The 110,435-nt window shown below is 40.4% G+C and overlaps 3 protein-coding genes, 1 non-coding gene and 2 pseudogenes across 11 annotated transcripts; 3 read left to right on the top strand and 3 right to left on the bottom strand.

Moving 5' to 3' along the window:
- Positions 1 to 8,092: 8,092 nt before the first annotated feature.
- On the bottom strand, positions 8,093 to 57,694 carry Caprin2 (caprin family member 2). 7 transcript variants are annotated; one of them, XM_028757528.1, is made up of 18 exons: positions 56,895 to 57,694; positions 52,693 to 52,755; positions 48,660 to 48,746; positions 43,122 to 43,360; positions 42,000 to 42,082; positions 38,127 to 38,282; positions 35,980 to 36,023; positions 34,523 to 35,179; positions 31,847 to 31,969; positions 28,603 to 28,672; positions 27,265 to 27,329; positions 24,865 to 24,966; positions 22,898 to 23,032; positions 16,520 to 16,688; positions 13,724 to 13,909; positions 12,279 to 12,379; positions 11,178 to 11,241; positions 8,093 to 9,007 (listed from the first exon to the last, which is right to left on the bottom strand). In XM_028757528.1, exons 1-18 carry the CDS (start codon positions 57,069 to 57,071, stop codon positions 8,439 to 8,441), a joined length of 3,090 nt encoding a protein of 1,029 aa, XP_028613361.1. In that variant the 5' UTR covers positions 57,072 to 57,694; the 3' UTR covers positions 8,093 to 8,438. The 7 variants fall into 7 exon arrangements, with proteins under 7 accessions (XP_028613361.1, XP_028613363.1, XP_028613364.1 ...); XM_028757530.1 differs by having other exon boundaries at positions 13,838 to 13,909; XM_028757531.1 differs by having other exon boundaries at positions 34,988 to 35,179; positions 56,895 to 57,639.
- Positions 57,695 to 67,086: 9,392 nt separating this feature from the next.
- On the top strand, positions 67,087 to 67,518 carry LOC114612550 (annotated as a pseudogene).
- A 9,487-nt stretch (positions 67,519 to 77,005) lies between these two features.
- On the bottom strand, positions 77,006 to 77,196 carry LOC114612544 (annotated as a pseudogene).
- Positions 77,197 to 80,051: 2,855 nt separating this feature from the next.
- Positions 80,052 to 103,827, bottom strand: Sinhcaf (SIN3-HDAC complex associated factor). 2 transcript variants are annotated; one of them, XM_028757526.1, is made up of 6 exons: positions 103,649 to 103,827; positions 90,679 to 90,825; positions 87,809 to 87,908; positions 86,862 to 86,988; positions 84,533 to 84,683; positions 80,052 to 82,008 (listed from the first exon to the last, which is right to left on the bottom strand). In XM_028757526.1, exons 2-6 carry the CDS (start codon positions 90,804 to 90,806, stop codon positions 81,849 to 81,851), a joined length of 666 nt encoding a protein of 221 aa, XP_028613359.1. In that variant the 5' UTR covers positions 90,807 to 90,825; positions 103,649 to 103,827; the 3' UTR covers positions 80,052 to 81,848. The 2 variants fall into 2 exon arrangements, with proteins under 2 accessions (XP_028613359.1, XP_028613360.1); XM_028757527.1 differs by lacking the exon at positions 103,649 to 103,827 and adding an exon at positions 103,409 to 103,465.
- LOC114612649 lies at positions 89,478 to 89,613 on the top strand. The gene has a single exon (XR_003710065.1). It is a non-coding gene; the product is annotated as a small nucleolar RNA SNORA42/SNORA80 family (small nucleolar RNA).
- On the top strand, positions 102,241 to 104,463 carry LOC114612565. The gene is made up of 2 exons (XM_028757525.1): positions 102,241 to 103,777; positions 104,279 to 104,463. The coding sequence occupies exon 1, from the start codon at positions 102,253 to 102,255 to the stop codon at positions 103,144 to 103,146; it is 894 nt and encodes a 297-aa protein (XP_028613358.1). The 5' UTR covers positions 102,241 to 102,252; the 3' UTR covers positions 103,147 to 103,777; positions 104,279 to 104,463.
- The last annotated feature ends 5,972 nt before the right edge of the window (positions 104,464 to 110,435 follow it).

Here is a 110,435-nt window from a genome sequence, read left to right as displayed (position 1 = left end):
TGAGTATTTTTTCATTAAACTAAATTTGGTGAGCTGGAGAGGTGACTCAGCACTTAAGAGCACTCATCAAGAGGACCTGGGATTGATTCTCAGTACCCACAATTTGGCTCAAAACCATCCATAACACTGGTTCCTAGAGAATCTAATACCCTCTTCTGATCGCATCAGATACCAGGCATGCATAGTTATACAATCAAGCAAAACACTCATACCTGTAAAGTAAATCGTTTTTTAAGTTAACATAAAAATAAAATAAATCCTGGGCTATTTATTACATATTCCTTTGCTGACAATTTAAGATTCTTTTTTCCCTACTAATTCAACTTCAGTTTATAACAGTCCTTGAAGCTGCAATGGAGGCTAGGGTGAAAGATTCACCAACCTGAACAAGACAGCTAAACACCAACTTAAAAACAAAGGGAAAAAAAAAACTTTAAAACCTTAACTAATGATGTCATAGTTAGGATTTTACTGATGTGAACAGACACCATGACCTAGGCAACTCTTATAAGGACAGCATTTAATTGGGTCTAGCTTACTGGTTCTGAGGTTTAGTCCATCAAAGCAGGAGGAGCAAGATAGCGTCTAGGCAGGCATGGTGCAGGCAGAGCTGAGAATTCTACATCTTTATCTAAAGGCCACTAGGAGAAGACTGGCTCCCACATGGTTAGGAGGAGGATCTCATTGCCCACACCAACAGTGACACACTTCCTCCAACAAGGCCACACCTCCTAATAGTGCCACTCCCTGGGCCAAGGATATTCAAACCACTACAAATGCTAGTTCTTAATTATTTTTTAGCTTTTGTTGCAAAGAATGCTCTTCACTAATTCTCTTTCCATCCATGATTCAAGCTGGTGTCCCCATGCTTCTGGCCTTATTTCTAATGAAACTGACAGGTAAAGATCAGCACTGGTCCCTTTAGAGACCAAATGGAGGAGGTTTTTTCATTCAATTCTTCATATTAAATTGTCTCACTCTGGTTAGTTCTGTACTTTATTCTGTTTATTAATCTTTTTTCTTATTTCACAAATGAGTATTTTGCCTGCATGCATGTCTCCACACAGCACCCTAAAGAGGCTAGAAGAAAATGTCAGTTCCCCTGGAACTGGAGTTATAGATGGATAGATCACTGTGAGCCACCACGTGGGTGCTGGAAATTAAACCCAGATCCTCTGGATGTGCAGCCACTACCCTTAACCACTGAGGCATCTCCCCAGTACCTTTTTTTTTTCTTAAGTCTGTTGCTGGGTATGATAGATCACACCTGTAATCTCAGCACTAAGGTAGCTGAAAACGTTTGCCACAAGTTGAAGACAAGCATGACTTATAAAGTGAGACTGTCTGAAAGAAGGAAGGAAAGAAAGAAAGAAAGAAAGAAAGAAAGAAAGAAAGAAAGAAAGAGAAGGAAGGAAAGGAAGGAAGGAAGAAAGAAAGAAAGAAGGAGGAGGAGGAGGAGGAGGAGGAGGAGGAGGAGAGAGAGAGAGAGAGAGAGAGAGAGAGAGAGAGAGAGAGAGAGAGAGAGGAGATGACTTTACAAAGTATACTCCTAGCCCTTTGAACATATGATCTCCTAACTCACACACAGATTCTGCCTAGGATTCTATCTTCAGCTCTTTTCTCATTCTCTTCTATTCATTCTGCTTGAGTTATTTCAGAACTTCTATAACTCTAACTGGTGGTTTGAATAAGAACAGCCCCCATAGGCTTGAATGCTTAGTCACCAGAGAGTGGAACTGCTTGATAGGATTAGAAGGATTAGGAGGTAAGGCCTAATTGAAGAAAGTGTGTGAGCTTTGAGATTTGAAAAGCCCATTCCAGACCCAGTCTTATTCTTTCCGCCTGCAGATAAGAATGTAATTCTCAACTATTCTCCAGCACCATGTTTGCCATGCCTGCCATTCTCACTACCAGGATAACAATGGACTAAACCTCTCAAACTATAAGCAAGCCCCGAATTAAATGCCTTCCTTTAAGAGTTGCTGTTGTTAGTCTTTTACCAGCATCAGAATCAACCTAACAGACAAAGTGACAAAGTTTTAACCACATCCTCTTTAGTTAAACTAAATGTGTTCCCATGCCTATTATGTCTACCAGAATGTTCTCATTAAAGAAGATTGTTGAGTAGGGGGAATATTAAATGCAAGCTTTTTCTCCCAGCCCCAAGCACCCAGAGTAACAATTCTGAAACTTAATTATATTTACAAACACCTTGACCACAAACTTTGTTCCCTGACTAGCTCATAAATTAATCATCCATTACTCTAAACTCTGCCACTCGGCTGATTACCTTTGTTCAGCTCCCATGCTTCTAATCTCTTCCATGTTCCAGGCATGTATCCTGGCTTTATCCCAGAATCCTTTCTACCCACTAGATATCCCACCTTCTATTCTATCCTTTCCTATAGGCCATAAGTTTTTTATTTACAAGTGATATAACCATACAGTACATAAGAGATTCTCTTTACAGGGAAAGACTTGATAGCAGTTGTTTCAATATAAAGAGAGGAGATTTAAACAAACAAAACAGTGGCTCCATTGAAAGCTGGTAAAGATAAAGATATAGCAGATGGGCCAGCAGTTACACTTCTAGAGCAGAGTTCTATTAAAAAAAACTTGTACAAGAAGTTGGACATGGTGGTGCACACCTTTAATTTCTGCACTCAGGAGGAAGGGGCAGGTGGATCTCTGTGAATTTCAGGTCAGCCTGGTCTACCGAGCAACTTCTAGGACAGCCATGGCTGACAGAAAAAACATAGAAAAGAGGGGATGGGAGGGGAGACAAGATGAGGATACAAAAGGAGAGGGTTAAAGTTACATGGGTGAAGTGGAAATTTTTGGTTTCTTTGGAAATTCAGTTGTGTAATGTGATGTTTTCCTGGATGCTGTCTTGTGAGAGGAAGTTTTGCTGAAACAGACACAAGAGAGCAAGTGATGTTTTGCTGCAGCAGACATTTGAGTGGTGCATGATGTTTGGAAAGAGTATAAGTGGAACCCCACAGTGAAAGAACGCTTTTGCATTGTGACACACTTGGAACACTGGGCTTGCTTCTTTGATCTTCACTTGATAGAAAGGCACCAAAGAACTTCTCGTGGTATTGCAGCCGATTCTCGTTGCTTCCCCTCCTGCCAATTCAGCAGAGCCCTGCAGTTTCTGCTGGATTGATCTGCTGCTACTGATTCATGTCTGATATTTGCTATTGGGCTGGACGGCTGCTACTGATTCATGTTTGGTGTTTGGTATTGTACTGGACTGCTGGTATTCTGACAAAGAATGGAATTGTCCCCAAAGAACTACTTCTAAACAGGTCCCAACCCCCTTTTCATATGAACCTTCTTTTTCCCCTGCCTCTGGTTGGTGAGTTAGAAGGAAGATTGAAGTATTTAAGAATCCTAAACAAAGTAGTAGGTTTAGAGAAAAATTGAAGCCTACATGTAGCACCCCACTTTGGGCACCAAATAATTTTTAAATCCATTTTTCTCTTTTCTCAGCCCCAGCTCCCAGAATGACGACTCTGAGACTAATTATTATTAAATGCCTTGGCCATAATCTTTGGTTCATTCCCTGACCAGCTTGTAACTTATTTAATCATTTAAACTATTCTATGTCTATCATGTGATTCGTTACCTCTCCTTCAGTCCGGCCCACCTCTTTCTTCACCTCTCCTCAGCATAACCCTAAGTTCATCTACCTGTTGTTTTACATCCATCTCCTTGGTTCATTTCCCATGGCTCTTGTGAATCTCTTTATACTCTCACTATTCCCCAGAATCCTTTCTCTTCCCGCCACTGTCACACCTCCCATTTCCTGCCTTAGCTCATTGGCCGTTGGCTTTATTTCTTACAGCCTTAACCTGAAAACAATCCAATTGTTCTTTAGTGGGTGTTGGGGTACATTGTGTGAAGGTGTGTCTCTGTATTTTCATTAATTCTATACCAGCAGAGCTAAATCCTGGCAGGATCTTGGTATTATTTCTTTTCTATTCTATTCAGGCCCATCACCTGTCTCATATTTTATAAACACTCATCCTCACCTGCCTAAGGCAATCTAGAATTGTATCTGAATGGCTATAATAAAGATCTGACAGCCAATAGCTAGTCAGGAAGTGGAGGGCAGAAGTTCCAGTGCTGGAAAAAGACTCAGAGGAGATTGGCCAGCAGACATGTGTGAGTAGAGAAAGCAAGCTAAGCACAATGCATGAATCCTTCTTCTCTGCTTCTCTATAATGGATGTGATGTGACTAAACATTTTAAGTTCCCATTGCTGACTTCCCTACAGTATAGACTGTAACTTGGAATTGTCAGTTCAAATAAACCCCTTCCCCTCCAAGTTGCTTTTGTCAGAGGAGTTTATCAATAGAAACAGAAAGGAACTAAGACATAAGGAAACACACATTAACCTGAACAGATGTGCAGAGGACTACAAGGAGAGTGCCAACCTTAAACTGACGTGGATTGTCTATATACAATCTCTTAAAAACTATTCAAAGGTCAAAGGATCAACACTGGAGAGAACATAAGGGAAATGGGTAGAGATACTGTAATATAACCTGAGGGTTCTGTGGTAATGAAAATGTCTTATCAGTGCTGGCATCTTGGCTGTGATATTGGTCTATAGTTTTGTAACATGTTATTGTCAAAGGAAACTGGATAAGATTTTGTGAAATCCATCTTATCCCCTATAACTACATGTGATCCTATAATTGTCTCTAAATAAATAATTTAAAATACATAATTTAAAAGCCAATTTTCCCATGAAATTTTTCCTACCTTTGGGGTACACTCAATGAGCTGATTAGCCCTTTATCAACTTGACTCAAGCTAAGGCCATCTGGAAAGAGAAAACCTCAAATGCATCTATCAGACTGGCCTACAAGAAAGTCTGTGAAGATTTTCTTGATTAAAGATTGACATGATGGGCCCAAAGAGTCAAGCCCACAACATGTAGTGCCATTCTTTGACAGGTGAATGAGTCATGAGGTCAAACTCATAAACAGCATTACTATCTAGCCTCTGGTTCAGATTCCACCTCCAGGTCCCTGTCTTAAGTTCCTGCCCTTACTTCATGATGGACTGTGACCTAGAGTTGTAAGATAAAATAAACCATTTCCTCCCCAAGTTGCTATTGGTCAGAATTTTTGTTACAGCAATAGAAATCAAATTAGAATATTCATTAAAGACAATGTTATTAAACTAAAGACAACAGGAAAAGTCAGCATAAAACTGTAAGCTTAAACTTTGCTCTCAAATGTCATCACACTTTAAATGGCTTTCCTTAAGCTATAATTTAACTTACCTATGGCTTACTATGCATCCCTATTTTTTATTACTTTGCATACAAGGATATCTACATTTTAAAATGCCCTCACTTTGTTGACTTGACTATCCTGTCTAAGAGCTTTTATGAGGACTTAATGAGATAAACATTGGCATGCACAGTGTTAACTGTTACAAATGCAGTCTGTTTAACTGAAAGCTACCTTAGTCTGTCTTTGCTTATGCAACATACAGTGTGAAGCTGTCAATCTGTAAGTACTGAGAGAAGAAAATTAATGAACACAAGAGTGATGAAGGTCTGAACAACAGGAGCATGGATGAGAAAGGTATGCAACATCTCATGAGTATAATCAACAGAATTGTGTGGTTAGATAGGGATAAAAATTAACTATAAGAAGACAAGAATGATTGTAAAATTCTCGATTTGGTGGCTTTTGGGGTGTCATTATCCAAGGCAAACTAGACTGGGTTATGGAGGCTGCTTTTATACATGCCAGCTGAGTGTTATGATAGTTTCTTCAACTAGAGACTTCAATGAGTAACTGGAAACCTACATCCCGGCTCACAAAAGCTGGCATGGGACAAGAAAGGAATAAAGACGTAAAGTCATAAAATGTCAGCTCTATAACTGAGGATGTCTCATGGATGGTCCTGCTAGGGGCTATGGCTCAGGGTAAGAATAATTACATGCTTACAGTTTGAAATACCAAAGTGATGGTTATCTAGGCACTGCCACTATGGCCTTTTTAAGTATTTAACATCTTGGCCACCCAAACAGAATATCACATAACTGTCCACCCTGTCTGTGGACAGTAGCTCACCTACTAATCTGCTAGTGGTTCATATGGTATAGAGAAAATGAAAGCTAACACTCCAGACGTGAGAACTACCTAGAGCCAGGCATGGCAGTGCAAGTCTATAATACCTGCACTGGAAGTGGTAGAAATAGAAGGATCATGAGTCCAGGGCTAGCCTCAGATACAGAACAAGTTTAAGGCCAGCCTAGAATACATGAGACCCTGTCTCAAAAACACAACAGTCTATGGCCACAGCACCCAGAATTAATCCCATTTAAATTAAAATCCATTTAATTAAATCCCATTTAATCCCATCTAATTAAAACAACAAATCTTACAAGTTTACTAGAGCACATTTAAAACCACATTAAGTAATCTATCAGTGAGTGTTGTTTAGCTCACGCTTGGGCATCTCTATTCTAAAAGGGCCTCTCTCACAGGACTCTGCATCTTAGCGCCTGGTGAGAAGGAGCATCTCATAGGACTCTGCATCATGGCGTCTGGTAAGAACCATGGCTTGTAAATTTAAGAACTTTAGTACTCTATTAATAAGTGTCAGTGGCAATATCCCTTAAAATAGCACAAGTAACCAGAATCTCTGAGCAGACTTTCCCAAAAGAATGTGACAAACTTCCTGATTAAAGAAGGAAGGCATTTTAAAATACCTAATCTGGGCTGGAGAAATGGCTCATTGGGTAAAATGCTTGCTGTTCAATCTTAAGAATTTCAGTTCAAATCCCAAGTGCCAAGGGAAAACTGACAAACTGGCTTGTTAGGACCTGTAATTCAAGAGCTCGGGAGGCAGAGACAGGCGGATCTCTGTAAGTTCAAGGACAGCTTGGTACACATAGGAAGTTCCAGACATCTGTTGTTAACTGGACTTAACCTGAGAGAATAGGGTGTCCAACAATATTGTAAGTGTGTTGATTGTGTGGTGATGAGGAAGACTAAATAAACTAAAGGCTTGAGAAAGACCTCGTGGTCCCGATAAGCTGCTTCTGAGCACTGATCTGCTGTCAGTCATTTATTTAATAGTATCAGTGCCTTCTCTATGTACTTTTTGTTCTGGACTTGAAAATCAATCAAAACAACTTTCTGCCTTGGCAGATGAGCTGCATCAATTGATATGCTAAAATGTTTCTCCAGTCCTTCACATATTTCTAAATAACTCCTTATAGGAACTGAGAAATAAAATATTTAATAACTAAGAGATTTAAATCTAAACTATAAAATATGAAAAAAAGAAAAATATAGCACATAATATTTATGTTTAGATATATCCTTAGTAAAATTTCACAACTGCCACATTACACTGATCCTGTATACACATGGGAAGATAGTCTTTAAAAACAGAGGGAGGGAAGGAAGGAGGAAAAGAGAGCTCAATCCTAGAGATAAAATAGCTAGCCCAAGGTTAATTAGGAGTAGCAGAGGCAAGATGTAAACAAAAAAACTTAAAACTTTTTGGTTACTCAGCACTTTGTCTATACAATTAAACCCAGCATTTTACTAAGAACAGAGTACACATGTACATCTCTTACTATGCCTTGTTTTAATACACACAGATGACAACAAAATGTAGCTAAATGGAGAGTATGTCCTATGGCAAGGAAGTCATAATATGTTCCTGGAGAATATACAGTTTGGCCAGTGGAAAAGATCCGTCTTGTTTGGTTGGTTGGTTCTTTGTTTTTTGTTTGTTTGTTTGTTTTGTTGAAACAGGGTTTCTCTGTATAGCCTTAGCTCTCCAAGAACTTGATCTGTAGAGCAGACTGGCCTCTAACTCAGAGATCCATCTGCCTCTACCTCTCAAGGGCTAGGATTAAAGGTCTGAACCACCATTGCCCAGTTACATTCATCTTTTAATGAGATAGATATGCATCAGAGAAAAGTGACCTTAGAAGGACCTAGACAATATAAAGGTCTTCTTTAACACCATGAACCCATTAATTCCAGAGTTGTCAGTGATAAATTCTTAACTCTCAATCAAATGTTTATGCAAACAGAAACAACTGAGATGCAGTTTAAATTTTTTATTGAGGCACAACGAGGCATGGTAACTTGTCTTAAGTTGAGGCATTCAGTTCAGTAAGCTGACCATTAACACAGTTCAGAGTTAAGTGCAAACAATACACATTCACCATGTGACTAGCAAGGCTACATCACAATTTATAAAGTGCCAGATTAGTGCTAATTATCATTCTGCTTCAGAGTATTCACATAAAAAGGAAAACAAAAAAGTAAGGACCTCCTTCTTTCTCTAGGAACAAAAATATTTTCCCCAACCAGTCAATCACTAGGGCAAGGACTACTTTTCCTTAGATCCACTAGTGAGAACTTCATTCTTTTACTCTGAACTGAATTTCAATCTTGATAAAGAAGATAGCCTGAAAATGTAGAATATTTCCAGCTACTTCCATAAATCGCTCCCCTGTGTAAGCGCAACCATATCTGGTCCCCCTGGAGGAGCTGGAGAATGGCATGGTTGCTTGCTGTCTCATGGTCTGGAGCACCATCATTGGCATAGGCTGACACTAAGACTTCCTCATTTTTCATGAGGTTGACATACAGCGGTACATTCACAGCCAGTTTTAACATGTGAAAAATGAACACGTAAGTGCCATTCACTGGGCAATTGAATCTACCAAGCTGAAGATCAAAGGTCTCTCCCAAGTTGTTCAGGAGAAGATCAAACACAATAGGTTGGTCTAAAGTTCCAGGAGCCAGATTAGATGTTCTGGCAGCTGAGAAGGCAACTCGCATTTGCTGAGGCAGGGGATAGATGTGTACTGGCAGGATGGCGGCTGCTGGGCTTGTCACTGGCACATCCACTGGGGTCATGCTCCTGGAGTCTCCTAGCCCAGAGTCTCCACTGTTAAAAGTCTCGCTGTCTCTCTCTGGGCTGCTCACCTGGGAGGAGTCGCTCCACCCTGCTGTTTATTAATAACAGTGAGTTTTTCAGTGAGGCCTTAGCTTGTACAAGACATTTAACATTAGCTACTGAAACACAAGATTCCAAAACAAAAGCAGTAAAAATGTAGTCAGAAGGTCCTAGGTAATCTTGTGTTGATTGCTTTCTATTTGTTTTTTTCGAGACAGGGTTTCTCTTTATAGCCCAGGCTGTCCTGGAACTCACTCTGTACACCAGGCTGGCCTCAAACTCAGAAATCTGCCTGCCTCTGCCTCCCAAGTGCTGGGATTAAAGGTGTGCACCACCACTGCCTGGCAAAACTATCTTTTTTTGTTTTTGTTTTTTCGAGACTGGGTTTCTCTGTGTGCTTACTATTTTTTTTTTTTTTTTTTTTTTTTGGTTTGGTTTTTCGAGACAGGGTTTCTCTGTGTAGTCCTGGCTGTCCTGGAACTCACTCTGTAGACCAGGCTAGCCTCGAACTCTCGAACTCAGAAATCCGCCTGCCTCTGCCTCCCAAGTGCTGGGATTAAAGGCGTGCGCCACCACCGCCCGGCTACTATTTTTTAAAAGGTCAAGAAAATGTACTGTCCTCCCAAAATTGAGTAACTTACCAGAACTCATCAATATCAGAAAACTAAAACCAGATTTGGGCATTTTTTATTTATCTTACTTCCATAATTCTCATTCAGCTAATGTTTCAGTGACTAATGGTCTACTCAAATAATATAAAAGGGCTCAAGAATATTTAAGATTAGCTAAAGAGACATAGAAGTACCAACTACCAGCCATTCAGAGATGTTCTGACACGAGGACTAAGCCCCAAGATAAGTGCTTGGTTCTCATTTCAACTTCCCAATGTTATAAAATTATATATGTGTGTATGTATGTATGTATGTGTGAACATGTAGGTGTGGATGTACATATGCATCCATATAAAGTCCAGAAGTTTGCAATAGTTTCCTCAGTCCCTATCCACCTTATTTTTTGAAACAGAGTCTCTCACTGCCCCAAGAGCTCATCCATAGCTAAATAGAATGTCCTGACAGGCCTCTAAGATTTATAACCCTACCACTAGGGTTATAGGCAACTGTAAGAGAACCCAGCTTTTTATGTGGCTGCCAGGAATCTCAATTCAGGTCTTCATACTTTACCCAATACAACCTTCTCCACAGAAATAATATTTTAGGTGCTGTGTAAAAAAAAAAAAAAAAAACACTGCTCAGGGCTGGAGAGATGGCTCAGCAGTTAAGAGCACTGACTGCTCTTCCAGAGGTCCTGAGTTCAATTCCCAGCAACCACATGGTGGCTCACAACCATCTGTAATGGGATCTGGCACCCTCTTCTGGTGTGCCTGAAGAGGCTATAGCGTACTCACACATAAAAATAATAAATCTTAAAAAAAAAAAAAAAAAAACACTGCTCAATACAATGAAGACCATTTTCTCAAAGTAGAAAAGCTGTTTTCCTTTGAAATTTTTCTCTTTAGTAATTCTTTTTCAATTACACTGGATCATTTAATGGTCTCTTCCCATTTTAACAAGTTTAAGTCCACTGCCCTTTGTTTTAACTGCTGCTTATTCAAATCTATCATTGCACAAACACTAGCACCATTTATTTAAAAAAAAAAACAAAAAAACATTATTCTGCGGACTAGAGAGGTGGTTCAATGGTTAAGAGCACTTGTTGTTCTTGCAGAGAACCTGGGTTCAGTTCCCAGCACCCACATGGTGGGCCACAACCATCTGTAACTCCACTTCCAGGGGATCCAATTCCTTCTTCTGTCCTCCAAAGGTACCACCAAGCATGCATGTGGTACACAGACATACATGCAAATAAAACACACATAAAAGAATAAATCTAAAAAAAAAAGTTTTTAAAGCCATCATTTTGAATCATCAGACTCAACCTAAAGTTAGCATAGGAAATTGTGTCAAAGGTTAAATTATGTTCACGTAAAGAAAAAAACACTTTTTAGAAAACATACACAACTAGACTGACAGTGTTCATACCCTTCCTAATAGTCGATTGCCTCATTCCATGCAGGTTAGCATTGCATTTCAATTTTGGTTAGCAAATCGAAAGCTTCAGCAGATGAATAGTGAAAGCACTGTACTTTAGAGAGAAGTTGGTAGAGGATATATAGTGAAGTAAAGGCATGCTTTAGGTAAATCTATACAGATAAGAACTCTTACCTCTTGAATTTGCCTGAAGACCACTAGATGTCCCTGATCTTTTATAACACTGCTGCAAATTATCCTGAAATGAACACATTAATTTTTTTTTTTTTTTTTTTTGGTTTTCTAAGACAGGGTTTCTCTGTAGCCCTGGCTGTCCTAGAACTCACTCTGTAGACCAGGTAGCCCTCAAACTCAGAAATCCGCCTGCCTCTCCTTCCCAAGTGCTGGGATTAAAGGCGTGCGCCACCACTGCCCAGCAACACATTAATATTTTAACCTGGCACAAAAACTAAAAATACAGATAAATTAATTAGCATCTAGGGAATACCATGTAACAAGTACAGTGCTGAATAATCACGGAAGCGGACAATGGCCTTTGTCATTCATCTTAATATAAAAGGCACAGTAAAGCAAGAAGAGCACATAAATTCTTCAATACGACCCAGACTGTAAATCAATGTAAAGACTAGAGACAGAGAGAAGTCTTAGTAGATGAAGAAAGCGGTCACCAAGCCTGAATGAACCCCTAGAATCCACAAGACAGAGATAATCCATGCCTACAAATTTTCCTCTAACCTCTATACATATATCATGGTCTACGCACACACATACACACATACATAAATAATACAAAGTTTTAAAAGAAAAATACTGGTGTAGTATGTTAATCTAAATATGACCATGATAGAAAGTTTACAAAGTTTGCTAAAATGCAATGTGTAAACCCCTATCAGTCTTGTCAGATATAAAAAAGAAAATATGCTGAGTGACCAAATCCAAATAAACTAAACAATTAAACTTATAAAGATGAACTCTGCTATATATAAAAGGTAAGTTAAGTTAAAGGCAATTTAGTAACACTATAAGAAATGCAAGTTTGGGAGTTTACAAAACAACTTTTGCAATCCAATTTTTATCCCATTTACTTGCTGTGTGATCACAAACAAGAAATTTAACCTCTGAATCCTCTTCCTATAAAGTGGAAGAATAAATGAGCTTATGTGAACATGATTAAGGTCCTTTCAAATTCCATCCTCATTTGATGATAGGAAAAATGTTCATGTCCAACACCCACAACTGTTCCACAATTTAGTAGCAACAGCTATTCCTACTTACCCTTTGAGAGTAAGGTGTTCCAGGATATTCCCTAGCTTGCAGCTGCAGTGGGCTGTAATTCCCGCTTGAAGCTGAAGGAAGTCTTCTGTAACTATCAAAACCTAATGAATAAACAAACAGCATACATAAAATGATAGGAAATGAAGTTCAATAAACTCTGTGACTTTAAAAGTTAAACTAGAGGGGAAAAATTTGGACAGATTTTACAATGTCACCATTAGATATGTCTTCTTTTTTTGTTTTTATCAGAATATGAAATTTTATTACTGTGTTTTTCATTGTCAAAATTTAGTTTTAGTCTTTCCTTCTTGACTTTGGAGAAACACTGGCTACTTTAACAACTTAAAGTAGACTCCAAGACCATCACCTACAGCATGACCTTTTGACTATATCCAGCAACCAGAACCTCATCGTTTTCCTCAAAGAAGTTCAAGCAGCCATCAATGGGCACAAATGCTTTGACCATCTTGCCATGCCATTCTTTTTTTTTTCTTTTTCTTTCTTTTTTTTTTTTTTTTTTTGGTTTGGTTTTTCGAGACAGGGTTTCTCTGTGTAGCCCTGGCTGTCCTAGAATTCACTCTGTAGACCAGGCTAGCCTCAAACTCTCAAACTCAGAAATCCGCCTGCCTCTGCCTCCCAAGTGCTGGGATTAAAGGCATGTACCACTACTGCCCGACTGGTTTTTTTTTTTTTTTTTTTGGTTTGGGATTTTGATTTTCATGTTTGAATTGTATTTTTTCTTTTACTGATTGGTTTAACTCTTAGAATGTGTCGTAATTAGACGTAGCTCATTTGCAGGTAACTCTGAAACTATACTGCAGATAACAATAAGAGAATTTGAGTCCATTTAGTAGACTGCAAAGACTTAGTTATGGTTCTGAGTATTGTGGTGGCAGCTTGATAGTAGCAAAAGTACTTGATGCTGAGGTTTTAAGTACCTAATTACATTAGCCCCATCTTTGCCCAACTACAACTTGTGTTTCAACAGTATTAGAAGCCAGGAGAAAATACTGGGTGTGGTGGTTCATGCTTTTAATCCAGCATGTGGCAGGCAGAGGCAGGCGGATTTCTGAGTTCGAGGCCAGCCTGGTCTACAGAGTGAGTTCCAGGACAGCCAGGGCTATACAGAGAAACCCTGTCTTGAAAAACAAAACAAAAAAACAAAAACAGAAAACCAGGCTAATCAACATTCCTTCTTTAGTAAATCACAGCATTAATCCTCTTTGCAGACAACAAGTTAGGTCTGTGCAGAGAATAAGTATATTAAAGTACTGGAGTGCTGGAGAGATAACTCAATGCTTAAGAGCATAAGTAAAACAAAAAAATATTCATCTACTAATAAACAATTATAAATGGGAATGACAAAAAGAACAAGAGAAAAGTCAAATTTCAGTCAGGTGAATATATAGATTAAAATAATTTAGTACACTAGATTCAAAGCATACCTTTGTAGCCACCAGGAGACCAATAGGGGTTCATTAGTAACCTCCCTCCATGTGAACATCCTCTTAAAGCCCCCCGACTACTGATAAATGGCTGAGCAGGTCTGGGAAACATACTCGTGGGTGCTGGGTAAAAAGCAAGGCTGCCATTGCTTACTTGAACAGTTCCATCAGGCTGGTAACCTACAACTTAAGAGAAAACAATTTTAGAGTCCAAGAATTAAATGATAACAAAGGCTCCAATAAAAATATATTGATATATATTATATATATATAATATATATCAAAACCTCTAACACATATTTTCTCCCTTTAAAAACATGCTTATGATATATGAACATATATGAGAAACAGACTATTACTCGGTTATAGAGGGGGAAAAAAATATGGCACACATGACAGTATAAATGAGGTTTACAGGGGTTATACTGAATAAGTTAAAACAGAACAAGTATATGACGCCAACTTACATGAGCTAGGCAGGGTAGTCAATTTCAAACTCATAAAGTAGAATGGTTGATTCCAGGGGCCAGTAGGAAATGAAAAGGAGTTAGCAGTAAGCAGATAGAGAGTTATAGCCAGTGTGGGACGGGTGATGAGCGCACAACAATTCAGATTATCTTATCTTATCTGTGGGATTATCTTATCTGTGGGAGGATGTTTTTGTGTACTGTGTATTCAAATGCTAATTTCTGTACCCAGAGATCTGGTGGCAGTCCCTAATTTGGTATTGTCATTATTTTGAAGCATCTCCTGACTCAATATTTTATAAAACATTGTTCTTCACCATCTTCTGATTGGCCAAATAAAGGGCTAAGCAGCCTACTGCTGGGCAGGAGAGGGAAAGGCTGGACTCCTGAGTCCAGAGAGAAGGTTTGAGGTGGGGACCAGGAGAGTCAACACTGGGATGTGAACAAAGAAGAAGGTGAAAGGCAAGACTAAGATGGCAGGTAATGGTGACCTCTTCTGGCCTCCATACACATGTGGTATACATACATACATACATACATACATACATACATACATACATACATACATATGTTGGGAGCCGCGGCAGGTACTGGCAAAGTCCGCCATCGCTAGGTGGCGCTGTCAGCCATAATTCTTCCTAGTAAACAAATAAAGTGCGCATGTGCCATGTAAAGCCCGCCAAAGCTAAGCCCATCCCACGGCGTTTGGCGCGCTACGAGTTTGCGGCCAATCAGAGATGATTACGCCGCTCTAGGGTATATAAGGGCTTTTCCCAGGGCTGGGAGTCGTCTTCTGCCACCATTTTGGTTTATGAAAATAAACGTGTTTCTACGGAAGGATTCTGGTGTGTGTGTGTGTGTGTGTGTGTGTGCGTGTGTGTATGTTTTTGCCGGCGAGACCACTACACGCGCGCCCCGCACATACATACATAAAAATAAATATTTGAAACAATAGTTCAAGACACTGGAGAGACAGCTCAACAGTTAAGAGCACTTGTTTCTCTTACAGAGGACTTAGGTTCCATTTCCAGTGCCCATGTGATAGCTCACAATCATCCATAACTACAGGTGCAGGAGATGTGATGTCTTTTTCTGACTTCTAAGGGTATCAGACACACATGTGGTACATATAGACATACATGCAAGCAAAACATTCATAAACTTAAAAAAAAATCTTAAAAAAAAGTTTTCTTTTAAAAAAAAAAAGGCCAAAGGCCAGGCACAGTGGTACACAGCTTAAATCCCAGCACTACGGAGACAAAAGCAAAGAGATCTCTGAGTTCAAGCCTAGCCTGGTCAACAAAGCAAGTTCCAGGATACCCAGGGCTACACAAAGAAATCCTGTCTTGAAAAAACGAAAAATAAGACAAACAAAAAAAACCTCAAAAGCTAAATTAGTAGTAAATGTTGGGAATTGGTTCTAATGCTTTGTCTTATTTCAGCTCCCAAAAGCCACACTTGGAGACCTGAGGATCCCTGTCCCCAGTTGGCTTCGATTGATAATTGCTGTAGAGCCAATGGCTGGGCAGGGAGACTGGGCAGGACTTTGAGATTGCACAGGCAAGGGACCAGGAAAGAGAGGAGGAAGAGGGGAATCACCATTACTCGGGATGCAGAGGGATCAAATTTAAGAGCTGCAGGAGAGAAACCATCCAGCAATGTAGGTGGAAAGGGAATGCGGCCCTATGGCGGGGGAGGGTGGTCCTCCCCAGAAGGCAACGGGGGTAGCAGAGATGAAATATAGATTTTAAAAGATGTTAAGCCGGGGGCTGGAGAGATGGCTCAGCGGTTAAGAGCACTGACTGCTCTTCCAGAGGTCCTGAGTTCAAATCCCAGCAACCACATGGTGGCTCACAACCATCCGTAATGAGATTGAATGCCCTCTTCTGGTGTGTCTGAAGACAGCTACAGTGTACTCATAAATAAAATAAAAAAAAAAAAAAAAAAAAGATGTTAAGCCAGGAATTCAGGAAGGAAATGTGTGTTAGCCATGGGGAAGTTCAGAAGTGCCCAGCAGTTGAGCTATGTCTGGTATGTGTGTGTGTATCTTTCATCCACAGAGCTCTTAGTACAGTACAGCACATATGCGCATGAGACCCTCCAGGAGCCAAAGTGGTTTAACTAATTCACCACTAGAGGTAAATTTAACTAAACAGAGGAAAAGACTTCAAATACTTCTTACTACTAGAGAAACATTAAAGAGATAACACTACAGACTGTCCACTTAAAAAGCTGCTGTCTTAAGTCTTCAGAAGGGCTATAGAGGGTATTCCAGTAAAGCACCAAGTTGGCACGTGGTACTTATAAAGAATATATGCAGAGGTCTTACCAGTCTCTGGAGGTTGGGCTGCCTGGTCTATGTGTACAGCTGAGAGCTGGCATTGGGATACGGTCTGTGTACTTGAAGAAGTAAAATTTTGATTGTAGCCAGATGAATAAGGAGATTCTTTCATTTCTTGTTCTTTCAGTGGAGGCAAAGGTGCATTAACATTAAACACCTTAAAAGAAAGAGCACACAAAGCCACTGAGTATGGTTCAGAGGAAGTGTCTCAATAACATCTGTACAACTCTACCAGATACTAAGGCATTAGGTGGACAAAGATTTGAACAGATATTTCTCCAAAGACAACAAACAACTAATAAGAACAGGAAAGCCTGATCATCTTTAGTCATCAGAAAAATGTAAACCAGGACCACTACGGGATATCACTTCATACCCACTAGGTCCACCATTGTCAAAAGATGGAAAGCAAGACTAAACAGGGAACAGGGGAAACTGAAATCTTATTACTGCTGGAAAGGTAAAATGGTACAAGCACTATGGAAACAGATGATGGTTCCTTGTGAAGATAAATATAAACCCACCAGTTTCATGTCTAGATATTCTCCCAAAGGTAAAAGTCAAGACTTGAACAGATATGAGCTTAGCAACATTATTCCTAATAGTGAAACATAAAAAAATCTAAATGAAATGAGACAAGTACATTAAGTATTATTCACCCATAAAAAGAATGAAAATATGATGTATATTACATATCAAAAACATTATTCTAAGTGAAACAAGCAAGTTACAAAACAATTGGGGAAAGATGGGATGGATCCCTGGGTAAAGACACTTACTGAACAACCTTAGTGACCTGAGTTAATCCATGTAAAGGTGGTAGGAGAGAACTAACTCCATTATAATTGTTCTCTGACCGCTACATGCAAGGTGTAGTACTTTGCACATGATAATAATAAATAATATTGCTTTTGAAAGGGAATAGATGGTTTCACTTCTACCTAGAATAAGTAACTTCATAGAGGTAGACGTAGAATAGAGGTTCAGGGAGGGGTAAATATTGGGAATTATAATCTAATTGAGTGTTCTAGTTTCCCTTCTGTTATTGTGATAAAAAAAAACAAAAAAACACTCTGACCAGTATTTTATTTAGAAAGGGCTTACACTTCCAAGTCACAGTTCTTCACTGAAGCAAATCAGGACAAGAAGTGAAGCAGAAACTTGAAAGCAGGCCTGCTTGCTAGCCCATGCAGCAATACATCTCTCCAGGAAACTCGATCACAGTCAAGGAAGTGTAGTAGAAACCATAGAACAATGTTGCATGATGGCTCACTCCTCAGCTCTTGCTAACCTAGCTTTCTTATACAGCTTAAGACCACCTGCCTAAAGATAAACACACACACAAACACACACACACACCCCACAGGGAGCAGAGAGGTAGGAGGGCTATCTGGGTCCTCTTACATCAACTTGCAGTCAAGACAATGCCCTACAGACAAGAGCCCACAGACCATTCTGATCGTAATAATGTCTCACCTGAGGTTACCTCCTTCCAGGTAACTGTGAGGTGCTTCAAAGTAATAATAGTTTGTGATTATTTAACCTACTTAAACTATTCTTTGTCTGCCACATGGCTAGATACCTCTCCTCAGTTTCACACATCTGACTTCATCCAAGTCTGGGGTGAATCTTTTGCCTCTGACTATCTCCCAGAGTTCCAATCTCTCTACCAAAACTCCCACCTTCTACTTCCTGCCTTTTGCTAATGGGCCATCAGCTTTTTATTGACAGATGATGCTTCTACACAGTACAAAAGGAGTATCCCTATGTCTGGGTATGATATTGCATGCCTTTGACCTCAGAACTTGGAAGCAAAGACATGAGCATCTCTGAATTTAAAGCCAGCCTGATCTACACTGGGAGTTCCAGGCCAGGCAGGGCTACAGTGAAACGATGTCTCATATAAATAATCAGTACCAAACGAAGGAATTCCTCCTTCTAAGTTACTGATCAAGAATGCGCCAAAACAACACAGGATACTGCCATTGCTCTGGGCTGCCTACCATAACTAGATAGTAGGACCCTATCCCTACTATCTACTCACTTAGATGCAGGACATAAGAGAAATCAAACTGACTAAGAAATTCTCTCCCTTCTGGATGGCTTACATAGTGCTAGAAGTTGCTACTGGAACTACTTAGGGGAGAAAAGGCATCAAGTCTCAACTGGTGATGGGCCCTGCATGTTATAATACCAACCTAGCAAAATGAACCATCTGGTGCTATCACAGCATAATGTTTAATAACCTGCTATTTTCTGTCTGGATATGAAGCCTGTACTACTGGATATGAAGCCTGCACCACAGAAGGGACTTCATGCCTGATACTATAAACCTGGTCAAAAGGTACTATTAGTGTTTTATGACACATTTATTGATTTCTAAGTATTTCTGTTTATAACCATAGACTTATGTTGCTTTGAATTTTGATCAGAGAAGTATTGCAGAATTTTGGTTTGGTTTGTTTTTTTTTTGTTTTTTGTTTTTCGAGACAGGGTTTCTCTGTGTAGCCCTGGGTGTCCTGGAACTCACTCTGTAGACCAGGCTGGCCTCGAACTCAGAAATCCGCCTGCCTCTGCCTCCCAAGTGCTGGGATTAAAGGCGTGCGCCACCACCGCCCGGCTAGAATATTTGATTACACTGTGAACCCCAAGATTGTGTTATTTACTGAAAAAAACCTGTTTTGAGTTGTGGTGTAGCTCAGACCTCAGCACACATCTTTAATCCCTCTGGCTGTAATACAGGCATGTCGTTAGTACACATCTTTAATCCCAAACAATGATGGTAAAGTTAGTTAGTAGAGGGAAGCACCCATGTTTGAAAGTGGTGTCTTATTGAGTGGCACAGTGATGAATTAGAGAAAGACTTGACAATATAAAATATACCCAACTCTCATGAGAAGAGAGAGGAAAGGGAAGCCACTTGAGGTGCAAAGAAAGGAGGCAGTTTTACCAGGACAGTTTTACAGAGACACAGGTAAAGACAGACTAGCCAGAGAATGAAAAGGAGCCAGAAGATTAGAACAGATTGCTAGAAATTAAGGTTATTTTTTGATTGAAACATACTATGTATCGACTCCTTTTAAGGTATTATATCTATAAAATTCTTTAAAATGCAATGTTACATTCTAGTCCTTTAAAAGCTGCTATTATAAACTGCTTAGGATAATTAAGAAACACAAGTTAATAGTTAATCAATTAAACTTATGGTCATGTTAGATACTAGTCTAGTTTATTACAGAAATATAGTCCCTCAGTTGAACATATAGTAAATGTCTAAAAATGAGCAATGTTTGCCTATTCAGATATTAGACAGACAGACAGACAGATAATCTTCAAAAACCTCAGAGATCCACAAAATATGGCATCTCTTATTATTAAAGATCTCTTATTATTTTAAGGCATTTTTTTGACAATGAGACATATCAGCTCCTGGCAGGACCTCAATTCTACTTCAAAGAAGATGAGCATTAAACAACCTCTGTATGGAGTTTGCTTCAAAAGTAGAAAGCTGGCCATAGGACAAGAAATTATCCTTATTTCAACTGCTGAACAAAACAACAACAACAACAAAGAACGAGATGCAAGAAAGTCAAATGCCAACCTTTGCAAGGACAAGGCAAGCAAGCCCTTTCTAATTCCTGCTTCATAGAAAAAAAAAAAAGCCTATCAGATACTCTGGGCCAAAAGATTGAAGATAGATGCTCTAATGTTGTAAAGAAATTTTGGGGGACTGTCTAGGCAGCCAATTATTTCTGACATTTCTCTAGTTTTATAAGATGTTTGCTCTGCACTTCCTGTATACTCAGGTACTATTTATTCCTTCTCAAGTCTCTGATGGGGTTGAAGACTACATAGTTATAGTCTTATAATAAAAGCTTAACTTGTTTAATATTTAAGAAAATATGTTTAGGTATAAGATATTTTTAGGTTGATAATACAAGTTACGATAGGAAATGATTTAGGTACAGAACTCTGAACTCAACAAGATAGAATAGATAACAGAGTACTTTCTCCTAGATTAATATATACAAATGGACTAGACACTGTCAATGCAAATCTTACATAATAGTTTTTCATAATTGTTCTTATTTTATATAGTTTATACGAAAAAGAGACTTTTATTGAACTTTTTTTTTTTTTTTTTAAAAAAAAGAGATGTTGGGGTTTGTCTTGTATGCTGTGTATTCAGACACTGAGTTCTGTACCCCAGTCTGGACATAGGCATCATATTAACCAATGTGCTGTAAAGAATGTTCCCCAATAGTGCCTGATTGGTAAATAAAAAGCTAGAGCCTGTAACTGGGAAGGAGAGAGAAGAGGATAGAAATTCAGATCCAGTGAGGGAATCTCAGGTTGGGACCACAAGAAGAGAGGACGAAGGAGAGGAAAAGGAGATCTCCAGGAGACTGGATGGGCCCTGAGGACACACATGGAACAGAGCAAGACTCAGCTGGTAAATAACAGGACATTTATCTGGTTATTAATAGACTAGTCAGGTTAGAATAGCTCAGAACCTGCCCAGCTCAAAGCTAGCAACTTGTCTCTGTGTTGTTTACACAGGAGCTAAACAGGATAGAGTAGGACAGAAACAGCCTATAAAATCAATACAACAGAACCTGTTTGAACTGGGAGAGCTTCAAAGAGGGAGAGTAGACAGGGAACCATCAACAAAGAGACACTATGACAAAACTACACAAGACAAGCCCAGCGGACTAGTCTGATAGGTTAAACTATACTTCAATAGGTAATACCAGGAGAAGGATTCTATTTCATCATGTGATGAACCACTGTCTGCTTTTGATTAGGCAAAAGAAAAAAATAGACTGTAATATTATAAGACTGCAAGGGAAAGTAGAAAAGCAAGGAGAAAAAGACCCTCAAACAGTCCATCCATAGTAGGAGGGTCTGTGAATTCCTGCTACTGAGTTCAGCAGCCCTGCACTGGGCCTGCTCTACACTGTTCACCCACTACCATTATTCCAAAGGTTCTGGTATGAAAAAGGAAGCACCAACAATAAAGGCACTTAATCCCTTACTGAATGGTTGTCTCCCCCAAAAATACACAATCAGATTATCTTTTTCTTTTTTTTTCTTTTTTAAAGATTTTTCTTTGTGTGTGTTCATGCTGGCTTCATATATAATATGTGCACCATGTCTGTAGCTGCTGCCTAGAAAGGACGAGGATATGGGATCCAACAGATGTTATAGAATGTTACAGACAGCTGTTAGCCACTATGTAGGTACCAGAAACCAAATCTGGGTCCTCTATAAGAGCATCAAATGCTCTTAACCACTGAGCCACCTCTCCAGCCCTTGCTATATTACCGTCTTAAAAAAGTTTCACATTACTATTTGTAGAGGAATACATTTCAGAACACATACAAATCTGAACAAACCTAAAACTTTGTGAACCAGAATGAGACTAAAATAAAATTAAATGAATTTTAATTAACTTATCTCTTACTTCGGGTTATTAAAGCTAGAACCTTTAGTAATGCAGTATCAGTAGTGATTAATAATATCCATAACTATTGCCAAGACAATGTTTACTACCCACATATTCCTTTGTGGGGAGGGAGTATTGGGGATCAACCACATTCATTTTCACATAGGTTCAAAGTTTTGCTTGTTAATCTTTAGAGAGGAAACAAGGCTCTGATAAAAATACACCTTGAACAAAGCACTCTTAAGGGTAGACCTCACACCCAGCAGTGAGTAACCAATACAAAATAAACTCAATAGCATTTTTGGAGGTTCTCTACATCATGTTAAGTCAGGAATTTTTTTTCCTGCCTTACAGGTCATTTGCATATATATGTGTGTGTGTGTGTGTGTGTGTGTGTGTGTGTTTATGTACACACACACACACACACACACACACTATGGTTTCCAATTTGGGGATTTTTAACAGACTCCTATATGTATAACTACTTCTAAATGCATTTCCTGTGCTTTTTCTTTGGCTCTTTTTCTTGTTTGGTGCTTTGTTATATTCCGATTTGTTTGGTTTTTTTATTGCATTTTATTTAACTTTATCATCATTACTTAGATACCTGTTTATTTTTGAAAGAGAGATAGAAAGGGTGTGAGCTGGAGAAGAGGGTAAGTGGGGAGGACCTAAGAAGAGTAAGGGAAAGGGAAACCATAATCAGAATATATTGTACGAAAAAAATCAATTTTCAACTAAAAAAATACTTCTTGAAAATTCTGGAGGTTGTAGATTTAATACTCTGTCACAAACAGTGACAAATTTAAACTCTAGCCCAAATAAGAGCAACATGCAAGCAAACTTTTCAGCCAGTACCGAAGCTAGGTGTGGGAGAAACCTCAGCTCTTCCGTGGCCATCATTTCCCTTTCATACTCACTGTCTGCATAGCCTGAAAGGGTGCTGTGCTAATGGCTGCTGAGCTCCCACTTGCAGGAGGTAACTGGAAGCCCTCTGACAGGGGAGGATTTGGAGAAGCAAGTGCAGATGCTGGCTTGCAGGGGGGGACCACCATCTGTGGAGGAGAAATGCAAAATCAGCCATGCTTGCCATATGCCAGGAGGTTAACCTACACTAAGCCCCAAGCTGACACAAGTCAGCAAGTTCTTTAGGGTGACATGGGAACACAGGAATGCAGAGAGCAGCGTTTGCTTACAATTTCAAATCTAGACTGCTGAGGATGCACAGTACATTTGCTTTGATAGGGTGCTGACAAAGAGAGTGTCGCACAAGGGGTTTCAACTCCTACCAGCACCAAGAGTTCTGCAAAAATTGCTGTTTTCCAACTAATAATCTAATATTACTCCAAATATATGCAAAGACTGAGTTTAAGAAAAACTTGGGGTTAGTTAGTTCCTTAGGTGTTAATTCTTTATTTAAGAAATATTAGATTTCTAAGTCCTCTCTCTTAAAAAAAATTCATCTAATTTAAGTAATCCTTACCTATAAAGCCAAATTAATATGACATAGAACCCAATCTCAACCAGATTATATAAATCAGACCATTATAGGTCATTTAGTTAAAAAAAAATCACTTTTTCTTTGTCAAAAAGCCAACTATCTTAATTTAGAGCAAGTGAATACTATAAAGACTAAACATCCAAAATCACCTCAAAATTATAACCTAACAGTTATTAAATTCCCCCCAAATTCATCCCATCCATGTCTAGCACAAAGATTTGTTCAAAGAGCAAAGGCTGACATTTAGAACTTCACACACAAACCTCCTACTGTCAAAATGCTTTTGATAAGATGAGCCAGAAAGTCTGTAACTCATTCCAACTCAGTCAGTGCTAATAACTCTATAAAAACCAAACCTTCAGTTATATGAATAATTTCTCCTAATTCTACCTGGAGCTTTTCTTCATTATATATTTAAAATGTCATAAGGAAATGTAATACTTTGCTAATTATAGAGATTTACTTTATTTTTAAGTCTATGTATGTACAAATATATCAGTGTTTGTGCACATGAGTGCAAGTGCCCGTGGAAGCCAAATGCCTCAGATTCAGAGGCTGGAGTTACAGGTAGTTGTGAGCTACCGGATATGAGTGCTGGGACTTAAGACTTGAGTATACATTCTTTTTTTTTTTTTTTTTCTCAAGACAGGGTTTCTCTGTGTAGCCCTGGCTGTCCTGGAACTCACTCTGTAGACCAGGCTGGCCTCGAACTCAGAAATCCGCCTGTCTCTGCCTCCCAAGTGCTGGGATTAAAGGCATGCGCCACCACTGCTTGACTTGAGTATACATTCTTAATCACTGAATCTCTCCAGTCCTGTATGCTACTTATTAAAATAAATTAATAAACTGACTAAGCTTGGCCATACTCTCATGAAATCCCAACACCTGAGAAGTGGAAGCAAAAGGATCAGGAACTCAAGACCAGCTACAGATCATCTCAAAAGACAGTAATAGAAAGGCTGGAGAGACAGATGGTTCAGTGATTAAGAATATTGTTGCTCTTGCAGAGGACCTAGGTTCAATTCCTAGCAACTACATAACTTCAGTTACAGGAACTAATGTCCTCTTCTAACCTCCTTGGGCACCAAACACTATGTGGTACACATACATACATGCATGAAACAAAATGAATAAACCTTAAAAAATTAAAAATGATAATAATTCTAAGTATATTTTATTACATCAGGTAAGATATGTACTATTAATTCTATATACATGGCAAAGCCATAATAGTGACCTGTGTATGTTCTAGGACTACGACATCTACAGAAGGTAATATATTAATAAATACAAACAGTTTAATTCCATCAATCATGCCAATAACTCATAAGTGCATTCTGCAATTTTTTGAGACAGCAAAGAAATTAAGACCATGGGTCTCATTACCTCAGGGGTCTTTGAAGTCATAAACTCTGTTTCAGATCCCGAAGAAACCTGATCAGTAGTACCCAAGCAAGCATTTGAGCTACAAGTAACTGGAGAAGAAGTCTAGACACAAGGAAGATAGAAAGCATTGTCAACACTTACTGTGTTCACTTTGTATTTCCTGGGCCCTGGACTTCTTGATATGTTACTTTTACTGGCACTCAGTGGTACTAGGCAGTATGCTAAATGCATTCTATATGCATATGAATACACTTAATCCTAACAAACATGGGAAGTAAGCATGACTACCTTCATTTTAGTGACATCGAGAAGCAATGAATGGTTAGGCACACAAAGAACACTTGGGAAGCTGAGGTAGGCAGATCTCAGAGTTTAAGGCCAGCCTGACCTGGTATACAGAGAAAGTTCCAGAATAGCCAGGGCTACACACACAAACACACACACACACACACACACACACACACACACACACACAGAGAGAGAGAGAGAGAGAGAGAGAGAGAGAGAGAGAGAGAGAGAGAAGCCTTGTTGACCAAGATTCTTGGCCCAGAAAAATCTGGTGCCAGATCTGCAATGTAGCCGACACATTGTGGCTTGTTAGCAGTGCATGCTGTCAAGCTATGCACAGATCTAATCAGGCTTCTGGCTTGAAGACTTTGCATGCCTTACAGAGATCAGCAGAAGGATAAAAAAAATGGACAGGCTCTACACAGATCAAATCAGTATCAAAATTCGAAGAAAAAATTTAGAGTTAGAAGCAGGTATAAAATAAAAAAACTAGGAACAAGCGTAAGACTGTGACAATTTAACAATATAACAACAAAAGGAGTTCAGAAGGAAATCTATAGCATAAACAGGTATTGAAATGTAATAGATACCTAAAATAATCTAACAGAGATGATAACTAAGTGCTTATGCATCCAATCCTGCATTCCAATACTTCTTCATAGTTCTCAGAAGCTCCAGTAATATGGCAGGAGAACCATAAATCAATTGAGTGGCAGCCAAATATCAGAGTAGTTGATATGTTTCTATAAACTGCTAAAGGGGCTTTCATACTATGCTCCTACTTCAGGAGAGGCAGAGGGTCAAATTTAAGAAAAGCTTATAGAACCAAGTGTGACAGCATATGCCTATAATCCCAGCACTAGAAAGGCAGAGTCAGAATAACCAAGAGTTCAAGGTCATCTTCCTCAACTACATAGTTCCAGGCCAGCTTGAGCTACTGTTACTTAAGACCATGCCTCAAAAAAGTAAATAAATAAAATAAAAAACAGGCCCAGAAAGACACACACACCAGAAAGAGTTTCAAAGGGCAGCCTGGTCTACAAGGTCAACCAGAGCTATATTGCCAGATCCTGCTCCATCTAACCACCACCATTCAAAAAGAGTTCAGGGGAATTTCTTTTAATAGTGTAGAACAGTTTATATATTAATTTACATGATTAATAGCTAACTAAAATAAGAGAATTATGAAAGTGTTCTAAAATTATGCTTTTTTTTCAGTACTTTGAATTAAGGTAATAAACCAACTACCCATCATACATGGGGCTGGTTGCTGTTGAGCTATACTTGTGTACAAGGAGAATCCCAGAAACTCTAACCTAACCCTCCTTTGTCCTCTTAATAGTTAAGCTAAAAAGACTGGAAGCTAGTCCAGTGGAATGCATATATTACCCCAGGGCCAGAAGAATAAAACAAGAAGACCACAGTTCAGGACCACCCTGGACTACAGAGCAAAACCATGGCTTAAAATACAAACAAAATGATAAATTTTACTTAAAAGTATAATATTCATTTAATAGGGTTCCAGCTGTAGCTCAGTGGCAGAGCACTGGCGTAGCATGGAGCAATAAAAGTTGGACTCATTCAATGTCTAGCACCACAGTGGGGTCAACTGTGTTTAAAATCTTTATATCAGTATTCATTTATAAGTTGCAATTACTCTTGCCTGCAAATTATCACTTCAAGTAGAGTGACCAGAAGTAGTTTTAAGTACTGTTGAGTAAACATGGTATTTGAGACCAGTGGTTCTAAATGTAGGTATGCAGACTTACTTAGAAGGTACAAAAAGACAAATGCTACTGGTCATTCTAGCACAGACAAATATTCCAACTCCTGAGGCAGGAGAATCACAAGTTCTAAACCAGCCTAGGCTACAAAGTGAATTCAGGGTTAGCCTGGGCTACATTAAGAGACTTTGTCTCTAATAACAGCATGCACTTGCACGTGTGCGCACACACACACACACAAAAAAAATGTTTTTCTAGTTGGTCTAAGATAAAAAAATTTTTTTTTCTCAATCAGATATATCAGAATAAGTCTGATTACTCTTCTCAAAGTAAGAAGTCCTACCCATACAGCAAAGAAGAGTGTAAAGCAGATTAATCCAGAAGTTACCTGTGATGGCTCTTGAAGAAAATCACTTTGGTTGGACAAGTTTTGTTCTGCAGAGACTGTAGAGACTGAAGGAAACCAAACAATTAAGGGGAGAGAGAGAAAAGTTAATACATATCAATTTAACAAAACAAAGTTTACTCTGTACAAAGTAAGTGCCAATTAGAAGAACAGGTTCCTATTAAAATTTGAAGGGAGTAGACAGAAACACTAATTCCATGTGTGGTACATGGTGATGTTCTAAGGTTATATGGGTAAAACCAGTATTCCAAAGCTTCCAAAGCTTCCAAAGAAGAGAAGGGGGGATGAAGAGGAGGAGGAGAAGGAAGAGGAGGAGGAGAAGGAGGAGGAGGAGGAAGAGGAGGAGGAGGAGGAAGAGGAAGAAGAGGAGGAGGAGGAAGAGGAAGAGAAGGAGGAAGAGGAAGAGGAGGAAGAAGAAGAGGAGGAAGAGGAGGAGGAGGAGGAGGAGGAAGAAGAGGAGAAGGAAGAGGAGGAGAAGGAGGAGGAAGAAGAGGAGGAAGAGGAGGAGGAGGAGGAGGAGGAAGAGAACAACAACAACAATGGCTTAAAAAATTATTGGGAATAACAATCTGGAAAACAAAAACTAAGCCACTGTGAGTTGTCACTAACTGATACACATACTCTTCATAATAAGTTTTAGCTGGTCATCTGTTTGTTTGGATTTCTTCACTGTAGTTATACATATTAATATACTTTTTACAATTATATAGTTTTCAGTTTGGTTTCACTCATTAATATTAATGACTTCTCCTGGTTTCACCAGTATTACAGCATCAGTCTTTAACAGCTGTTGAATGCTTACCACAGTTGAACTGTAGTTTTAATCATGCTATTCCTTACCTAAGAGAAATTATCATGGAGCCAGAGCCCTAAGCTTTGAAGCATCACACCAGCTTTAGATTTAGGCTCCATCATTCATTACCATGATATTCATTGTTCTAAGTATTACTGAGGTAATCTTGTCAGCTAGGATGGCCCAAAAGTTTCCACACTAGATTTACAGCTCAAAGGTCATGTAGGTTGTACTCAGAAATCATGATCCCAGAAAGAACATGGAAAATTGCTAAAGCAGCTATTAGGCATTCTTACTTGCCCATCTGAGGATGTTATATTTTCTAACAAATGTAAATATGATACTGAATGATGTTTATGTCCTAATGATAATTTTTCCCTATGTAACTCTACTGATTGATGGATACAACTAGAATAAATTAGCAAACACTTAAGCTATCTGGAGTAAGTGAATGATTCATAAAAGAAATGACTGTTAGCTCCAAAGCTGTTTAGGTCTTTAGAATTACTATGTTCCTAGTGGGTTACCTGGAGAAGCTGAAGGCGGCTGTGACGATGGAATTGCACTTGAGGGTTTGTCAAAATCTAGAACAGACTCCTAAAGAGAAGATTTTAGAAAGCAAAAAGAAACACAGATGATTCATTTAATAAGTAATTCACTGTATTGACCATAGCTATTACTAGTTAAACTATAGGCAATGAGCTAGTTCCCACCTTGTGATGTTAACAAGTTCAAGAGTCAAAACTAAACCCTAAAGTTACTGTCAAACAAACCTCAAGATTGATAAAACTAGAACAGGATTCTTAGGCCCAATTTAGATATGCACACTCGATCTGAGTCTTAAGCATAAAATATTAGTCTAGTCTAGTTTGAACTTTGAATTTTTATTATACCTAACAAATGAGAAGGTCTACTTATTTTTTATCTCAACCACTTACTGGTAAACATTTTATGATGAGAAATTATTCCCTTCTCACATCTGTGTATTGGGGTTCTCTCACTTTTTTTGTCTTTTTTCTTTTATTGGATATTTTATTTATTTACATTTCAAATGTTATCCGCTTTCCCCATTCCCCGCCCCCATAAGTTCCCTATCCCATCCCTCCTCCTCCTTTTTGCTTTTATACCATTTTAATTACATGCAAGTATTAAGGTCAGTTCTAGGTTGAGGAACTAGCAATACAAAAGATGCAAATAGTCAAGGACCAAGCAAGACAATAAACACAAATAGTCAAAGAACAAGCAAGGCAATAAACAAAATCCTGTGATCACTATTTCTAAGGGCTTATCAAGATGACCAAAATATCTCAGGACCAAAATATACTAGCCCAAAGTTATTTTTATGCCTGAGTATTGGGGTTCTCTTAAGAAAACCTCTCAGACTCTACTTACTGAAGCTAGAAATTTGCAGAAAGTATCTTACTTCTTTTTTTTATCTTTTATCTTGAAATAAAATGAAAGATAATCAAATTATCTCTCACTTTGCAAACTAGAGGGCTGGAAATTAAAGAAAGAACTTGAGTTATGCAGTTGTCAAGAAATAGTACTGGTGTTTACTCTCAGGCCTATATCCAAAGCTCAAGACCTATCTCCTCTATTTAAATTTATTTTGTTTACTTGAATAGTAAGGCCTCAGTAACATAATGCTGTTCTGAAATTTTCTAAGAGTCTATGTCATACAATTTAATTAAACACAGCTTTTCATAATGGATGAAAACATGCCTTTAATTCCAACACCTGGGAGACAGAAGCAAACTGATCTCTATGAATTCAAGACCGGTCTGGTCTACATTTTGAGCACCAGGCTAGCAGAGCTACACAGTGAGGAGACCTTGTCTTCAAGGGGAAAATAGTCTTTTACACAATTTAACTATTGATTTAGCACAAGTTTCCAATCTTCTATAGCTTTGAAGACAGATGATGAGTGTCTCATAATTTTTTAGGCAGTGAGACCTGGAAACACCAAGCAGCAAACAGGTTCTCAGTTTTAATACATCTACCAAAGATCCATAGCAGCCCTGACACTTATACACATGATGTTTTTGGTATGTTTAATTAATTCCTTTACACACAACAAACTTAGGAAGTGAAGACTACAATTTTTTTCACATTAAAAAATAATAATAACCGGGCCGGGCGGTGGTGGCGCACGCCTTTAATCCCAGCACTTGGGAGGCAGAGGCAGGCGAATTTCTGAGTTCGAGGCCAGCCTGGTCTACAGAGTGAGTTCCAGGACAGCTCGGGCTATACAGAGAAACCCTGTCTCGAAAAACCAAAAAAAAAAAAAAAAAAAAAGAAAAAAAAGAAAAAAAAAAGAAAAAATAATAATAACAAAGCAGAAAGTGAAAAAACGTGCCCTGAGAGCAAGAAAACTGCAGAACCAGGACACCATTCTACATAATGGGATGTAGAGTCTTAAGAATTTCAACACAGGGCTGGAGAAATGGCTCAGTGGTTAAGAGCACTGACTGCTCTTTCAGAGGTCCTGAGTTCAATTCCCAGCAACCACATGGTGGCTCACAACCATCTGAAATGGGGTCTGATGCCCTCTTCTGCTGTGTCTGAAGATAGCAATGATGAATACATAAAATAATAAAAAGTAAAAAGCTTTAAAAACATAAACAACAACAACAAAAAAAAAGAATTTCAACACAATGTTTCATATACAAGTTACTAGTTCCACAAATACCACTTAAGATTGACTTTTAAAATGTCTCATAGGCAAAATGTCTGACAGGAAAGTTATGGGAGTAGCCAACCATTTCCTGGCTGAACTTTATGCCTGTTCCACAGGAAGTAATTTGTTCCTGATACTGTATCCCAAGATTCAGGGCTGCAGGGATCAGGGGGCCTAGGAAGAGAAACTACTACCATTGTTTTGATAAATGGATTTTTAATCAAACTGCCTTTTAAACACTTATATTTATACCCACAGATTAGTACTACTTTCATCATTGGTCAGAGAAGATTTCTGGCAGGAGCAGCAGTTAATGCATAAAGTCATAAGTGGTCAAAGTATAGAGTAACTTGAATGCTCACCTCTGTATAGGATGTTTATATCAATTCCTTCAACTTCATGGCTCAGGGAATATCCCAGAGGAGAGCACAGAAAGAGTGCAAGACTCTAATAGAGAGGACTGTCGTGAAATATTCTCTTCTGGATATGACATAGCTTTTGTACTCATAAACTAATAGAAGCTATGGTGATGTGCAGAAGTCCAAGCCAGCAAATATTCCAGCATGGATGAGACAGGGACTCATGAAGCGCTATCACCCCTTGATAGCTTCTAGGTGCAATCATGCATGAGGGGAGGGAGGCGCAACATAGGAAATGGGACATATATCACTTTTCTTTAGTTCTATGGCTGTGAGTAGATTGCTTTTGCTCTAGTAAATGGGCCGACACTCACACACATGCAGACAGCACTAACTATATGCTATGCTGGGCTTTTTTTGGGGGGGGGGGGAGTTCGAGACAGAGTTTGTGTAGCCCTGGCTGTCCTCGAACTCAGAAATCCGCCTGCCTCTGCTTCCCAAGTGCTGGGGTTAAAGGCGTGCGCCACCACTGCCTGGCTGGGCTTTTTTTTTAAGCGGGGAGAAAGAGTATGAAGGTGACACTGGGAAGTATATAGGTAGATACAAGGGACAATGGGACACAGAAATTTGAACTAGATGTAATCAAGATACACTGTACACATAAGAAATTGTCAAAGAACAAAAAAATACACTAAAGTCAAAACAAAACAAAAAATAAAATAACACAGCTCATACTTGCATAAAGTTACAAGTTCCTTGAATCTGGGTCATGAGGTCCTGCAGTTTTTCCTTCCTCAATACTGGATCCTCTGGAAGGGCAGAGGAAGAATCTATAGGCTGAGGCATGGGCTTAGGCACCTATAAGACAAACCTACCAAGTGTGAGATTCACCAGGAAGCTTACATTACTAGTACATCTTCAGGAAATCAAATGGAAATATTTATTAGATTTATCACAGTAGGAATTCTCACATAAATCCATTTTCTAAATAATTTCAGTTTTCCCCTTTCAAAACAACTTTCTAAAACATGAAGCAGCCTTTCTTTCTTTCTTTCTTTCTTTCTTTCTTTCTTTCTTTCTTTCTTCCTTCCTTCCTTCCTTCCTTCCTTCCTTCCTTCTTTCTCTCTTCCTCTCTCTTTCTTTCTTTCTTTTTTTTTTGGTTTTTCAGGACAGGTTTCTCTGTGTAATAGCCCTGGCTCTCCTAGACTCACATTGTAAACCAGGATGGCCTTGAACTCACAGAGATCCACCTGCCTCTGCCTCCAGAGTGCTGTAAAGGCATATACCACCATACCCGGCTAAAGCAGTCTTTTTCTAAAAGGACACAGAATAAAGGGCCTTCCTTAAAGTGTTTCATTATACATAGTTATTACCATTTGTTCTCTGTGATAAGAACCCACTGACTATGACACATACCAATGATAATGTTTCTTACCAAGACAAGAATTAATATTATCACATTAAATATGCATCTCATTTTTAAGATGCATATGATTTCAGAGACATTAAAATATAAATAAATACTATATAACTATATATATATCCATATGCAATACATATACAATAAAAATGAAGAAGTACTTTATTATATTTCATTAAAAAGTATACTCTTGGAGGCTTCTGCTGTTGGACGCTCCCATGATAAACTGCTAAACATCTTGAATTTACCTTAACAATTTAAAGTTCTTCTTCTATTTATTTATTTATTTATTTATTTATTGAATATGAGTACACTGTAGCTGTCTTCAGACACACCAGAAGAAGGCATCAGATCCCATTACAGATGGTTGTGAGCCACCATGTGGTTGCTGGGAATTGAACTCAAGACCTCTGGAAGAACAGTCAGTGCTCTTAACCACTAAGTCATCTCTCCAGCCCCTCGCTCTTTTTTTTTAACATATATGTGTCTTTTGTCTGTGTATGTGTATATACCATTTTGGTACATGCAAAGGCTAAAAGGCATCAGATATCCAGAACTGAAATTACATATATGAGCTGCCATAATGATGCCGGGAATTAAACCCCAGTCTCCTCTGGAAGAAGAGTCAGTGAGTGCTCTTAACCATCAAGCCATCTCTCTAGCCATTAGTCATATTCTTAATAGCTGAGATCAGCTGTTCACAGAGAAGTGAGTGCCCTCTTAGTTACTGAAAGAGCCTAAAACTTCAATACAATGCTGCCTGTGCCATAAAAGCAAATTCAGTATGTTTGGATTTTTACAATTAAACATCCCTGGTTTTCAATATCATTCAAAATATCATGAGATCAATATTCTAGTATGGTAAAAGTTCAAATGCCTAGTGGATCTACAAAAACAAAACAAAACAAAAAACAAGAAAAACAAAATAAAAAATATCCCTGTGGGGTTGGTTGACTGATTTGGTTTTCTATGTGTTTGCCTGCTTTTTGTTTTAAGACAGGCTCTCACTATGCAGCACTAACTGGTGTTGAACTTGCTATATATAGACAAGGCTGGCCTCAAACTCTCAAATTAGAGTTTTGTTGTTGTTTTGTTTTAAACAGCTTTATTGGGGTATTAAGATGGGTTTTTAATATGCTTCTCAAAAACAGCATTCATGCAATTACTATCAGATGTTATAAGTTAATAAGGTGTGGCTGTCAAATTTCTACAAGGGCAGGAATAATATAAAAAATTAGCACTTGTAAACTAGAAAAGGAGAAAAAAATCAGGACTTGAAGAGAGGAAAGACAAAGCAAAGAAAAAGGAAAAAGTCAGGCTCATGCCTCCAATCCTAGCACTTAGGAGGCAGAGGCAAGTGGATCTCTATGAATTTTAAGGCAAAACTGGTCTATATACTGAGTTCCAAGCCCGCCAGAGCTGCATAATGAGATCTTGTCCCAAAAGCAAAAACAAAATCCAAATGTGGTGGCATAAGCCTTTAATCCCAGTACTCTGGACAGAGAAGCTAGCAGATCTCTGTGAGTTCAAGGCCAGCCTGATCTACAAAGCAAGTTCCAGGACAGCTAGGGCTAATACATAGAGAAACCTTATTTGGGGAAGAAAAAAAAAAAGACAACTCTAAAATTCTCTTTCTATAAAGCAGCATTGACAAGTAGTTTGTTTATTTATAAAATGCTGATGCTTTGATCTCTCCAAAGAAAAGGATTCTTCATACCATTAGATGACCAAAGACTTGATCAGAAAGTTCCTGACTAAAAAAACAGTGATATGTTTGTTTCATAAGCAATATTAAGTAATTTATAATTTAAATAATTTATAAATCAAGTAATTTATAATATAATTATAACTTATAATTAATTATATATAATTAATAACATAATTTAACAACCAATACTAGCAAAGATTATATCCAAGGACCATTTCATATAAACCTCACATCCTGAGATCTTATTATCAACAGAACGAGGCAGACATAGAAATCTACTCACATCTTTGGGTTCTACATTTAACTTCCTGGGCAGGACCTGATCATTTGGTAAAAGGCCTACTGAAGCTGCTCCCCAGGACTTTAGAGAAATCTGTGATTGTGGTATTAAGGATTGTTTCTGGTTCTCAGCCTTGTTTTTCCAGGATACTGGAGTTCCAGGCTGCACTGAAGCCTGTTCTCTGCACACAGGAGTGGACCAGGGTCTGCTGCCACTCTGTTCACTCTGGACAGATACTGCCCAGGATCCAGGAGGTAGCTTCTTTGGATCTTGTTCTTTCTGTGACTGAACCACCCATGACTTTGGCGTCGCCCGTACATTCTGCTCTTCTTGAGGGCTGCCCACTTTGGACTTAGGGCTTTCTGGCTTCCACTGACTGACAGGTGCCATAGAAACCTGCTGCTTCTGCTCTTCCTGCAATGTTGGCCCAAGCTTTCCCTGTTCTAAGGAAACCACAGGCTTTGATACCTCCTGAGACTTAAGAGAAGACTCCCAGGACTCCAAAGACTCTTTCTTCTTCTCCTGACCATCTGGTTCTGGAAGTGTATTCCAACATTTGAGGAGACTTGGTTTCCTAGTATAATCTGCTTCCCAAGATTGTTCTTCATTTTCTTGTTTTCTTGAAAATTTTACTTCTGTCATATAGCGTCTGTTAAGAAACTAAGAGAAATAAACAATGTGATTCAAGTTTAAAATGCATGAATGTAATGTTCAACTCTATTATATGTCCATTAGTCTCACATGAAACCATGTGACATGAAACTCTTGTCCTTACCCTACTTGAAAAAACTGGCCTATTATTGAATCTACTCTTTCTCCTCAATTAACAGAAATGTAAACTTTGACACTTCATAAGTAGAAATCTGTGACCCATTTAAGACTAAAAGAAACTACATGAGATGGTACCACAATTGCTTTAGGAAGTCCCTTTACTAAGGAAATTTGTCTTTGCTTGAGTCTACCTGTCACCCTCCTTTAAAAGTCACAGCCAGGATAGTTCAATTATGAAATTATACTGTTTATCTGTATGTCTCCTCAGTTCCCAGATTTTCTCTATTTTTCTCACATTACCTATTATATTATGTATCTGGTTCTCTGATTCTTTTCAACTTCCACAAATTTCAATGTCACTTTCAAAGAGTAAACATTCTTTTCTGCTACTATGTAAATTCTGATAAAATTCTGTACATCCTTAAAGTCTGACATAAAGGTTTAAAACAGTAATACCTAATGCTGAACAAGTCACTGTTTATCAGACTAGCCCCATTATCCCTCACCATGGAACAGATGTGGTCCTCCTCCTCACTACATAGAAGAGAACAACAATCCAGCCAGACACTAAGCTAATAAACCACAAGGCAGGATTCAAGTTCAGTCTGTCTGCCCAAGCCTCAGACTAAACCACAAGTAACAGATGAAAATTGAAAACAACCTCAGGAAAGGACCTGATTACTTCTTACCTCCTGTGGTTGTATCTCTGGCTGTACAAGTTCCATAAGAGATTCTGGGAAGATAAAATTATTAATAAATACAAGTTCTAAGTTTTCTTAATATACCTGTAATTCATTCCAGTCGTGAATTTCAAAGGACTCGGAAGAATAAAGAAAGAATTAATACAACTAATATATACTCATAGCTGGACTATTTCATCTATTGCTTATTGGTCAGAAGTATGTGGAGGGCCTAGGTTTTATAGCTCAATGGTAGAGCACTTGAAGACCATGTACAAGGAGTGGAGCACAAATTAAAAATAAAAGAGGAATGAGTTCTAGGATAATTATAATTGAAGCTAGTATTACTCCTATATAAGATATTGACTGAAGTAAAGTTTCCGCTAAAATTTCATTTCTTTAAGGACAGGGTCTCATTATATAGTCCTGGGTGTTGGAATTCAAGTGTGGACCATCATATCCAGTTAAAAATATTTTGTTTGCTTTTTGTTTGTTTGTTTGGTTGGTTGGTTGGTTGTTTGGTTGGTTGGTTGGTTGGTTGGTTTGGTTTGCTTTGGGTTTGTAAGACAAGGTTTCTCTATAGCCCTGGCTGTCCTAGAACTTGCTTTGTAGACCAGGCTGCCCTCACCTATCTCCTTCTACCCACAAGTAGCCTTATTAAAACTGTAATGATAGCTAAAGTTTACAAAGACAAATTAGTAATCTCAGCTTGAAATAGAGCCTCTGCCAAACCATACTATGGTCAGGAGAGGTAAGGGGGGGGGGGCAAGGAAGCACTGGACCTTAAGAGAAGACTCCCAGGACTCCTAGGACTCTTGCTTCTTCTCTGGTCATCTGGTTCTGGAAGCACATTCCAGGATTTGAGGAAGCTTCATTTCCTAGCATAATCCTATTACAATCATTGAAGTAGGACTGGGGAGGTAGCTTAGTTGGTTATTTTTGTCGATTATGCACAAAGCATTGGGTTCCTCAGTATGGTTCCTAATACAATATAAAGTAGGCAACTGAGTACAAACTTTTAACTCTCTCTCTCTCTCTCTCTCTCTCTCTCTCTCTCTCTTTTTTTTTTTTTTTTTTTTTGGTTTTACGAGACAGGGTTTTTCTGTATAGCCCTGGCTGGCCTCGAACTCAGAAATCCGCCTGCCTCTGCCTCCCAATTGCTGGGATTAAAAGTATGCGCCACCAATGCCCGGCCAAACTTTTAATTCTAGTACTGGGGAGACAGAGACAGGAGGATCAAAAGTTCAAGGTCATCCTAGTTATATAGTAAATTTAAAGCCAGCCTGGGCTACATGAGACCTTACCAAATAAAAACAATTTTTTAAAAATTTTAAATAGAGAAAGAAGGAAATAAGTGGCTAATCAAGTAATATATTTCGTTTGCTTTCTTTCTGTTTGTTTCAAGACAGGGTTTCTCTATTTGACAGCCCTGGCTGTCCTGGAACACATTTCATAGAGCAGACTGACCTCAAACTCACAGAAGCCTATCTGCCTCTGGAGTGCTGAGACTGAAGGCATGTGACTCCACATCCACTGAGCTAAATCCCCAAACTCTCATTTTGTTTCTTTTCCCTAAATCAATAACTGAACCCAAATTTACATTTTTCTACAAAATACTGTTTTCTGCTATGATTTACATTTAAACTATACTATAGATGGAAATATCCTATTATAGTTTAATAAAGAGGTTTGTTCAAGTTTCACAAATATCTTGTTTTAACCTAATGTTTTCTCTCAAAGCAAGATAGAAACTAAATCATTTCAAAATGATGGTTTTAAAGTGCAGTAAGAGATGCAAACTCTATAACGGAGTATATGTCATGAAAGCAGAAGGACACCACCAAGAGGGAGTGTAAGAGTTAAGAATACAGGATGACATACATCCTGTATGATGAAAATGAAATATCATAATGTAACCAATTCTTTGTATTCTAAGCAAAAATTTTAAAACAAAACAAAACAGGAGTCCTGGTGCAAACTTATTAATTTCAGTACTCAGAAGAGAGAAGCAGGACAATCTTCCAAGTTCAAGGCCAGCCTACTACAAATTGGCAAGTCCAAGAAACCTGAGCTACATAGTTACACCTTGTCTCAAAAAAAAAAAAAAAACAAAACAAAAAACAGCAAGCTAAAGAACTTCAAAGATTACAACAAACCTGATTCTTTGATAGACTTAGTCTTCAGTAACTGTTTTTTCTTTTCTGATTGCATTAGCATTTCTTCCGCTTTTTCCTTAGAATTCCTGAGAACTGGGACACTTTCAAAATAACCTGAGTGCAGCAATTTAGACAGCAGGTCTTTCATATGTTTGTCTAAGAAAGAATAATTAGCTTAGTTAGCACATAACCTAAATGTTCATTGAAAGTTACGGAGAATAAGACTCTCAATGTTATCCTGCTTATAGTCAACCATCACAAGAAAGGATTGGCAAGGGGTTGGGGGATGACACCTGGAACTGTCTGTATAGGAAAAATAAAAGAGTAATTCATCTTTACACTTCATGATGAATCAATACAAACAAAAAAGATGAGACTAGATATTTAACAAATCACTTAAGTTTCTCTGGGTCTCTATTTCCACTATTTGAAAAATGACTAAAAATCAACAAACTTAATCACAGAGCTTAACAAGGCATATTACTCCCTGGAGCTGAGACATTTTTACCAGCTGCCACCCAGACACTATACATAGTCACTACTCTGTGTTAACCATTCATTAAGGATCTCCAGAATTAAAAGCTAGTTCCTCAATCATAACCAGTAGGAAACCTTATCTTGGACACTTCTGTTTTGCTGTTTTTCTATTTGGTTGGTTATGTGGAGACTAAGTCTCACTACATAGTCCAGATAGTCTCAAATTGGTTATTTTCCTGGTTTAGCCTCCTAATGGATAGAGTTACAGGCTTGATCCACCAGATCTGGCTGAGTATTTTTAAATTACAAAATTCCTTCATTAATATTTCACTCAAGTTTTGTAGTCTATCACCTTAACATACTGGAACATGATAAGGTTTTTGTAATCATAAAAATAATGTCAAAGTTGCATATATTTTATTTTAAATGCCCAATAAAAACCAATTCCAAATCAGGCAGAACATCTACACTTGGTCTGTGTCTATTATTCATTGGAGTATTATAACTGTAGCGGTTTGACTATGCTTGGCCCAGGGAGTGGCACTTTAGGAAGTGTGGCCTTGTTGGAGAAAGTGTGTCACTGTTGGGGTGGGCTTTGAGACCTCTCTCCTAGCTGCCTGGAAGATCCTCTTTGCCTTTGGAACAAGATGTAGAACTCTCAGCTCCTCCAGCACCATGCCTGCCTGGATGCTGCCAGGCTTCCTGCCATGATGATAATGAACTGAACCTCAGAACCTGTAAGCCACCCCCAATTAAATATTGTCCATTATAAGTGTTGTCTTGGTCATCGTGTTTCTTTACAGCAATAGAAACCCTGAGACAATAACATTGATTCCTTTTTTAATCAGCTTTTTGGGTTTTTAGAAACAGGGTCTTGGGCTGGTGAGATGGCTCAGCGGTTAAGAGCACTGACTGCTCTTCTGGAGGTCCTAAGTTCAAATCCCAGCAACCACATGGTAGCTGATAGCCATCTGTAATGAGATGTCTGAAGACAGCTATTGTGTACTTACATATAATAAATAAATAAAAACTTTAAAAAAAAAAAAAAGAGCCGGGCAGTGGTGGCGCACGCCTTTAATCCCAGCACTTGGGAGGCCGAGGCAGGCGGATTTCTGAGTTCGAGGCCAGTCTGGTCTACAGAATGAGTTCCAGGATAGCCAGAACTACACAGAGAAACCCTGTCTCAAAAAACCAAAAAAAAAAAAAAAAAAAAAAGAAAAAAGAAAAGAAACAGGGTCTCACTTTGTAACCTAGGCTGGCCTCAAACTCACAGCAATTCTCCTGAATCAGCCACCTGAATACTGGGATTATAGGCATGCATCACCATGGCTATTTTTTAGTCAGCTTTGAAGGATTACTTACAAAAAAATTTTTCACTTATTTCAAATGCATAGCTTTAATAGACACAAAGCCATGTTACCATAAACAGAACCACAATTTTAAAGCATTTTTATCACCTACCAAATCTCTCAAGGCCCTCTTAAATTAGTTCCCTCCCCTGACAACTAGTGACCTTTTCTAGAATCCCATATAAATGAAGTCATACGCTCTATATACTCGTGTACTATCTGGCTTCTTTTACTAAGCATAATTACTTTGAGATTCATCCATGCTCTTGTATGTATTAGTAGTTTTTTGGTTGTTACTGTTTGTTTTGGGTTTTGGTTTTCGTTTGTTTGTTCTAAGATAAGATCTCACTACTTAGCTCTGGCTGGATTAGAACTAACTGTAGATCAGGCTGGCCTCAAACTTGTAATGATCTTCTTACCTCTGCCTCCCAAATGCTGAGATGACAGGCATGAGCCACCACACCCAGCCATTTCTTTTCTTCATTGCTAAAAATCTACCAAATATACCACATTTTATCAATTTACTGCCAAGCAACTACACTGGTTCCAATTGAAAACCACTATGAATAGACAGTATAAACATATACAGCTACATAAGTGAGCACATGTTTTTGTCTCTGTTAGATTGTAGACATGCAACTGTTTGGCTATACAATAAGTATACACTTAATTTTATAAGGAAGTGCCAAGCTCTTTTCCAAACCAGTTTTTTCTTTATTTTTGTTTTCTGTTTCTTCTTCTTTTCAAGACAGGATTTTTCATGTTGCTCAGGATAACCCTGAATTCCTGGGCTCAAGCTATCTTCTGACCTCTGGTTCCTGACTGACTAGAGATGCATTTCATCATGCCCAGATTAAAAATAGAAACTTTCAGCCGGGCAGTGGTGGCATGCATCCCAGCACTTGGGAGGCAGAGGCAGGCGGATTTCTGAGTTCAAGGCCAGCTTGGTCTACAAAGTGAGTTCCAGAACAGCCAGGACTACACAGAGAAACCCTGTCTCGGAAAAAAAAGAAAAAAGAAAAGAAAAAAAAAAAGAAACTTTCGCCGGGCGCTGGTGGCGCACGCCTTTAATCCCAGCACTTGGGAGGCAGAGGCAGGCGGATTTCTGAGTTCGAGGCCAGCCTGGTCTACAGAGTGAGTTCCAGGACAGCCAGGGCTACACAGAGAAACCTTGTCTCGAAAAACCAAAAAAAAAAAAAAAAAAAAAAAAAGAAACTTTCACTTGTAATTTAAATTTTAAACAGAGTTACAAATCTTGATAGTTATATAGGCAAGGGTATTTTTCTATGTAGGTGTGTATATTTGTGTGTGGTTGCATGTGCACATGCCAATGGAGGCTACTGGTCAATACCAGGGGTCTTTTTCAATCACTCTCTCATTAAACTTGGAGCTTGTGGATTCAGCTAGACTGGCTGGGCAGCATGTCCTAGGGATCTTCCTTTTTTCATCTCCCCAGCAATGGGATTTCAGCATTGCATGGCCAGTCTTTCTTTACACAGGTACTAGGGCATCAAACTCAGGTTTCATGCTGCCACAGCGAGCACTTTACTAAGTCCTATCACCAGCCACAAACTTGGATATTTTCTAAAGAGGAAGAAATTAACTAATGACAAAAATGTTGCTATGTACTTCATATTTCATGTCTAGCCATTTGAATGTGGTCATTTAACTGTTCAACAAACAGAGTAGTCAAATATTTGTCATTTTTTACAATGACCTACTAAATAATAGAACATGTACTACTATTCAGAATATGAAACTGAACCTCAAAATGATTATGCTAGTATTGAAGTCAGAACTAGTACTTAGATTTTTATCCCCAAATCATATTGGTTGCCACTTCAAAATTTTGTTAGTTCTTTTAGTAAATAGGAATATATGGTAACTACTTTAACATAAATAAATGGATCATTTTTCCAATGAATACAGTGTTGTCAGATATGTAGGTTCTGATGGACTGACACAGTTTAGACTCTCAATATCATACTAAACTTCTAAACAAAACGTTTACTATTTACTGCCTAAGTCCAAAGTAGAGAAAACTCACATGTTGTTCCTACCACTGCTTTCTCACTACCTTCCAAAAGGTCCCAAAAGTACAAGGATGACTGCTCCATCTGGTCTTCAACACTGACAAGGAAAAGCAGCAGCAGAACAGAGTGACTTTAGACATACACATATACATGAAAAGCACTACAATGTATGAAATATAACCCATCAAAAGTCATGATATGCAAATATGCTAATTTTACCCTTTTACTATTTGGAATAAAATATTGAATTTTATAAATATCACAAGTTAATGTTTTCCTAAATGAATAAAAAAATTACCAAATATAGCTATCAAGGAATAGACTAAGAGTTTAAGCTGCTAGTGCAGTATCATTAGTTATCAAATATGTATCTCAGAAATAAATATGAAATGGAAACATTCAAAGCTTCATTTAAGGTGACTTTATAGAGGGTAGCTTATTTTCAACTTGAAGAAAGCACCACTGCCTAAACCAACTGAAATGAGAAGGAAGCAACCAGCAAGCAACAAACAGGTGGCAATACAGCACAGCAGCAGCCCGGGGTGAGGCACGCAGCTCTCTAAAGCAATCAGAGCTTTAACCAGCTTCTTCCTGACATCAGGCTAATTTTAATAACAGCTGAATTCTGCTTACTTGTGCTTCTACAGCTAACATAGTTGGACCAATTCATATTTAACAAAGAAAAAGCATAAAGATCTATCAGCTGATTTATTCCAATATAAAAAACAGTAGCTAATTATGAGAGAAAATATTAAGTAGCCTCAATTATACAGTTTTAAATTATTAATTCATTTATAACCAGCATTACAATTAATATCTACATGAAGTTAAAAGAATTATCAAGCTTTTGGTTGTTGTTATTGTTTGTTTGCTTGTTTTTGAGAAAGGGTCTCACCAATCTCAGCCAAGCAGTATTTTTAAAATCCTTGACTTTAGTGTTACACTAAAGACAATGTTAATGAGAACATTCAAATTTACTGAATTTCTGAATGACCTAACAAACACATCTAAGTTTCCCATACTGAATCAAATAATATTTTCTTTGTAAATTAGGGATTAACTGTACCTATAAGAGAAAAACTACAAGTGTTACACGTTCTATTATTTCAGGAAAATCTTTTCACTGACTGACTTACCTCAGACTTTCATTTCTTTCAGGGCAGGTCAGTTTTGAGAATTTAATGAGGTAGTCAAGTTCTTTTGAAGGCAAATACATTGCGCCATTCAAGCCCCCTTTGAAGTCTTTTTGTACATGTTCTTGTGTCAAGTTCTGTAATACATACTGAATTTGAAGTATAGTTCGAAGCTTTTTCTTCTCAGCCTCAAGTTTTAGCATGTGCTCCCTTCTCTGGGCCTTTTTCTGCGCCTTCAGTAGCTGTTGAAACAAATGCAGGTTCACATATCTGAACCATCAGTATTAGCAATCCATATATAGCAACCCATATTATAACAATCCATATATAACAAATTCCACCACAAATAGCTGGGACTAGATGATACATTTCACAACTGAAAACCTGAACAGAGGCTGCGCGATGGCACATGCCTTTTATCCAAGGGAGGCAGAAGCAGGTAGATCTCTGTGAGTTTGAGACCAGTTTGGTTTATAAAGTGAGCTCCAGGACAACCAGGGCTATGTAGAGATACCCTGCCTAAAAACAAAACAAAACAAAAACACCTGAATAGTTTCATCAATTTCCTTGTCACTGAGTAATAAACTTGTTTATTATTTATGTAACCAGAACATACATGGTTGAAACAGCTCACTCTTACCTCCAAGTTATACAGACCAAAGATCCACACTAATCTCAAACCTTTAAGTGGAGTATGGTGGTACATGAGGAAAATCAGAAGTTCAAAGTCATCCTTAGTCACTAGTAAAGTCAGCTTGGGCTACATGAGACCCTCCCTCAGAACAAAACAAAACAAAATAAAAGAAACAAAATAAAAAACAACAACAAAAACAAACTTTTCCTTATTTGTATGTATTAAATCATTTTGGAGCAACTTTTTTTAAAAATTAATTTGGGGTTTATTTTTTTCATTTCCAGGAGAAAAATTAAATTAAAATATTAAAAACTTAAATGTTCAGTGTGTAACAACCAAAGATTGACTAAAGTATATGAAAGTGAAATCTGGTAAACATAAAACATCTTCAAACATAATATATGTTCAGTATCCTCAACTCAAAAATTCAAAATCTGAACTTGAGTACCAATGTAAAAATATAAATGACATCTAACTCCATGTGATGGGTCAGTGTTAAAATATAGACACACTGGGGTGGAAAGATGGATCAATGGTTAAATACACTTGCCTCTCAGACCTAACTGAGATCAATCCTGGGCTCCATATAATAGAAGTACAAGTGGCCTTCTGATCTCCACGTGTGTGTGGATTGATGTACACACCACCACCACCACCCAACACACACATGCAAAATAAATACATATGAAATTAAATTTAGAGGTACTCTATAAAGGTCGTATAAAAAATTACCCTTAGGCTGTGTTAAATGAATTCCATATTCAGAAGTCTCATCCCCAAGATACTTCATTTTATATGTGTAATTAATTATTCTAAAGAAACAAAATTTCTGACCCTGGACATTTGGGACAAGAAATTCATCCTTTTCCTAAAAATACCTACAGCAAATGTGTTTTGTCCCCCTCTTCAACCATTAAAATTTTAATTGAATTAGGATTTTTTTCAATTTTTATGTTTTGAAAATCCCATACATGTATAATACAATGAACCATGCCGTTGGTCATATCCATCCCCTAATCCCCCCATCTAGCTCATTCCATCCACCCAGCCACGCCAACACATCTACCTTCTCAAACGGTTTTGGGTTTGTTTGTTGGTTTGTTTGTTTGTTTGTTTTTAAAGATTTACTTATTTATTTTATATATATGAGTACACTGTAGCTGTCTTCAGATACACCAGAAGAGGGCATCAGATCCCCATTACAGATGGTTATGAGCCACCATGTGGTTGCTGGGAATTGAACTCATGATATCTGGAAGAGCAGCCATTGCTCTTAACTGCTGAGCTATCTCTCCAGCCCTCAACCTTTTTTTTTTTTTTAATCTTTTTAAACCTGTTAAGTCCAATTAGTGCTGCTCATTTGCATATGTGTAGGGTGAAGCATCATGGGCAACAGTGCCAATGGCTACTCTCCTCAAAGAAAAGTGAACTTCCTTCCTCAGCAAAGTGACTTGTGGTTGTTTTTCATCATGGAGTTGGGTGTTAAATCTGGGTCCTTATACAAGATTCATTTTTAGTAACAATTTGTCTCTCTTGCTAGATGAAGCTATATTAAATTGATAAAAAAAGACATTAAAAAATTGATGGCGCTTGTTTCCCCTGCAATAATTTCTGTGTGCAAATTATGCGCCCTGAGTCTATGTTACAGTTCATAACTATATCTTGAAGCTTAACATGTTATATAAGCAAGGTGACATACCATTTAAATAAAAAGCATATTGCCAGGCATGATGGAACATGCCTTGAATCCCAGTACTCAAGAGGCATAGAAAGGCAGACTGTTGTGAGTTCAAGGCTAGCCTGGTATCCATAGGGAGTTCAGGACAACCTGGCCTACATAGTGAGATCCTATCTCAAAAATAATAATTGGCTGGCCAGTGGTGGCACCTTTAATCTCAGAGGCGACAGAAGTGGATCTCTGTGAGTTCAAGGCCAGCCTAGTCTACAGAATGAGTTCCAGGACAGCCAAGGCTACACAGAAAAGAAACCCTGTCTCAAAAAATCAATAATAATAACAACAGCAACAACAATTTGGGCCTTGAAAGATGGCTCAGTGGTTAAGAGCACTGTTCTTCAAAGGACTCAGTCCGGTTCAGTCTCACCACTACATCCTGGGTCACAATTTCCTGTAACTCCAGTTCACCATGTAATACTCTCTTCTGACTCTTTGGGCACCAGGCACACACATGGTGTACATAGATACATGCAAGTAAAACACTCAGATACATAAAATAAAAATTAAGTCTAGACAAACAGTGGTAGCACATGCCTTTAATCACAATACTAGAGAGGCAAAGGCAGGTGGATCTCTCTGAGCTCACAGCCAGTCTGGTCTAGAGTTAAGTTCCAGGACAACTGAAGTTACTCAGAGAAATCCTGTCTCAAAATAAAATAATAAATAAATAAATGTCTAAAAATTTGTAAGTAATAGTGTACCTGTTTCCACTAGTAACAAACACAGTTTTTCTACAGTTTTTATGAGAGTGTCTATAATATTGGATATTTTTTTAAAACAAAACAGCGAAGAAAGAAAAAACTATGATTTTTTTTTCCTATAAATGGGTTACTGATACAAGTATCAATATCTTAAAGTCTACAAAAATATATTCAGACAAACATGGTTGTACATGCCTAAGATCTCAGCACTGACAAGGCTAAGGCAGGATCACAAACTTGAGCACAGCCTGGCTACATGACGAGTTCCTTTTTATACATTAAGACAAAGGAAAGGGGGCTGGAGAGATGGCTCAGTGGTTAAGAGCACTGACTGCACTTCCAGAGGTCCTGAGTTCAAATCCCAGCAACCACATGGTGGCTCACAACCATCTGTAATGAGATCTGATGCCCTCTTCTGGTGTGTCTGAAGACAGCTACAGTGTATTCATATATAATAAATAAATAAATCTTTAAAAAAAGACAAAGGAAAGGGAAAAAGAAAAAGAATGGGAAAAATATAAAGAAAGCAAAACAAAAAGAAAATTTTAAAATATGTTCCTGAATCCTAACAAATTGAGATTAAAAAATTAAAAAGAAACTTGAAAAATCTTCAATATTCATTCCTGTCTAAGGATATGGAAGCAACTACCTTTGGTTACTAGTAGAGAAAGGAGACAATAGGAAGGGATTATATAAACAGGGTTGTGTTCTGAAGAGAGCAAAGGACCAGTAAGGCTTCCTCTGAGACCTACATACAGACTGCATCAGTCACACTTCCCAAAGTGACAGGGTCTGTGTCTGCCTGAGAGAGGAAAGACAGAAGCATTACTTCTAACTCTCCAGGAGATTTTATCTTTGATATACAAGTAAAGCAATTACATGAAATGTCTTCAGGATTGTATATACCGTATAGAGAGAACTGGGGAAATGGCTCAGTGGATAAGTACTTGCCCAAGTACAAGTGTGAGGATAAGAATTCATATCCCCAGAATCCACAAAAAAAGCCAGGCAGGAAAGGTGGCTGCCTGTAACACCAGCATTCAGTAGGCAGAGACAGGATCCCTGATGAAACTGGCTACTAGACTAGCTGATAGGCAACCTCTGGATTCAGTTGAGACTCTTATCTCAATAAAGTAGAAAATAATCAGGAAAGAAACCCAAAGTCAATATTGAGTCTCCACAAATATGCACATGCATGAACACATACACACAACACACAGAAATACATATATACATACATACATACATACATACATACATACATACCATCACTTCATATTTCTCTTTAGCCTATTTCTCAAAATTAAATAAGGTTTTTTATGGGCTTATGTCAACCTGAAAGTCCTCTAGCAAAGTATTTGTCACATCAAATAGTCATGTGTGTAATTCATTTATCTACTTATTACTTTTCAGCAGTGCTGGGAATCAAACCCAGGGCCATACACACACTAGGCAAGTGTTTTACCACCACTGAGCTATACCTCTGGCCCCTAGTTATCTCTTTTATTTTCTGCATCGATGATGACAGAGATTTATATTTCAGTTGTTCATCAATACATCACTGTCTTATACAGAGACTTCAGAAATTCAAACATCTGTTAAATAAGTCAAGAAAGTACACTATCTCCTAACTCATGATCAGATGTCATAAAAAGCCACTAAACAGTTTGCTTCTCCTTATCTATGTAAAAACTAAGAAGACCTTAGACCTTTTTCTTCTGCTTTGTTGACAGTTTGGAAAGGAGAATACATAAAATAAGCATTTTTTTTTTTTGGTTTTTTCGAGACAGGGTTTAAAATAAGCATTTTAATTAGCAATATTGAATGAAAGTTTATTTTCCAAACCATGACAGGATAATGGATTCTTGCCAACGGACACAAATCACTCCAAGAAATTAAAGAAAATGTGAGTAGAATGAGCATTTAAAAAAAAAAAAGTTTCACAACTTATACAAGTGAGCAAAACAACCACCATAAAATAATGTTTAGCAGCTGCCCAAAAATTACCAGGAAAAAAAAAAAAAAAAAAGAACAGGAAGGTAATGGCAAATACCTTGGGAGCTTAACTCCAGAGGGGAAGCTCAGGGCTGGAGAGATGGCTCAGCAGTTAAGAGCAGCTGTTGCTTTTTCAGGGGACCCTAGGTTGATTCCCAGCACCCACATAGTGGTTCATAACCATCCTTGACTCCAGTTCCAGGTAATCCTGGAATCTCCTGAGGCATCAGGTATGCCTCAGAGGTCCTGACCAGCCTGGTGTACATAATGAGTTCCAGACCAGCCAAGTACTAAGTTATAGTACCTAAGCTTTTATAAATAAATAATAAAAAGCCTCCATGTCACTATTGGGAGCTGGCAGGTCAAGACAGTCCAGCAATAGAATAATAAACAAATGCCATTTTTTAGGTAGCAGTATTTTCTTCAAAGCCAGTGATTAAAATGATTCTAAGATAAGTAATGAAAACATAACTCACATCTTGGCTCAGTGCAGAAAAGGTTTTCTGAAGCTCCTTGGCAAATTCCAAATTATGAAGTACTTCTTCATACTTTTCCACTGCTTCCTACCAGATAGAATTTAAAAACAACAAATCAGCAGCAATCTCAGAATTATTAAGTGTTCCTTAAATTGCTGAAGGACTAGAAGAGGTGGCTTAGTGGTTAAAAGCACACACTGCTATTCTAGGGGATCTGAATTCCCAGCAACCAGTTATCCATAACTCCACTCTAGAAGATGTGACATCCTCTTCTGGTCTCCACGGATATCTATATACATGTACACATTCTTATGTACTCCAGACTAAACTCAAGCTTGTGATTCCCCTGCGTCAATTCTCAAGCACATCTTTAGATATACCACCATGCTTGGCTTCAATTTTTATGTTAGAAATCAGAGCCCTGGGTCAGCAAGATGCTTCAGTGGATAAAGGTTCTTGCTGCCAAACTGAAGACTTGAATTCAACTCCATTGGTAGGACAGAACCAACTCCAGCAAGTTGTCATCTGGCCCACCTACATACATATATATATGTACACATGTAATAAAATTAATTTAATAATAAAGAAACACAAACCCTAATTCTACCCTATCTACAATGTTTAAGTTAAAGATATCTATGGGCTTTAAGAACACCAAGCCATTAAGATATCTTAGTCAATACCATTCACCATTCAAATGTACTATAGGAAAAATACACAGGAGAACAACAACTACAAAACATCTACAATATGGTGGGGGGAAAGTGTAAGTAATTACCTGTAGCAGACAACTTAAGTACAGTAACAAGCAATATCCTATTAAAATTAAAGAAGCAATATTTTCTTTCTTTCTGTCTTTCTTTCTTCCTTCCTTCCTTCCTTTCTTTCTTTCTTAATAGATTCCCCAGCACCAGAAAAAGTTTAATCTTAAAAAAAAAAAACAGTGGGGCATTGGTGGCGCACACCTTTAATCCCAGCACTTCGGAGGCAGAGGCAGGCAGATTTCTGAGTTCAAGGCCAGCCTGGTTACAGAGTGAGTTCCAGGACAGCCAGGGCTACACAGAAACCCTGTCTCCAAAAACCAAAAAAAAAAAAAAAAAAAAAAAACCAGCTTTCACATATGCTACGTGCATCATTAACAAGGATAGTGTACAATTGAAACTAATTCTTCCCAATTTTAGCATTCTCAGAAGGATCCCATCTTTGATAATGGCAAAAAGTGCAGAGACAACTGAACTGCTGGCTCACTGTTCCCTTTATACTTGTTTCCTTCAAGCCTTTTTTGTCTCTGCTCAAACCTAACAAATCTTCTCATCCTTCCCATAGGATCTCTCAGCACTGACACAATGTGCTGTGCGGACCATTCTCTTGGGAAAAATGCTTTGAACTTCCCTCAAGATTCTTTCACTTCTGTTCCCCACGGGTCTGCTCTCAGTCCAGTGACAGAGGCGGTGACGATGTGCTGACTGCTTGGCACTGGGGTTCAGGGTTAGCTTTTTCATGACCTTTACTAGTGTTTCTGGTTGTAGGACTTCTGAATCATTAGATGAGTCCTCTTCATCTTTGTCTGAGAAGTTTCTGGGTCCTCAAATAGGTCGACTTTCTCTGATGGCTTCTCTATGGCGATGAGCAGAAGCCTCAAAAAACAGCTCTGAACAAAATTGCTTAGTCTTTGAAAAGACCTAAACCCAAGCCCCAACTAGCAGAGATGAAGTGAATCTATTTTTTTCTTTTAAGATTTCATGCGTATCTACCTTTAGGCTGGACATGGTGGCATACACCTTTAATCTCAGTACTCAGAAGGCAGAGGCAAGAGATTTCTGATCGAGGACAGCCTGGTGTACAAAGAGTGTTCCAGGACAACAGGGGCTCTGTTACACAAAGAAACCCCGTCTCAAAAATCATAAACAACAACAACAAAGACTTTACTAGAGGGGCTAAGAAATTGTTGAGGAGTTAGGAGTACTTGTTGCTCTTGCAGGGGCCCTGGATTTGGTTCACTGCATCCATGTGGTGACTTATAACCATCTGTAACTCCAGTTCCAGAAGATCTAACACTTTCTTCTGTTCTCCACAGAAACCAGGTACATACATGGTGGATACACACATGTGGAGGCAAAACACTCATACACATAAATTAAAGAGCAGGGAGGTGAGGGGGGGAGAAAAATTTTATACTTTAACAAAACTAGTAATTAGAAAAGTGTTGAGCTTCTCCTAGAAATTTAAATCTTGTGGAAAAAGACAGTTTGGGGCCAACTGATAAGATGGCTCAGTATGGTAAAGACAATTACTGTCAAGCCTGACTATCAATTTTCATCACCAGGACTTTCAAGGTAAAAGAAAAGAACTAATTCTCACAAGCTATCTCCTGACTACCACCCCCAATCCACACACAAACAAGTAAATAAATGCAATTTTGCTTTTTTTTTTTTGTAATTCTATTTGTAATTTTTTTTGTTTTTGTTTTTTGGGGTTTTTTTTTGTTTTTTGTTTTTTGTTTTGTTTTGTTTTTGGAGACAGGGTTTCTGTGTAGCCCTGGCTGTCCTGGAACTCACTCTGTAGACCAGGCTGGCCTCGAACTCAGAAGTCCACCTGCCTCTGCCTCCGAAGTGCTGGGATTAAAGGCGTGCGCCACCACCGCCCGGCGTAATTATTATTTTTAATATATTTTTATTTTATGTGCATTGGTGCTTTGTCAGGTCTTCTATAAGTGGAGTTACAGACAGCTGTCACGTGGGTGCTGGGAATTGAACCCAAGTCCTCTGAAATAACAGTCAGTGCTTTTAACCACTCTGAGCCATCTATCTCTCCAGCCCCATGCTTTTGTTTTTTTTGTTTTGTTTTGTTTTGTTTTGTTTTTAGATAAAGTCTTGGTTTTACTATGTAGGTGTGGCTATCCTAGAACTCACTCTTTAGACCAGGCTGGGCTCAAACTCAGAGATCTACCTTGCCTGTTGAGTTCTAGGATTAATGGTATATGCCACCATACCCAACCCCCTTTTAATTTAAAATGAAGAAAAAGGTAAACTTGGAACAGAACAAGTTTGGGAACTTACTCAAGCATTTAAGAGACATAGAAGAGTCTCAGTAATTAAGAGAGTATAGTAGGACCAACAGATTGCTGGCGGGAATGAACGTATTTGCCACCAAAACTGACTACTTAGGTTCAATTCCTAGAAACTATACAGTAGAAGGAAAGAATAGACTACTGTACGTTGTTCTCTGGCCTTCACATATATGCTATAGCAAAGGAACATCCATACATCCACAAAGTAAGTAAATATATGTAAAAATACACACAAACATTTACAAAATGTGCATTATTCTATTCTTAGGTGTTACTCAAAAGAAAACATATCTACATATATGTATATGTACATATACATAGAAAGATTGCACCCATATGGCAGTTCACAACTGTCTGTAACTCCAGTTCTTGGGAATATGATACCTTCACCCAGAAATACATGCAGGTAAAACACCAATGTATAGCTCAAATATGAAAGAAATTAAAGGAGAGCAACTGAAGAATTGTCAGACAAAGCTCAAGGAACAGATTTTAGAATAGAAAAGTGTCAAGTTTATAGAAAGCCAGTGAAGAGTTAAAAACTTGAGTATACTCAGTCTTCCCAGCATAAATTAAGTTTCAATGTATATGGTAACTCATCTAATCTAATTTGTGCTAATTAACCCATATCATCTAATACAGAAATAAGCTCATCTGTAAGATCTAACAGACAAAAACAACTGGGGATAGCCAGTGGATTCTATCTCCTCTTTGGCCTATGAAGTCTATATATAGCTTTACTAAATCCATATCAAGTTCTATCAAGAAAGGAAACCAGCCAGGTGTGGTGACACACATCTTGAATGCCAGCACTGAGAGGTGGATCACTGTGAGTTCAAGACCAGCCTGATGGACACAGTGAGTTCCAGGGCAGCCAGGGCTATGTAGAGACCCTGACTCAACAACAACAACAACAAAAGAAGCAGACCAGTAGGTCTAACAAAGGGTCTTACAACTACTTACCAACTGGTCTGGGTTAAGCTGCTCTCCATTTTTTAGGCGATCTTTATAATCTTCCAGTTTGAGCTACAAAAGAGAAACATATATCTATGGTATAATCTGACATAAAATTATAGCAAATAAGATTCTTTTTTTTTTTTTTTTTAAAGATTTATTTATTTTATTTATGAGTACACTGTAGCTGTCTTCAGACACACCAGAAGAGGGCATCAAATCTCATTACAGATGGTTGTGAGCCACCATGTGGTTGCTGGGATTTGAACTCAGGACCTCTGGAAGAGCAGTCAGTGCTCTTAACCACTGAGCCATCTCTCCAGCCCCGCAAATAAGATTCTTGAAATAAACTAGAGTGCCAGACTACAATTCCATACAAGCAAAGAGCAATCATATTTGAGTTCGAAGTCAGGTGGAAAAACAAAACAGAGCAGACAGCAGTCTGTCTTTGTCCCATGTAATCAGTCCAGTGGATTCCAGTTACTTACTACAACTTGGTAAATATTTTGGGACCAATAGAAAAAGAGAATATACACCCAACCAGGGCTGTAGACTCCCAAGAATTTGTCTGCATCTCAAAAATGTAGCAGCCTCAGCTCTAAGAACGATTTAAACACTATAGGTACAAACCACTATCATTGGGAAACTTTGATGCTGGTATTTTAACTACCTCAACTATGCCTCTAAAAAGGTGGAACGGTCATACGTCAGGAGGCACACCTGCACAGGAGTTAAAACAATGAGCAGTGCTTGTGGAGTCAGGGCAGTGTGGCAGATGTTTCATTCCCTAGTCTTGTAACAGTCACAATTCTGAGGTAAGGTCCAGTCTCTTGACTTAAATTGAGGGGCGGCAGTAAACAGGTTAGAGGATTGAGTTCCCACCATGTGTGAACTCAAAAAGCCTCACAGAAATAACTTTCTATGTGAATAAGAGCAATACTAAAAATTTGATTATCCCAGTACAAATTATTCAACAGCTAAGGCTTATTTTGGGAAAAGAACTATAGTAGCATTCTTAAGAATATAAGCTCCTCTTTATATTTAAATGCATTGTGGAACCTGAAGTTTCCCAAAATCAGGCACAAAAGCAATAGGTCGGTGTGTTTGGAGTTTTGATGTGTGTAGCATACTGAAGTGTGAATGGGTACATTGCAGTTACCTAACTAGAATCTGAAAATATCAACACTCATAAAAAAATTTTATGGGAAAAATATGTGGCAAGTTAACAAGATACATAGAGCTGTCAATAGAGTAGGGTAAGTTCACTGCTATTAACTAGTACATATAATCGAGTGATTGAAATTTTTATATTAGCTCATGTGCCAGCTACAAATAACTCTATTTCCAGAATCTTTAAATAAAGACATTTAACTTTTTAAAAATTATTACTCTGAAATTACAAAAATAAACAGTCTTTTAAAGATTTAATTATATGTATCTGTGGGGGGGTATATGCAAGTTAAGTGCAGGTACCCCAGGAGGCCAGAGTCATCATTGACATCACTGACCATTCTACTTCTTTTTCCTCCTCCTCTTCCTCCACCATCACCACTACCACCACCACCACTGAACTCAAGTTGTAATAATTTGTAAGCTGACTGATGTGGGAGCTAAGAATCAAACCTAGGTCCTCTTGAAGAGCTATAAGTACTCTTTGTCTTTGTTGAGACAGGGTCTTTCTACATAGCTCTGGCTGTCCTGGAACTCTTGTAGACCAGACTGACTTTGAACTTATTTACTATCTCTGTCCCAGTTGCTAGGATTAAAGGCATTTGTCACAATGACCAGCTTTCTGTACATACTCTTAACCTTTGAGCCATATCTCTAGCCCCAAATCTTTTTAACATTATTAGTGTATGTGTATGTGTGGAGGTCAGAGGACTTTGGAGAGCTGAAGATCTCCTTCCACTGCAGAATCCTGGGGTTGAACTCAGGTCATCAGGTTTGTGCAGCAATAACCAACAACCATGAAGCCATTTCAGCAACCTAAATATTTCCTCTCTTCAAAATAAGTCTCGCCGGGCAGTGGTGGCGCACGCCTTTAATCCCAGCACTTGGGAGGCAGAGGCAGGCGGATTTCTGAGTTCAAGAGTTCGAGGCTAGCCTGGTCTACAGAGTGAGTTCCAGGACAGCCAGGGCTACACAGAGAAACCCTGTCTCAAAAAAAAAAAAAATAAGTCTCCTTAAGTAGGGTTTTACGTCAATCATATGCCCCAAACTAGAGGTGCTCAACCAGGGCAATTCATTCCAAAAAAAAAAAAAACACTTGAAGTTATCACAAATTGCAGAGTGTAGGGGAAGTAGATAGTGCTTGTGGTATTTTTTAGGCAGACATCGAGGTTTTGATAAACATCCCACAATGCTCAGGGCAGCCTCTCACAAGGAGGAATGATCTAGCACAGTGGTTCTCAACCTGTGAGTCCTGACCCCTTTGAGGTCACTTATCAGATATCCTGTATCATGGATATTTACATTATGACTCATAACAGTAGGAAAATTAGTTATTAAGTAGCAACAAAATAATTTTACGATGGAGGGGTCACCACAACATGAGGAACTGTATTAAAGGGCCTCGGCATTAGGAAGGTTGAGAACAACTGATCTAGCACAAAACATCAGAGGCATCATAGCTGTGACTAGCTCATGCTTGCATATACTATTGTTACCTGTTGAACTGTGTGGCATGTTCAGAAGTGCCAAAACATAAAGCTATCTTTCATACTAAATTTGCTAGCTAAGAAAATATATTAAATGGGCTGAGGAGATGATTTAGCAGTTAAGAGTGCTGACTGCTCTTTCAGAAGACCCAGGTTCAATTCCCAGCACCCACATGGCAGCTCACAACTGTCTGTAACTCCTGGATCTGACACTATCACAGACATATATGCAAACACCAATGCACATAAAATAAAAACATAAATTTAAAAGTAAAACTCATAAAAATAAAATTCATCTATTAGCCACAAATTCATGACGAAAACCACTATACTATACCATAAGCATTTTTCAGGTTCCTCCTATACTGGTTTTCAATCTTAAAATACTTACCTAGAAGGTGGAAACAAGGCACTAGCCTAGCAGACAAGCATCGAGAATTAAAGAGGTACTATGGTAAGGCTGGATAATTCAGGAATATACATATACAGTTTCTGTGCTGAGGAAAAACATTAATGAAAATGAATTTCCACTAATAGACCTTGCACGCTGACTAGTTCTCAGTGCTAAGGAACTTGTGCTGAGCCAGGAACAACTTAGTAAGCAAATGCATGCATCCCATAGACGTATGGGAAAAAAATAAACAGAAACTACCAGCCACTGGCTTCAGCACTAACTTCCAAAGCAAAAAAAAAAAAAAAAAAAAAAAAACCAAACCACCACCATCACCACCACCACCAAAAACAAAAAACCTTCCAGCCAGGCGGTGGCTTCCCTCTTTATTCCCAGCACTCAGGAGGCAGAGGCAGATCTCTGTGAGTTTGAGACCAGCCTGGTCTAGAGAGAAACCCTGTCTCGAAAAACAAAAACAAAACAACCTTCCTAAGGTTTTACTATGTTTTTCAGCACGTTTTAAGAGGATGTAGATCCAGATACTTACTGAGCTTTATCTGTCAGAAGCAGGTAAGAATCATGACACAACAGTGCATCCCAAGGGACTGGGATGACTGGATCACAGGCTAAAATGACTCAGGAAATGAGAAATTATCTGGATCTTTACAGTAATGTTAGGCTAGTAAGAACCCAAGTGTCTTTACAAAGCTGTCTACAATACTTTCACCAACCAATCTTAAACTGGTATCTAGCAGGGGAGTGAGGGGGCTGAGGGGGAGGGGGAAGTGAATTAATGTTGAAACATTCTCTGGCTCATGGTAAATGCTTCCAAAGCCGTACTGCCATATCACTTGCCACAGTCACAAGGAAAACGAACTAAAATACCAAGCTACTCCTTATCTAAACTACAATAATATATCTCAAGAAACGAATCGGACCTAAAATAGCCAACTCTTCAAATATTTCAAAAGCAGTATGTGAAGAATAGTTATTCAGCTGTGTTGGCAAACATTCAGCCTGGATGCCTAATTGTTCCCGGGCAACTAAATCTCAAGGTCAATTAAATTTGCAGGAAGATCTTTGTTCTTTGATATAAAGAATGTCAGCTCCTTAACCTGGCTTACGGTCATGCACATTCAGGGGTGGGAGGGGTAGAAAGTTACCTTCTTCTTCTCGATGTTCCTAATTTTGTGTTTAAGGCATATCAGTCCATTATCAATATAGGTTTCGTATGCCTGGGAAGGAGATGCAGCAGAACTGAGAGGAGACTGCAGGGGGCTCAGAGCCTGCTGGTTTTCCCCTTGCTGATTGTGGTTCACTTGGGACTTGGTCGACTTCATATTTCCCACTCTTCCCTCCTCTGAATGGCCTGAAGGTGACTGGTAACCGAAAAGGGATGAAGAGAGTTGCACCACTGAAACAGGCGAGGCTAAAGGATGGGGGCGGGAGGAGTTAATACCAATGTAAACTAAAGGTGCACACCAAGCTTTCACTTCTCTAGAAAGCCTTTCTTTAAAATGAAATGAACTCAAAACATAAGGTCGCTTCAGACAGCGTACTTCCAACTCCCCTACTAAGGTAACTGGCTCCAAGCAATAGCCAATAAAGACAGCCTATGCGTAGGCAAAATTTACACTATAGGAACGTTTCTGGAAGTTCTATTCTCCACATGGAGAACTGCCAAGCAAGCAAAAGGCTTCTGCTCTCCTCATTCAGAATAATGTCTATGGTCATCACAAGGGCTAGGGGAGCGGTCACTTCCACATTAACACCTTTTACCTGAGCCTTTACTGCAGCCCCAACTTCAATCTATCTCCAAAGTCTAAGTGAACCAAGTTTCTTGAACTAGAATGGTAAAGTCTCTTTGGCTGTCCATGGCCTAACCAAGTGCATCCCCCCTGGACACAGCTGCGAAGTCTCACAAACTGCAGCCGATGTGGCTTCCAGTTGTGTCTACAGTAACTCACAATCACTCACTCCTATACTGGCAAGCCTTCCGCTGCCCTGCACCAAGGAACCGGGAAACCAAGGAGTCGGACAGTTCACCTCTATTCAGGAATCCTGCCCCTAAAGAGCAAGACCTGAGCTAGACAGCCCCTGTACACCACTGCTCGTTCAAGTGCCCCAAGGGCCCGAATAGGGGAGCCTCAGCCAGGGTCACAGGTCTAAGGGCCCACGCAGCCCGCCAGACGCAGAGCGCTCTGCAAAGCCGCTGAGGAGTCCGACCCCAGAAAGCTGAGGCATCACGCTTCTCCACCCCGCTGCAGCCGCGCAGACCCGCCCACCCCGCCGCCGCCCTGCTTCACCTCCCTGGCTGCCTCCGAAGCGCGCGGGACGCCACCCCGCACTCCCGTCTCCTCCCGTCCCTCCCTCCCTCCTCAGCTTAGCCTGCGGCCACCGCCGACAGTGCAACCAGCCAACTCCACTTCTCGCGCCCAAGTTGTCCCCACAAGGCGCGCGCAACTTATGTAGGCCGCGCAGGGAGCGACCACGCCCAGATACCGCCTATTTCCGGTCCTCTGCCCCGCCCTCCAGCTCGCAAGCTCCCCTTTGGAAGCTTCGCCTTCCGGTGTCCCCTCCCACTTCCCGAACCTCCCCCTCTCGTGCTCTGGACCACCACAGTCCGCCCTTTTCCGGTACCCGGGACCTGAGGGGAGTCCTTTCCTGTACCCCTCTCTGCAAGCCTGTGCTTGGCGGGTGCCTTCCCTGCGCTTCTCTGCAAGCCTGAGCCTCTGCACCTGGTGGCTTGGATGGGCCCGCTTGTTTCAGCCCGCACTGGCTGGTTGCGTGCCCTAGTGCAGATGATTTCAATCCTTGGAGAAGAGGCAGCAAGACCTGTGCAGAGGGACCAGATAAACCAGCCTTCGGCCTCCAGGCTCTTAATGGTTTAAATGGGCACTTCTAAAATACAAGAGCACCCTTGCCCCCTAGATGATTTTTTTATTTCATTGTAGAATAAGGAAGATCACCATTTCCTCTCAGAGGACTCAGCCTGTAAGAGCAGAATGCTATGGAACAGCCCTGCCACCAGAGCAGAGTAGATGACTGCAGCCTTTTTAATAGGAGGGTGTACGCCAAGGCTATGTGTTGCTATGAAGCAATTCATTTCATTGGCACTGAAAGAGCTGGTAAAATTACTTGTTGGGTTGCATAAAGTTAGTAGAAAACATGAAGAATATCAGCTTCTGAAGGACTGGTGATGATTCCTGTATCAAATGAGGTTTTAGGGGTGGCTTACTCCCTAATCCCAGGGAGGCAGGAACAGACCTGAACAAAAGACACTACCTCATTAACAAAATAATAAAGTTAATAAATTAAAGCTTGCTCCCAACTTGTGTCCAAGTATTTTAACAAATAGAATTGGTTTTAAGTCCTATCCTTGAGGCAAGGATAATTGCTTAGAACAGGACAGTCAGAAGCATAATCAAGTAAACAAAAGTCTGGCCAAAAACACACAAAAATCACCTTGGATTTGGCACTTCTTGATTTTTCCTCTTACCATCTGAGTCCATCCTGGTAGTATTATATATCTTATTGTGTTTTATTCAATTTTAACTATTACGTGTATTGATATTTTGCCTGAATGTATGTTTATGCATCATGATTGGTGCTTGTGTAGGTCAGAAAAGGGAGTTGGATACCCTGGAACTGGAGTTATAAACAGTTGTGAACCACTATGTGGGTGCAGGGAATTGAACACAGGGAGGGCCCGTGGAAGAGCAGCCAGTGCTCTTAACCACTGCGCCATCTCTCCTCCCTTTCATGTTATGTACCTTAATGTTGTATTTTAGCTTTCAATCTTTGAACCCCACATCCAGCTTGAATATTAGACAAACATTAGGTTGTCTGTTTTCCTCATTTATAACCAGAGAAAGAACAGGCTCCCGAACTGAGGAAAGAAGGCTAATACATTTACCCTTTGCCACACAGAGTGGCCATGAAGCCTGTGATGAGCACACATTCAAATAACTGAACTGACACATTTTCATTAGCATATGCCTTTGTTGACCTAGGCTAAAAATGAACCAAAAAATAATATTTCCAACAGGGGTGGTGGCACATACCTTTACAGGCACACACCTCCCAGCACTCAAGAGGCTGAGGCAAGAGGATCATAATTTTGAGGGTAGCCTGAGGTACAAAGAGAAGTTGATACCCTCACTCCCACCCCAAAAAAAGGGATTTGCAGGTTTACCATAACTATCATTTGGGCCATTAGATCCAGTGGAAGAATTGTTGATAAATCTGTTAATTTATTTAACAACTTGGACCGTAAGGATGAATCAAGAGAAAATACAAAACCACAAATAATTAAATTTCAGTTACAATGAGGTATAGTTTGTATAACCTGTAATGACACTAGTAAGAGAAGGCCCCACAATAATGTTGCCGCAATGTTTTCTGAAAATTAAAAAAGGAGAATGAGGTGGGGAAAACTCTCAACTTTTGATGCCAGCTCTTAGGCAGCTGAGGCACGAAGATCAGGAGCTCCAGGCCAGCTAGTACCACTTAGGTACAAAACAACAAACAGAAGAGAGGGGCTCATAGGAGTGAGGGTGGGATGCAGTGGAAGATTGCCTGCCTAGCATGTATGAGGCCCAGATTCCATCACCAGCACAACAGATATTGTAAATAAGAATTTAACAGTATTTAGAGATAGGGCCAGAGAAAAGGCACAGTGGTTAAGAGCCAGCAGCTCTTCCAGCTGACCTGAATTCAATTCTCAGCATCCACATGGGGACTCACAACTGTCTGTCTGTAATTCCTTCTTCTGCCTTCTGTGGGCATCAGGCATGCATATTGTTAAGAGACACATGTGCTTGCAAAAAGATAACCTCATACACATAAAATTTAAAACAAAAAAAAAACAAACAACAACAACAAAAACGTTTGCCAAGTGTAGTGGGGCAGTCTAGAATTCTAGTACTCTAAGAGGCAGATCACTGTGAGTTCAAAGCTAGCCTGGTCTATATAAAGAGCTCTAGATCAGCCAAGTCTTCATAATTGCAAAACACAACAGAACAATGATAGTAATAATAAATAAAACAATGAATCCTTTTTTTTTTAAAGATTTATTTATTTATTATATATGAATACACTGTAGCTGTCTTCAGACACACCAGAAGAGGGCATCAGATCTCATTACAGATGGTTGTGAGCCACCATATGGTTGCTGGGATTTGAACTCAGGACCTCTGGAAGTGCAGTCACTGCTCTTAACCACTGAGCCATCTCTCCAGCCCCAATGAATCCTTTTTATTTTGGAAAGTTTCATTCAGATATTTTATTTTCCTTTCCCCAGTTCCTTATTTTTCATAAAACTTTTGTCTCGCCAATAGGAAAGCAGTATTTGTAAATTCAAACTTTACCATGAAATTACTATATTCCAGATAAGTAAAAAATGTCACTTTTAATCAATGAGGAAAAAAATATATTCAGTGCATCCAACAAATACTTGTTGGACACCTGCAGTGCTGGGGCACCCATATAAACCTCATCAAGTCAACCCAGCACCAGCCCACGTGGAATTGAGCAGGGACTCATAAAAGTTGCAAATAAGACTGGGTACTGCTGCACATGCCTGTTAGTTCAAAGCCAGCATGGTCTACCCTACCAGTGTGTGACCCTAGCTCAAAAAAAAAAAAAAAAAGAAAAGAAAAGAAACCCTACAGGTATAAATGGCAAAACAACTTGACAAATAAAACAGGAATAAAAAACCTAAAGTTTCTGTTTGTTTTTTAATGTGTGCAAGTGTTTTACACTTATGTGTGTGGTGCCTTCAAAGGCTGGCTAGAAGAGGGCTTCAGATTACCTGGAACTATACATACAGACAGTTATGAAGTGCCATGTAGATGTTGGGAATCAAACCTAGGTCCTCTTCATGAGCAGCTAGTATCTCCAACACTGATGCTAAAGTGGAGTATATAGTTTTGTTATTTTGTTTATTGAGACAGGATTTCTCTGTGTAAAATCCCTAGCTGCCCTGGAACTTGTGCTGTAGACCACGCTGGCCTTGAACTTACAGAGCTCTACCTGCCTCTGCCTCTGTCTCTACCTCTGCCCCTCCGCCCCTCCGCCCCTCCGCCCCTCTGCCCCTCTGCCTCTACCTCTGCCCCTCTGACCCTCTGCCTGTGCTGGGATTAAAGGCCTATGCCACCTCATGTGAGCAACCTCGGTGGCTCACAGCCATCTATAATGGGATCCAATGTCCTCTTCTGGTGTGTTTGAAGACAGTGATAGTAATATTCACATACATAAATAAATAAATCAGAAAAAAAGGTGCTACTTTGAATTCTTTTTTTGATTACTCTCAGACAGCCAGTTGTGGCATAGGCCTCTAATTCCATCGGTCTCTAATTCCAGGAGTCTGGAAAAGGAAAATCTTTGCAAGGTAGAGGCCAACCTGGTTGGCAAAGTGAGAATCTGTCTCATAAAAACAAGCTGGGAAAATGGTTCAGTCAACAAGTGCTTGCCATATAGGCATGAAAACCCAAGTGCTTGGATCCCCACATAGAAAAACACAGTATGATAGGATGCTTCTGTAAACTAAACATAGAGAGGCAGAGATAGAATACCTTGGGCTTGCAAGCCAGCCAGTCTAGCAGAAGTGGTAAGGAGTTCCAGTTTCAGCAAAAATAAGAGGGCAACTGAGGAAGATTCCCATAAATGATTTCTAGCTTCCACATGCATACAAATGACTATACACACAGATTACATATCACAAAAAATTAACTAGACAAAGCTAAACAAGGAAGCTCTCTATTCCCCATGGCAATTGAGCTTCTGACTCATTGATATAAATTGCTATCCATCTACCTCATCCATCATAATTTTATTTTTAAAGCTGTTGGAAATTAGCCTCTTTCAAATCATGCCACATTCATTAAAGCGAATGTCTGTACCAGAATAAATTCGGTTAATTATTCAAAAAATAATAATTCCTGTAATCTCAGTAGGAATTCTGAGAGAATGACATTCTTCCTACAGGTTAGCAACCTCCAGGTCATAAAAGAAAATTAACATACTGATTTTCATAAGAAATAGCAAAATACACAACCTGGTTCTTGCTAAAGGCAAGGATGAGTCCTTACTTAAGAGTTCTTAAAACCGGACGGCTCCTGTGGTGAGTTGAATGAGAATGATCCTAGACCCATTCGTTTTGAATGTTTGGTTCCCAGTTGCCAGACTATTTAGAAACAATTAAGAGGTGGCCTTGTTGGAAAAGGTGTGTCACTGCCAGTGGGCTTTGAGGATTCAAAAGCCCTGTCAGGCTTCTTTTGTCAGTCTCTTTTTCAAAAAACACTTGCTTCCTGTTGATAAGATTTGAGCTCTTGCCAGGAGTGGTGGTGCATGTGTTTAATCTCAGCACTTGGAAGGCAAAGGCAGGCAGGTGATCTCTGTATGTTCAAGGCCAGCCTGATTTACAGATCAATTTCTAGGACAGCCACAGCTATGTAGAGAGACCCTGACTCAAAAAAAAAAAAAAAAAAGATGCAAATTCTCAGCTACTGATCCAGTGCCATGCCTTGCCTGCCTGCTGCTGTGCTCCCCATCTTGATGGTAAGTTGCCTTGGCAACAATAGGAAAGTAATTAAGACAGCCCCCATCTTAGAAGAGTACAGATCCCCATTCACAAACTTCACCTTGCTGGAGCTTCAGTACATACGTCCAAGGAGACAGCACAGATGTTACTGCAAATAGAAACACACAGGACTCCAGGTCAACGCTAGAGTAGCATCTTCTCCAGGACAACTGCTGTTAGTGTCCCTATCTATCTCTATCACCGTATTAGTCACTTTGAGTTGCTATGACAAAAGTTCCTGACATCAATCTAAAAGAGAAAAATAAAGTCACATTTTCAGAGATTCCCTTCCACAAACCACTGGTTCTGCGGGGACTGCAAGGAAGAGACTCTTACCCCATGGCAGCTATGTCTCCATCATGGGAGAGGGCAAGGACAAGATCGAGCCATGAACGTGAGCTAGCACTCTCCTATCATCTCAGCTCAATGAAGACAGAAGAAGCAGAAGGATCACTTTGAGTTAGCTGGTCTGGTCTGGGCCACATAGAGGGACCCGTCTGTGATGGTTTGTATACGCTCAGCCCAAGGAGTGGCACTATTAGAAGGTGTGGCCCTGTTGGAGTGGGTGTGGCCTTGTTGGAGTAGGTGTGCCATTGTAGGGGTGGGCTTTAAGACTCTCATCCTAGCTGCTTGGAAGTAAGTATTCTGCTAGCAGCCTTCAGATGAATATGTAGAACTATCAGCTCCTCCTGCGCCATGCCTGCCTGGATGCTGCCATGTTCAAATCTTGATGATAATGGACTGAACTTCAGTTAAATGTTGTCCTTTATAAGACTTGTCTTGGTCATGGTGTCTGTTCACAGCAGTAAAACCCTAACTAAGACAAAACAAATTTGTTCTTTTATTGAGGGAAAGTGTCTTAGTCACTGTTCTATTGCTGTGAAGAGATACCATGCCCACATCAACTCTTATAAAAGAAAGCATTTAATTGGGACTGCTTTACAGGTTCAGAGGTTTTAGTTCACTATCATCACGGCAGGAAGCATGGCAGCACACAGGCACACATGGTACTGGAGAGTTAGCTGACAGTTATACATCTGGATGGGCAGGCAGAGGAAGAAAAAGAGACGTTGAACCTGGCTTAAGCAGTTAAAATCCCCCAGTCTCAACTCCATTTAAAAATGCAAAGTTCAAAGTTTCTTCTGAGACTCATGGCAATCGATTAACAGTAACTTCCTGTAAAACCGAAATGAAAAAGCAGATCACAACTAGATGGTGGTGGCGCACACATTTAATCCCAGCACTTAGGAGGCAGAGGCAAGTAGATCTCTGAGTTTGGGGCCAGCCTGGTGTACAGAGGGAGTTCCAGGACAGCTAGAGCTACACAGAGAAACTCTGTCTTGAAGAAAAGAGAAAAGAAGAAAAGAAAAAAGAAAGAAGGAAAAAAAAGATAAGCATATCACATACTTCCAACATACAATCGCATAGAATAATATACATTACTGTTCCAAAAGGGAAAGGAAGCATAGAGAGGAAATACTGCACCAAAGCAAGATCAAAAAACAACTGGGCAAACTCCAAACTCTGCCTCTCCATGTCTGCTGTTCAAATCTCCAACTCCTTTCAGCTTTGTTGACTACAACACGCTTCTCTCTCTTGGGCTGGTTCCACTCCCCATTAGCAGCTCTCTTTATGAGTATCTGATGACTCTGGGATCTCTAACATCTTGGGGTCTCCAAGGCAATCTAGAATTTACCTTCACAGTTTCACACAATGGTCTTTCTGGGACTCCATGCAGGAACATCCCTGACACATGCCTGGCCTCAATGACTTTCCTTAGTTGTGGAGGGAGATTCCATAACCTCTTTCTTGTATCCTTGACTCTAAAGCCAGAACCATGTGGCCAAAGCTGCTAAGTTCAGCCGCTTGCTGGGGCTGGAACATGGGCCTCTTGTTTAAACACATTTTTACCAACTTTCTGGTTTTGATGGTTCCTTTCACTGCCTAAGCTTGGCTGACCTGGATCGTGCTCTGTAGAGCAGGATGGCCTCGAACTCAGATATCCACCTGCTTCTGCCTCCCAAGTGCTAGAAATTAAAGGCATGTACCTTACCATAAGCTGTTCTTTTCTTTTCACAAGTTGTAAACCTTTTGAGCCAGGCCTCCACAGTTTAAATCATCCTCAGCACCACTGTTTCCTGTGCTTCTATTAGTATGACCCATTAATTCATTTAAAGTATTCAACTGCTTTTCTAATCTAAACCCCCAAAGTCCACATTTTCTCAAACAATATCATAGTCAGGCCTACACAGTGATACGCCAGTCCCATACGCATTCTGTCTTAGTTAGGATTTCTATTGCTGTGAAGAGACATCATGACCATGGCAACTCTTTTTTTTTTTCGTTTTTTGAGACAGGGTTTCTCTGTGTAGCCTTGGCTGTCCTAGAACTCACTCTGTAGACCAGGCTGGCCTCGAACTCAGAAATCCACCTGCCTCTGCCTCCCAAATGCTGGGATTAAAGGCGTGCACCACCACTGCCCGGCTTTTTTTTTTTTTTTTTTTTCCAGACAGGGTTTCTCTGTGTAGTTCTGGCTGTCCTGGAACTCACTCTGTAGACCAGGCTAGCCTTGAACTCTCGAACTCAGAAATCTGCCTGCATGGCAACTCTTATAAAGGAAAACATTTCATTGGGGCTGGCTTACAGGTTCAGAGGTTCAATCCATTGTCATTTTGGTGGGAAGTATGGTGGCATACAGGCAGATGTGGTGCTGGAGAAGTAGAGTTCTACATCAGATTTCAGATTCGCTGCCCAAAACAACAAAATAATCATTTGCAGACATATTTTCTTAGACATGCTAAAAGCGAGAGAATTCTAGGGAAGGAGGAGCTGTACTCAAGTCCTGTTTCCTTACGACTGCAGGAAGAGAGCAGCACACAGACACTCATAGGCACCACTATAAAGGCCGAGAGACTACAGGGTAACTTACCCAGCATCAGGATTACCAGGAAGGTTTGACCATTAGTCCCTGACTCTGGGCTCCACTGGGTGGGATGGAAACATACATGTCTAATATAAGCTTCACCCTAGGTGCTGTTATAGTATAAGTCCAGGGGCCAGACTGACAGAGTTACCAGGCCCAATATTCCATCAGAATCACAAGTGAGGTTCAAAAAGCACAAAAGTCTGTGCCAGAGCAGTTAGGCTCTCCAGCAGTGTAGCCACAGGGATCTGTTTACTGTCTTATTTGACGATCCTGAGAGTTACATCTTGGTATTCAGAAGATATGATGTTTTACAGGCTTGAGTGCCCAGAAATACACATGCTTATAATACTAGCTCTTGGGAGTCTGAGGCAGAAGGACCGCTACAGGTTTGAGGACAGCCTAGCCAGAGTTACAGAGAGAAACTGTTTGAAAGGTGGGATAGGGGACCAATCAAAGAAGGAATGGAAAGAGCAGCCTTAGCCTGTAACCCAGTCCTTAGGAAGCGGAGCCTGAGCTACATACTAAGGGTTTCAGGCTACTAAAGCTCATCAGATGTTTTTATTTAGATCCACAGAATACTTTCAGGATTCAAATGTGACTCTTGTACACTGTTTTTAAATTTAATTCTTGATATTGATATTCTTTGGAGAATAACTGCATTGGTCTCTTAGATACATAAAAATGAACACTTTCATAAAAGGAGGTCTTAACAATTCTAGTAGATAAGAAGGTCCTAGCATAGCCATGTAAATCATTGGAGTGCTCCAAAGCAACAACATGAAAATTTATAAAAACTGGCCTACTAGCTCTTTCCTTTTGTGTCCATCACTGGATCACAGCTGCCAATATGAAGTTCAATCCCTTTGTGACTTCTGACCGAAGCAAGAGCTGCAAACAACATTTCAGTGTGCTTTCTCACATCTGGAGGAAGATCATGTCTTCCCCTCTTTCCAAAGAGCTTAGATACATGTATAATGTTCGGTCTACGCCCATTCGAAAGGATGACAGAGTTCAGGTTGTTCGAGGACACTACAAAGGCCAGCAGATTGGCAAAGTGGTCCAAGTGTACAGGAAGAAATACGTCATTTACATTGAGCGAGTCCAGCGAGAGAAGGCTGATGGCACAACTGTGCATGTGGATATCCAGCCCAGCAAGGTGAGTATCACCAGGCTGGACAAGGACCACAAGAAGATCCTGGAGAGGAAAGCCAAGTCCCGACAAGTAGGAAAGGAGAAGGGCAAATACAAGGAAGAAATGATGGAGAAGATGCAAGAGTAGAGACATCTCATGCATGGTTTTCATTTAAGACTGCTTAAGTTAAGCCGGGCTGTGGTGGCACACGCCTTTAATCCCAGCACTTGGGAGTCAGAGGCAGGTGGATTTCTGAGTTCGAGGCCAGCCTGGTCTACAGATGAGCTCAAAGACAGCCAGGGCTACACAGAGAAACCCTGTCTCGAAAAACCAAAAAAAAAAAAAAAAAAAAAGACTGCCTAAGTTAAAAAAAAAAAACAACAACAGATTGGTAGTTCATACATTTATCAAAACTAAATATTTAAGTAAGGCTGAGCAGGACACACCTGTGAGCCCATTCCCAGGGCAACTGAGGCAGAAGGACTGCTGCAAGTTCTAAGGCAGCATGTGCTACATGGTAAGTTCTAGGCAACCTAGGCTATGTAGCAAGATGCTTTTTCAAGCAACAACAAAAATTAATAGATTTCCCCAGGTGGTACTACTTTTCCAACATTCTCCATTCGCTATTGGCTTTCTGGTTTGTTTGTTTGAAGATGTTTTCACCTTTTAAACTGCTATTATTTTCTGTGTATGGGTGTTTTGCCTCCATGTATGTCTGTGTACCCACAGAATTCAGACAAGGGTTGTGATCCCTGGAACTGGAGCTACAGACAGTTACAGACAGTTGTGAATTGCCATGTGTACACTTGGAGTCCACCCTGGGTCCTCTAGGAGAGCAGCCTGTGCTCTTAACCATTGAGTCATCTCTCCAGTCTTGTTTCCATTTTTTTTTTTTTTAAGGCAGGGTCTCACTATATATCACATTGGAAATCAATATGTAGACCAGGCTGGCCTTGAACCTATGCCGATCCTCCTGTCTCTGCCTCCTCGGTGTTGGGATCAGAGATGATTGACACCACACCTGCTTTATAAGTAAGTTTTTACAACCTATCTCTCTTCATAATTATTTAATAAATATTGAATGCAGAACAACATTGTTCTACTTTAGGTATTTTGTTAAACAAGAAACAAAGTTGCCTTCAATTATACTCTACGACTCTAAATTATGAATTAGATAACATAGATGATTTTGTTTGTCTCCTATAATGTCCTCTCTGGGTTCTGGGTCTGACTTCCTACCAATAAATTCTGAATTCTGCCCATTCTGCTCAGCTAAAATGAGCTGCCAAGCTTTGGCTCATTATAGACTTTCACAAATGAAGAAAAAGCAGTTAAACTTTGAATTATGGTTCATTTGGAGAAACTGGTTGTTGCATATTTTGTAGGATAGTATTTAATTCAACAGCTCTAAAATTAAACCACAGTGAGTTATTAGGGAACCGCATGGAAGAACACAGCACAGATTCATTAAGATATGAAACAACACTTGGCTACGGGAACAGCAACAGCAATATGAAAAGCAGCTTAACTGGAAATATTGCGAAATCATTTTCAACGTCATATGTTAAGTGAAGGAGATGCTTTAATTGCTATGTAGATAATAGAGAAAGCCAAAGTCATGTACCTGGTAAAACCTGCATGAGCCATTTACAAATCACTTATGTTCTCATATCATAGCACCCCTCAGTGGTACATTTAATAGGGAGAGAGTTCGATTTTAATAAATGACAGTTAAGTTAGTAGTTCAAGTAACTTGTTCAAAATTTTCAAATTATATTTCATCTTTATAGCCAGAGAGCTATGTCCCAGCCCAAGCTGCTGCTCCGGACCTCAGGTCAGGGTCTAGCAAGAGAGAGAGTGGGGATGGAGGGGCAAGAGACACAAAGAACCGAGACAAGACAGAGAGTCTGTTCAAGTTCTGTTTATTGAAAGGAAATCATGGGTGTATATATAAGCACAAGAAGGGGAATTCAGCTGAAGACACTGTACCACGTGCACCTTGCAGCTGGGGGCATTAAACAACAAAAAAGATCTGTGAGAAAAACAAGATGTTTATCAGAGTGTGGTCAGCTGTTGTGGGCTGCTGGAAACAAGTGTCTTGTCAGGGTATATGGCCTGAGATGGCTACAAAGATGGTAGCCACTTTCAGCTAGGAGTCGGCTCCCAACAGAGCTACAAATACAGTCCCAAGAATAGTACTCTCCCAGCACCTGCGTGACAGTGAGTTAAATATCTGAGTGTTTTTGAGGGGAGAGTGTGGGTTGAAAGATCTTCCTCCCTTACTCTCTCAAGTGCTGATGTGCACCACTACATCTGTCTTAATATTTAAAGAAGGAAAGAAAATAAGGAAGAAACAAGTGGCTACCGTTGGCACTGGGAATTTGCAAGCTAGAGAGGGACTACCTAAGGGTTAGCTTAGATTCTCCCTTCAGCGCTCGGGAATTTCTTCCTCCAGTTCTCTCTGCCAACCCATTGCTCTCCACACAATCCTACCTCCAGCCTCTACTTCATATTCCAGCCAACTCACTGAGAATGCAGATGCTGAGCCAGATGTGATGATATACCCTAGTCGCCCCAGCACTTAGGAGGCTGAGGCAGGAGGATGGCAAGTTCAAGGCTGAAAGCTGACGAATCTCAGTCACTTTAGATGTTGACATTCAAATGTAGGGACTGAGTGAAAGAAAATACATTCACCAATGTAGTGTGTATCACCCAACCCAAGAAGAACACAGCCTAGAACAAAGAATAAACTTATTCCACTTGAGCTAGGAGAGACACTTTGATCAATCTTGCCTATTGCTGGTGTGCTTCCTGGTCCTCAAGTCTTTCTTTTAGCTAGAAGGAAACTCTACCAAGGTCTCCAACTTGAAAACTGATACCACTTCCTACTTTCCCTCCTTCTGTTGCTAAGGATCTCATCTCCCACCAGTGTTGTGAACTGCTCTTAGGAGAGGCTTGTATAGTAAGAAACTGGGGCAAGCCTTTAGCTACCAGGCTATGAGAAAACGAAGACTTAGAACAACTTGCAAGGACCCTCGCCCACTTAACAGTCCAAGTGAGTAGGCAGATGATCCTTCTTGACTGAGTTTTAACTGCCTCTGAGAACATAACCAGAGTTCAATCAGATCTCTGATCTACACAATTGAACTAATAATAGCTGTGATAAACCAGGCATGGTGGTGCATGCCTTTGATCCTAGAACTCATGAGGCAGAAGCAGGTGGATCTTTGAGTTCCAGGCCAGACAGAGTGAAATCCTGTCTTTTAAAAAAAATTATATTAAGCCATTAAATACTAAATCTAGGGGTAATTTATTTTGCCAAGAACAGAGAAGAAAATTTATTTTAATAGGTTAAACAGCACCCTACAAATGTCAGCTAGTGACAGAACATCCCCTAATACTTAACATCCTGGTGGCCAGAACCACTCACTCCAAGTCGATCAAACCAAAAGGAAGAAAATATATTTAATTCTTTTTTTAAAAAAATGTAATTTATGTTTTTTACTTATTCACTTTGCAATTCTCTTTTTAAACCTTCCTCTTTTACATAGAACAAGCTTCATGAATATCTCAGTAAGAACACTTCAGGAGTGTACTGAATTAAGGTTGAGTTATTTTTAATGAGGAAGAGACAGAGAGGGAGAGAGGGGGAGGGAGGGAAGGAGAGAAAGAAGGAAGACAGAGAAAGAGAGAGAGAGAGAGAGTGGGAGAGGGAGAGAGAAAGGGAGAGAGAGAGGGAGAGAGAAAAAGAGAGGGAGGGGGAAAGAGAGGGGGGCCCTATGTGGCTATGTCTAGAGCTTCAAGCCAGAAAGTGATTAAAAAAAAAAAAAAAAAAGGACAGAAGAACAGAGAAGGAAGTCAAGGTCATTCAGGGTCTTGAGGGCAATAGAAGAGGCTTAGGTTGTTATTCAAAGTGTGATGGGAAATGAAGAGAGGACATTAAACAGAGTCATTAGATGATGTCATAACTTAATCTGAGTTTTAGTTCTTGTATAAGACCCTTTGGCTTCAGTGTGGAATAAGAGAGACAAGCAAGGGAAATGCTTAGCATTCTATGCTAGCAACGGTCTCGTACTTCAGGTCAAGTGCACTGGCAATAAAGTGTTTCAGCATAGGGGTAGATTTTTGAAATATGGTTAATAACACTGGATGAATAATGGCATGAGCAAAGAGTGCCTAACTTTGGCTGGCACGGGTTTAGTTTGACATATAGGAAAAGACGGGGAGGAACATAGAGCTAAAGAACAATATCCTATTTAAAAACAAATGTGCCTCAGGCGGGAGGACTCTTGGCCTTGGTGAGCTGATCCAGATCTCCAAACTGTTCCAACCCCGACTTCCATCTCCAGCTGCTTCTGGCTGTTCATCTCATGCTACCCCCACCCTGCTCAATGCTGCTCTGGACAGGCCTCTGGTATTTCAGGATTGACATGCCCAGTACTGTGATCTGATACTATCTCCTACCACTAACTACACTCATCAGCTCTTGGCTTTGACATTGGTCTTCTTCTCTGCAGGTTATTCTCTATATAGAGATAGATGGATGGATGGATGGATGGATGGATGGATGGATAGATAGATAGATAGATAGACAGATAATCCATCCCCTAGTGTGCATGCATGAGTGTGTGTTTGTGTGTATGTGTGTAAACAGAATATTCTCTAGGTCTGCCATTTAACATGGGTGATGTGGGTTTTCTGGCCAAAATAATGTGAGATACTTGAGATCAAACCCAGGAGCCTTTCACATGCTAGTCATGCATTCCACCATTCCATCTTCTCAACCCCCTTTCCATCTCTTCTCTTCTTTCTGTCTTCCTTTTTCTTTCTTTTTTATAATACAGGTTTATTTTTTAAAAAATGCTCATTTATTTTAGCTCCATGTTAATTTGTTTTAGTAGAAAGTCCAATGTATTATAATAAATTTAACAGCAACCCTCATTGTTGCTGGGTATACTAACTTGTTTTACATGGCATCCTCAAGATCTTCCTATAAGCACTTGTTTGTCTTCCTCCTCTTTTCCTTCCTTCCCTTCTTTTTCATTTTCTTTCCATGTCCTTCATCTTTCTTCTTCTTCCTCCTCCTTTTTACATTTTTGTTTTGAAACAGGGTCTTCAACTCATGGTCCTCCTTCTTCAAGCTCCCCAGAAGCTGTGAGGAAGTACAGCTCTAATGTATGCATTCTGGCATAGCCACTCCTTTGACCATTTGCTACAGCAAAGCTTCCAATGTTTCCTCAGGTCACAGAAGCAATACTTGTAAGACACAACCTTACAGTGTATTAGCGCCATCTCCTGGACTAGCCTGGGCATCAATACTGTACCATGAAAAAAATGTAAGCAAACTCCCTTTTCCCATTTTAAATTCAGTTCCCTGTGGCCCCCAGGATCCAGTCCCACATACATACCCCAGTTCCTGAGGATATACATTAGCCAAAGCCTACAACTACTTCAGGGTACAATCTTTCCTTTCCCTTCAAAGCAGGTTCCACGCCTCTGGATCTGATGACTAAAACAGATAGATTGTGAGCCAGGGCTACACAGAGAAACCCTCTCAAACAAAACAAAACAAACAAAAACCGACAACAATAAAAACTGACCACACATAGACATAAAATAAACGTTTAAAAATAATCATTTTTTTAAAAAAGTGACAAGAGGCCGGGCAGTGGTGGCACACACCTTTAATTTCAGCACTTGGGAGACAGAGGCAGGTGGATTTCTGAGTTTGAGGCCAGCCTGGTCTACAGAGTGAATAACAGGACAGCCAGGGCTACACAGAGAAACCCTGTCTCGAGACAGAAAAAAAAAAAAGGTGACAAGGTACTAGCCAAGCTTTGGCAGACCATGCCTGCAACCCCAGCATTTGACAGGCAGAACCAGGAGGGTCAGGAGTTCATGATTCTTCCTACCTACATATAGTGAGTTTTAGTCTATCTTGGGCTATGCTTTAAAAAACAACAACAACAAAAAGACATGTATCATGTATCACCGTGGCCTGGAAAGTCTGACATAGACTAGAATATATCCAGTTCAGCTTTCTTAATGCAATCCACAATTACAATGATATGCTTCAAGTCATTTTTAAAAATATTTTTAATTTTTGTGTTTAATTATGTGTATATGTGTCTGTCTGGGGAGAGGGGGATGTACATGTTGAGTAAGGACTTCCACAGAGACCAGAAGAGGATGTCAGATTCCCATGTAAATTCAGACTTGGTTGACAACCTGAGTTCAATCCCTGGAATACACACACACACACGCACACGCACACGCACACGCACACGCACACGCACACGCACACGCACACACCAAGTAAATAAGTAATAATTTAAAGTTTAAATTAAAATAAGACAAAAAATAAGTAAATACATTTAGTTTAAAAATAGACTGACAGTGATGAAGCTGTGGTCAACAGTTGCCGGCTTATTCATGTTGCACCTCTCTGGGCAGGTGTCTGCCCACAGTGGCAGTCTTCTGAGTAACAATATGCAGAGGGAAATATTAATGTGCTTCCTTTCTATTCTTGACAGTTTAACTGCAGAAAAAGGTAAAAAGAGCTAGACATGTTACACACCTATGTAAACCTAATACTCCGGAGGCTAAGACGGGACTGCTGTGAAGTGCCAAAGCAGTGGGTGCTATATACTGAGACTATTCCAAGAAAAATGAGTGGACTGGAAAGATGGCTCAGCAGTTAAGCACTGGCCGTTATCACAGAGGACCTGAGTTTAGTTCCCATGGCTGCTAGCTAGCAATCCTGAGCCAACAACCTCTTCCAGCTTCTGAGAGCATCAGGAATGCACAACAGTGCACATAAACATACAGACAAAACACTTATACACAAAACGTTCACATAAAAAAAATTAAAAAGAAAGAAGTTATGGCCGGGCGGTGGTGGCGCACGCGTTTAATCCCAGCACTTGGGAGGCAGAGGCAGGCGGATTTCTGAGTTCAAGGCCAGCCTGGTCTACCGGTGAGTTCCAGGACAGCCAGGACTATACAGAGAAACCCTGTCTCGAAAAACCAAAAAAAAAAAAAAAAAAAAAAAGAAAGAAAGAAAGAAGTTATGGTTGAGGCTCTTGAGTTTAGTATGGTCATCCTGCTTTTGCGTCTCGATTCTGGGACTATCCTGGCTAAACAAACAGAAACAGATTGAGTGTGTTGACTCAGGCTGTAATCTCAACACTCAAATGGCAGGCATAGGCAGGATTCCCTGAGTTTGCCTCAAGTTTGAGGCCAGCCTAGCTCAAGTGAGATCCTGTGGGGAGAAGAGCTGTTTTAAACTCAGTGGTTTAAAACATCCAGGTTCTATTTTCAATACTCACATGGCAGCTCACAACTTTAATTCTAGCTCCAGGGAATCTAACACATATGCATATAGCAAAACACACACACACACACACACACACACACACACACGTATATGTATATGTGTGTGTGTGTGTGTGTGTGTATAATAAAAAATTTTTAAAAAGAACCCATTTTTAATGTTTACATTTGGGCTGAAGTAACTACTTACTAAACAACAGATTAGCTCATTTTTGCCCTAAAATATTAGGGTGACCATTCATTGAGTTTATCTAAAGTGAGGGGGTGTTAATAAAGTAAAAGTGTTAGGCTACCATTAATGCAAGTTCTCAACAAAGAATTTTAAAATATATACATTGTTATTAATATATTATTTTTTAAAAAAAGGCCACTTACCTGACAATAAAATTTTGTTTCATCAAAAAAAAAAGAAAAAGAAAAAAAATGTAAAAGCATTTTCTTACTTTCTCTTAACTATTACTTGTGCATATTTATCTGTGAGTATATGTGAATCCCTAGAGAGCCTTGGGTGATCTCTATCTCTTTCCACCTGTTCTTTTGGAGATAGCATGCTCAACTCAGGGCTAAAAGTGTTTGTGGACGTTGTTATGTGGGTTCTAGGATCCAAACCCCAGTCCTCAAGATTGTGGCAGAAGCAGTAAACTGATAAGCCATTCTCCAGTCGCCAATGTTTTGTCATTAAAGGGTGGGTAGGGAAATGCCTACTGGGCATAGAGGCACAGCAGAGGCAGGTAGATCTTGGTGAGTCCCAGGCCAGCCCCATCTACATAAATCCAGCCAAAACTATACAAGTTATGCTCAGAGAGCCACCTGTGGGATTTCTTTCTTTCCTTTCTCTTCTTCCTTTCTTTCACATATGTGAGTACACTGTCGCTGTCTTGTCTTCATACACACAAGAGGGCATCAGATCCCCATTACAGATGATGGAATTGAACTCAGGACCTCTGGAAGAGGAAGTGCTCTTAACCACTGAGCCATCTCTCCAGCCCAAGTATTGGAATTAAAAGCGTGTGCAACCACCAACCAGCTGAGATCGTGTCTTTTAAAAAAGGTGCCTACATGCTTAATGGGCTTTTCACTATCTCCACCTGGTGGGCATTCATAAGGAATGCACCAGAAGAAAATTATCTGAGCCAGCTTCCTGGGATGATTTTCTCAGGACTTCAGCAGCTTGCAGTCTATGAAATGGCTTTGTTATTGAACTTGGGGATTATAGCCTGTGCCCCCAGCCAGGCTTTGTGAGTCTGAGAACAGGTAAACTGGCTCTAATTGAAGCTGAGTTTGCAACTTGGTGTTAAAGCTCAGAGGCCCCAGGTAACCTGCAGAGAGGCTGTGAGATCATAAGGGATTTCCCATTTCCCATAAGCAGGGACCTTGAGTAGTGGAACAATCAACAGTGAGTTTGTGAAAGGAGTGCAGGACCAAGAATACACTTGTTACTTAAACAACAGCAACACAACTGCTCAGTTCCTTTTCTAATACTACCAGAGACCTGCTTAACAACTTGAGATTGCTGAGCCATTATTTAAGACTGAAACATAAACACAGGCACAAATCCCATCTTTCCTTGCAGCTGCAAAATCCCCTGCCTGAAGTGCAGGTAAGCTATGTAAGCATAGTCATTCTAAAACAGAGTAATTTCTTTCTTTCCAGACATGGAGACAAAGGGGCAGCTCTGATTTTAGTCACTTTCTACACCGAATGAATAGATTTGTCTAAGATTCTCCAAGATTCAACATACCACAATAATAAGCAGCCTTTACCAATTGGTTTAGGGAACATGATATCAACAATGAGTAACCAAACTCCACTGCCAGTTAGAGAAATTGTGGAACAGGACCCTCTGGTTCCTTTCTCTCGTGAATGAGCCTGTGAAATTACCTACCTTTGATTCAACTGTGCTGTCTCCTCCCTTTCCAGTCCCAGTTCATTAAACATCATACGAAACTACTGCCAGGCATCAGGATGCTGGATTGATATATTAACATTAAGAAACCTTTCCTAGGACACTGGACTAAGGGTACCTGGAAAGCTTCAGCTCTACATTGACAGCTGTAAGTTCTGGATATTTTGAAGCTGTCCGACCGTGAAGACTCAGGTTTTTAACTCGGGATTTCATATACCTCAGGAGGTCTAGAATTGTGATCTTCCTGCCTCCATCTTCTGTAATACTTTTTTTTTATTTATATCATTAGTTTATTTACAATTTTTTCTAGTATAAGAGTTCAAGAGTTTAATCCAATTTTCAGATCATATCTCTTAAACTTTCTTCCTTCTGTTACAGGGATGAATTAAATATCCTTATTTTTTAAGTAGCTAGTGCCTTACTATAAAGAAAGGAGCAGCAAATCCAGATCCAAAGTACACGGTCATCATAGCCAGTAATCGCCATTTGTTTTCCACCGAAAATGGTAAATTCTTCCCCAGACCCTCCTCGTAGTGGCTGAGACGGACCACGGAGGTGGTGAACCTCCAGATACTCTGGCCCAACATGCCGCTGCTGGAAGTTCTGCAAAGGACGCAGAGACGGCAGGCGGAAGAAATGGCCATACTACCTCACTCCCTGTAATACATTTCAAATTGGCATTAAAAAAAAAACAAAACTGAGGTTCTGGATCAGCTAGCAGAGTGCTGTCAAGTATGGTGAGGACACTAAGTTCAGACCCCTAGTAGCCAATTATGTTGGGGTACGGCTGTAATCTCATTGTTGGGAGGTGGAAGCAGGAGGGTCCCTGGTGTTTCTAGTTATGCCTCAGCTTTAGTAAGACATCTTGTTTCAAACAAACATTAAAGGTGCACACATCAACCACACAGAAACAGGTGAACTCATCCTCCATGACCAGCCTTTGTAGGAAGCAGAAAACTTTTATACTGGATTAAAGTGGCACTGGCTGCTGGACCATCAAGCTGGTTTAGAAAGCAAACAATGGGCTGGAGACTTATGAGCACGGGCTGCTTTCCTTCTCTAGAAGAAGGAACACCAATGCACACAAATTAAGAATAAATAGTTAAAAAAAAAAAGGAAAAGCAAGCAAACATTGCCTGATAGGGTGGCACCACTCAGTAGACAGGTTGGTCTCTGAATTCAAGGCCAGCCTGGACTAAAGAATGAGTTCCAGGACTATGAAAGCTATAGAGAAACCCTGTTGTTTTGGAAGCAAACAGGAATCAGAAAAGCAGGCTTTATTCAAATTACACCCTTTACACTTCCACTCAGCTACAGGTTTGTTTAAGTTTGGTGCTGCAGAAGTTTGTTTTAAGTGATTTGGATATGAGAAGGCTCTCACTGGCTCATATATTTTAATGTTTGGGCTGCAGCTGGTAGAAATGTGGCAAGGGTTAGGTGTAGGCATATTGGAGGTGTATTACTGAGACTGGGCTTTGAGGGTTCAAAAGCCCATCCAGCTTTCTCTACCTCTTGGTTAAGTCTCTCTCATGATTGTTGTCTCAACCTGTAAGCTCTCAGCTACTGATTCGGCTTCATGCCCAGACTGCCTGAGGTCACACTCCCCACCATAATGGTCATTGACTTATCCTTCTGAAATGTTAAGCAAGGCCCCAATTAAATGCTTTCTTTTATAAGTTTTTCTGGTCATGGTGCAGAAAAGACAGACTGAACTTTGCAGGATGGGTTGATCAGTGTTTAAGATCATTTGGCTCACAGGTGTTTCAGAACAGATCTACCTTTCTACTTCCATACTCAGTGGTAGCACTATAGATCGAAATGCCAGTGTGTTGGTTCAATTTGTCCTAGTTCGTTTGTCAATTTCACAAACCTAGACTTCTCTGGGAAGAGAATCTTAATGCCTCTGTGATGGTTTGAATAGGAATGGTCTCATAGGTTCATATATTTGAATGCTTGGTTCCCAGTTGGTCAACTATTGGAAAGGGATAGGACATGTGGCCTTGTTGGAGATGATGGGCTTTGAGGTTTCAAAAGCCCCAGCTAGACTGTTTTTCTGTCCACTATCTACCGGTAAGGATGTAAAGTCCTCATCTACTTGCAAGCACTGTGCCTGCCAAGATGATTAACAAACTAACCCTCTGAAACTATAAGCAAGCTCCAACTGAATGCTTTATCAAAGTTGCCTTTTGGTCATGGTGTCTCTTCACAGCAAAAGAATAACTATGGCAGCCTCCATAATATGTGGTTTATTTTCCTGATTAATAATTGACGTGGGAGGGCCAAGCCCACTGGGGAATTTGCCACTCATGGGTAGGAGGTCCCTCCCAGGTTGTAGAACCATGAAAAGCAAAGTCAGCAGCTTTCCTCTATGGTCTCGGCTTCAGTTCTTGACATTTTGACTCTTGACACTGGAAGGACAGAAGCAAACAGTCTATACACAAGCTTTCCAGCTTATGAAAAACTGGAATATGAAGTCTGAGAAACATGTCCTGTATATAAAAGCACTCTACTCTTGGCCACACTAAAGAGAGAGGAAAAGTCATCCTGAGTGTGCCATAACACATGTGCGAAAGTCAGAGGAAAATTGTGGGAGCTAGTTTTTTCCTACCTTGTGGGTTCTAGAGACCAAAATTCCAGATTGTTAGGCTTGGCAGCACATAGCCATCTCACCTGCTAAACAGTGATTACCAGGGCCAGCCTGGATACATAACTATCTCAAAAACTTTGTTTGCAGCTTCTATCTTTGATTTTATTTCAAGTTCTGCATAATTCTGTAGAGTTGTTTCACACAAATATCCAGGTCTAACTCTTCCCACAGATAAGAAACCTTGGACCTTCCACTCAAGTAAAACCACAGCATGGCCAGGCAGTGGTGGCACACACCTTTAATCTCGGCACTTGGGAGACAGAGGCAGGAGGATTTCTGAGCTCGAGGCCAGCCTAGTCTACAGAGTGAATTCCAGGACAGCCAGGGCTGTACTCAAAGAAACCCTGTCTCAAATAACAAAACCAAAAAAAAAACAAAACAAAACAAAAAAACCAAACCACCCACAAGCATGAAGTACTTTGTATGTCAGCTGCCATATCCACTTATCCTAGAGTCTAAAGAGTATTTGCAACCAAACCCCTGCTCGTAAAAAATAAAGCTTACACCATGTCTCCATGAAAAACATTTCTTAAATTTTATATTCATTTTATGTAAATGGGTGGTTTTGTCTTCATTCATCTGTGTCTCTTGTGCCTGCCTGGTCCCCAAGGAGGACCGAAGACATCAGAGCCCCAGGAACAAAAACCAGAGACGGTTTTGAGCTGTCATGTGGGTGCTAGGAATCCATCCTGGACCCTCTCCAAGAACAGTTAGTGCTTTTAACCACTAAGCTATCTCCCCAGGCCCTGAAAAGATTCTTACCAGAGACTTTTAAGACAAAGTCACAAGACAGAATTTTTTTCTAATAAGACTAAATTTATTCAATACCCTAGAGTAAAAGTTTTGATTATAAGTATCCAACAGTATAAAAAGTACAAAACAGATCTGTAGATTTCTAATATATTAATACAAAGTGCATGACTACATACAGTACACCCTACAGGCAGAGAGTGGAGGGGAGAAGGCTGTGGTTGAGGTCTAGTAATAAATAAATAAATACAGAAGTAGAGATGATCCATCAAAGTATATTCTACCACCAATACTGCAGCCAAAATGTACAAAAAAAAAAAAAATCCCATGTCAAAGTAACGCCGGAGAATGGTAATGGCTGGACTCTGTACTATACCAGGGATGTGGAGAAAGGACCCACTCATTGGGTAGTCTGTGTATGTGGTAGCTTGTACTAGGTAGGTTTTTCCCAAAAGGAAGAAATACATAATGTAAAACTATAGGATGCCACAAACTGGCCTCTCCTTGTTGTGAAACTCTAAAAGACTTTAAAAATCCAGTTTCTAAAATAATCACGAGGAACAGAATACTAAGGCAGCCACGGACACCTCCTCTACGAGGTCTCAAGTGGCACTACTGTTTTTCCTGAACTTTGAGAAGAGGCAATTAGACAACTTCAGTTGGGTTCCACTGAGAAGCCAACGGAATCATTGAGATCTAGAGGTGTGGTGCTCTATTCAGCTATCGTGTTGTTAAGAACACAACCCAACCAATCAACTTAGCCTCAACACACAACTCTTCTCTTCTAGTCAACTTTAAATAGTGGGAGGAAAACAATGAAACAACAAAACCCCAAACCCTAATAAGGTCTATGACAAGGCAAAGAACTACTCTATAGATAAAACCTCCACAAAGGTCAACTGAGGTAATCCAGAGCTAGAACTGAATCATGTGGACTTCAGTGAATCCCAGACAGTCGTGTTAACACCAATTATTTACATATTGTAAGCCCTCTAAGAAACGTGTCCCAAGCAGCATCAACTGTGCCCCATGCATCCCCAGGACTTACACATTCTGATTAAGTAGTTTCTAACCACATGTGTTCTCTACTTTGTGGTGATGCTTTGGTACTATCCCTATAGGACCTTGCCCATTCTAGAGGCAGGCCTTCTCCAGAAGATCTGGTTCTGTTTTACAAGATCGACATAGTCTTTTATCAATATGAAGATAAAGGGAGGCGACACGGTGCTACTTGTATGTTCAGAAATTGCTTCCTCCTTCAAGCTATTTGCAGAAAGCTCAGTCTGTCCTGCTTAATAATCAGTAGTACAGGTCTGAATCATCAGAACCTTGGCAACGCCTTAGCATTTAAAAATTTTTAACTACCTTCTAGGGGCAGGTCATGCTACTGAGTTATGACAAATTATCATGAGGGAAAACAAGTGTAGCCAGCCATTTAAAAATGCCCCAACCACTGCCTCTCCACAGAAAGACTAAACTACATATGGTTTATCACACAACAAATCCCATCTCTGTCCCCTGAAACTCCCCTAATTCCATTCATTAGAGGGAATTAAAAAAAAAAAAAAGACTTAAAGAGCACTTTACAGCAGCATTCAGCTTTCCTATGAAATACTCAGCATTTTAAATATTATGTACACTTCTTTTTCTTGCAGTTAAGCTAGAGACTGGCTTCAGAGTTTGCTGGATGAAGGGTAAAGACAGTAACCCATTAAAAACTATTCTAGAAAATGTCTTTTGGCAGAATAGCAGGTATCCAAGTTAAAAATAGGAAGGTCAGTTTGTTTTGTCGTCTTTTCAAAGTTTAAACCACTCTTTGTTCCCTTCTAAAACGAACCTCAGTCACCACTCCTGAGTGGAGATGGGCAGAGGTGCCGGCCCCTGCTCCTCGGGCTTCTCAGCAGCAGCTTTCTTACTGCTGCAGCAAGGCTTGAAGAGATGAGTGTCAATGAGGACTTCCCCAAAACGGCCCTTATAGATGATTCCACAACATATTTTCTGTCTACAAGAAAAAAATAAAATGGAGAATTAGATATTTTACAAACATGCATTTTCTGAAGTTGGTTCCCCTCTTCATGTAGGATCCAACTCAAGTAGTCAAGCTTGGCGGTGGGCCTCCTTTATCCACCGAGACATCTCTGCAGCCCCACAGCTTCTCCTGAAGCACTTTTTGGTTAGATCTTGTTCATCAATCCCACTCTTGAGTCTCTCCACTCCTTTTTCCTTTCGATTTCCTTTATGCTCACTTTTAGGATTTCCGTATTTTATCGATCTTACATACTCATCAGATTATTTATAAAAAATAATCCTGCTTATCCCGCCTCTACTTACGAAAAGCAGTAGCCATTCATCCACACATCTTGATGTGGTGTGCGTGTGTGCGTGTGTGTGTATGTGTATACACACATACACCAGAGCTCAACAATAGCAGTCTTCCTCATTGCTCCGTGGCTTATTTGTTTGACGCAGCATCTCACCAATTTGGCTAGACTTGCTGGACATAGCAAAGGTCTGGGATCCTATCTCTGCATTCTCCCTGCTGAGACCAAGGATGAGCCTCAAGCCCAGTTATGTCCCAAGTTATACTTTTATTTTCATTTATACTGGTTGGTTTCTATTACTTTATTCTGGTGGATGTAATTTTCCTGTCTCTTTAAATTTTTTTTTACAGATTTATTTTTATGTGTGTGAGTACACTGTAGCTGTCTTCAGACACACCAGAAGAGGGTATCAGATACCATTATAGACGGTTGTGAGCCACTATGTGGGTGTTGGGAATTGAACTCAGGACCTTTGGAAGAGCAGTCAGTGCTCTTAACCACTGAGCCATCTCTCCAGGCCCATCTCTTTAATTTTTAAACTTTATCTTGTATAGACTATACTTTACTGCTTGCTAGAGTACTAAGTGGTCTTTCAATAGCAAGCTTTGAGTGTTGTAACTGAAACTATTAATACTATAACCACTAATTAATTTGGGTTCTATTTCTGTTTGGGCAAAGCTAGGTATAGACTAAACCTAAGTCCTTAGACATATTTACTACTAAGCCTATGCTCAGCCCTGTTCTAATATATTACTTCATTTTCTCCGTTCCACGGTTTTTTGTCTTTAACTTTCCTGTTTCGCCATCCTTTATATGGTTAACTTATACTAATTCAGCTACTGGCTTTCATTACTCTTGCCCTCTATCTTTTATTTTTAATATATCTTTGTGTGTATAAAGGTGGTCACTGAGGGCAAAGGATACCAAAAGTTATAGGCAGTTCTGTAAGCTGCCAGACAAGGATGCTAGGAGCTGAATTCAGGTCCTCTCTAAGAGCACCAACTGCTCTTAACTGAAACATGCTCTCAATCACCAAGCAAACTCATTGGCTCCTCTTTATTTTAAACTTCCATAATTACTTTGGGGGGGGGGGGGGCGCGTGTAGGGTGGTATCTTCAACACAGGCTTTTCTGAGTAGCTTTGGATGCTGAAACTGAAACTCCTCTATAAGGCTAGGATAGCCTTATACAACAGAGATCAACCTACCTCTGCCTCACAAGTGTTGGGATTAAAGGGCACCACGTCTGGCTCAGAACTAGTATCTCTTGGCCAACTGAAAACATGCATACTGTTTTCTGGCTTGCTTTATGCATGTTTCTTCTTCTTCTTCTTCTTTTTTTTTTTTAAAAAAAAAAAGATTTTATTTATATGAGTACACTGTAACTGTCTCAGACACACCAGAAGAGGGCATCGGATCCCATTACAGATAGTTGTGAGCCACGATATGGTTGCTGGGAATTGACCTCTGGAAGAGCAGTCAGTGCTCTCTTAACCACTGAGCCATCTCTTCGGCCCTTTATGCATGTTTCTAAAGATTTGACTTTCTTAGTTTTTCCTGTGAAAGTAGTATATTGTCTGTACCTCCTGTACTGTTTTTCACCTTAAAGTTCTCAGCACATCTACAGAAAACATCTTATCTGTTCTCTGCGTTTTAGGAAGTCTAATTTTTCCTTTGGAACTATTTCTCTTTTAAAATTGTCTCTTTTTAGTCTTGGCCACTTATCCACTTCGTATCTGGTCCAAGTGTTCCCCATTACTATGAGAGCTGTCACTGCCAACCTGACATAATCTAGAACTGAGGTGGGAAAGAAAACAGTCTAGGATCTGTCACCCACAGTGGGCTGAGCACAGGTACACATGGGTTCACACATGTTCCCTGACAATGATGTGATATAGCTGCTTCTCTCAGGCTTCTATTGCTGTGACTCTCCCAAGATGATGGATACTGTACCCTTAAACTGTGAGTCTAAATAAACCCTTTCTCCCCAAGTATTTTATCACAGCAAGCAGAAAGAAAACCAAGGCATCATCAGAACAGCTAGTCTACTTCATCAACATAAATTTAAATACCCCAATGGTATTTCTAACATTGATTTTTAACAGAAGGAACATGCAATCTGTCTGAACTGCTAGACACATAGAAAACACTGTAACTGGTGGCTGAGTAGGCTGATGACTATAAACAGATTTCTCTTTTGTTTTTACCTTTTCCAGTAGGTCAGATCTAAGAAGGAAAAAACTGGAGTTCTATTAGAGCTGGAAGCCATTTCTGTATCTGAGCCCTCATCTGACTGGTTACTGTAGCATGGAGACTGGGCTGGAGAGGCACTTGAGGTGGTGCTGTGAGCATCAGAATCTGTATTAAAAACAGAAGACATTTCAGCTTCATCATGCCAACACCAAAGTACAGGTGCTGCCCTACATCTCTAGAAGGGAAAAAAAAGCTTGAAGCTACAATAGCATATTTTTACAGCATGTTTGATAAGCCAGAAATTAAAGCAGGTACAGACAGAGCTATGTAGAGACCTGATGTCAAAACACAAGCAAGCAAACAATAAACAAATAAAAATAAATGCCAGAAGCTAAGTCTTTTGATTGCTGGACGCTATGCTATATATAGACTATAAGGATTACAAGTACCACTTAAATTTCCCATCTACCCAGGGCATGGATAGAACAGGGCAACAATTATTAGATATTTACAAAACACCAAAGCCTAGTAAGTTTTGTGTGTGTGCATGCACCTTTGACGACCACAGTTATCCAGTGCCCTGGAGCAGGAGTTAGAGACAGCTATAAGCTATCAGAGAAGGGTGCTTTTCTGGACACCCAGCTTTGGTCCTCTGGAAGAGCAGTTGCCTGCTGAGCCATCTCCTCAGCCATATGAAAACACTTTTCTCAAGTGCTTACAAGGGCAGGAAGTACAGTTTAGTGGTGATGTGGTTCCCTGGCACACACACAAAATTCTAGCATTATAAGGAAAATAAAAGCTTACAAATCTAAGTATCTCACAGATGCCTCTTAATAAATGCTTACATAAGTAAAACACCTAAACTGAAGTATTACTTGTGCCATTTGTATGTCAATTCATGTTAATACATGGTATTCAATTTCCTAAAAATAAAGTCTTCAAGAGCATGGAACCTTAAAGGAGTAAACCTAACACCTAACAGGATACTTAAATCTCCCAATTACACCAGCAGAAAACTCGCATGTGAGGGAAGCTCAGGATCCTAAGTGGTTATAGTTTTTTTGAACCATTGGAAATTTCAGTGTGTACTACTTTTTCTACATTTAAAAACAGAAATATCCTTAAATTTAATCTAAGACCTTGCAACACTAAGATCTAATTACATACGGTGAAGAACTGAAACTGTAATCACTGAGGATCAGTTAGGCACAAAGGCAGACGGGCAAAAAGCAAAACCTCAGGCTTCTCGGAATCAGGACCTCCAAAGTTCCTAGCAATTTATCTTTATTGTAGTATAACTCACTAAATGCATAAAAAGAGACAACAACCTGGCCGTTCCACCTACTGTGAACAACTACATACTTAATATGAAATACTTCTATGTTTAACCCAGCAGTTCTACCTCAGGGTGAAACAAGTATTATATAGTGATAAGAGGCTGCTTCCCTCCTTCTCAAAGTCCAAAGTCTAAACTGAATATATAGACAAGCACAGCAACTCTACCAATCTATATGAGTTTGACTTTCACATTCTATCCCCGACACAAACATATGTGTCTTACACCAGAAAGGTCAGAAGCTACTTTTCTCCATGTGAGTTATAATTTCTAAAGTTCCTTTCCAGAAGAAGGTAACTTTCTGGTTGCATGCTATATCCAATTTGCTGCACTCTCCTGGACTTAATTCCCTTGTGTATAAAGGAATTAAGCAGGGCACAGTCTAAAGACACAGCCTTAGTATGACTTGAAATAGTAGCTACCTACTTTAACTACTTTGTGTGTGTGTGGGGGGGGGGGGGGTAAGTCGGTAGGTAGGTAGGTGGGGGGGATAGGTAATGAATGAATGAATGAGAGTATGTTGGGTTTTGTCCACATACTTGTTCACCCATATGTGAAAGCCAGACTCTACTGAGGCAGGGTCTCTCACTGAACCTAGTGCTCAGTGCCAGCCACCTTGTCTCTGGCTCATCAGTACTGTGGTCACAGGCAGACATGTCTGCCTAGTTTTTTTTGTTGTTGCTGTGTGTGTGTGTGTGTGTGTGTGTGTGTGTGTGTGTACATTCTATAGTGCACATGTATTAGTCAGAGGATAACTTATGTGAATGGTTCTCCCCTTCTAGTATGTTGGTCCTGGGGATCAGAACTCTGGTTGTCAGGGCCGACAGCCAGGGCTGGTTCTTTTCCGGATGAACTATTTGCAGATCCAAGTCAATAGTGCCTTCCAAAGGCTAAGACTCCAGAACAAAGGGGGGGGGGGCACTACCTCAGTACTTAGTAGACTATAAGCAGAAAATGGATTCACCCAGCTCCAGACAAAAATAAAACACTAGAAACAGCAAACTCACTGTGGCGTTTAAATTCCTTCTGCAGTTTACTGATCTGGTTGCTTTTCATCCTGTTTCCAGATAGAGTTTTCACTTTCTTTGGTTTCAGTGTTGTCTTTAGACTGGGGCCTGCTCTTGCATCTACCACCTGGAAGAAAATACTGAATATTTAATACCACTTAGGCCCATGTTTACCTGAGAACCAGTTTTATACTCAAGAGTGTGAGGGCTCATGCATATCTCTACCTGTTACAGGACATAAAAAAGAATAAGCACTACTTATGGCCATTCTGTATGCTAATCCCTAAACTTTACCAACTAATGGAAGCTTTTTCTCTCCCTTGTCTGGCATGGTGTGGTTCTACTTCTTAGGCCTTCTTCAATGTAAAAAGACTGCCATGCCCAGCACCAGGTAGTTCACGAATGCCTCCAACTTCAGCTCCAAGGGATCCCATAGTCCCCTCTGGTTCACTCACACAGGTGGAATATACAGAGAGGTAGATATAATTTTACAAAGTGAAAACAGGTCTAAAAACACGTATTATGAAAATTCTAGTGACATGAGCAAAAAGGCCAACAAAATCCACATCTACACTGCTGACCTGATCACAGCTTAAATATAGAACAGCACCATCTAGCTTTGTCTTTTATAGGCACCATCTCATTCAGGGCCTAGAGTAGCTCTATGGATAGCCAAGAGCTTTGTAACCTGCCAGAAGCCTACAGCTAGCAAGTAGTAAACACAAAATGCAAACAAGACTAAATCTGTGTCATGAGTTCAAAGCACCATGCCACTCTCGAAGGTGAAGAGGATCCATGCCTAAATCAGAATTATTGGTTTAGGAAATGCCATGGCAGGCTAGTGGCTTTCTTTATTCTTTTAGCTTTTTCTAAAAGCTAAAATTTCTTAAGTTGGGGGTGGTAATGTTAACGTTGTTTTAGTAGAAATAGAAAAAAGATGAACTAACATGATTCCAGTTTTTTTTTGATCCTGCTGGCAACTTCTTCCATCTTTTCACAAGCAGCACACAGGCGTTGCAGATGTCTCCTGAGCGAGTCTCATGCAACCTGTCAGGAAATCAACACATCATCATGCTTTTCACTCTCGAGGACTCTGTGTGGAGACTTCTCTTGGAGAGAGACACATCCATTTGTAGTTCATAAATGCAACGATCCTAACACATCCTCTCCATTGTTTCTCTAGTACATGTCAGATATAACATTAATGCTCCAGTAGGGATCCTATACCTATGTATAAAGGAGCAGCACTAAGTGGACTCAGTGGCATCTTAAAAGAACTTTAAAAAAAAAAAAAAAAACTATGTATTTTTTTTGGTTTTAGACAGGACTTCTCTATGCACTCCTGGCTGTCCTGAAACTCAATTTGTAGACTGATCTGGCCTCATAGACATCTGCCTGTCTCTGCCTCCAGGGTGTTGGGATTAAAGGCATGCACCATCATGCCTGGTCCCTTAGAGGGTTCTTTTTTTGGGGGAGGGGGTGGGGGGTGGAGGCGAGCGAGAAAGTAAGAGAAAGCGTGAGCATGAGCAAGCCTATGCAATTGAAGTTAGGAATGGAGGGAAGGAACAGGAAGGACAGAATTGATCAAACATACAAAGACATGAAAATTGTCAATTAAAAAAAATTAGCTTAAAGAGACCCAGTCAATCAAATCAATGTATTCCAATTAAAATATCTTTAAGCCAGGTGTAGTGGTGCATACCATCTTTAATTCCAGCACTTGGAAGGAGGCAGGGACAGATGAATCTGAGTTCAAAGCCAGCCTGGTCTGTACAGTGAGTTCTTGAACAGTCAAAGCTGCATAGTGAGAGCCTGCCTTTAAAAAGGGAGTGGGGCGGGGGAGGGGGTGGCTAGAGAGATGAGACTACTCAGCAGTTACTTAGGAGCACTGACTGCTCTTCCAGGACCCAAGTTCAATTTCCAGCACCCACAAGGCAGTTCACAACTATCTGTAACTCCAGTTCCAGGGGACACCCTCACACAGACATGCATACAGGTAAAAACCAACGTACATAAAATAAAAGTATTTTTAAAATTAGATTTATTTAATTTTTATGTATATCGGTGTGTGTGTCATAGAGAACAGAGGGAGTAGGATCTCCTCAAACTGGAATTATAGACCATGTAGGTGCTGGGAACTCAACCAGGGTCCCTGGAAATGTAACAAGTGTTCCTAATTGTTGAGCCATTTCTCCAACCCAAGTGTTCTACATACACATATACATATACATATATATATAACATATATATACATATATGTATATGTATGTGTATATAATATACTTATATAAGTGTTGAGAGGGAGGAACAGGAGAATCTCTAGAAGCTCACAGGTCAAAGCAGCCTCACCCAAGAAGCAGGGAATATATAGATAATCACCTCTAAGCCAAGGATCGACACTCAAGGTTGCTCCAACCCCAACATGAATACCATAGCACATACAAATATTCAAATGTGCACATGCACCAGACAGTAGTGAGACATAATTTTAATCCCAGCACTTGAGACAGAGGCAGGTGAATTTCTGAATTTGAGGCCAGCATGGTCTACAGAGAGCGTTCCAGGGCAGCCAGGATTATACAGAGAAATCCTGTCTTGAAAAAAACAAACATGCATGCATGGATTTGGATTTATGGCAGGCTCGTCCGCCTGAGCCTCTCATAGTGTCCCATGCTAGAACAAACTGTGGCTCCTAACCATTGCCTGGCCTCCATGCCTGTGAGCTGCTGGCACTGAAGTGGGTCACACAGTGGAAAACAAAAAAACAAACAAACAAAAAACAAAATCAATCAAAACAAGAAAAAAAGGTACATACGCACTCAAACAATCAATCAAACATCAATGTCTGTCTCATGCAAGTGCATGTGTACACATGTACAAATCCCTCTCAAACATACTATCTTTTACTATGAAAAATGGTTCAATATTAAATATTTTATTCAGGTGTCTATTGGAAAGTTAACATGCCCTCGTAACTTTCAGGGCAGAATATTAAGTATACTACTACCATCTTCTTCAACAAGTTAAACTGTAACTCTACTGTTGTCAAAGACAATGCAGAAAGAACACAGGGACAACTGCTGGTCAAAGAATAAGGATACATTTTAAAAATACACCTATAAATCTAGAGTTAAGAAGGGTTTGTCCAACTGAAACCATAAAGGCCTTCACAGGCAGAGTATAAACTGTCAGTACTGACTCACTTTAAGAACATGAATCCTGCTGGGCAGCAGTGGTGCATGCCTTTAATCCCAGCACTTGGGAGGCAGAGGCAGGTGGATCTCTGAGTTCGAGGCCAGCCTGGTCTACAGAGTGAGTTCCAGGACAGCCAGGACTACACAGAGAAAACCCTGTCTCAAAACAAAAAAAAAAAAAAAAAAAAAAAATAAAAAAAAAAAGAGTTTAAAAAAAAAAAAGAAAGAGTTTAAAAAAAAAAAAGAAAGAGTTGGAAAAAAAAAAAAGAACATGAATCCTCACCAGGTATTAGAAAACTAGTGATTTTAATTATTAGCACACTGTGCCCATTCCTTTGCATGGAAATATTCCCACATTTTTAAAAACTATTTTCCCCTTAAGAATGGAACATAACGGGCGGGAGAGATGGCTCAGTGGTTAAGAGCACTGACTGCTCTTCCAGAGGCCCTGAGTTCAATTCCCAGCAACCACATGGTGGCTCACAACCATCTGTAATGGGATCCGATGCCCTCTTCTGGTGTATCCAAGAGAGTGACAGTGTACTCACATACATAAAATAAATAAATCTTTAAAAAAAAAAAAAAAAAAAAAAAAAAAAAGAATGGAACATAACTAATCTTACCCAAAACAGCTCTGGAAGTCCTTTTCATAACGCTTACTGTCCGTGAACCGAGAGCTGGAGGACTTGGCTCTGCATATACAGCAGCCCTCTATACTTCGGTACATCTTTGGCTTGTGAAAACCAAACATCTTTTCTTCTGGTTGAAAGCTGTAAAGACAAGGAGGATTGAGGGCAATAAGAAACCATGCAAGGACTTTTTTCTGATCCAGTACAGGGAATTTTATAAAAATAAAAAAAATTAAAAAAAAAAAGTCAAACAACTAGAGAAGGTACCCCAGATCTACTTACTACTCCATATAGTACCAGGGCCAGTATGCAGAATATACAGAAAAGTGCTGTGTTAGGAGGCATCTACTATCTCCTTCACTTCTTACTGCAAATATTCTAAAAAGGGGATAGCATTATCAACTAACTATATGGCTACCTGTGGCACCTATTAGCATATATAAGACGTTCTGGGCTCCAGGGCTCCCTCAGTATCACAAATACCTATATATACTTTTCAAACTGCATCCTAGTCTTTCTCATTTCCCCTTTTCCCTCAACTCCCTCAAGTGCTTCCTTCCCTCCAGCTGCTCATCCTTCTTACAATCCAGCTACTGTCACTGTGCTGTGCTCTCTATCTCTGGTTATTCTCCCTTCTCTCTCAAGAGAGCCCTGGCCATATGCAGTCTACTGTTCTCTCTCTGCTCTGGACTCTCTGAGATGCCTCTGGCTGTTCCTGCTCTCATTTCTGTAATAAAAACCATTAACCATATGAGGAACAGTCGTGTTGGCAGTTTCTCACAGACCCCACACGCCATTAAGAATGAATGTAAAATTTTAGTTACAACAATATTGGTATTTTGTGTCTTTGAGTTAATGCAGTTTCTTGCTAGGAAAATGTGTGCATTCACCATGACCACTTTGTCCCCAGGACACAAGAAGCTACATATACTTCACTAGGGTGCTCTACGGAAGGGGTGGTGGTGCTCTTTTTTCTATAGAGTCACATTCAGCTGAAACGAAGTTATGAAAGACACAGAAATCTAAGCTTAGCCAGGCGGTGGTGGCGCACGCCTTTAATCCCAGCACTTGGGAGACAGACAGGTGGATTTCTGAGATCGAGGCCAGACTGGTCTACAGAGTGAGTTCCAGGACAGCCAGAACTACACAGAGAAACCCTGTCTCGAAAAACCAAAAAAAAAAAAAAGAAAGAAATCTAAGCTTAGAGTTTAGAATGCTGTCTATACACCGCTGAGTGAAAATTAATCCTCTGATCAAAATCCTCTATGGAAATCTACTAAGAAAAGAAGAAACTGTCTTTAGGTTGGGGACCACTGAGATGCACGGCTAAGGTCAACTTCTTGATTTGGATCTCAGGGGACATGAAAGACACAGTGAGTGCCTGTAAGCCCAGCACTAGGGCAGTTGAGGCAGGAGGAATGCTGTGACTTCAACTTGGTCTGCCATGTGAGACAATTAAAAAAGGTTGGGTGGAGGGACAAAAAAAGATGGTAACTTAAACTCCAATGGACCAACCAGACAGAGACTGTGTGGACTAAACTACTAATTATCACAAAGGCATCATACAAAGCAAGGAACAATTTCTTTTGTATATATAGTGCTGGAATTATAATCACAGAACCATCCTTATGTTGTTTTAGAAATAAATGGTGGGGGGGGGGCGGGGAGACTGACACCCAGAGGGAGGGTCTTCTCAAAAGAGAAGTGGAAAGGGGGGTGGGGGAGAACTTTCATGAGGGGGTACTGGAAGGAGATGAAGAGCTAACACTGGGTTGTAAAGAGAATATTTAAAAAGAAAGAAAGAAAGAAAGAAAGAAAGAAAGAAAGAAAGAAAGAAAGAAAGAAAGAAAGATGTGAGCAGCAAAGCTTCCTTTCTACCACTAGATTATCTTTGCTTGAACCCAGTGTTGTTCAGTGAACCATAGAAAGGTACAATTAAAGAGGTTCAGAAGTAATCTCTTTTCAGAGGCATGTGTATCATTTTTGGAGACTGAACAAAGTCTGAAAACACTGACTTAGAAAAAAAAATTTCTTCCTCCTGAGTGCTAGGATTAAAGGTATGCAAAAAATGAATGAGTAAGATCAGTAACACACTTTAATTATTAAGTCTAAACTAACAGCTACCTGTAAAATCAGTTAAGACAGAAAAAGCAAAGTAGCTGGATTATTAGATACTATAAGAAAAATGAGAACATAGCTCTACGTAATACAAAAAACTAAATGAGACTTAACAAAAATAAGATTTTCTTAAACTGAACTCACAGAAAAACTATCAAGAAATGTCCTTGCAAGCAAATGGTCATGCCACTTTAGCTACACAGTATCAAGTGACAGACTCAAGAAAGTAGACAATGTAGTACTTGAATGTGTATATTTCTGTTTCTTCTCTAAACACCCTGGCCACCAAGGTCAAAAGTCTGCAGTTCCTCTTACAATCATCAATAGCACTAGGAAATTTCAGCCTCCTCCTGAGCAAGGACAAAGGAAGTATACACAGCAAAGCAATCTCTAAATCCTACCCTCACTCTCCTTCCTTCCTTTCGGAAAAAAACACCATGTCAAAACTACAGGGCACTCAGACTATCTCTCTAAGCTGTGAAACAAGCCTTCAAGACTGGATCTGAGGAGAAGCCAGCTGGTCCATTTACCACACTGACAAGCTGTGAAGAAATGTTATGGTCACTCACTGCTTGACAGTGAAACTTTTTTTTTTTAATTTTTATTTTTTAATTAAACCTACAAGCTGGGCTAGAGAGATGGCTCAGTGGTTAGTTAAGAGCACTGGCTGCTCTTCCAGAGGTCCCGAGGTTCAATTCCCAGCAGTCACACAGTGGCTCACAACCATCTGTAATGAGATCCGATGCCTTCTTCTGGTGTGTCTGAAGACAGCAACAGGGTACTCATAATAAAATAAATAAATCTGTTTTTAAAAAAATAATACCAAACCAAGTCATTGTCAATCAGTAACTTTCTTGGTGAGGACAAACACAAAAGTAACCCACCAGCCCCTGTCAAGTGGCTTTAACAATCCACCATGGTTCTGTGGCCTGGCTTTTTCTTGAACAAGGGATGAGTGGGAGCAGAGACCCAGGGTCCAACCTCTTCTAGACAGTGCTATGAGAAATGAAGCACTACTCAAAGAGCATGTAGGAAGTTTCTTATTGGACGAACTTAATCCTATTAAAGCCCCTTCTGAGCTCTTCCCTGCCCTTAAGAACCTGGGAACCTGCAGCAAACACATTTTGTTTACAGCGACCCAGTTAAGTGCTGATTTTTATTTAACCATTTTGAGGTTTAAGGAACCCTGAGATTAACTGAGAATATTTTCATAAAACCTTGGTCAGTTATGTTCAAAATCTCTAGAGTAAACTCACAGACACAGCAGAACTCCTCCCCCCACCCCAATCACATTACATCTGAGAAGATGGTGGGTGGGTCTGGCAACCTGGTGGCAGTCCTTTCCAAGTCCTACATTTGTGAAACAGTTAAGTGGTTCCTGTGGAACTGTCTCACTTGCTCAAATAGCTTAGTCAGCTAGCTATGCATCTCATCTGTACTGGCAAGCATCCTTATCACACCATTCTACACCAGATGCAACCACCTGCTTCTGACTGTGCTTAAGTCAGATGCAGCTCACAGCAGAGAAGACCCCACACAATCTCATTTGTATGTATGTGTTTGAGGGACTTAGAAACAAAGTAAAAAATCTGAAAGGACTTAAAATATTGATTGAAATTTCAATTTCTTTTCTAAAGGAATGGATAGTGGTGGTGATGACAAACTGAGTATCTAAACCCACAGAACTATATATATGCATAGCCAAGAGTAAATTTTGACGCACACATTGCATCTCAAAATCATAAATGCATGTAGACCAGAAACCACAAGCTATGATTTCTCAATTTATTATCCACAATAAACAGTTAATATGTAATAACGTATCCATTCAATATACACAATCCTTCCTTTAACTTCTTTGTATAAATATTGTATTCACATTGATAAAGCTATTTTGTTGCAAAGTGAAGAGCTGGTAAAATTATAGAGGATGAATGGCTATAAACACTATGCTCTATTAATAAAATCAAAGATACTATTAGAACAGCAAAAGACGTGAGCTAATCTCCCATATGAAAGATTAAGGACTGAGTTGGAGTAATGGTTCAGGATTATTACTCTTGTTCTTAAAGCATCCACATGGGTGGGTTCATAACCTCCTATAATTTCTGCTCCAGAGTATACAAAACTCTCTGGCCTCCACTACACATTCATGCACATAGCACCCCCACCACCCTCTTTACTCCTCCAAGCCCTAGAACAGCCCAAGAAGCAGACAGGGATTTCAATCAAAAACAGAGAAGAACTAGCACCGTCTCCCACTCCAGCCACAGGCAGAATTAAGAAATCTAGTAAAAAGCTATTCCTTGCAGCTGACATGGTGACCCTCTTCCATTCCTACTTAAATATTTGAATTCCCTGCCTATAGCTACAATGAAGTGTTATGATGGAGCCTGTTGCACATTGGTTTTGTTGTTGTTGTCGTTGCTTTTTGGTTTTTCGAGACAGGGTTTCTCTGTGTAGTCCCGGCTGTCCTGGAACTCACTCTGTAGACCAGGCTGGCCTCGAACTCGGAAATCCGCCTGTCTCTGCCTCCCAAGTGCTGGGATTAAAGGTGTGCACCATCACTGCCCAGCTCATTGCTTTTAAGAAGTCATAAAATTAAGTAAATATTAAATAAATAGAAAATAGTGGTATCCTCTAGAGAATGCAAACATAAAGTTGACTTTTGCTTTATTCTATCCCACAGGCTAGTATCACACCACACCCCAGTAACCGTTATTATCACACCTTCATTCACCTCAAGGATCCTAAAAAGCAGAGCTTGAATAAATAATTTCTTAAAATCAAAAGAGATGGACCTGTTAGACAATCCACTCCACTGCAGATACTACAGAATAGACAGAATGAGGACACCTTTATAAAGCACCAAACAAAGTACGCAGCTACGGACAAAAGGAACCAAGAAAAATCCAAAACCAACTTTGAAGTAAAGACAGAAAAGGAAAACAGTAAAGTCATCATGAAAACCCACTGGTATGGGAATCCCCAAGTTACTGCAATTGGTAATGGCAGCATTTGAATCAACTGTGAGCAGCTATCTTTAACCACCTGTGCTCACAGGACCCAGCAAACAAAGTGTAACTAGAGTAACACTCTCCACAAAGGGTCAACAGAAGAAGCTTCGTATTTCTCCCACTGCCAGGCCACTTGGCTGCAGAACTCAATAAAAGCCACTGATCAGGAGAGCAAGAGACAAATAGGGTATTACTGTTTCCTCCCCTCGCTTAGACACCTGCCTACTTCCTGCATTAAAGCTTCCAAATTGACCTGGATACTTTTAAAGCAATGAATTTTAATTTGCCTGGAGGCTGAGTAGAAGTAGACCCCTCTTGTTTGCCAAGAGCTCCAAACATATATCCTATCTCTGAGAAACCATATACCGAAGCATTTTTTTAAACTATGGCTGCATTTGGCAAAGCCTAAAACTTACCTTACAAAGAAAGGGATCCAAACTCATAAACAAATCTACTGAGATAGCAAGGGTTAAAAATTAAATCACAAGCCCAGGTCTCTGAAGTTTAGGTGGAAAAAAAAAAAAAAAAAAAAGCTCTTAGGGAGGCTGGAGAGATGGTTCAGTGGTCAAGAGCACTTACTGCTCTTCCTGAGGAAGGCTTCCACAGATACTTAATTTATGCATACCCAAATGCATAAACACACTTAGACATAATTAAAAATAAACCTTCTTGAAAAAAAGAGAATTGCTTCTAGTCAAGCATGGTGGCACGCATGTGCTTTAATCCCAGCCCTCAGAGGCAGAAGCAGGTGGATCTCTGTGAGTCCGAGGCATCCTAATCTACAGAGCAAGTTCCTGGACAACCAGGGTTATACAACCAGAGAAAACTGCCGAAACAACACAGGAACAAACAACAAAAAAATGCTTCTGATTGTATTAGCCCTTCAATTAACATTAAAGTGAAATTTCACTTCTTGACAACGACGCTAAAAAACAAGTATATGAAAATACCAGGATACATTTTTCCCTTGGATCTGCACATAACTGAAATATAAAGTTTTCTATTCCTAGAATATATCTTGGGTATTCAACTGAGTGTTTTCTTCAGAAGAAAGCAGGAATGACAGACAGATATACACATGACCCAAATCTCAGGTTCATTCCTAATCTTTATGTCATCTTAAAATAGGGCTAGATCCCAACTCTTGCATATTACACACCAACACAAGGCTAGCATTCAGCAGGAATTCAGCACTGATAGCTGTTTTTTTGTGGTGGTAAGGATGGTCCAGGACTGCATCCGCTATGCTGTACTCCTAACTCAACTGACAGTTTTGTTTTAATGCCAGCTCCAGCCACTCTCCCTCAACATTATTTTGCCATTAGTTTGGACTAGTCCACTCTCAGGAAATTCTCAAATGCCCTTGACTAGATTCAATCTTTTCCTTTTGTGACTACCAACCATTCTAATCTTTAAATGCCCCCAAACTGATGATATTGTCCCTCCAAACCTGTTCTTCACTGTCTAGCTTCCTTAGTTATGATCCACAGCCACGGACAAAAATCTGAAAAATTAACTGATTACTTCTCGTTCTGCCCATGGCCCTCCACCAAATCTCAAAGGTTCATAGATATTCTGCTGCTTTATTTACTTTTCTGTTCATCTTAGAGACTGATCTCCTGTCAGGATGGACTTGCTTATCTTCTACAACTCAAATATTAATCATCTTTCCAGGGTACCAATTCTGGCTGCAGGCTTAGCTCTGAACTCCTTGGCAATGAATTCAAAGCTTTTCAGAATCTAGTCCTGCCTACCAGCTGCTCCCACCTTGTAATACTGGTATTCCAAGAGGGCCAAATCAGATTTGACAACTAGCCACTCTAGGACTCAGGCTGATATTCTGTCTGAGACGGCTTCCTTTCCATCCTTCACCAGGAAGTTTACTCATAAAACTTTTCCATGTCTTCATTCTTTTAAAATCCACCTAAATTTTATTCATGTGTAAGAGGATCTACATGTGTGCATATATTCATTTATGTGAGTACCAGTGGAGGTCAGAAAGGATAATTGGTTTCCTATGGAGCTGGAGTTACTTACAGGCAGCAGTGACATGTGTTGAGATCTGAACTTGGTTGGGTCCTCTGAAATTGCAAGTACATGCACTTAACTTTGAGCTACCTCTCCAAGCCCCTCACCATTACAATTTTATTGTTTTGTTTAGTTGGTTGTTGATGATAAGATTTCTGTGTAGCCCTGGCTGCCCTGGAACTCACTTTGAAGACCAGGCTGTCTTTAAACTCAGAATCACCTGACTCTGCCCCCCTAGTGTTGGGATTAACACCATCAATCAGCTCAGTTTTGTTTTGAGCCAGTCACATGTCCCAGAACTCACCATATAACTGAAGATGACCTCAAATCCTTGATTCTCCCGCCTACATCTCCCAGTATGGGATTACAAAACTGTGCCACAACTCTTTCATACTTTTATTAAAATGCCTAGCAAATAAGATCTCACTTATTGCTTAACCCTGGTGGGCCAAGTAGTGGTAGCACACACCTTTTTCTTTCTTTTAAAGATTTATTTTATGTATGTGAATGCACTGTCAATCTCTTCAGACACAGCAGAAAAGGGCATCAGATCCCATTACAGAGGTTGTAAGCCTCCTCATGGTGCTGGGAATTGAACTCAGGACCTCTGAAAGAGCAGAGAATAAACTGGAGTCCTAAAGAGCAGCCATCAGTCATCTCTCCAGCCCCGACACATCTTTAATCCCAGCACTCAGAAGACAGAGGCATATGGATCTCTGAGTTCAAGGCCAGCCTGGTCTACAGAATGAGTTCCAGGCCAGCCAGGACTACACAGAGAAACCCTGTCTCTGGGAAAAAAAAAAAAAAAAAAAGGAAGCAATTAAGGAGAAATAAGCCTACTTCAATCCAGCATTCACTAGCATTAACCAGATAAAAATGTCAAACCCAATCAAACTTTTAATAGATGGAAACAAAATACACAACTAGAAATGAAATATTTTAGCTCAGGTTTCAACTTTTGTACTACAACAAAATAAATCTGTAACAGCAACTATCTGTGACCTTTGCATTCCTGGTGGAGAAAGAAAGCCTTCTCACCTTAGAAACAAATGTCTTTCTTTTTGGACTAGATTTTTAGATTACCCCTACAATACTAGAATTCTTAAGTTGCAGAAACAATTTGAAAGGCAGAAAGAAAACAAATTTGAGAATCAAATGACATCAAGAATTTCCTACTTAAACCTGCAAAAGTGCAGGGACCCCAGTGTGGCACTGTGGAGAAATCAGGAACAAAGTAGTGACATTTACTCTGTCTTCACTGGACTTTTTGGTGTAAACCAGTTGAATCAGATCTGGAATGACAAACAGAAGTTGAGGGCAGTGTCTTCCCAGAACTGGTTTCTGATGGTGGGGGAAGGGGCCACACACCCACTCTTTTCATTCAGCATTTACTGTTTCTCTGAGCAAAGCAACTGACCCAAGCCTCAGTGTTATCTTCTGTAAGATGTCCATTTCTCAACCCTGAGCACAGCAGCCTGTTACGGCCCACACTTCAGTCATTTTCAACCCTGTGAAGTAGGTATTACTGCCATTATCAGAGTGAAAAACTGAACAAAGTAAATCAAAAGAATTGCAGCTTCCCATCGTAAGGCATTCTTTTCTTTTGAGACGGGTCTCCCTAAGAAGCCCTGGCTGACTCAAACTCAGATAACCTGCTTGTGTGCAGGCCTGAGTACCGGGATTAAAGCTTTTACAAGTGCAACAACACCCAGGCCCTGGCCCCCAGCATTCTGAACAATTAAGCTAGGGCTTGAGAAATGTGTTACCTTTCTTCCCATTTACTCAGTCTTATCATCTCCGGAGGAGGGGAAAATTATTTTCTTTTTAATGAATTGTTTTTAGGTGCCGGGGAGATGGCTCAAACGTTAAAAAGATTTTATTTTAATTATGTGTATGTATGTCAATGTAAGTGTGTGCACAAGTGCCCAAAGAGGCCAGGAGAGGGTGTTTGGTCTTCTGGAGCTTACAGGTAGTTGTGGGGATCCCATATAAAGTTACAGGTGGTTGCAGACCACCTGGCATGGGTGCTGGGATCCCATATCAAGTCTTTTGGAAGAGCAGCAAGCAAACTCAAAGGACGTATTTCTAAAGTAACTAGCTATGGGTTTTGCATGGGAAACTAATTGTCCTCAAAGCATTGTCCTCAAAGCAGTCTTAGGAAGTTGGCTCAAGATTTTTTTGCATCGAGGCTGGAGGAAGGGCTCGGCAGTTAAGACTGATGGCTGCTCTTCAGGACCCCAGTTCTATTCCCAGCACCCACATGGCAGCTCACAACTGTCTGTAACTCCAGTTCCAGGGGATCTGGCAACCTCACACAGACATACATACATACAGGCAAAATGCTAACACACATAATCTTTTTAAAAAAGAAAACAAAAAAAGATTTCCCCATTTAAAAGTTTATTTTAGCTGGCTAGCAGTGACACAGGCCTTTAATCCCAGCACTTGGAAGGCAAAGGCAGGTGGATCTGAGTTCAAGACCAGTCTGGTCTAGAGAGTGAGTTGGACAGACAAGGCTACACATGGAACCCCTGTCTTGGGGAGGGGGTGGTATTTTATAGCTGTGGAGGCAGGACAATGGTACAACACTTATCTAACAGGGGTTGAAAACAAGCAAGTTTTGAGGGTGGGTATTTAAAACAGGGCTGGCAAGATAAAGGCTGACCACCTACCTAGATTTGATCCCTAAATTCATGTGGTTGAGAGATCCAACTCCCCCAACAGTCACCTGACCTCATATATGAAGATATACATACACAGATGTTCTTTAAAATCTCCAACTACCCACAAAAACAACAGAAGGCAGTGAAGACCTTGCCTTCCTTTTTCTCTTAACTCATTCAAGTCTCTTACAAACATCTTTTGATTATAACAGAATCACTTAGTTCTACATGATGGACTTTCCTAGGAAGCTGAAGCCTTGCAGTAAGTAGTCTAAGAAAAATACTTAAAAACAAAACAATGTTTACAAAGCACCTCATGTTTTTTTCACATGTCCCAGGAGTCACCTGAAGGAAAGCCAAGGTTGTAATATTCAAGGTTTTTAATTTTCTTGACATACTCTCTATTCACTTCAAAGAATGCACCCCCCCCAAACGGGCAGCCTTTCAGTATGTGTTACTTGGTCAACCAAAAGGCGTGTGTTTCTCTAACAACAAAACAAACAAGGGCGAAAAACTGAATTTCAATTTTTATGGTGCAAGAGGGCAAAGCATCTAGAATATTATTTCCCAGTGAAGGCCACATCTAGTTGAAAACAAGCTAACTGAAACACACAGGAGAAATCGTGAAAGACGAAACAGATACGGTGTTGCTGGCTGGATGTCTAGACTGCAAGCAAACCCCAAATACCAAAGAAGCATCCATGTGTCAAACCAGCGTAATTTTTGAGCTATGCCTGGAGCCACATACCAAAAATTTAGCTTGAAAAAAAGTGTAAGGGGGTAACTGGAAGGTCAGCCCCAGTTCCCAGGAATTGTGAAACTAGCAAGGGCTCCCTAGCAGAGTGATACTCTGGCAAATTCTCCCAGCATCCTTTATCTCGAATGGCCTACTCCCCAATGCTGTTTCTCAAGGCCACCTGAGATTTATCTGAGTCCTGCATACTTTAAGGTCAAAACACAAAACATCCTCCAAATCATCCTTTGAATACTTGAAACTCGTTTAGGCTTTGCCCGGACTCAAAAACGAACCCCAAACTTTCGCGTTCAGTTTTGCAGCACAAAAAAAAAAAATCATTAAAATTATTTTCAAGTCTGGCAAACTTCAGTTCAAAAGCAGGTGTTTTCCACACACTGCTAGAAACAAGTTTTATGTCCATCTCTTACTAAAAGACGGCAAAAGTTGCCTGAACCTTCCTTAGAAAACATGAAGACTAAGAGCCAGCCTACTTGGAACGAACTCCTAACATGGAAGGGGGTGGGGGGTACGATACACGTCTGGCTCCACAGTCATTCTTCACCTGCAGTAAGGAAAGGTGAGAAGAAAATAATAAAAAACAAGAGGCGGACTGGGGTGCTAGTTACCAGAACTGCACCGTCTTCCAAAGCCGCCCAGCCCAACCTGCCCTGCGCCTCGCCAGTCTCCCCACGTGTAAACACACAAAGGCAGCACGCACCCCCTAGTTCCTCAGTCCCCACTTCCAAGAGGAGCGACAGTCGGCGCCCCAAAACTTCCTCGTGTGTAGTCGGAGGTCCTGGGGTAGGGCGCAGAGCGCCACTCCTCGAGGGAGCCCAGCGCTCCAGGGTCCCCGGGCACCACGCGCCACCCGCCGCCCTCACCTGCGCTGGAACAACGGCTCGCGCCCCGCCGGCGCCGCCCGAAGGCCGCGCCTCTGCTCCCGGGCCGCTCCGCACGCTCGGCCTGACGTAATTCAAACATGGCAACAGTTCCACTTCAAAGGCGGATGCACGGACCTCCCAGACGCGGCCTCCCGTGCCTCGGAGCCCCGGCCACGCGTGCGCCCCGCCGAGCAGCGCCCCGTCGCGCCGCATCGGTGACCCGCAGGCCGTGGAGCTCCCACGGACACAGCCTCGCCGCGCCGCCGCTGAAGTTTCCGAGAGGACCTGAGGGACAAAAGCCGCCCCGCGCCCCGCCCGGCCCGCGCCGCTCGGGCACACGCGGCCCTTTGTTGTCCGGCGGCATAGGCGACGTCGGGGCGACCGGGACCCTCGTCCGGGGACCCACGCGAGCTAGGGTGTCTTCAGCCGCTGGCCCCTGGGGCCAAACTTTTGCGGAGTCCCGGATGAGAAACGCCCGGAGGTCCCCGCCGCCGCGCGTATGCTGCGAGTTGGCGACTTTCGCTGTGCTTTGGAAACTGGCAAGACGCCATCACCAGGAAATCACATTGTCCTGCTCCCGACAGCCCCGACGGCGACCGCAGCCCGCGACTCACTCCGAGCCGGACACTCGGATGCAGCACGGTCGCGGCCCTAAGCACGTGGCTTGTCAGGTGAAGCACACACACAAAAAGAAAAAAAATAAAGAGTTGGGCGCCTCACGCAGCGGACCGCGCCGCAGCTTTCATCCGCACGGCTTGGTTCCTCCGGACACGGCTACCCCTCCCGTGTCGCCAGCACCCACGCTACAGGTGACCAGACGGACGGCGAACTTTGGGCTGCAGAGACCACTCGACACCGACCGAGTGCAAAGACCGCGTGCTGCGCGCTCATTGTCGCAGCCGCGTCCCTACGGACTTCTCCAACAACGCCACGCCGCGTGCGTCGCGCAACCCCGGCGCTGGCCCTCACAGGCTGCTTTCAGCCTGTGTGGCCGCCGGCTCCAGGCAGTGGCAAGTTAAGTTTCCGAGCTCCGGCTTTGTTGTTCATCCGCGTGCAAACCAGCGCGAGCGCCGCGAGAGCGCAACACGCGGGTGCACGCGGCGCCCGAGCCCCCGGCCGGAGCCCACACGGGATCTGCGACCCGGACTCTACTCTCCGGGTCGGCAGGGAACACTACGACTGAGAAAAGTCATTGTCACCTTCAGCGTGGATGCAAGTCCGCCGCTGCTCGTTCGTTTCCACGCTGCACTCACTTTCCCCACACCCTGACTTTCGGTTTACCTCAAATATCCTCCCCAATTAAGAAGCGCATCTCCAACACCTCAGTACAAAAGAATCTGGAGTCCGGAGAGCACGAGGACAGCGCTCCCCGCAATGCCATCTCCAAGACAAAACTTCCTGTGTGTTTGTGTATAGGAAGGACGGAGGAGGCGGGGGAGGTAAAAGGAGGAAAGAAAAAAATCTCAGAAAGCAAAACCTCGGAGACAGTTTTGCACCGGTGTCCGGACTAGAATCACTCACCTTCCACGCGCAGCAGCGTCCCCACGATGCAAACTGCACCAGGCCAACCCCTTGCAAGCACTCCCTCCGCCAGCGCCGACTCCAGAAAGATTGTCTCCAGCAGTTCTTCAGTTGCTACCGCGGACGGAGGTATAGATTCCGCTTTCCCTCTGCGCAGGCGCGGCTCCCGGGACCAAATTCTCTTGAATCGAGCTGATTTGCATACGGGCGCGTGCGCGCCGCGGGCTGGGCGGGGAGAGGGCAGGGCGTCCGCGCGCGTTCCCGCGGCCTCTATTGTCCTTTTAAGGGGAGAAGCACCGAGGCGCGGGAAACGCGGCGGCCCGCAGGGACGGGGGCGGGGCCTGCCTACTACGCAACGTCACGTAAACAAACGCCCCGGGGTAGGAGGCGACCTGGGGGCGTGGCAGGACGCGAAAGGTGTAAAGGTGAGGGTTGTCCTCACCCAACAGCACCCCTTTGGACGCTACTGAACTTGGAAAGTTCTGGAAGCTGCTTTTGCAGCATTTGCGCACCTATGCCCAGTTTCTGGCTTGAGGTGCCAAAGTTGTCGCGGAGGCACCCACTTCGTTATACTTGTCCCCACCTTTCCTAAATTCTGTTTGAAGCTGAGCTTTACATTTTGTCTTTTAGGGCCTGGCTGGATGAGACTGCTCAACTGGTACTTTCAAGCCTGACCACCTGAAGGCGAGAACCGACTTCTGCAAATTGACTCCACACACCACGTGCACACACACAAAATTTCAATTCTCCCAACAGAGGTTTCGTTTTTTGTGGTTTTAATGAGTCGTTTAATAAAGTCCCATTTTGACATGGTCCATTCACTAATTCCCCCTTGTCCCTCACAAACATGACCCAACCCATAACTGGGTTGTTTTCCTTTGCTCACTTGGACTGAAGTTTTCAGGCTTCTGCGAATTTCACGGTGGTAATTATCGTGGGAATGGTGCCACTTTCTGAAAACACACAAATCCTCCAGCCGTCAAGAGCTCCTCTGCCCAGAAAAACCACTTGGGAGAAAGTGGAAGCAAAATATACACCATTCCTTGTGGAATATACGATAATCTAACATCTAAATGTTTTCAAAGAAAGTTTAAAAGGGAGGCGATTATAGAAGAAAGGGAGTAATCTAGAGAAAACAAAGAAAAGGGAGGTTCCGGAGAATGAGGAGGGAGGAAGAAGGAGGAAGACCCTGAAGTAACTTTTTAGATGAAAAAGTAAGAAATGAAAATATAATTGTGATACTCCTTAAGCCCAGCAACCCATAACACCTGGTTCAGTGATCTGGGAGGACAGGTAGGAAAAAGGATGCTTTGGTTTCGGGTTTTTTTCCCCCCCAGAACTTGATACTGGTCCCTTGCTGCAAAGTGTGGACATCAACTGTAATAAAACTGACAAGATTCACTGCTTTTGCTTTAGGGCCAACTATGCAGATTCAAACAAATATTTCTGAAATGCTAATTTAATTCAATAGCCAATTCCTAAAACACAGTTCAAACTTGTGAAGACCTCACTTTTTAAAAGTTCTGTAATTCCTGTAAAGGAGGAGAATAAATAAACCTGACAACTCTCACTAAAATACTTTTTTTTTTTGGGGGGGGGGGGTTATGAGACAGGGTTTCTCTGTATAGCCCTGGCTGTCCTGGAACTCACTCTGTAGACCAGGCTGGCCTCGAACTCTCGAACTCAGAAATCCACTTGCCTCTCCCTCCTAAGTGCTGGGATTAAAAGCGTGTGCCACCACCGCCCGGCTTAAAATATTATTCTTAAAGGCAAAGTTTTTTCTCTTATGTTTGTATTCGGGCACCTAAAACAATGCCCATCACACATTGGATTCTTAATAACTGCTTGTAAAATATACTTGAGTTTTTAAAAATTTATTATAGGTTTATTTCAAGTTAAAATACCTTACAGTTTTTACATTTGACCTAAAAGGAGTTTGGGGAGTTATAGTGAACTTTAATTGCCATCTTTGTTCTTAGGTAATAAAATCTTACAGCTATAAGAATTGTTTCCAGCCTGACTGTGATGGTGTACATCTTTAACCCCTACACTTTGGATGCAGTCACAGGCAGATCTCTATGAGTTCCAGGCAAGCCTGATCTACAGAGTGAGTTCCAGCACAGCCAAGGCTACCCTGTCTTGAAAAACACAAAAGCAAAACTTTCCAAACTTTCATTGACAACAGCACTAAGCATACATTTCTACTTTATGTTTCACTGTGTGTGTCTGTGTGTGTCTCTGTGTGTGTGTGTGTGTGTGTGTGTGTGTTAGAATATGGAGATTAGTTCTCTCCTTTCACCTGTTATGTAACCCAAGATGTTGAATTCCTGGCCGGAGCTATGGCTCAGTTAAGAGCACTGACTGCTCTTCCAGAGGTCCTGAGTTCAATTCCCAGCAATCACATAACCACATGGTGGCTCACAACCATGTACAATGAGATCTGGTATCCTCTTCCGGTGTGTGTCTGAAGACAGCTACAGTGTACTCATATAAATAAAATTAAATAAATCTTAAAAAAAAAAAAGAGGTTGAATTCTGGTTGTTAGGTTGGTCATAAGCATTTTTATACATTGAGCCATCTTTCTTGAAGAAATGTTAGAATTCGTGAGTTTTGTCTGAGTCACCAAAACTAGTTTTAAATTATCAAATGCCTGGAAAGTATAAAAAATTGCAAATATCAGGAGCTGGAAAGATGGCTCAGTATTTAAGAGCACCTGCTGCTCTTCTGGAAGACCCAAGTTCAATTCCCAGCACCCACATGGCAGCTCACTACTGTCTGTAACTCCACTTCCAGGGGATCTGACATGCTTTTCCGGGCCTCTCTGGGCACCAGGCATGAACAGCATGCATAGACATACATGCAGGCAAAATACATACACAAAATAAAAATCTTTTTTTTAAAATTGCAAGTCTATTTTTAAATTTTCTGTTGGTTAAAAGAAATACATCTGCCTGGTGTGGTAGTGCAGGCCCTTAATCCCAGCACTCAGGATTCAAGGGAATCTCAACAAGTTCCAGGCCAGGCTGGTCTAAAAAAGAAGAACCTGGAAGCTCTAGAACTTCCTCTACTCTCAAAGTAGAGCTCAAGAAGTAATTGGAGTGTTTTTTTTTTTGTTGTTTTTTTTGTTTTTTGTTGTTGGTTTTTTTTTTTTTTTTTTTTTTGTAGGAAGGATAGGAGCAAAATCCTTAAGAGAATTCCTAAGATATCTTTTAAAGACTCCCTGTTATTACTTGAATATCCAGGTATATTCCAAAGATACTTTCTTCACTTTTTGCTTGAACATGTTATAACTGGCCCTAACCAGGGCCAATAGCTCATTTATGGGCTTCTTTTAAAATACTGTTACCTAACCACCCTAAGTAGATTTTTTTTTAATCATGAAGAAAGGAAGAAATAATTTATGATTTTTATGATTATGGCTGAATTGCACCATGCTAGGGAAATACCTGAGTATCTTTACAGTGTCATGCTGAACATATGAGTTCCCAAGAATTTTGTTGTTGTTGTTAACTACCCAGATGGTCTGGTTAAGCCAGTTACTTTGATTATAATGTAGTATCCTTGCTATTAAATAGTCTTAAATATATGAGTATTTGTGTTAATTTAGCAAACATTTAAAGAGCATAATTATATATCAGATAGTGAAATCATTTTCCTACTAGATGGCTCAGTCTGTTCAATCCTTCTAATTTGTTTCTATATAGTTCTGTTAGTTTTTCTTTTAATGTACTTTATTCTTTCATATTTAATTGTCAATAACTTTAAATTTTTTAGTAGTACCCTGAGCAATTTAGCAAGATTCTGTCTGAAACTTAAAAAGAGCTGAGCAAGACTGAGTGAGGGTGTATCTCAGTAGATGACTGCTTGCCCTACATGCATAGATTCAGTTTCTTGTGTTGAGAGAGAGAGAGAGAGAGAGAGAGAGAGAGAGAGAGAGAGAGAGAGAGAAGCAGAATCTACTAAGACTATTCATCAGTGAGTAACTTAAGACTAAAGAAAGACTTTTTTAACCTCACACAAAACAATTTTGCTACTTGTTTAAGTTACTATGAAGTGCAAATAGCAAGGAATCAAAGTAAAATAATTCTACACTATTAAGTACAGTGTCATTATATCATAGGAAATGTCTGGTTCTCCACAAACTACCCACTGCTGTCAAGTAATACTTTAGAGTTGGCCTAATGGTACATTCCAGCACTTTAGAGGCCGAAACAGATGGATCTCTGTTAGTTTGAAGTCAGCATGGTCTACAAAGCAAGTTCCAGCCAGCCAAAACTACAGAGTGAGATCCTATCTCAAAAATAAGGTAAGAAGCACAGGCAGTGGATGGGTGCTGCTTACTGGCTTATTTCACACAACTTCCTTTCTTATAGAACCCAGGTCCAAAAGCCCAAGGGTAGTTCTATCCACAGTGGACTGGCACTCCCCCATTGATCACAAATTGAAAAAATGCCTTACAACTGGATCTCCTCATTTCTTCAACCAAGGCTCCTTCCTCTCCAATGACTCTAGCTTGTGTCAAGTTGACACAAAGCCAGTCAGTACAAGCTGTAAGTGACGTTTATTTTGTACTCTGAATTTTGTTATTGTTTGCTTTTTTTTTTTTTTTTTTTTTTTTTTGAGACAGAGTTTCTTTATGTAGCTGTCCTGGAACTCACTTTGTAGACCAGGCTGGCCTCAAACTTAGAGATCCACCTGCCTCTGCCTCCCAAGTGCTGGGACTCAAGACTTGTGCCACCACTGCCCAGCTACTCTTTGAATTTTTTTTTTTAAATTTATTTATTTATTATATGTAAGTATTCTGTAGCTGTCTTCAGACACCCACAAGAGGGCATCAGATCTCACTACAGGTGGTTGTGAGCCACCATGTGTTTGCTGGGATTTGAACTCATGACCTCTGGAGGAGCAATCAGTGCTCTTAACCACTGAGCCACCACACCAGCCCTTGAATTTTTTTAAAACAATTCTTTTGTTTGTTTGTTTGTTTGTTTTGAGACAAGGTTTCTCTGTGTAGCCCTGGCTGTCCTGGAACTCACTCTGTAGACCAGGCTGGCCAAATCCGCCTGCCTCTGCCTCCCAAGTGCTGGGATTAAAGGCGTGTGCCACCACCGCCCCCGTTTTTATATTTTTAAAGATTATTTTTCCATTTATTGTTAAATATGTTCTTGTGTATGTCTTTGCATGAGTATGTACATTTGAATGCAGCTGCCTACTGAGGCCAGGAGAAAGAATTAGATGCCCTGGATCTGGGGTTACAGATGGTTATGAACCACCCAACACTAGTACTAAGAAACAAACTCTGTTCTTTAAGAGTGGGGTACGTGCTCTTAACCACAGAACCTTATTTCCAGCCCTATAAACTATGTATTTAGCATTTATGGATCAATACCTTTCTCTAGGCTGAGCCTGTGCATCAGCTTGCTCCTTGTGTGTCCATATGTTTTCTCTCACCTCTTTGCCTAACATCACCTCAGGGACCGTCTAATAGAGATGCCAAGTCTTTCTCAATTACATATAAAATAAGACTTGGTAGTATTAATCCAACCAAATAAGAGTAAAGAGCACTACCCAATTTTTTTGTCAAATTATGCAAGCGTTATTTTCTGTCAGACAGACCTATTTCCCTAAAGCAGGGTTTGGGAAAATAGCATGGAACACAGGAGAAGAGAGGGTTTATATGAACCCCCAGACTGCAAGGCTAGGGGTTTTCAAGGGGTTTTGGCTACATAGGAACTTGGCAGAACAAATCAAAATTATTTAGCCAAACATTTTATCCTATCAGGATAGAGGTTAAGGTAAAGGGTGTGGAACATGTCAAATTCCAGAAAAGAGGTCAAGACATAGTCAAACCCAAGTTCTACAGAAAATGGGAATGAACTTATTTTGACCTTCTAATAAGATGACTTTAATCTTAAGATGGAGTCAGGCTGGTCTGTCAGCAGTTAGGGAGCTATTTCAGTGTCTCCCATGTTCAGTGTTCAGTGGTTGGTGAGTGAAGAACTACTTCCTTCTTGTTCCACTCCGCTTGACTGACAAGGGCAGGAAATAATATTTTTCTCCTCTGTATTCTTTTTTAACACTCTGTCAATACTTAAGCTACATATTAATTTCTGCTTTATATTTCAAGTATGTGTTAGAGCCCACCCAGAGTCTGGATGAGGGTGAGAGCTGACTCTCATAATTTTTTTGGTCTCTGGAGGTCAAGCAGATCACGGGTGACCTTAACCCTAAAGACTAAGGGCTTCCCATAGCCCCAAAGGTGAAAGAGTGTGGCTCAGCACAGCCAGTTTCATCCTGGAATTTATACACACTACAAAAACAGAAGCTGTATCAGTTACTCTCCTCACTGTAGTGACAAGTACCTGATTAAAAAAAAAAAAAAAAAAACTCTTAAGGACCAGGCATGATGGCTCACACCTTTAGTCCCAGCACTTGGGAGACAGAGGCAAGCAGATCTCTGTGAGTTCACAGGCCAGCCTGCTCTACAAATTGAGTCCAGGACAGCCAAGACTGTGTCTGGGGGATGGAGGTGGGGGATGGGGGTGGGGGTGGCATCTATAGTCAGCAAACAGAAAACAATTAATGCTGGTGCTCTGCTTGTCCCCGTCCCTCTCTCAATCTCTCTCTTTCAGACTTGGACCCCAGTCTACAGAATGGCGCCACCCACAGATAGAGATCTCACAAAAGTGTCCAGAGATTTCTCTCATAGGTGATTCTGGATTCTGTCAAATTGACGACCAGTGCCAACCACCACAGATGTCTAACAAACATCTGTTAAATGATGTG

Source organism: Grammomys surdaster, unplaced genomic scaffold, assembly GCF_004785775.1.
Source record: "Grammomys surdaster isolate TR1022 unplaced genomic scaffold, NIH_TR_1.0 126176, whole genome shotgun sequence".
Lineage (NCBI taxonomy): Eukaryota > Metazoa > Chordata > Mammalia > Rodentia > Muridae > Grammomys > Grammomys surdaster.
Note: the sequence above shows the minus strand (reverse complement) of the source record. Positions and strands in the feature narration are given on the sequence as shown.

Bases quoted from the DNA above. Each gene is read 5' to 3' on its own strand.
- Caprin2 (XM_028757528.1), bottom strand. From the start codon at position 57,071: ATGAAGTCGACCAAGTCCCAAGTGAACCACAATCAGCAAGGGGAAAAC. The intron at 48,747-52,692 runs GTAAGTAGTTGT...TCTATCTGGTAG, and splicing joins AGCTTAACCCAGACCAGTTG to GAAGCAGTGGAAAAGTATGA. The intron at 16,689-22,897 runs GTGAGTATGAAA...CTTTCTTTTAAG, and splicing joins CCTTTCAGGCTATGCAGACA to GTGTTTAATGTTAATGCACC.
- Sinhcaf (XM_028757526.1), bottom strand. From the start codon at position 90,806: ATGTTTGGTTTTCACAAGCCAAAGATGTACCGAAGTATAGAGGGCTGC. The intron at 84,684-86,861 runs GTGAGTTTGCTG...TTTTTAATACAG, and splicing joins GAAGGAATTTAAACGCCACA to ATTCTGATGCTCACAGCACC. The intron at 82,009-84,532 runs GTAAAAACAAAA...TTTTTCTTGTAG, and splicing joins GATCTGACCTACTGGAAAAG to ACAGAAAATATGTTGTGGAA.
- LOC114612565 (XM_028757525.1), top strand. From the start codon at position 102,253: ATGCACGGACCTCCCAGACGCGGCCTCCCGTGCCTCGGAGCCCCGGCC.